This window comes from Musa acuminata, chromosome BXJ1-4, assembly GCF_036884655.1.
Source record: "Musa acuminata AAA Group cultivar baxijiao chromosome BXJ1-4, Cavendish_Baxijiao_AAA, whole genome shotgun sequence".
Classification (NCBI taxonomy): domain Eukaryota; kingdom Viridiplantae; phylum Streptophyta; class Magnoliopsida; order Zingiberales; family Musaceae; genus Musa; species Musa acuminata.
Window position 1 is genome coordinate 28,494,332 of NC_088330.1, and position 144,179 is coordinate 28,638,510.

General features: G+C 37.1%; 8 protein-coding genes, 1 non-coding gene and 2 pseudogenes across 15 annotated transcripts; 7 read left to right on the forward strand and 4 right to left on the reverse strand.

Annotated features, from left to right (window-relative positions):
• Nucleotides 1-10,529: 10,529 nt before the first annotated feature.
• Nucleotides 10,530-11,330, reverse strand: LOC103981944 (NDR1/HIN1-like protein 26). The gene has a single exon (XM_009398717.3). It carries the CDS (start codon nucleotides 11,228-11,230, stop codon nucleotides 10,598-10,600), a length of 633 nt encoding a protein of 210 aa, XP_009396992.1. The 5' UTR covers nucleotides 11,231-11,330; the 3' UTR covers nucleotides 10,530-10,597.
• A 2,548-nt stretch (nucleotides 11,331-13,878) lies between these two features.
• On the reverse strand, nucleotides 13,879-19,740 carry LOC135672126 (long chain base biosynthesis protein 1a-like; annotated as a pseudogene).
• Nucleotides 19,741-29,086: 9,346 nt separating this feature from the next.
• Nucleotides 29,087-30,904, forward strand: LOC135672495 (serine/threonine-protein kinase WAG1-like). The gene has a single exon (XM_065180972.1). The coding sequence runs from the start codon at nucleotides 29,136-29,138 to the stop codon at nucleotides 30,627-30,629; it is 1,494 nt and encodes a 497-aa protein (XP_065037044.1). The 5' UTR covers nucleotides 29,087-29,135; the 3' UTR covers nucleotides 30,630-30,904.
• A 456-nt stretch (nucleotides 30,905-31,360) lies between these two features.
• Nucleotides 31,361-50,662, reverse strand: LOC103981941 (arginase 1, mitochondrial). Of its 2 annotated transcripts, none has more exons than XM_009398714.2 (7): nucleotides 50,505-50,662; nucleotides 50,238-50,379; nucleotides 49,242-49,401; nucleotides 47,165-47,298; nucleotides 44,512-44,721; nucleotides 32,280-32,390; nucleotides 31,361-31,832 (listed from the first exon to the last, which is right to left on the reverse strand). In XM_009398714.2, exons 2-7 carry the CDS (start codon nucleotides 50,373-50,375, stop codon nucleotides 31,572-31,574), a joined length of 1,014 nt encoding a protein of 337 aa, XP_009396989.2. In that variant the 5' UTR covers nucleotides 50,376-50,379; nucleotides 50,505-50,662; the 3' UTR covers nucleotides 31,361-31,571. The 2 variants fall into 2 exon arrangements, with proteins under 2 accessions (XP_009396989.2, XP_009396988.2); XM_009398713.3 differs by having other exon boundaries at nucleotides 50,474-50,630.
• A 3,608-nt stretch (nucleotides 50,663-54,270) lies between these two features.
• On the forward strand, nucleotides 54,271-72,803 carry LOC135651695 (UMP-CMP kinase-like). 5 transcript variants are annotated; one of them, XM_065172035.1, is made up of 11 exons: nucleotides 54,284-54,608; nucleotides 55,229-55,282; nucleotides 55,583-55,634; nucleotides 56,404-56,521; nucleotides 56,609-56,765; nucleotides 59,655-59,735; nucleotides 59,834-59,941; nucleotides 61,507-61,571; nucleotides 65,921-66,728; nucleotides 66,807-66,925; nucleotides 67,013-67,773. In XM_065172035.1, exons 2-9 carry the CDS (start codon nucleotides 55,250-55,252, stop codon nucleotides 65,922-65,924), a joined length of 618 nt encoding a protein of 205 aa, XP_065028107.1. In that variant the 5' UTR covers nucleotides 54,284-54,608; nucleotides 55,229-55,249; the 3' UTR covers nucleotides 65,925-66,728; nucleotides 66,807-66,925; nucleotides 67,013-67,773. The 5 variants fall into 5 exon arrangements, with proteins under 5 accessions (XP_065028098.1, XP_065028107.1, XP_065028111.1 ...); XM_065172039.1 differs by lacking the exon at nucleotides 65,921-66,728 and having other exon boundaries at nucleotides 67,013-67,744; XM_065172026.1 differs by lacking the exons at nucleotides 65,921-66,728; nucleotides 66,807-66,925; nucleotides 67,013-67,773 and adding an exon at nucleotides 72,298-72,803 and having other exon boundaries at nucleotides 54,271-54,608.
• Nucleotides 72,804-74,982: 2,179 nt separating this feature from the next.
• LOC103981939 (uncharacterized) lies at nucleotides 74,983-86,473 on the forward strand. Of its 2 annotated transcripts, XM_009398711.3 has the most exons (3): nucleotides 75,001-76,739; nucleotides 76,955-77,144; nucleotides 85,914-86,473. In XM_009398711.3, exons 1-3 carry the CDS (start codon nucleotides 75,060-75,062, stop codon nucleotides 86,039-86,041), a joined length of 1,998 nt encoding a protein of 665 aa, XP_009396986.2. In that variant the 5' UTR covers nucleotides 75,001-75,059; the 3' UTR covers nucleotides 86,042-86,473. The 2 variants fall into 2 exon arrangements, with proteins under 2 accessions (XP_065028124.1, XP_009396986.2); XM_065172052.1 differs by lacking the exon at nucleotides 85,914-86,473 and having other exon boundaries at nucleotides 74,983-76,739; nucleotides 76,950-77,126.
• Nucleotides 86,474-88,597: 2,124 nt separating this feature from the next.
• LOC103981938 (uncharacterized) lies at nucleotides 88,598-91,118 on the forward strand. Its single transcript, XM_009398710.3, has 2 exons — nucleotides 88,598-88,863; nucleotides 90,724-91,118. Exons 1-2 carry the CDS (start codon nucleotides 88,714-88,716, stop codon nucleotides 90,946-90,948), a joined length of 375 nt encoding a protein of 124 aa, XP_009396985.1. The 5' UTR covers nucleotides 88,598-88,713; the 3' UTR covers nucleotides 90,949-91,118.
• Nucleotides 91,119-99,180: 8,062 nt separating this feature from the next.
• LOC135672496 (peroxidase 60-like) lies at nucleotides 99,181-100,594 on the reverse strand. The gene is made up of 4 exons (XM_065180973.1): nucleotides 100,350-100,594; nucleotides 100,081-100,260; nucleotides 99,823-99,994; nucleotides 99,181-99,710 (listed from the first exon to the last, which is right to left on the reverse strand). Exons 1-4 carry the CDS (start codon nucleotides 100,560-100,562, stop codon nucleotides 99,301-99,303), a joined length of 975 nt encoding a protein of 324 aa, XP_065037045.1. The 5' UTR covers nucleotides 100,563-100,594; the 3' UTR covers nucleotides 99,181-99,300.
• An 8,551-nt stretch (nucleotides 100,595-109,145) lies between these two features.
• On the forward strand, nucleotides 109,146-109,267 carry LOC135672735 (small nucleolar RNA snoR74; annotated as a pseudogene).
• A 50-nt stretch (nucleotides 109,268-109,317) lies between these two features.
• LOC135672734 (small nucleolar RNA snoR74) lies at nucleotides 109,318-109,447 on the forward strand. Its single transcript, XR_010513090.1, has one exon. It is a non-coding gene; the product is annotated as a small nucleolar RNA snoR74 (small nucleolar RNA).
• Nucleotides 109,448-139,823: 30,376 nt separating this feature from the next.
• LOC135672127 (actin-binding protein wsp1-like) lies at nucleotides 139,824-140,462 on the forward strand. The gene has a single exon (XM_065180580.1). It carries the CDS (start codon nucleotides 139,824-139,826, stop codon nucleotides 140,460-140,462), a length of 639 nt encoding a protein of 212 aa, XP_065036652.1.
• The last annotated feature ends 3,717 nt before the right edge of the window (nucleotides 140,463-144,179 follow it).

The following is a 144,179-nucleotide window of genomic DNA, read 5'->3' on the forward strand; positions in this document are numbered from 1 at the left end:
GTTGAGATAATTCTTAAGTGCGCACTGTGATTCTTTAAGTATCATCAATGATAGAAATCCATGAATAGTAGTAAAAAGAATATTTTTGAAGTCACATTATGATTACTACATGGTCAAGAATTTAGTAACTGGCCTATATGATAAGGAAGCGACTAAATTTTTTTATTATCATGCCTATTAAGTTCAAGTTTAATGAATATATACGACAACCACCAGAAAAACATATCAAAAGTTATTATTGGATTTTAAAAATGGATAAAGAGAAGTAGGCTATTAGTTTTAAAAATATGAATTCACTACTAAAATATGTTCACAGACTTCCAAGAACATAAATGATCGAGATAACATGAAGAAAAATTATCAAATGGTTTTATTTACATCATCAAATTGTAAATACTATGATCAATACATTGACACCTCTGATGGAGGAAGAAATATTAAAATCAAAAAATAAGATTGAGATTCTATACTATTCACCTTCACTAGAGTAATATTTTTCAAGTCGAGACATCAATCAAGATAGTTATAGTAGACTTAAAAAAGATAATTTGTTCATGTCAACATTTTGATATATTTGGTATTCTATGCTCTCATATAATAACTACTATTAATTAGGTTTCTATTTTCAATCCATATGACTATTGTGAGGATTACTTTTCGACAAAATATTTGTGGAAGACTTACAATAACACCATCTTCTCAACAAGAAGCAAATAGTTTTGAATTAAAAAACATGATGATAAGAGTATCTTACCTCGCAAGAGCATAAAACAATCAAGCTGAAGGAAGAATGTAATGATAAAATTAACACATAATGATAAGATCTTTAGAAAGTGTTCGAGGTGTCAATATTTAGGTCACAATTGATGGCCATACAAATTTTCACCAATTGTATAAGTCGCTATTCTTAAATGTAAAGCAATATAGAATTCAGTCTTTTTGTTTCGCCTAGATCAATTTTTTTATTAATTATATTGGCTATAGGAGGTGATTTCTTGTGTATATATATACTTGTACAAATTTTCGACAAGTGTGCTATTGTAAACTTATGACAATTTTAAATTTGAAGTTATCATTTTGCAATTGATGTTACAATCCTTGTTGTAAAAATATTTTTGATGATATTTACAGAGTAATTATAATTGAATTAGGATACTTTTTTTTTTGTTGAGATATGTAAATTAGAAAATTTGGTTTTGATTTGGGTCAATTTTAACTTGAGTTACAATCATAGATATGATAGGATTACTATCTAACATTTAGATCACCAGGTGCCAAATTCTAATAATTACATTAAAATTATTTAAAAATTTAAAAATTAGTGCTAATCAACTTAGAATGATAGTTTTGGAGAATTTTATTATGACTTTGGTTAATTTATACTAGAGTTACGGATAGGATTATGATCTAATATTTAGATTACCATATGCCAAATTTTATTAATTATATTAAAATTATCTAAAAATTAGAAAAATTAGTATTAATCAACTTAGAATCATGTCAAAGTTTTTGTAGATAAGTTTTGATTAGTTATTTTCATAGTAACTCTAGTGTACAGTAGAGTTACACTTAATCACAATTTAACTCTAGACCCCAAGTATAACACTACCTAATGACAATATTTCTACTCAAGATGGTATAGCCTATACCTAATGCTCTACTAACATAGGGTGATGGTACCATCCCAGCCTAGATGATAGGAGTACAATACCATTATGAAAAATTAAATTCTAAAATCATCTAAAAAATAAAATTAATTTACGATAAAATCTACTAAAGTGATACTAATGACCCTAAAATAAAAAAAAAGATACCAAATATGTTATTATAGTTATGGAGAAATTTAGATATGTTTGGGTATAATTCCAATATTTACACTAGAGCTACACTCCAATTACACTCGATCACATATTTAATTTATAAATATTCTATTTCTCTAATTATTGATCCTAAAAGTAACAAAAAAAAAAGTGATAATAAACAAGTGAGATATATGTTACAATAGTTGTGGGTATATTTGGATAGATTTTGGGATAATTTTTTTTTAGTTATACTTTAGTTATACTCGAATTACACTCCGGTTATAATTGATCTCATATTCAATGTGAAAATTATATATTTCACCAATTAATAACTATAAAATTAGGAAATAATAGAAAAATATTACTAAATATGTTTAAAAATGTGTTATTATAATTTTGGAAAATTTTGAATAGGTTTAGGGATAATTCTAATATTTACACTTAAGTTACATTTGGGTTACACTCAATTGCACTCGATTACATATTTAATATAGAAAATTTTTATTTTTTAATTAATAAAAAAATAAAAGTAATAATAAATATGTTAAAATATGTTATTATAGTTTTAAAATGGTTTTGATAAGTTTGGGAATAATTATAACATTTATATTTGAATTACACTCAATCATAGATTTAAAATAGAAATATCCTATTTCTTTGATTAATGACCTAAAATCAGTAAAAAAAAAAGTGATATTAAACATACAAAAAATATGTTATTATAGTTTTAAAAAAGTTTAGCTAGGTTTAATGATAATTTCAATATTTACACTTAAGTTACACTCGATCATAGTTTCAATGTAAAAGTCTTCTATTTTACCAACTAATAATCTTAAAATTAAAAAAAAAAAGATAATAAATTTGTTATTATATTTGGTATATTTGGGAATAATTTCAATATTTACACTCGAGTTATATTTGAGGTATACTCAAGTTATACTCGATTACAAATTCAATATAAAAATCTCCTATTTTACCAATTAATGGCCCTAAAATAAAAAAAATGATAATAAATATATTTAAAATATACTATTTATATTTAAATTACACTTGGGTTATACATGGTTTACATTCAATCATAGATTCAAAGTAGAGATCCCCTATTTCACCAATTAATGATTCTAAAATCCAAAAAAATATAATAAATGATAATAAATATGTTAGAAACATATTATCATAAGTTTGGTGAAGTTTGGGTAGGTTTGGGATATTCCAATATTTATACTTAAGTTACACTTGATCATAGATCCAATATAAAAATTCTATATTTCACCAATTAATGACCCTAAATCAAGAAAAAAATGGTGATACTAAATTTGTTAGAAATATGTTGTTATAGCTTTAGAGAATTTTGGATAGGTTTGGTGATAGTTACAATATTTATACTTGAGTTACATTTGATCACAATTTCAATGTAAAAATATCTTATTTTATTAATTAATAATATTAAATTCTTAAAAAAAAGAAAAGTAATAATAAATATGTTAGAAACATATTATTATAGTATTAAGAAGTTTGGATAGGCTTGAGGATAATTCTAGTATTTACGCTTGACTTACACTCAATTACACTCTAGTTATACTCAATCACAAATTCAATATAGAATCTCCTATTTCACCAATTAATGACTCTAAAATTTAAAAAATAAAAAAAATGATACGAAACATGTTATTATAGTCTTAGAGAAGTTTAGATAGGTTTGATAATAATTTTAATATTTATACTTGAGTTGCACTCAAGTGACACTCACTCGATCAGATATTCAACTCAAAATACTATTTCAAAAATAAATGACCATAAATTGACATACAAGTGGGAAATATAACAACTAGATATAATGAATCACAATAAAACACTTTAAAATAATTCATAAATGAAAAAATAACTAGATGACATGAAAATAATTCACATTAACATTAATCAGATTCAATCTCAAATCAATATGACATTGTCAAACAATTTGTACAACAACATAGGCTATCATAGAAGTCAATAACAATAACAATGTTTCAAATTTTTCATAAGCTCAAATCTCTCCATGCTTTGCCTTACAATAATAGTAGTCCAATATAGCATTGGCAATTTGGAGCCTAAACAATAGCATGTGTCTTCCTTGGCTAAATTCCATGTCTTTGTCCATCAACAAGTGATCGATGTACCTCATCATGAATACCATGCAATCATTGCTGCAAAAATAAGAAATAAATGGCTTGTTGAGGACATTTCACTGTATTTGTATTCCATCCCTTAATAACAATCTTCTCTGCAATGCTTTGATGGAGATCGTCTAAATCAATGGACATATCCTCAATTTTTTTACCTATTTTTTAATAAATAAACACTTAATATAAGATAAATATTCTGATAGCATAACTAGTTAAATTAGAACACTTATCATTAATCTAAATATATTCGAATATGATTTTTTTAGAGAGAGAGTAATAATAAAAATACATCTCCTAAAGATTTATCACCACGAGATGACAATGATTATCGCTATATAGTAGAATAAAAGTATACCAAAAAATACATCTCCTAAAGAGTCATCCAGAGTGATCTTACAACTAAGATTGAAATTCTTCATCCAAATACACGATATGCCGTCTACAATTGAAAACCAACAAAAATATTAGTTGAGCCATCAGAAAGTTAAATAAATTAAGGAAATAAAGATTAAATGTACTAGTTTACCTCAAAACTGATAGAAGATAAGATTTCCCCAACTTGATAGAGGATAAGATTTCCCCAATTATATGAGGAAATCTCTCTATTCTGTTTATTCTGTTGAGGGAAATCCTTCCTCCTAATCTGTATAAATAGGAGAGGGAACATGTTAATAGATTCAAGTTAAAGCTATTTTATTTCTACAATAAAACTTCTTCAATTATTGTTCTTTATCTTCTATTATTTCTATCATGGTATCAGAGCCGCTTGCCTAGAGCAAGCTCTCTTCTCGCTGCCAATTCATCATTGCTGTTGCCACTCTGCGCCAACGTCTGTTCCCTTCCGCTACGGCATTTCTAGTGCTGCTTATCAGCACTGCCCCACCTTTTTTCCTCGTTGTAGTTATTGCTGCTTATCAGCACTGCCCCACCTTTTTTCCTCATTGTAGTTATTTTCCTTCCTCTTCTGCTACAGCTTCCTCCTCTGTTGCAGTTTCCTTCTTTGCTGTAGTAGCATCACTGCAACATTGCTGTAGATTTCTTTTCTACCGTCGCAGCCGTCGTAATCGCAACCACGACCAACGTCGTTGAGAAAAGCGAAGCTTCGCTCTTGCCTTCGGCCAGCGACCAACGTCGCTGAGAAAAGTGAAGCTTCACCCTTCGGCCAGCGACCAACGTCGTTGCATTTCTAAGAGGCTCCGTGGTCAATCCTCATCTTCCTCACCACGGTAGTCTTCACTAATCTGTCAACATTCGGCAGACTTAAGGAGAATGAAGGGAACGCTTGTGCCATCATAGCAACAGCAATCGCAGCAGCAGCAGCAGCGATCTACACTTATCTTACTCACGAAGCCTCTTGCTTTAAACCATTCTTTGCACCGATCCAAGATTGGTATCCTTGTTAGGAGCACCATCTTGCGGGGGCATGATAGAAGATAAGATTTCCCCAACTTGATAGAGGATAAGATTTCCCCAATTATATGAGGAAATCTCTCTATTCTGTTTATTCTGTTGAGGGAAATCCTTCCTCCTAATATGTATAAATAGGAGAGGGAACATGTTAATAGATTCAAGCTAAAGCTATTTTATTTCTACAATAAAGCTTCTTCAATTATTGTTCTTTATCTTCTATTATTTCTATCAAAAACCACTCCACATGAATAGTGATGGTCAAAATTTTTATCCCAATTGTACAATGTCATGACAAAGAATATATTCGTAGGCATCTTTAATTTCTCCCATAGCTAATAAAGACTAAAAAGATTTATATTCACACATCAGTTTCATCTTTTTAAAAAGTAGAACTTACACTATAAATAATGAATGATAATTCAATCAGTTATAGGAACATGATTCAACAATCAATTTTTTGTAACACATAATATATTTTTTTTAGTTTTAAAGCTAAAATGTCAGTCTCTTCTTCATCACTGCCCATCTTTTTAAAAAACTGTAAGATAAAAAATATTGACCTTGTTCATAAAGGTCTTCGGAACATGGGCTTTAGTCACTTACCTATAATCTCCCAAATTTCTTTAGGTAAGTTTTCCTTTCTAAAGAAATAAGGGTTATGTTTTAAGGCTCAATAAATAATAAACCTACAATCTCTTGAGTGTTGACAATCTAACCCTAATTAATCTTTTCATATGAAAGGTATGATAAAACATACTATGGAAAGATCATTATGATTGTTCTTGAGGCCTGGGTCCACAAGATGGCCGAGTCCATGATCTTTAAGTATTTTATATAATCTTTTAATTTTATCTTCATAAGTTTTGATGTTTGACGCATTCCTATCATATCACACATGTGTCATTCAAATAAATTAATATATTAAATAAAATAGCATATTTTAAATCTCCAAATGAGAAATACTAAACTATTATACCTCTGACATTATCAAGCCATAGTAAGTAGGCCTCGATAGGAGTTGGAGCGAGCATTTAAGATACCTACACAATAAACGCATATAAATTTATAAAATATGTTTAAATCTCCACATGAATAACTATTTATAAATAAATACTTATTGTATCCTCAATTATCAACTTTAACCTTTTAAGTCGATAATATTCTAATTGTTCATGCTCACCCGATCTCATTTTCAAAGATGAAAATGTCAGAGGTCATAAACAAATTGATATACTCACATAACCATACATGCAAAAAAAATTAAAAACATTAAGTATCAAAACTAATATATAGATCTCCTATATATATATATATATATATATATATATATATATATAGGAGATCTAGTTTACATTAAGATCGGTATACTCTATCTTCAAGTTTCAACTTCTTTATTCGAGCACTATTAATTAATTGGAATCTTATGTAAGAATGATTGTCTAGTTGTACTTAGTCAATAAATTTAAATCATTAATATAAGATAATAACATGAGGGTGATATATAATTGGTTTGACAAAATAAAATATAAATAAATATATACAAAATATACTATCGACAAAAGTTAGTAATGTCAACATAGGAAACCGATCCCTAAATAATTTTTCAAACATATATCCAAAGTCAACGCTTCAACGTCTACGAGTTTCTCATAATTAGGAACTCTCAAAATTAGAGTAATATCGTTCAGGCTAAACTTGATTAGGTCACCACCAAATGTAAAAGTGGATCCCTTGTTCCAAGGAACCAAAATACTATAAAAAGTAGAGTGAAACATAGAAATATTAGGAATATTTGCTACATAATAAAAAGGTGTCTTAATAAGAATACAAAGAGACGACACACCCTAAAGAAAATAAAATTCACAAAGAAAACATCCAAAATGATTGATATAATAATGATTATTGACTATACATTATAAAGAGTGTTCATGAGTAGTCGAGGAAGGATGTTCATGAGTATACGAGGAAGAATGAGGTGATGACGGAGGGGGTGACATAGGAGATGAAGGAGGAAAAGGTATTTCATGCTTCTTCAATTTTACAATCTTAAAAAAATAATTAATTACATATGACTTGATAATGATTAATATAAATCTTGAAGTTATGATATATATTAATTATACTAACTGCATTATCTATCTTCTTTTTCCCAAGTTAAAGAGATGGCATCATTTTGTATATACCTACAAAAATAAAGGTTATAAATAGAGGACATTATATCCATTAGGGACAAAAAGAAAGAGAAATTAATACATATACATATTAGAGAGTTTAGTACCCTTACATTCCAATCAAACAATATGTCTAACTAAATGAATTAAAATCTTATTTGGTAAAGATAACTTACAAGCAGGTTATCAATGAAGTGCAATGATATGAGCCTGCTAAAGGACGAGCGAGTTATCAAAACCAAGTAGATTATCATGTATCATCAACCATATAAGATGATAGATGATAATTCATAAAATAATGACACGCCCATACTCTAATGTTCCAAAATTTGGAACTCTATTTTATGAAATCCTACAAAGGCCGAATTGAAATCTGATGCGAGGTTTAGGCCTCATCTATCCTCTTAACATCACAATCAAGAAGACTAACTACACACTCTTATCATAGTATTTACACCATAAAATGAGATCAAACATTTTCTCAAGCTTTTAGATGTTGCACAACCACATATATTCATTATTTATCCTTCGGCACTATCACTACAAGCACATAGCGTCATTTAGTTCATGTTATGCATTATATATGAATAGGTCCTCATAAGACTTCAACTAGTCGATAATCTTGTTGGAATTAGTATGAAACAACAATTTGGATTATGCATGTATAATGACAATACTAATTTTCATAACAATATAATGGCCTCTAAAATCATAACAAGTGAAGGGACAACAAATTGTCAATGCAAAGATCTTCCTTGAATATAGTAAGCACATGAGAAAATTCTAAGTGTTAACAATTACAAATTACTTTCCTACTCATAATAATGTTGTGCAAGCATGACTATGTAAAACATACACTCACCACTTGTTCAGAGTAAGCAACTTCTTCCATTTCTATTAGGTGACTAGATAGGTCGCTAATTGGTAGAAAACAAGATTAGGTTGACATCTAAAATATTCGATTACATAGCTCTTAGATACTCTTGTTATTTGTTATATTACCTAAGAATTCCAAATAATAGCAAGTGTTAATGTGAAACGCACATATAAATCAACATAGCAGCATATACAAATTCTCACGGGAGAGGAGCACAAGAGTTTGCCACTGTCAAAAAAGGAGAGGAGTAGTCAGTCATCATTCATCATCGAAAATGAACACAACCTAATAAAAAAAAGTACTAGTTGTCACTAAAGAGGAGCACAGGAGAGGAGAGGAGTGTCACTCATTACCTATGAGGAGCACAAGAGAGAAGAGGAGCGTTGGTTACCGTCACCTAAATTAGAGTTATACTTATTCGATATAACCCTCATTGAACCTTCTTTTATTTTTTATTAAACTCGACTTGATCCATTTTGAAGGATCTGACTTGAATCAATTCGACCCACATCGAGATCCTAATCAGACTAAGTTAGCATTTGGATTAGTTGGGTTTGAATCAAGTCACTTAATTTAATAAAAATGATCAACCTAACTTCAAAGTATTTTTGATATTTTAAATAAAAGAAATACCTTTGGTAAAAAGCAAACATGGGCCATTCGATGAAACCCCATTATTAAGGATAAATTATCCAAGATTATTTAATAAAATTAGTGACAAAATATATAGAAGCTAAAGAAAATATTTTCATAAAATAAAATCTCTATAGATCACCAACGTGAAATAGTTAGGGATCCAATAAATCAAACATTGATTAATTGGAACACGTTAAGACTAGAACGAATATCTCATATTTAAAAATTTACAATCAATTGGACCAATATATAAGACCACTTCGCATCAACTAATCTTTTAAAAAATAATCCCCTTAGGATAATAAACTAAGTTAACAAAAGTTCATCTTTTATGAGTCTGTTCATTCAATTGGAAAGAAGAGAGGTTAAAGTATAATAAAATGAAATAAAGAGTCATGAACAAAGAGACGTAAGTGGTATCCTACGCGTATTTGTCAGGGTGTTGGTGTTTGTCGACGAAATCGATCATGGAAAGCCTGGAAATAATGAAGACTCACGTTTGCAATTTTGCTGAGTTTATTCGAGGTTGAGGCATAGAAGGTTGTCCATCCATCCACAGACCGGTTTTACCTTTATTTAGAGGAGTTTGTTGCCACCAAAATAGGATAAATACATAGGCCACTTCGTTTGGTTTTCTACGATTGCCTGCAACACAAGTTTTCGTCAGCAAGACAGCAATCTTGCTTTTGATAAACTTGTTGTAGAGATGAGTCCCTTCGGTCACTAAACTGGAGTTCCTTAGCCACCAAGGCGTCCGCCCCTCATGTTCAACATGAATGGCGGTAATGGACCACAGCTCCGCTGTTCTTTCCTTGGCATGATTCTGTTCTGTGTACTCTCTTCCAAACACAACTCTACGAGTCTGGGGTCTGAAGTAGCACTTTTCTGCCTCAATCTGCTCACTCACCTTTGCAGAAAAAGGAGAGGCACTGGAATCTGATCACCCTTCCTTCCGTGAAGGCCCCTCCTGTTTCATGTCTCTGCATCGAAGCAGAAATAAAAAGGTATACTCCCAAAAGAACATCCGTGGCATATAACTACAGGATCATTGGAGGATTTGTGAGGAGATTTGATTAACACACCAAAATTGTGGAAACATCGGTTTAGCATCAAATATGCACACACAATAGTACTCTTTTCCGTGTACGTTCTTCAGATGATGATGTGGTCCGATTATTTATTCGGTCCACACCACACTTGGAGAAAGGTGATGTGATAAAAGGAGCATCTAAAAGATTCAAACGAGGCAGTGAAGAGAAAGAGTGACCATTCCAAGCGCCGAGCAACTCGATTGCGATACCCACTCGAGACTGCAAACTTTAGCTCAATCGATGAGCATCATCTTTGATATCAAATAAGTGAAGATGGAGATTGCTATTCGCAACCTCTTATTTTATATGATTATTTTAAAAATAATATAATATAATTGACTAGATGAAGTTTAGTGAGTACCAATCGTAAGGGCGTATGACATTAAAGAAGAAAGACCAAAATGGAATAAACAGCTACACAACTAAGCAGTACTAATTGTCATCGTTACACAGTAGTAGAACAGTGAGTTCCTTGCACCAAACTCATCGGTCCCGGATCAGCGCCGGGTCTCGGCACTATCACAGCAACGCAGTCTACATCGATTCTGTAACTCCCCGACACCCAACTCCCCACCTTCCATCGGAGCTTCCCGTCGAGCTTGACCTCAAGATACAGCCTCCCGGCGGTCTGGTCGCGGCTGACGTGGTAACCAAACGAGGGAGCAACCGGCATGGCGATCCCATACAGGGAGGAAGACAAGATGTTGATGTCCTGGTGGCCCTGGTAAAACGGCGGGAGCTCGGAGTCGCCGGTGATCTGCTGTCCTTTGTAGGCCGCGTAAGCACGAAGCCGGTCGTAGTAGATGCCGACATGGGAGTTGGGGTTCTTGGAGACGACGGTGGCTTGGATGGTGGAGTTGAGGAGGCGAGGCGAGGCGAGGCTCAGCTCGTAGACTGCGGTGTCCCTAAGGTAGAATTCCGGCTTGGTGGGGTGGAGAACGAGCCAGATGAGGAAGACTACGGAGAGGATGGAGACGAGAAGGGAGAACAAGCTGTAGAGAATCTTCTTGTTCGGCTTGTTCAAGTGGAAACCCTTCTTAGAGCAGTCCTTGGGTGATGTGGTGACGAGAAGAGACATCTGCTATGAAGGTGGGATGATTTGCGGCAAGAGAGGGGTTGAGGATGAGACTGCAGCGAGGAGATGTCTTTAATATGAGAAGGTGGTGCGCAATACATTATCATGCACAAAGCAAAACAATTATTTGTAGAGATCAACGCAGCCTTTTGACTAGTAGATAGGGTTGTCCACTGTTCCATGTACTTTTAAGTGTACACAGTAGATATCAGTGATCCATGGATCCAAGCATGATGATGCATGGAATTTGGGATCAAAGCATAATCTGATCTGATGATTCGAATCAGTGGTTGAGATTCAGACGATACACTTTGTTGTAGCCCGAGTATATGATCCACCTTGTGGAGGAAACAAACTGACAGAAAGCAAGCTATCAAAAGAAAAAGCTAACTCGTTCTTTTGGGGTTTCAAGCAACTATGATTGGGGAGGATCGATTGAGATGGAGAAAGTGCGGTTTGGTGTGCTCATGGTGAGTGGTGGAAGAGATGCAATTTGATTCTCTAACTTTGACATGTCTAGCAGTTTGGTGTTGTTTATGCCACCTCAACATACCTAAAAATGTTCTTTAATTAGAGGGCAGATTAAATTAAATGCAGAAGGTTTCAGCAAAAGAAAAGGCTTGGAATCATGTACTACTGGAATACTTAACTGAAGCAGAAAAAGGTGTGACTTCTCTCTTCTCAGTTCTTCACATGTTAGCTAACATTCTTTAGAATGGCAGGTTGACACATTAATAGGTAACAGATGGATAAGTGAACAATCCTTTATTAAAGCAATTGAGTCTTAAACTCATACTTATATTCATCCCCATTTAATATTTTCTTTATGTGAAACTATTAATTTCATAATCAAATACTTGGCACATCCCATTTAATATGCATCCCCATTTAAAAAGGCAATTAGGCAGCTTACCATATAAACTGTGAAACAAGAAGCAATATATGATCTCTTTAAGATCAATTAAATCAAAATTTTTTTCCATATATAACATATATATTTATTTTTTCTATAAGCAATCCTCTCTAGCTAGGTTGAATTTGATGTTCAGATAACATATTCTATTAAAATTCAGAGGAGAACAAAATTGGATTTCTTCTTTTCTTGTAGAAATAATTATCGATGATAATATTCGATCTTTAATAGATCATTTGTCTTGTATTTATTAAATCGAACTCATAGCCCACGCGTAAATAAATTAGATATACTATAATTTTATGTATCAAATTTTTTGAATGAGGATTCAAAGTCTCAATTGTTAGTAAGGAAGTCAGGCAGATGATTTTTCCTTTTTCGTTTCTGATATTAGTTGCATGGACCATTTGATTTTTCTCAAGTTCATGAATCATCAAATTATAAAATGAGAAGAGGACAAAGTATAGTTGAGGAATCATAGAAAATTGAAAAGGAACCTTTTCCTAGTGTTTTGTGATCATTAGTACCTACGCTTGGAGTTCAGTGGGGTTCCCAAAAGTCACTTGCTGCTTTTTGATAAAGATCAATGTTAGTGCTCTTGGGTGAGGCATTGGAGGCTTCATCAGCCTCGAGTTACTTGCAGTGACCAAATGTTAACTGGGAACATTCTTGAGAATATTATATGGTCCAATCATGAAAGGCCTGAATCCAACTTGTGTGCGTATGTCTGTGTCATCAAAGCTTCTTGGATTTATGAGACCCATTGAGAATTCCTTGGATGTGTTAGTAGTGGTGGACATAAATTTTCATCACCTAACTTATCAGGTTGCTTGTTCACTAATGCAAGAGTCCTTCATTTCCTTACAAAAGGGTCATTGTCTGTGGTTTCAATCAGGTCACCAAAAGATACACCTCTTTTTATCTATCCTTCCTTGTAAGCTAGAGAACTTTGAAACGCTTTCATGGTGCTGATCCCACTCTTTAGAATGCTAACTACAATATTTCTGAATCAGATTTACTACGAGGGTTCTTTTGTTTTCATCCTACAGGAGAGCCATCCAGTTTCTCAAGTTATTCTGCATTTATTCCTGACATGATTAGTAGTACTTACTTAGTCATTAAAACAACAATCTAATGGAAAATAATAATATTCAAATATTAATTAACAAAATGCCTTAATAAAATGGATGAAATATTATCAAATGAGATGCCCATTTATTTTTCACTTCTCTATCCAATTGTCTGTCGATTAGAATTAGGTCTACTAAATCCACTATTGATAAGGTCCATAGGTATTCAAAAAGCAAATAAACCTACAAAACCTGGCATCCAATTACTCTTGTGGACGTTGGACGTCTCTGTTACAGTCAGCAAGCACTTTGTTTCAGGGAAAGGTTACTTTCTTTGACAAATGATTTATATCATTTAGAAAGATGAAGATATCATTGGTTTCACCATCAATTCACCTCAAAAAGGGTGCAAATATCAGAGTCCACATAACTCTATCCAAGGTAGAGAACCTCTCAATCTAGAATTCTACTCTTGCACAGACTGAATACATGTGTAGTGGAATTGTTGTTCAATTTAAAGTTGACTTGAAGCATTTGATAACAATAGTGAACTTAAACTCTCTTAATATGAGGAATGCAAGAGGAATATGATGCATGTGATGCAGTTCCAATAAGAGATGTAGACAGAGCCTGTGGAGTTGGTAACAATTGTTCAAACAAGCCTGGAACAGTACTGCACAAAAATGTTACAATACAATTTTGGGAAGAATGAGCATTTATTTTATACCCATCTGTAAAATTACATGAAATTTACTCCAATAAGGTGGCAAGAATCAACAAGCCTTGTACTTTTTTAATCTACATGTGCAAATTTACTGGTGAAGGGTATTCAAGTCTTAAATATGGTCAATGCATCTTAGGATGATACATCTCCCCTTCTGTTTTCTCTTCTTGTTCATCGTTTCCATGAAACAGAAGGGTATAGTGTTCATCTAAATGGACAGATCAAAACAGTAAAACAAGGTTTACTGCAAAGAAACCTCAAAGATGCTCGGCCAGAACTATGGTTGCAACTCTCCTCAACGAGTCTGAAACTTCCTGCTGAAACAAACAAGCGGATGCCAACAGGAAGGTGGCACTTGTCCAGAACTGACCTTTTTGGGCTCACAATAAAAACAGAATCTTCCTTCAAAACCTGTCATTAACCAAAGTCACAGGCAGCTTTGTGATGAACACAATTTGATATCTACTTACAGATAAAATTGACTAACCCTGTCTGCAAGATTGTTGAGAAGCTCTAAGTCACTCTTGGAGGAACCTGTTGATTTCTTCAGTTTAAGAAAGACAATGGGTGATAATGGATGGCTTGCAATTGTCAATCCCGGCACATCTGACAAGCCTGCACTCTCATAGATTCCAGGAGTTAAGGCGCAAACAATTACGACAAAGATAACAAACATCGACATACACATCACAAAATCATGTTGAGATTATTAGACAAGGCACTATTAGCACTTGGTGCCATATTCACCATCCAACTATGTGAAATAAAGCAAACATTGATAATTCAGTTAGTGCAACATTTGGCATCCCCACTATGTGAAATAAAGCAAGATCATTGACTGCTGTCAGATCCTACTGTTTATGATGCATGGAAGCATATTAAATGAATAATTGGCCATTGTTAGATAACAGGATGTAGCTAGGCCAACATTCCAAATTCCAAATAGGCACATGTTGAGGTTTGATATCTTAGTTGTTGGAATGACTAATGAAGAGTTTGACCCTGTCAAAGTTTGATGATCCCTATATGAGACAAATTCAATATCAGATGATCAATACTGTAAGATGGTGGAATAAGTGAGATTCAATCTATTCTAGGCAATGAATGGTCTCCTGGTTGGTCGATCCAAAATGAATATACTGCTTGGACTGCTTGAAGGCTACCACATGGCTATATATATATATATGTATATGTGTATATATATATATATACATATATATATATATATGTATATATATACATATATATATATATGTATATATATATATATATGTATGTATATATGTATGTGTATATATATATATATATACATATATATATGTATATGTATATGTTTATGTATATATACAGACAATGATCTATGCTCAACATAGATAAAAACGTGTACATGTAAAAAGGCATATGCAACAGGCAACAGGTGAAGATGACACCAAGATTTACTGATTATAGGTTTCTCCCACGTAAAAACACTTGGAAGGGGAGAAGCGGAGGGGAACAACAGGGCAAGGAAGAGAGAACTAATGTAACACATTTTGTTATCATTAGCTATAGTATTAAATAATGACATAGAAAAATGTTCATACAACCAGGAAAAGCATTGTGCAATTCATGGTAGGGGAAAGAACAAACCTTTCCATAATAAAGCAATGTTGCTCCTCAATGATGTAAGAACAGTGGGATTGTCCTCCAAATAATTCACTGCAGAAATAGCAGCACTTGCAAGATAGGGAGGCAACGATGCAGAAAACACATACCCTGAGATACTCAGACGCTGCAAAAACAAAATTCCACCACTCAGTCAAAAGCAGAGCCAACATGATTGTGCCATTCAGATCAGCAATCAATATGTCTCCTTACTTGGTGATCAACAACTCTGACTTTTCCAGTGAAAAAATCCCCATCAGTTGCCAATGCATTCCCCATACCAGCAGTTATTATATCAATTTTATCAATCTGCAATATGAGTTAAATTTAGAAGCCACAGTAGACAAATATGATGTGTGTTGACAAATGAAATATTGTGAACTGACTTACAGAAACTCCATAATATTCAGCAAGACCTCTTCCAGAGTTTCCAAGCACACTAAATGAATGGCTTTCATCCAATATAACCCGAAAGCAGTATTTCTCCTTCAGCCACACAATCTCATCCAATGGGGCTATTTGACCAGAATTCTGATTCCATTCACAACCACAGCAGTCTCTTAGATGTAGGAATTAAAATAGTATTATTTAGATGCTTTATAAATTATAGCTGTAACCCATTTGTAATTTGTAGGCTGAAATAGGAGTTTTGAGATTACCATAAGATCAGAAAATTTTATTGACTGAAATGAATTTTCACAAAATTGGCATCAGAATTTACAAGGAGGTTAAACACTATTGACTAAAATGAAATAAGGCAACTAAGTGAATCCAATCAAGTAGGCCATTCTAAAAGGATTTGATTCACTTTGTCATGCACACCTGGTATACAGCTTCAACAACAATATAACGTCAACTAAGTGAATCAAATCCAGTAGGCCATTCTAAAAGGATTTGATTCACTTTGTCATGCATACCTGGTATACAGCTTCAACAACAATATAACATCGCATCTTCTCTGCTTGCTTATTTCCACGAGTCAATTTATCCAGAGTGCTCTCCAGTGATGTCATATCATTGTGTTTGAAGTAAACAATGGTACTTCTTGAGAGATAAAGCCCATTTTGCACTCCCCAATGAACAGCCTCCATCTCTGTAAAACAAGTACAGCATTAACAATTTTTTTCTGCCAAGGACAAAATTTAAATTGTCATATGTCAAGTAGTACATCATGGTAGAAACAATACAAATAAATTATTTGACAAATACAAACAAGGAACTAAAGTTATAGGATATCAAAACATGTGATTATCCTTGTAAATGTAACTTCTTGGTTCATGAGAACTGCTATGTTCTTTGCGATATAATAATGGAGCAGCCTTATAAAGGAATGTAATCATCATTGCCTCTTTATGTATAAATTAAGCATGAAAAGAAAATGTCAAGATCCATGTACATAAATAAAAAACTTGGAAGTTACAAAATGCAAAGAACAAAACAGAACCACAATGGATTAGTTTAGACATATGCTCACAGTTTACGAAATGCTCACATTTTCGATAATGGACAAATGCACATCTAACGGCAGCATGGTAAGCATTAAAAAATTCACATCTACATAGATTTTATATAGATTTTATGGGGAAAAGGCTAACTTACGCAACAATCATATCTCCTTTTTTACAAAATGCTGGAATGACGCTGAAAATGGTTGAAATTCCATAAGAGTAGATGATTGAATCTGGGGTACCCATGAATTTTGCAATTCTTGTCTCACAATCAAGGTGGGCATCTACAAAGATGCAACGTTTTCATTTTGAGAACAAAAATTTTAGTGACTTTTCACTAGTCTTGTAAAAGAAAAACACAGAATTATTGGCTCACCAGTTGTTCCATAGAAACCACGTGGACCACAAGAACCAACACCATATTTCTGTAACGATCAGACACATGAATCCTGCAAAAGAAAAACTTTGTTATCATAACAATGCTGAGAAGCAATAACAGAAAATTGGCGCAGACGAAAAATACAGAGTTCATCCTCACAATTATCTTCTCATGTCCTATTAATCCAACATAATTTGCTGATGTAAAGTTCACAACTTCTTTTCCATCAGTTATTGTATGGCACCCAGCAGCACTGCATCAAACAGTATTTTGTTAGGAGGAACAAGAATATATGAACAAATGATGTTTCAACTTTCAAATCTCTTAAGCTCAACAAGGAGAACCTAGAAACCAATCCGTAATCAGGAATTAGAAGACATGTGATATGAACTTGATCACTGTGACCTAGTAACTAATCCAAATAAATTGTATTCAAAAGTATAAATATTGAGTTGATAAAAACCTCAAGTGTTGGTAGCAAACTCCTGGATTCAAAATTTGCCTTTACCAGATTACTTATCATTGCAAAAACTTTGATGTGTCAACCAGTTCAGTTAGTAAAAATCTAGATCATTGTTAGCAAGAACCTCGAATCAAACCCTGACTTCGCCACTTACACTTAACCACATTTTGAAGGAGTTATCTAGTAAATTCTTTGATTGTTATCATATTGATAACAAGATCCTAATATCAAATCATGCTATCATCAAATTCTTTGATGGTGCTAGCTCGCTTGGCTAGTGAAGGCTTTGTCATCTCATTGTGTGATTCTAGGATCAAATTTCTGCTTCACTATTAATTTGCACAAATAAAAGAAAGTATGAATCCTATGCACCAATCTTACTCAAATATATACAATTTACACGAGTTTCAAGTTATTATCTGAATCTATTGCTCGAGACCTTTTGCAAGAATAAAGCATCCAAAGGCATAGAAAAGAAAAAGAGATCACAAGAGGGTCATATCAAGGAATATGGATCAAAAGACTCCAAAAGAGAGAAAAAAACTTGTGATGTTTCAAATAGAAAAAACCCAAAAAAGTTCCTAAAAGATTTGTTGGTCAGAAAGCATGTGCATTCTGGAAGAACTTTTACAAAACCTGAAAATCTAGAAGCAAAGTGCTGATACATGCACACTTGGGTTTTACATGGATACCTTCTAGGAGAATCATCAACTTTTACATGGTAGTCAAAAGGAATGTTTCCAAAAGGAAACCATCTATATTCATGTTTTATAGTTATCCAAAGGCATACAAATCCCAAAGGCATCAATAACCTCCAAAATAAGTTGTGATATTATATACTTAATATATAGATGTCGGAATGCAAAGAAAAAGGATTTACATATTAATACTTTCTAATGTTCCAACCCATAAGTTATAGCGAGGTATGGCTAACCTCCCCCACTTTAACTCTATGAATAATGCCTTCATCAATCACCCCTTCCTGCTGTATAATTGATATATGACACACCTGAAGCTTTTTTGTCCTTTTTTTTTTGGGAGTTTCCTGTTTGTAGCAATGGTATAGTGGCACTTCATATACTAAGTTTGAGTTTTATTTAATTCAAAACCATTAGTTTCTGGTATTTTTCTCAAAACATATCAAGCCCAACTGAATCACAATTATTGAGACTATTTGAAACACCCACTAAGATGAATCAATCCAAGCTGGTCAAATCTCCAAAATTCAAAGGACATCACATTATGGTCAGAAGAAATTGACCAGACCATCATTGCTTCAAACTTCAAATGTTAACATCAAATGCTATTTTGGTCCTATTTAAGTATATTATAGTTCCACTGATAACTTTTATCTAATGTACCCATTATTTTATTTCCCTTTTCATTCTCCTTCAAAATCGAATAATGTGTCTAGCTACGAGAATCTTCTGTAAGATAAGCAACTAGTTTTTTCCAAGAATCATTTTCACCAATATGAATTACAACCCCAAATAAAAATAGTGTGGGGAAAGAAATTAAACTAAATTCATATCATATGAAAAAACCATGTGTTAATTTGTGATGATCAAGTAAAATGCCTGAACCTACAAGTCATATGAATTTGCAAGATACTCATTTTTAGCATGTGACTAAACTGCTCAAGAGCTTAATATAACAAACATCACATGCTTCCTAACAAGTTAAGATCAATCTGCCAAGCTTGTAGTTAAAAAAAAAAATCTTTTTTCTACAATTCATGATCAGTAGAAATAAATCCAGAGGTAATTGTTACCTTTCTAGGACTGGGGGCTTAACCTTCATATCCTCCGTAATAGGTGGATGAAGGGGTTCAGGGACCCACTCTTCACAAAGATCATCTATTTCCTGTAGCATGAAACGTTAGAATCTCAGATACCTTTGCCTATGTACTGTTTCAGATTGGCCAAAAAACAAGCCCACTTGATGAACAACTTAATATTTCAACATTGGTGAACAAGAAAAGAAAGAAAATGGAACGATGTCAGCAAAAACTTCTTCTCGTATATGGGTAGTCTAGAAGAAGTGTTCATATATCTCATACATATGTAAATAATTTCATATAAAAAAATACCATATCCCTAATGTCCATCAAACTAACAAAGCAGCAGTCCAAAAATAATACACAAACCTTCTCTTAAGTGGCTTCTTGGGAGGCTTATAGCTTTTCCTGGTGAGCTGGAACAGTATGACTGTGACAAGTAGCACTTCAACAACAAGGTGCCCTTTGAACACAGGAAAAAACAGTACAAGGTCAATTTGCAGCCACTTAACAAACTCGTATTATTTTTATATTCAATCTATAATTTGATGATCAAAAAATTTCTTTCTTAAAAATTTAAAATTAATTATTTTTATAATATATTCCTTAATTCCTTACCTAGAGCAAGACCTCCCTTCTTGGCTATCCGACGACATCAATTCTCCATCGACGCTGCTCACGAGTCTGCAGCTATCAATGCAGCGTTCTCCTCTTTTGATCATATCAACGGATCTGATCAATCTTACCATGATCTGCCACCTCACCAACTATTGTTGTCTGCCCCAAGCGCTCCCCCTTCTTTTCACAAAGCGTTCTCTGTTGGCGAATCACTCCCCTTCTTCCTTTGGCAATTGATATCCGTCGTTGTCGATCTTTCTCACCGACGGATTGTTACTCACTATCGAGTGCTCTCTCATGCCCGTGCATCTTCTCTCGCACCCATGCGTTTGCTAATAAGGATTGGAATCATTCAAAGGGTACCACCGTCGAACACCAATCTCTCTATGTCACTATTGTAAGAAGGGGCCTTTCTCCCTACTTCCAATAAACTTGATTCCTCTCTTGCAGCTAAATCTCCATCTGATCCTTCAATTATTATTCTCATAGAAAACAATAGTTCTTCTCAACATATAAGACTTATATGCTGTAACTTTAATCCCCTTCAAATTGACAAGCATAATTTTATAATTTTTTTTTTTTTGGATATAATCTATTAAACTACATCGATATGTCTCTCAATTGTTCATCAAAAAAAATTTAAATACTAGAAGAACCAAGTCGAATAATAAATACTAATTATAAGTTATGATTACAATAAGATCGTCTTATTGTACAAGTATCACTAATATTTGCATGCACGTTACAGCAAAAACATGATCAAAATTACTAACTATCATCGTCAATCACTCTTACACTCATATACTAAGTCTTTTATCTATTTTGATAAAAATAACACAAGAGAAAAGTACTATTGTTGATTATATATAAAATATAAAAATTATTATAGACGATTTAGCGTTAGTGCTTTTTAAGTTTGTCTTACATAAAATATGTATTAAATTCACTAGAAATCTCTAACATCTATATGTTTGACATGTGTTGCCAATTAATTTTGACTCATTTATACATATCCATATAATTGAGAATCTTGATGATAGACCACTGAACCAACAAGATCCTAAATTTCGAAGTCTTGTAGAATTATTCAACATGCTTGTTAAATTTTATCCAATAGTTTAGATTCCTCTAATCAATTTTTTTATATAAATGATGAAGATAGGATTCAAACCCACAATCTTCAAAATCTTTTACCAAATAAGCTGTTGGATAAGACTTCAAGTCATCAACCTTTAATAAATTAGTTTAGTACACTATCATCAAATTAATATTTCAGGTATTATCATATTATCAAATTTTGACAATCAATAATGATAATACAAACTTAATAAAACAACATACACAAGTGATCTTCCCATAGGTCTAACATAAGAAAATCAAATTATTCATTATGTTATAATAACAAAAAAATAAATAAATAAAATGATTAATTTTGAATTAAACTTAAGCCTAAAATTCTTATACTACTTTTCTAACAAAATCTGAAAAATTCTCCCTCGGTCTCTTTATTTCCATTAGAGAAAAAAAAAAACTCTCTTTACTATCAAATAGTCTTTTGTCCTCGCCACACACCACCTTAAAATTTATAGGGCACGTATGGTGAAATCAATCCTTAATTTCTTCTTCTTCTTTTTTTCTTTTCGATCAAAAGCTTCAACAATTCTTTCATTAATGGAGTCAGGAGTTCCATTAGATTTTTAGTATAGTTTCTGCTCATATTCACTATTTGTCTTTCATAGTCTCTATATTGAATTGATCCTTTCCATTATTGAAAAATGAAAACCTCGAAAGAAACAAATAGTGAGCCCACCAAACTCAGTCCATTTGCTTGAGCCCAATTTGCTCGGCCTAATGGATGGCATCGAGCGATTCTGAGAGAAATATATTTCTAGATTAAAATTATGGATTTATCGTCTATATGCATGGATATAATTTGTTAGGTGCCGAGGAATCTAATGAAAACCACATCAACCCAAATTCACATGATTGACAGATTTGGAGTTCTTGAATCCAACATCCAACCTCACTTCATAATGTCATTATACTTTATATTAACCTAGATAAGAGGATACATATATGCAAGCTTTCGGTTCGAGAATTATTTCCATGTCTAGGTTGAGTTCCATGTGTCGAAAGCAATCCATCTCTTCTCAGGTTTGCATGTCTCCTCACTTCATGTTCGGGACACAGTAGTCTAAGAGGCTACTATTAAAGCTCATTAAAATAGAAATCTAGTTAATTGGAATCGAACATCATAATGCATGATGCTAATTGTGATTATTACTTTTGTTGTCTCCCAACGTCGACACGTTATGGCATCTTCGCCAACCCGTCCCCTGTAGCTGCACTGAACACTTGGGTGGGTCAGCAGACAAACTTGGCCCAGATGGCATTTATCTCAGGACCCATCTCTATGGCATCTTCTTCCCTGAGTAACAAATATGTTGTCAGCAATGCTATGTACAAGAACATGACCTGCTCTCTCTCTCTCTCTCTCTTTCTGGAATAATATATTGATGAGTTTCATATGATTGAGAGGTCATCTTTAGATGCTGGTGGTTGTCAAGTATTGGTAGGGATATGCATGTGACACAATGTGGGAATGTTTCCTATAGCCTATAGCCTAAGAGAAGGATAAGACCTAAAAAGACTAAACTGATGATGAGTTCATGCATTTGGTTGGTGTGGGCACCAAGTCTACAACTCCAACACCGTTCGCAACAAGCCAAGGGTGCATGCATTGCATTGCTTCATGAAGCATAGAAGATATAGAGAGAGCAACAGCAGTTGGGGGATCTTTAACTTGCTTCAACAGTTTGAAGGGGTAGGTAGACATTGAGCTTTATTGATTGGTGCGACACAAAGTTTAGACTAAAAGGAGTGCTTTATTGAGCTTTATCATATTTTCTTAGTCGAAAGAGACGTGCTTCACAAATCACTATTATAGCATCCTGACTAGTAAGTAATACGATTTCAAAGAAGAGATTTAGTCCATCAAACAATATAAAATAATACCTTATTGAAATTACGAGTGAGAAAGGATGAGTCCATTGGTGAGTTTTTTTTTTTTTTTTAAAGAGAAAATTAATTCTATCCAATTAATTATTCATCAGAAAGGAAGTTTGGTACATAGGGCAAGCATTACAAAAATCAACTCCCCAATAATGAGAAAAACTATGGAGACTACCCAAGTTGACTAAACAATATGCCAACTAATTAAGGTTCATGGGTAGGTAACTAAATTAAATCATATCAACTTCATTACTAGTTAATTTAAGGATGTCAAGGACATTTGGTATTAAGGAACAAGGAGTAGGACAGGAGATGTTGAGAAAGCTAATTGATGTAACCTGTGTTATGTTTAATATCTGATAGTTTAGTAGCTTTGGCTTGCATTGAAAGGTTATCCCAACAATGACTTGAAAGTGTGCATATATAGTTTTGTCTCAAAGTACTCGACAGATTTCACAACCAATCAACATTCTCCAGTTAGTGTAATTGCATGAACCTAAAAGAGAACAAATCTGTATGGCAAATGATTATTAAGATAGGTAAGGACCACAGATAAACAAACAAGAGAGATAAAGAGAGAAAAAAGGATGATAGATTGGCCAACCAACCTATAGAGCTCTTATTATTGAAGAAATAGACAATTTTAAGTTTGGACAAATTCCTAGAAAAAATCTTCTTTTTTTTCCTCAAAGAGTATCCTTTTTTTTTATTTCCCAGCCGCAAAGTGTCTCAATATTTTTAATAATATCATAATACCCCTTAAACCTATACATTAAAAAAAAGGATAACACCTATAGCTATTCAGTATGGGAAATTTGAAAAAGGAAGGCATAATGTGGGGAAAAAAGAAAAAGAAAAAGATGGGATTTTCTTTTGGGAGAATTTTTCTTATAATTTTCTTAATTTATGTCCATGAATTGTTGAAATAAAATACTAATTTGCTTAAGCATACTTCCTTATACAATGGTTATTCCGTGAAACTTTAAGAGTTTTCCATTTCCTTAGTACCTTTGATTTTAAATATTTTGGTAAAAAATATAAAATTAAAATATACTTATCACTAAAAAATCAGATTTGATATTTGATTTTGCGCATTTGCTTCTCTCTTTTAAGGAAGGGATTTTTTTCAAAAAACTAATACGGAGGAAGATGAAATTTAAACTCAAAACCTTATGATGAATTATCAAAATATTTACTAGTTAAACTAGAGAAAATACATTGTATATGATAAATGTTAGTGTTTGATTATAAATATTTAATAAAAAAAAAGTCTCTCTTACTTTTTTTTTTCTATCTCTTGAAAAGCACTTTTATATTCTTAGGAATATACAAGTTATAAACTGAGCAAGCAAGATATTTAATTACATGAGAAAAAATATATTTGAATAAATAAAATTATTATAATTGTTTGTAAAATGTAGTAATCTAGTAAAACAATTACATAAGTTAAATATTAATTAATTATCTCCATTTTTTTTATAATAATCTCTCTACTATACATATATATAAGAAAACTATTTCTATTTTCATAGTAGACCTAATTATCAATATATGAATAGAAAACCTCCTATCAAATCCACGAAGATAAATTATTATTTTTTCATAAAAGATTTCTATATTATCTCTCTTCCACTCGCTGCAATTAAGGGAAGAAATGCATTTTAGAAACATAGAATAGATCTCCACCAGAATAATAATTAATATCGAGCAGATTAGAAACACACCTTTTTTTTTGGATCCAAGAGTTTAGAGAAGACACCATAAACTATGTATTATATAGTACATCATCTCCTTTTTCTTTTCTCTAATGTATTGAATTGAAGAATAAGCTCACTAGTCATTTTACAAACTATGTATTATATATGTAACTCTTATCGAGCGTCCAATTAATTCCATCACCACTACCAATCAAATCTTTACAACTTCAATTGCATCTGCAGCTTCTCCCAATGTAACAATGCACTTTGTTTATGTGTCTGTTCATCAATCTCACTGGGTGAAGTTGATCCAATCTAATTTGTTTGTTTTTTAGAATGAAGTCATGTTTGAAAGTTATATATATACCCCTTGAGCATAATTCGAAGGACTATTCTTCCTCATCCTATTTTCTTGAGAACAAACTCCCCTCAGTAAATAACACAAAGAGATCAATTCTAATTTCAGAATTAAGCAATGAGCGTAGTAATCTCACGGGGTATGAACGAGAAATATTCTATTTTGGATATCATGTTGTTTAGGTATGCTAGCTGGTGTCTTATATTAGCTGATCGAGCTTAGTGGTGTAGTCGGACCTCAATTAGGCCATCCATGATTTAGTTAGATTTCATGTATCGGTCAATTCTAGTCTCATCAGCTTCTCACCATGCATTCATATCTTGGCTTTAATTTATCTATCTCTCGAGATATGCGATAATAAACCCCACATATTCAATTGGCTTGGCGGATCTCTTGGCGATAATAAACCCCACATCACTGATGTTAACGTTGTGACAACACTATTCTTTAGTGTAACAGACACTATAGTACTCTTAAAACTTGAGCTCCGTTGAAACTTGCAAGTAGAAACTATTGATCATTCAAAGGTGTTGTACAATAAATGCTTTGAAATAGATGCGTTGAGGTCGGCGTCGTGTCTGTGTCGGCCATGTCGGCCGCCGGTGCTTTTGGTCTGGTCAAACCATGTGTGGCCTCCGCATATGCCGTAGGCTATTCTGTAGGTTCTGAGCTCCTCATGACCTATTTGTTCTGTGGGTTCTTACCCAAGTCAAATTAGCTGTGGGCAAAGTGGATGGGCTACTGATTGTTTCCCTTTTAGTTTGGCTAATCGATTTATAAGGTGTTTCTGTAATCTTAGAAGAAGAGTTTATAAATAGATTGATTTCTTTTCTTGCATTTGTTTTGTATTCTTATAATCTAAGGGAAAAAAGATCTTTGAGGGGTTAAATATGTAAGAAATTACTGAATAGAAACATAATAAAAATTAATGCGAAAATAAAATAACGTACCTTTAGTTAGTGTTATCAAGAATTTTTGTAAAGATTACTTCTTGAATTTTGGCATTTCTCGACTGAAAACCTTTTTGCTTCAAAGAGATGATTGAGTCCAGGGACCAAAATCCTCATATATATATATAGATGTTCTCTCGAACATTTATCATCACCAACTCATAATGTTCAAGAATTAATTCAAATTTATAACGTTTGGATTGAAGAACTTTAATGATATTAAATATTTAATTTAATAATAACGATTTTATGTATAATGAATAAAAAACTAAAATCATTTAAATCATAATAAATGAAGAAATTCATGATAATGAATTATGAATCTTAATGAGAACAATTATATTATTATTAAATTAGATATTTAATAATAACGGTTATAAAATAAACATCCAAAGGCTTTTATTTTAATTTGAGGATTGAATGATATTATCATTAAACATAAAAGTCTTTCTAGTAAATCATAAATTAAAAGTTTAAGATTTTTTAGAATAAATCATAAATCATAGTATATTTGAGAAAATAACTTGAGATCACACCTTAAGAATCGGTTCATGTATCAGATTTTCTTACAAAAGATTACAGACATCTCATTTCATATATTTTATACCTTAAACATTAATCTCGATATATTTTTAAAAGTATCAACTTAATTGGTAAATACTTTAATAATTTATTGTAAGATTTTATATTTAAATCCCGTATTCATCGCTTACCCACTTTCCTTTTGCATAAATAAATAAATAAAAATTATCCATACGATATTTGAACCCATCTTTTACTTAACCTTTATATATACATACATACATACATATATACATATATATATATATATATATAGCGTTTAATGAAGTTACATGATATTTGAATTAATTTGACTATTTTTATCGTTTATTGACTGACTGAATAATTTGTAACTTATAAAACTCTTAAAAGCTAAAAGAGTAATACGAGAAATGACTAATATGAGAAGATCCAAATGTCTTGCTCGAGATAGACTTTTCAAGATGATATTGTTTCCATCATTATCATTCTAGTTTTCAGTTGTAATAAAAAGACAAGGACAATTAATGCAAGACAAGATCAAGTGCTGTTTGCTTTGCCCAATAACCAGCTTGAATTGGTAGATGTACGAGCCTAACACTACAAAGCTGGAAACAGGCAATCGAGTGCCACATGCATTGCCATTCATGTGTCTCTTAATTAGATTCCAGTTGCAGCCAATCATGTTCGGCATCATTAATCTTCCTACCTAAAAGAAGGTCTTCTTCTCACCAGCTTAGCTTAGCTTAGCTTAGCTAGCTCAGAATTGGAGGAGTACTAAACCAAACCCTCCTTTTTGCTTTTATTTTCTTTTAATTTGGATCACTGGAATCCATGACCATGGCATCACGAAGCTACATCAATAGGAATGAGAAGCTATCACTCCGAATATAAATATAATAAAAATCCTATTATCTACAGCCTTGATAACAACACCACCATTGTTCTGATGATTAAAAGTTGAAGTATTATTTTGTTCCATGTTTAGTAACAAAAGTCGAATATATTGTATAATGTTATGCGATAAGAGTAAGAAAAACTTTATAAGCATCAGAATCATCTCCATCTTCCAAAGACTTTTGAATCCTATCTCAAATGAACAAAATCAAGTGAGGTCCACTTTTCTCTTATCCTTTTCCACCCACAGTTGCATATAACTAACTTAATCAGAAACTGTCCTATTCCTTTATTATTTTTTTCTTTTTTCTTCAACATTTAATTATTTTCTAGAATTAGCTTCTGTAAAAGTTATTTTTATTACCAATGAGTGGGGTAATTACCTGCAATTTATATTTTGAGATTTTAACAGTAAGTTATATGGAGCAGTTTATCATAGATAACTTAATGAGTCAACTTAGTTAGGTTAACAGCAACTTGATGGTGTTCTTGGTGAACCCTTAGTTTTAATTCAGTATATATATATATATATATATTTATCCTTGCAGAGAGTGTAAACAACATGATATGTCATTATAAATCATAATGTAGTAGCACATTTATCCATTCCAATATTAAGAAACTCCTCAACATTCATCCACAAAATTCAGATAAATTAATTTTAATTATTAAAAATTTTGGAAAGGATGGATGGTGTGCAACAACAATAAATGATGGATCCTAGATCACAAGATACAATTCAAAATTCCAATAGTTTGTTTGATTTTAAGAAGAAGCATATAAAAAAAAATTACTAATTTTGAAAGGTTAAATAAAAATTCACCGACTTTAGATGAATGTGCAGTCAACTTTCCCTTTTAATTTATTTTATATCTTATTTCGTGTGTATGATATGGTATAATAATAGAGGAACTTCCTTGAGGGTTCACTCTGTACTAAAGGGCTAAAAAAAAAAGAAAGAAAAGAAAAGAGAATAAATTAAGGGAGGTTTCTCGTTGCTCCACCTGACTGCGTGTCTTATTATTATTATTATTATTAGAAGAGTAGAAGACTTATATTTCCGCTCGATCCAAACTGACCACTTATCCATATTCTATTGTGTTACAACTAATAAACAGATCTGCATCTGAGCTGTTGACGCCAAGTTTACAGCACCGTCGTCCTTTTTTTCACTACAATCTACGTGAATCCCATGTACGTCCCACGTTAATATAATCCCATGTACTCTCTCTCTAACACTGTCACTTATTGTAATCCATTAAATCCGTTAAAGTTCGCACACCATTAAAAGATTAACTCTCTCTCTCTCCACAATCACCACCCCCACCCCCCACTTCTCTTTAAAAGCCCATCTCCGTTGCTCTTGTCGTCCAAACTGACTTCTCTCTTGATCGGGTTCCACAGACTTCGCCGTCAAGATGCATCAAGAGGAGGGGTTCAGCTTCTGTCCGCCAGACTCCTACTCGGACCTGGACAGTAGCTTCACCAGCTCGACGACGTCGGCTTCCACTTTAAGTGCCCGCAGCAGTCTCAGCCTACCGTCCTTCTCGACCTCCTCCTCTTCCTCCTCCTCATTTGCTATTAAGCCACTTCCCCGCAACTCCTCCGATCCCCACTGGTCCGCGCTTCGCGCAGTCGGCAACCTGTCCCCTGATGGCCTCCTCCACCTCCACCACTTCCGCCTCATCCGCCCCCTCGGCTCGGGCCACCTTGCCCGCGTCTTCCATTGCCGCCTCAACGGCTTCGATAACGACCGCTCTCCCGTCGAATTCGCCCTGAAGGTCATTGACCTCGATGCTCTCTCCCGCTCAAAGGCCGATTACTCTAAGCCCGATAACGACAACGATGATGAGGATTGCGGCGACGACGGCGGGAAGACGTGGCACGTGTCGGCGGAGGCGCGGGCTCTGGCGGAGATGGACCACCCGTTTCTGCCGACCCTGTACGCGCGGCTCGACGCCTCCCACTATGCTTGCTTCCTCATCGACTACTGCCCCGGAGGCGACCTCCAATCCCTCCTCAGCCGCCGCCGCGGCAACCGACTACCGCCGGCGGCCGCTCGGTTCTACGCCGCCGAGGTGCTTCTCGCCCTCGAGTACCTCCACGCCCTCGGCTTCGTCTACCGCGACCTCAAGCCCGAAAACATCCTCCTCCGTGCTGACGGCCACGTCATGCTCTCCGACTTCGACCTCTCCTTCCGCTCCCACGTCTCCCCCGCCCTCCTCCGCCGTAGCCGCCTCTCGCGCCGCAGGAGCCGCTTTCTCTGCTGCCGCTTCGGCGGCGGCGGGGCCTCCGGAGAGGGCGAGGAGCTCGAGTTCGTGGCCGAGCCGTCGTCAGCCTTCTCGAGGGCGTGCGTCGGGACGCACGAGTACCTGGCCCCGGAGGTGATCAGCGGAAGCGGCCACGGCAGCGCCGTCGACTGGTGGGCGTTCGGAGTGTTCCTGTACGAGCTCTTGTATGGGCGCACGCCCTTCAAGGGCGCCACCAAGGAGGCGACGCTGCGGAACATCCTGACGCGGGAGGTGAGGTTCCCGGAGACCATCAATGGCGGCGACGAGGCCGAAATGGCCAAGGCGAAGGATCTGATCACGCGGCTCCTAGTGCGGGACCCGGCGGCGAGGATGGGGTCAGCCGCTGGGGCCACGGAGATCAAGCGGCATCCCTTCTTCGAGGGCTTGTGGTGGCCGCTGATCCGCTGCGTCCGGCCCCCCGTGGTCCCGGGTCCCGCCGGCGGGCCACCGGTGCAGGCGGCCACCGAGGGCAGTGGGCGATGGTTGAGCGGTTGGAGGAAGAGTAGTAACAATGATAAGATAAGCAACAGGAAGAAGAGGGGAACTAAACCGGGGCTTGGCTTTGGGTTCAGGGTGCGATCTCAGAAGAAGGGGACTAAGGAAAGGAGTGGTGGTGCTTGATGTGTTTGCTCTTACGAGGAGTTTGTACAAAGTAAATGAGTTGCAGTTTCCAGAAACGTGATGGTGATGATGATGATGATGATGATGTATCTTTTTACTGTACAAAAGTTATCAGACTATTTGGTGCAAAATGTTAGGGAGATTTATGATGTCTGTCAAAGATCACATTGTGCAATCTTAGACATGATAGAAATGTTGCATAAGATATTGGAGTCTTATGCAACAAACATAGAGGTCTCAGCCCATAGTGTGGAAGATCAAACCAGCCCAAATTCCTACACCAAAAACAGTTTGCAGCCAATTCGACATCTTATTTTTGAGTAATAACAAAATCATGACACCGCCGCGGTTTAACGACTCCCAAATAAGCCGCACAATGTTGAAGATTATGTTATATTATTTACATGTGTTATAATCTTTGTGCTTCTTGTATATCTTATATTACATGGAATTTCACAGGTTTAATTATGTCCATTGTTGCTTTTTCTTTGTTCTTAATATTATATAATTATATAATTTTCTTAATATTATATATAAGAGTAACATGCTGCAATATAAATTGCAAATCCCCTTGCAACATGTAGATGTATATTTGAGTCATATATTCTATTTGTCATTAACAAAATGTTTGCAAATGTACCACTTGAGATAGGCTTGTAGGCATCTCATTTGCATGCAAAGACCCAACTCCTTTTTAAACATTTGTGAAATTTCACAGAACTTCATACCTATTCGTAAAATTTGTGCAGCTTTATTTGAAAATATATATTAAGGACTCGAGGTCTAACGAGCAACGATAAAAATACTGCCTGGTAATGCTAACTGTTCTACTAATGTTCAAGCGAAAATAAACACAAGATCAGTTCTATCCTAGAAGAGTTACCAGCTTTGCTTTTAGGTATTGAGTGGTGGAAAGTGATGGACAGGGGTGGCACGGTCATGCTACCTGGAAATCTTCGCAGTAAGCTCCCTTACCAGCTTTGCAGCTACCATTGCTGTCATTCCATCAACAGTATCACGCTGTGGGTTGAACTCCACAACATCCGCAGCTACGATGTCAGCTTGCAGATTGTGGAGAATGTTGAGCACATCACGGAAAGAGAGACCTCCTGGCTCAATGTGCGACACTCCGGGAGCGAATGCAGGGTCCAGGCAATCGACATCGACCGAGACGTAAACACCCTTGACACCTTCCCCTAGTTTCTGTCAAAAGATCAAAGTACAAATCACTTGGTAAAACCAGAATGGTATGCAGCAGTAATCCATGTCATGAGATTGATGATTAACATATTAAATTTATTGATGCTCGACAAGTCACATGAAAGAACCCAATTCAGCTAAATGCATTTGCCTTCTTGCAGTTTAATCTTCCAGAGAGGATTATGTTCCTTTTAGTTCCTCTCTTGCAGAAATCATTATTTTAGTGCACACAAGAGAAATTAGGATGAATACCAGAAGTTATTTCAGTTTGATCCATGCTACTGAGTTCATGAACCTTGCAACTCTATTCAGTATAGATTAATTTGGATTGTAACAAGTTCAGAGAGAATAATTGGTCAGTGGAGCGTGAATTAGAGCTTCTAGATAAACCATCATATCAGCATTCATATTAATGAGTAATTCATTGTTTGATAAAACAAGATTCTATACCAGATTTTCCAAAATATGACGGTCTCTTGAAAAGGTGCGCATTTCATATTGCTCAACCCCAAATCTTTTCCCTTGTTCACGTCCTTCACGAGTTATTGATCTAATACCAACCTGAAATTCAGAGATGCATGTGGCAGAGTCATTTACAATCTTACAGGCACGACTCACAGTAAGACATTCTAGAAATAAGAGGATATAAAACTAAGAGTAATCATAAGTGTCAATAAGACTTGCAAATTGTTTAAATCGCATAATTCAGCAAATGCAAATAAGAAGAGTATGGATATTCTAATCTAATAAGAAAAGAAATCCTCTCAGACGTACTATATATGTAACTATTAACGGAACCATTTGTATATACAATTTACTAGCAACAAGATTATGTACATCCAAGTTTTCAACCGACATTATAGAAAAAAAAAATTAACCATACTGCTTTCTATATCGTCACGAACTTAGCTAGTTTTACCTAAGTCGTACGGCATCCTTGCGTGTCTGCCCACAAAGGTCAGCCTTCCCGAAACCTCCTATGATACTTTAGGACCTACAAAAAAGAAAACAGGTTAGAGAAAGCGTTTCACTTGGGATCCACAAGCAACCATTTCAGCAAACACTTTTTAGTCAATGCAAATTACAAACATAAGCTTCACAAGCTCTAAACGGTCGTACAACAAATGGGCCAAAATGGTTCACTATAGACTGAAATCCCCACAAATACCCACATAACACAACCTTCGTTTACAAGCCTAAAATAACCACCAAAGCCAACCAAAATGGGACTGTCAAGCCTACGGCCAACCCTCTACATGTTGTGCAAAGCATGAACAAAACTGAAAGGCACGGACATACATGAGCATTACATCAAACACCTTGTTTACAACTTTGTCCGTGACATTCTCCCCCACTTATTCCTTCGACATCCTCATCGAAGCCTTTGCTGACGCTGCATCTCCTCGCATTTGCTGAGTCTTTAATCTTCCATTCCAACTGCAACGCGCCTCTTGGCTCCCAGCTTCTCTCCACCGTTGTTGTTGAGTAGTCGAACTTTGATTCGCTATGCTGCTTCAACTCGCCAATGACTCTACTCTGGTATAGGGTCAGGTGAGTTGTGCTGATCCTTGTTGGTTCCTACGGATCCTTCAAATGAAGGAAAATACCTTCCTTGTTATGCGTCAATCTCTCAAATGCCTCGTGCCACTTGAACCGGGTGGATGTTTGTTGGAGCTTTAACGAGTATCGCCTCGCAGATTTCGAAGTTTTTGGGTCCTTCCTCCACAAAAATTTGCTCATCGATTCTTCTTCAGCTTAGTTGTCACTTCCAAGTAGGTTCACATCACTTCCACTTTCGATTGACATTTTGTTAAGAAATGAAACGGACAATCTACCCTCAGTAGCATCGATCACCATTGGTGAGGATTTAACAACTATTGTCTTTCATTAGATTTCTTCAAGGGTCTTTGAACTTGTGCAGAGCTCCTCTGCTGGATAAATAAGAGAACTGGGGTACTCGGTTTCGCCCATTCACTTAAGAGTTGAGAAGGCAAAGGTTACTCGACTTTGCCCGCCTCCTCGAGGGTTGTACTCTATGCATCGAGCTGGTTACTAACCTTCACCTGCTCTTTGCTCACACTTCTGAAGCACCCGAAGTGTTTGCACTCTTTATGTTGAGTTAGCTACTATGATTCACCTCAATACCATCGAACTTCTAGAATACAAGAAGTTTTCATCCCAACTTGGAGCATGTCTCTAATAGTTTTGGTCATCTTTGGGATTATACCATCTTCTCCATCATCTCTGTCGCCTACTCCTTTGAGTAGCAAAGGTACAACAACACGTACTGGTTACTTCGTTCCTTGGTTGAGCACTCTTGCATTGACCCGAAGTCCTCCACTTTCAGCCATCTTAATAAGAAGCTCATTGACACCGGTCTTACGAAGTTCCCTAACCTCTACCCTTTAGCCTTGTCTCGGTACTTGGAGTTTGCCTCTGCATTCTCCACATCTTCGGCCCCTTTCACGACCAAGCACTCTCCCTCTATGAAAGTAAGGGATCGATGACTCCACGGAAGTCCCGCCTCTGCGGTACTATGGCGCTGCCATGCCCATGGCCCCACTATCTACCGCCTCGCATCTGCGTCCCTTTCTTTGCGATCGGTAGATCCGCCTCTGCGACACTATGACACTCCTCCGAGTCTACCTCCATTCTAACCGATACTTGGTTTTAGGTAGCTAAGTCGCTCTGGACTCGTCATCGCTTCCTTACCCCTTTCGACCACCTACTTCAACACCTCTGTGTTCTCCGACCAGTTTCCCTTGATCGATAGAATGACAGACTGCAACTCTCATGCATGGCCTCCGCCATCATGTTGTAAGGCTCGCACCGATTCTGTTCTCCTTAGCTTCCTTGGTAGCAACGTTTGCTTACTCGACCTTGTCCTCTGACTTGCTGAGCTCCCTTAAGCGAATAAAAGCTCTGGAGCAGTCCATGAGCGAATAAAAGCTCCGATCATGCCCCTATGATTAAGTTCCCCCTATGAGACTCATTGGTACTTGCATTTGGAATTACCCCTCGGTGGTATAGAGCCCCCATATGCTGATGACCAAGGCTTTCATTTGATGCAAAATTCGATGCACGCATGGAATACCTACCTCTGTGATACCATGGCATTCACTCCTTGAATCTATAGCCCTTCTTGCCGTTGTGTTGTTCACCGAAGTGAAGCTCCCAGTGGCTCCCGATCATACCTCTGTATGACCTAGTTCCTCGCGGGACTTGTCTCGTATGTGTCGCATTGTCTCGAATTGTTCCATCTTGATTCGCTGCACCATATCGCCTCCTGGTAACATCTTCATTGCATTTTGATCATTGTGGGATAAACTCGAACTGCGATCTCTCCCTATGTGGCCTCTACCAATACATCGCATGGCCTTTGCCACCTCTGATTATGTCGCTCCATTGGCAATAGATCTTTGTCCATCACTCTCGGGTCATACCCAAGCGAAGTACAACTCTAGGACAGTCCGTCACCTAGCAACTCCCGAAGTCCACCAACTTCGTTGAAATTAGTGCATCATTGTCTGGATCCTGGGCCTCTGCCCCGACCAACACAATCTTTGCTACGCATCGCTTCCTTCATAATAACTCGAATGGCAGCATTGTGTCATATTCTTCAAGAGTACCCGCCTCTGTATCATTTTGCCCTGTACCAAGGCCTTATAACCCCAACTTCACCTCCGCAAGTTGAGTCGCCTTAGTTCCTCCATTTAAATGCTTCTCCAAGATAAGGTGCATGTGCTTGGAAGTGCCTTTCGTTGTTAGCACCATGCATGATGAGTCTGCTTCATCAAAATGAGGGACCCATGGAATGATATGATCCCGCTCTTGCCTCTACAAGAGTTCATGTCCTTGACCTTTGTCCAAGGAAAGTTTCGTGCCTCCACTCCATATTCCATCTTCTATGTCGACTCCCTTCATGTGGCTTAAGTACTTCACCAAGTTACACCCAATTTGCTTCGCTCCTTGGTTTGCATTGAGTTGATGGTGACTCTTACGCCCACCATTCCACGGGTCAGCCCTTCATTGAGTCTGATCTCCATATTGGTTCCAAGTGTGCCTACATTTGGTGTTGCCTTGGGTCGTTCCCCCACTTGATCTCGCAACGCATCCACCAATACATTACATTGTGCAAGATCATGCGATGACTCCTTGCCGCTCGCTCGGTCCGATAAGCTTTGTGCAGTTGTTGTCTTGAGGTACTCAACATATGTGGTCCGTTGCACATGATTCTCCCTCTGGAGAACCAGGACTTATCCCTCCTAGATATCTGTCTCGTTGGAGCAATGTCTCTCTTTGCATCATTCCCTCTGGAAGTTTTGGAGCCAAATAAATGGTGTATTGATTTGTCCCCGTAAACGCATTTGCTATATTGCAACTCTTTGCCAATACAACTCCCATTACACCCCTCAAGGCCTAGCAACATGCTGAACTTGCTGCACACTTCAGACTCCTACGGACGTATCCTTCTCATGCTGAAGAGAAAGTATCAATGCTCCATAGTGCCGAGTTTCGGTCGCCTTGGGATGGCTACGAGCATTCCATCGCCCACATATAAGATCTTGTATGAGTACCGAATTCTTTGAGTTAGCAATTCCCCTCACCTCTATGAGCTTTGCATAACTCTTTCGGTCGCTGAGCAACCCATCCCACTTTGTACGGTCTCATCCTTTACTAAGCATCCTGCTTGCCTTGAGCACCGTCAAGTTTAGTTGCCAACGTCGAGCCATAACTCGAACTCAGCCATCCCAACCTTTATGCACTAAACATTCTTCCCAACTTGCTTGTCCTCGTGGTGCCTCTCATGCGAAGGGTTGGTCATTCCTCTGAATACCAGTCTCGAATGCTCGCTCCTCTGAATGACTACTTTCCCTACATCTCCATAATCGTTTCCCCCAAATGGTCGAGCATGCTAGCTGCCCTCAACGCAGCCCTGCTAGGTCCCCCACGTTTACATGCCAAGTGTTTCTAAGTGTGCTTGTCCCACTCTGATACCAAATATCACAAACTTAACTAGTTTTGCCTAAGTCGTGCGGTACCCTTGCGTGTCTATCTGCAATTGTCAACCTCCCCGAAGCCTCCTATGGTCCTCTTTTTTTTTTTTTGTAAGTCTCTTATGGTCTCTTAGGACCTACAAAATAGAAAATGAGTTAGAGAAAATGTTTCACTCGGGATCCATAAGCAACCATTTCAGCAAACACTTTATAATCAATGCAAATTACAAACGTAGACTTCACAAGCTCTGAACGATCGCACAACAAAGGATCCAAAATGGTCCACTACAGACTGAAATCCCCACAAGTGCCCACATAACACAACCTTCATTTATAAGCCTAAAACGACCACCAAAGCCAACCAAAATGAGACTGCCAAGCATACAGCCAGCCCTCTACATGCTGTGCAAAGTATGAACAAAACTGAAAGGCACAGACACACATGAGCATTACATCAAACACCACGTTTACAACTTTGTCTATGACAGTATGATATACAGAAAAAAAGGCACATTATGTTGTAACAAAACAACACAACTAATTTATTCATCATTTGATCCAAGCAAAAAGTACCTCAAAAAAGGGTCACAATAGGGTGTAAATAAATAAAGTTACTTACATAACAACTACATGTGGGATGTCATTCTAAAAATGTAATATAATATATGAAGGAAGGTTCATCGTACCAGTCCATACCAGTATACCAATCGACCGATGGTATGGTATGTATTGCTCTATATCGATGTACCATGTGTTAGTATGGCGAGACATACCGACAGCATATAAAAATGATTAAAAATACCTATAAAATTTTCTAAAAAATAAATTAAGATTTTTAAGTTAAAATAAATATAAATTTAGTATAATTTTAGTAAAAATAATCTAAATTAGGAAAGAATAATGGCACATATCTTTTTTGAGCCTTGAGGAGTAGTTTTGTGATACATTTCAAAACGTCCTTTCGTTGATATTGAATTATCTACAAAGAAATAATTTGAATTATTAGATTATTTGTTAAACAACTTAAACTTTAAGATTCAAATGAATCAAGTAATCGATCAATGGATATACTTGGTTCTACCACCAAAAAGAACGATGAGAATCGACGAGCAGTGGATTGAGGTCCTCAATCATATCTATCTATATATCAACTTGATATATTTGTTGGACCCAATCCCAAAATTGATCCTACGATATAGTATATTGATATATCGTATACTATTGGTGCATCAATGTGGTGATGATCATAGTCTGATCGTCGTAAACCACACATGTCTGAGACAACTCCTGAGGTAAGTACAATTGTAGCATGTATTGGTGCAAAACACGGAGAATGTCGAAACTTCTACTTTTTGTCACTGATTTACTGCTCCATATAATAAGATCGATCACCATACTAGTGCTCGGAGAAAAATGCTAATTATCACATCAAGCTCCATGATCTGAATCTTGGATGACATATATAAAATACTACTCATCGGTACATGCACCACCCTCAAACTGTGTAGACCAGACCATCAACTCTTCGACATCGTCGCCATCATCAATTGAGGCATTGTTATCTACATCACTGCCATGTCTTCGAACTGAGTGGGTCATTGAATACGATTAAAAAGTCCACATATCTTTGATTAGAGAGTTCTTCCTCTAACTTAGGTGCTAATCCTCCCTAATTAACCTCCCAAGCTTGATCTGATCCACAAATCGTAGCTTTGTGGAGTTCAAGAGAGTGCAAATGAAAGAATGAGAGAAATATATAAGTGATTGAGAGAGTAGATGAGTTAGTTGATGAGTTGGAAAGAGTAAAAGAAGAGAGAATGAGAGGGTAAAAAGAGTTTAAAAATCCTTAGATCTGGTTCAAACGATCAAATTGACCATTTGAATTCAACAAATCCCAACCATTGATTGGTATCGATCGCAAATCAACCAGTACAGGTCGGTAATAGTCGGATTTCGATCGTTTCGATCGGTACAGACCCCGTATCAGGCGATATGAGGTCCCCTATTATGGATAGCCCAGTATAGGGCGGTCTATGTGTCGGTCCCCTGTTAGACCAGTATATACCGCTCGTACCGTTTAGTACAAGTCAACACGATGAACCATGTGAAGGAGCACCATGGTTCTCCAGTGGCCTAAAGTAATCTTACATGATCAACTCATGAGTAATTATAAGTTCCATCTTGGTACGTCCTAGAGTAATCTTACATGATCAACTCATGAGTAATTATAAGTTTCAACTTGGTTCTATTCGCAGGTACACTATTTGATACATGTACTTCAAAAGAATCCCAAAAGAGTAGGGAACAAGATAGTACTTGCAATCCCAAAGAGTGACAAAAGCCTAAAGCATGTATGGAAGGCATCCAACATAAAGCCCTCAGTTATGAATTGAATATTTTCTCCATTTAACTTAATTAAATTACTACATCTCTAATGGTTTGGATTATACAAAATCTCATAGCTTGAATTGTTTGTTCCTGAATTGAGAACTTTACCTTATTTTCTTTACTGTCATAGCAATTATCCACAAAGACTATAAATTGCATTCTCAAAAAATGCACAAGCTTTTGTTGGTCAACAAGACTATGGAAACTGAAATTTTTCTATATATGTATCTTTATCACTTATCACACAACCTCACCACCAAGTATGTTCAAAGATTAAGATATGGCATGATATACTCCAAGTTGTGACAACACATGCCAACGAACACACCATGACATATCAATGATCTCATTTGTACCAACAAGATACATATTGTTTTTGCCAATCTGTCAAGCCAGCATTCACAGTTTCACACGCATGTCGAGCACGAAGAGATAAACATCTTTCTCTTGTAAAAACTAGCCCAGTACACATGCTGAATGATGGTCAGTATTAAACATGAACTAAAGAATTAATCAGAATAGGAACCATAAATACCAGTTCTACCATGGATACATATTAAAAAGGCTTTCACATAGTGACATAGGGTATTTATTTAATGATGTTCATATGATTTGTCCTTAGCTCTTAGACACCACGACTGCAGAAACCATTATATATGGAGTATAAAAACTATTAGAACATTCATTCAGAACTTGTTATGTTTATCTCATGTAACTAACAGTTACTTATTACAAAGATCTCATGCCTAATTTGGTATGGATGGATCCAAGGTTTTTCTGAATCTATTCCAGCCTCAAGCCACGTGATTTTGGCAACCCTGAAGGAACTAATTCAATCAACAAGGGTGTGGGAATGATAAGTTCCAAAGCTGGCATCCTGCTCAGCATACCGAAGGGAATAAAAGTGACATTTATTCTCAGTCATCAGATTGCTATCATCAATTCATCAAGTCAGCCATCGTAGGGCTGGCACCAAATCTGCCTAGGTTATCTTTGAGCATGGGATTTTTGAACCATAATGAAACCAAGCCGTGCTGGGCCACCATGTGGACAGACAAAGAGACCAAAGAGGTAATGCTACCAGCATCAAGAAGGCTTAATTATCTAAGGTGGACTGGTGAGGTCAGCAACAAGAAATTGGGGGCCCAAATAAGTTTCTCATTTCAGCTTGAGGTCGAGTTTCTCCAACTTCCAGTAGGATCATAGCTTGGCGCAACCATCTTGGATGGTTGTAGGTACTAGGTGGCCTAATTGATTGGAATAGGAATAAGGGAGCACCCTCCTCGGACAGAATCGCCACTGACTCAAGAGAGGGAGAGGAAGTCGTGCCCACCACCCTCCCAATTCTGGGCCACAAAGTAGATGTGATCTAACCTCCACCACTCAAGAAGGGTCTCTCATGCATGGTTCATGGCTCAATCCATATTGATGCCATTTATCGTCAATACAATTTTGTCTAATCGTTTGGCCATATACTTAAAAATTAAAGGGGAACAACTAGAATCAATCAACTAGATTAAGCCAAATTTTGGCCTTATCAGCCTATTTAATATCCTTAAAAGAAGAAAGAGAAGAGGAAAGGAGTGGGAGCCAGAGAAGCAGAGGAAAACTGAGATGAACAACACAAAATCTGTGATTATTGATTTTGAAACAGAGAAAACACTTATTGTTTTCTTTACGTTGCAACCATCGTATTTATCGTCTATCACCATCATGTGAGAAGGAGAAGGGGTAGGCAGAGATAAGGGATCTCATCTTTTCATTATTTATTGCTTTATTACCCTATACTTTTCTGGCATAGCGATTAGAGAACCATAAATGTCATAGTGGCATCTATCGCTATTTTGAAATTGCAGGTGAATAAGGTTTAGATCATTTGCATCACATATAGTATTTTTATTAAGTATAGTAGTATCTTTATGTAATATAACTGTTACTTATATTTTAATAAAAGTCACTTTTATAAATTTATTCTCACTAATATGTCCATTTCACATTTTTTAAGGGATAGATACACCTTATAAAATATGAAGATAAAACAATATTTTACTTAAAATATTATTCCTTTACATTATATTATAGGCTTTTTCCTATTTTAATAGTATAAATCCCACTAAAATCTATCTATTCAATCCTAATGACTGCAATTGTGCCATTCCTAGCCAATTCCAATAAGTATAATTGTGATCTTGCTATCCTATAATGCCTCCAAAGCTTAACAGGAAAGTGAGGGTTTGCAACATACCTCCCAAGACAGTGATTCCACCTCATTGCCTCGCTTAGATAAGCAAGGTTTGCAACCAATCTAAGGGTACGTTCGCCATGTTAGTAAGAATTGGCACTTAATAAATAGGTGTAATCATTTCTAATGTCTTTACATCAACAACCTTTAGGCATAAATCCAAGATACTAAAGTTCTCTCTGAAGTTCCTCTTGCATCTCTCTTCTCCTGTTCTATCCTAACCTCTCTCTTTTCTATTTCTCCTCTTTAATCTCTCGTATAGAAGAAAAAAAACATACAATAGGAGGCAACCATCGGTATCATTGAACAAAAAGGCTTGCGTCTTGGGAGAAAGGAAATATACTATGTCAAAGCCCTGATGTACAATTTGAGGCACTGTTGTGTTAATAAATTGCATCCTTAAAGACAGAAGTACACCATGCCAAAAACAGATGCAGGATCTTTGAGCTAGTGCTGCTATATTGATGAATGATTTGGAGGCCAAAATGCATGGGATGGGGAAGAAGCAAAAAAGTTCAGATAGATCACGAATTTGATAAGATGATATACAAAGCACCACCTCTGAGCACAGATTAAAATCATGATTAGGCATCAATATTAATCAGTAGCAAGACTAGTACAGCACTGGTACAAAACACCACCGCCGAGCATGGATTAAAATCTTGATTGGGCATAAATATTAATCAGTGCAAGACTAGTACAGTACTGGTATCGTACCACTACTGTACAGTGTGCTAAGTGTTGGTACCTATAGGTACCAACCAAATCACTACAAGTAAAGAGAAAGAGTTATGTGGCAAATAGAGCAATGACAGAAGCATTGCAAATAGAGGTAATCCTCAGGGACTCACCACCAATGTGAGCATTGTTCAAGGTCAGGAGCCTAGCTGATCAAGGCAGAGGAAGGTGGTGCTTTTAGGTGAACAACCCTCCCATGTGGCGACATGGGGGCATTAAAAGGAAAGGGTGGGATGGTTTGTTTCTCACTTAAAAAAAGGAGTGGAGAAAAAGATCAAGTTAGATTAGATTTAAAACAAACAAGGGTCTGGGTAGATACCAGTAGCAAGCACTAAGTTTACGGCCGAGTATAGCTCAACATCAATAGACTTACCACCCAGTTTGCCAGGTATGGGAAGCATACCAGGTAATAAACTCGGTATTGGACTCTATCGGATGAAATCAACTGGTTCATGTACCAACCAATCATTGGACTAGTAAATAATGGTCGATATTATCAATCATACTAGTTAATACAGGCTGATACTTACCTATCTGACAACCAGTTGTGCACGAACTAGCTTAAATTTGATCCTCTACAAGACAAACCACCTGATACGCATATCAAACCATGTGAATCAGTTGGTAACTAATGGGTTCATATTACATGGTAAGCCTACCGCTCAGTCACCCAATTCGCTCTTGTCTTTTTCGTCTCATCTGGAAACAGTCATCCACTCATTCAATCACTCTTGATCTCTCAGTCTCTCCGTGAAACCTCCAAATTGTAGCACATCAAGGTTGAAACAAAAGAAATCATCATTGTATTTCACCAATCTATGGTAAATCCAAAGTCAAAACAAAAAAGTTAATTGTTAATCTTTGTTGATTTAAGCTTTATTCTTCCATTTTTCTATCTCGAGATCATGATTCAATGCTTGTCATGAATGCCTCCATTCTAGATTCTAGTTCAAGCTGTTTCCCTTTCCTACTTTTTTGTTAAAATGAAGTTGTCCTAATTATATGTCAGACCCACTCGGATACAACTGAGATCCATTTCCATGTAAATTTAAGCTAAGATCCACATGGATCTGACATACATTGTGAGATGACCAAATTCCTTGTACATGTACCATGATGCACTTTCCACTGAACAATGGTATCCACCATTTAAAAACATGGTTCTGATATACAAGCTTCTAATTCATTTGGCAGTGTCGAGGGATATTTTAATGGGAAGCGGGAAGAAATCCAACAAAGAATCAAGTCACTTAAGAACCAATAGGATCTACATGGTGACATGGTCTGACTCTTATCTGTGATCGATGGTCCAGGCCTACCAGGATGAGTATCAAGTTCTTGATATATTGTAACAGAAAGATTGCCTTCCATAAATCAGTTGATGCATCAAATCATATTCATAATACCTACTACATATAGAGAAGTGAAGCATGGACTGAAGAACTATATATATCATTTATCCCACCCAAAATCATGGCACATGCAGATCCACCTGACTGTTTATGGCTAAAAGGGTAAAGGCAAAGTAAGGCAATTATGACACAAGGAGATGAAATGTCAGACATGAGTTCCTCATGACCACAGCCTTCCTACTCAGGAAAAAGCATATACACACACATAGAGACACCCAAAACCCCCATCAAAACAACTAACCAGCACAGGTGTAAAGGCAGAGCTTTCCCATATGAAACCTCTTTGTTTGCACATAAAGAGTTCCAGAAAAAAAAGAGTGCCTTACCAATAAAAGTTAATTAAACTTAAATCACACTATCTTGTATTTTCAATAATTCAGGCCATAAAAATTCATATCTATATTTGTATGTTGTAAGTGGAGAAACTTTCTCCTAACAGAAAGTCAGGGAACTTCCAATCTTCTGCAACTGAGAACTAAGAGGTTTTTCTGCAGCTGTCAAGCAAGCCAAGGATATTTAACTTTTTGAACTTTGTTTTAGGCACGCATACCATTTTTAAATCCCAAAACTGGGTTCAATTGATTATAATCATTAATTAAAATTCACATGTCAGTAAATTTTTAAATAACAAAGTTTTAATTTAAGTTTTAATTTCATGTCATGTAACTATAATTCATGCTACACAAAAAATACAAGAATCACCAAAAGAAAAACTTAAGAGAATATAGGCCAAAGCAGAAATCACATGGTAAACCTTTCTTATGGAACCCGACAACAGAAAATGAAAGTTCTATGGTTTAATTCTTTCTGACAAAAGGTGACATCAAAAACAGTCTTGTAGTTTATTTTTTATATTCTTAACATGCTGACATGCTCTTTATAATCAGTTGAGGGACATATATTACCTGAAGAAGGCGCCTGGCATAACCTCCCTCCATTATTCGTGCAAAAGAAGAAGCATGTGAATATTTGTTTCCTTCAAAAGCATCATATATATCAGGATGGGCATCTAGATGAAGAATATCCACAGGTCCACCCAGCTTTTCCGATACAGCTCTAACAACTGGAAATGATATGGAGTGGTCACCACCCAAAACCAAGGGTCGTAATGGATCCTATAAATGAAACTTTGTCAGGTCAACAATAACATAATGCAATAGAAGTAAAAACTGTTGGATGCTACAGCATACTTCTTGGAGAAATCATCTCACTGATAGTCTACATAACTACTTGAAATTCAAATAATTCTGGTATTCTGGTAATACTGTTGCCAAGCCTCTTGATAGTTATGACATAATAAATATTTTAGTATTAATTTATATCATTTTCATAGATAACCAGATTGTTTTAAATTGTTTAACCTATATAAGTATATATTTTTCAAATCTAATACATGTTTAAGGGACAAATAATTTCTACATAACCAATGGTTGCCAATCACTTTTTAATTATCTATATAATTCACATATATTCTTTGAAACCTGTGGAGTCAAGGTTTGTCTTAGAAACTAGTAACTCTCAACTCTCAAGTCTCAACAAGGCAAACCTTTATTTCACATCATAGCACTGCCCTATTTTCTTTGCTAGGAGTTTTGTTGTTCCAAACAAGCATCACACTTTTGAGCATCAGATCAGTGCAGGTCATTGGCTGGATTGGTACAGATCCGGTGTGAACCAGAATTTGCACACACGATATTTCGGTACATACACCGGTACTAGAAGGAAGGATGAAGGAAAGAAAGGAGGAGAAGAAGACTAGAACGAGGAGAAGGAGAAGATGCTAAGGAGGATAAGAGGAGGCAGAGCAGGCGGAGGACAAGAGGAGGATGAGGAGACAGGAGACGAGGAGGATATGAAGGCGACGGCAGAGGAGAGGAGCACCATCAGTGGGCTGGGGGCTCTTTTTCTTCTTTTTTTTTAATGACACTCAAAATTTGTTGTTGTAGATCATCCAAGAGATCATTTTAATTCAATCTGTGTAGCTCAAGTTTCACTGAGCTGAGTTAAAATGCACTTTAAAATTAAAAGATTGAAATTTCTATCATACAAATGTCAAAACCTACGGCATTCAGACTAGTGAAGTGATACACCCACAAAATAATGGATGAACAGTATCCACAAATGTCAAAGGAAGATTAGGTTTCCCCAATCTTTCTTCTCTATTGTCTCTATTCTTCCTCTTCTATGCGACCAACATTCTGATGTCAGCATAATGGCAAATGCAGTTATCTCTTCACTGCCAGTTATTATAGGAGTATGCCACAACTCGCAAGGATACTAACCTCAGTCATAGAACATCCATATCATATTGATTTTTCTTCTCTTATCATATTTATAGCCTAGCACCATAGGATTAGACCATCGATTTAGAAAAATATAAACACACTTAAGGACGAAATTAGATTGATAAATAATTTAATGATAACTAATAATAATTTGTTTACAGGAAACCAAAACAGGTGAGGGAAATCTAGAATTGATAATAATAGATAAAAAGAAAGCAACAGGGGAAGTTAAACGTAGGAATGTTGACCAAAAAATGTAGACATTATTAGAATAGTGTAACAGAGGAGTTGCTAGAAAATTAGTGTTAAAAGTTATACTAGGAGAAGAGATCATAAATGTCATGCATTTTAGAAAAAAATAGATGAAAATTGGAACAATATAAAAAAATTACCAACAAGTGAAAAACTTGTTACTGGAAGGCAGTTAAATAGTTATACAGGAAAAAATAACATAAAGAAATTGGAGTGCTGCATAGGATTTATTTGTACAGGAAACGGAACAAAAACGGAGATATGATTTTGGATACCAGCACAACTGTGATCCCAAATGTAAATACTCACTTCAAGAAAAGAAATGAGTAATTAATCATAACCAGAAAGGAAGATAGAGTTGCATGAAAGGATTGTGAACTTATGCCTGGAGAAAGTTTGATTTATCAAAATAGATTGATAGGAGATGTATACTACAGAAAGGAAGAGTTGGATGAAAGGATTGTGAACATATACCTGGAGAAAGTTTGATTTATCCAAATAGATTGATAGTACAGAAAGCAGTTTTACTCAGTTTCACTCAGTTTACCTTTCTACCTTTTTTATAATATTATATTTGATAATACTAAAAGTGCATAACTTGTGGCTACCACTGCATGCACAAAGAGGTTGACACACAGGTCTGGATATGTTGCAAACCAAGACAAGATTGCATCTGGATATGTTGGATGGCACACAGGTCTTTGCCAAACCAGTGTAGAAGAGGAAGAAGAAGAAACCCCTCTGGTAATAGTGAAAGGATTTTAATTCATCTAAGCAAACATCATCTTGAACTCCTGTCTTTATACAATTTTCAACTCAAATACATATAAACTTATGACAATTAGGCCTCAACATGCAGAGAATCTTTTGCAAGATTGATTAGGTAGATCTAGAAGGTAGCCAGGCAGATAATAAACTCACAGTTAGCTAAGCAAAAAATTCCAAATTAGCATAGTGAAATGCATCAAATAGTTAAGAGAAGAATCTTATAAAAAGGGAAATAAATAAACAGTTGTCTTACCTCCTCCATCACTAGCTTAACGGAATCGCTTATGATATTCATTAGTCTGTCATCATCAATCCCACAATCACGTATCTCTTGGATAGGAACATCACCAACATCAGTAAGCACACGAGGATCATTTAATTCTTTACCTGTATAACCACCAAGTTGTACATGAATCAGGTCTAGACATCCAATTAGCTGAAAGAAACTGGACACAAAAGAATACAAGTGATTGACTCCAAAAAATGTCATAAAAAAAGGAGTCATCCACTTAATACTCATACTGAGTATTTCTCATATATGCCTCTTGATTTATGCTGATATGAACGGGACAATATAAAGCGAGTACTTCCTAACAATAGAACATAAAGTAATCAGATATATTTTACATAAAGCGTATACTCTTTTCTATCGTTCACCAATCCTACCTCAAAATTTTATTCATCAGCCAAATCATAAACATTACCTCAAACCAAGAAACTTCCACCATAATAAATTTTAGCTAAAAATCAATAAATTTTGACTAAGACAAATTAAACTCAATTCAGTTTCAAATTTCAACAAGCTTTAGTTTTTCTGGTTTGTTTTTGTTTAGACCAGTGTATTTCAGTCAATTTGGGGAAATGTCTTCAAAACAAACCAGAACCTGCACAGGAAAGGGTTTTTAGGTCTGCCAAACAAACTAGATCTTAAATGATCCAATTGTTAATGGGCACAGTCACATCTATGATTATACAACCTGACTTACTAACACCATCCTGATTTACTACACCATCAAACTACCTGACAAACAGGTCAGAGGAAATTTGACCACATGTCCATTTAGCAACAGATTCAGTTGGATATTGTTTTTAACTTCTTATTACTTTGTCCATTGTAAAGACATATTTGGAGTCACATTGACAAATTTTAGTTCAGGTCTTGAATCGATCAACTTGACAAATAATTCCATGGTCACCATCTTATTGATTAATGGAGTTTTAGCAGTTCTATTAACTTTGGTGCTAACCAGATGAGATCCTATTTCAATCCAAGGTGTTTAGAAGCCTAATTTCTTTTGGATATCTTTAGAAACATGAAATATTAATTTAAAATAAACCTGCCAAATCTCAAGAAACATTCGCCACAGTTCAAGATACACAAGAATGAGATATATTAAGAACTACAACCTTTTCTTTTTTCTGTGACACTAAGACTTCAAAATGTGCAGTAAAAAAGGAAGAAACCAAATTACTACAACTAAAACAAAGAAGGTACCATAAAAATTGGAACCATGTTCTAGCTTTATAGAGAAAAACAGCTCAACTCATTGCACAACATCTCTACAAAAAAACATCCACTCATCCAAGCCTTTACCAGCTTCTATGGGGTCTGTGTGAAGAAAATTGGCTATGGAAGTATTTGCACATCTTTTTTATATCTTTTGACTTTCTCAAATTTTCTCCAAGACTCCATCTATCAAGTCCAAAGCTAGATGAATCTTAATTCATCTTGATACAGAATTATCAACTAAGAAGCCCCAGTGCAGATGAAAAGTTGCATTGTATGAGGATAGTTATCACTTTTCAACACCCTTAAAGCATCATAAAGTGAGTTTTCATGGTTGGTAACAATATCCATGTTAAAACATATTTGTCTCATGCTTCCACAAGATTATTTTTTTCTATCACCAAGAATTATCATTTTCTCATATTCTTCAATCTAATCTATTCAGTTTAAAGTCTCAATTCCACCGAGAATTTGAGACATCAGACTTGACAAAAGGATGTTATCTATGAGCAACATACATAGGGGGAAAAAACACACACAATAACATCCATAGGAAGCAAAAAAGAAGATAAGAAAAGATATACTCATTCATTCACAGTCAATGGTGATAGAGGGTGAGGTTGTCCCTCCATAGTTAATAACCTACGTGATATAAGTTCAAACACTACAATAACAAAAAAAGAGGTCATGGTTATGGTCATGACAGAGCACATACAACCACAAACATGAAGAACTTAGTTACAGCATGTACTACACATGCTTCAATAAAGAGGTCACTTTTACCAAATTAATCGTACAGCATGAAATAAAATTTTGTTAGTACCCTCTTCGGTAGTAGAATTGGTGCTACCACACCAGATAGCTTCCCTAATACGAGGAGGAGCAAAAGCAGGTCCCTGCAGGAAAGAGGAATTGTGTCCTAGTGGAACTCCCAGAAGTGATGTTGAAGCTTTAACACCACCCAAGGACCGTAGTAACTCTCCCTGGAAAAGAATGGGGATTCATAGAGTTAAGGGAGTTGCAGAAATAAAACAACAGGAACAGAGCATCTCAAAAGCAATCAACTTAACAAAAACATGCTTATAGTTGTCTCACCATTTTAAATAAGCATCACAAAGTAACCAACATAACAAAGTTATCCCATGGCTGGCTGTCATCATTCTTTTTCTTTTAGAGTCCAAATTCCCACAAGCAACACAATAAGCACTATTCGATAGTTATCAAGAAAAATGATAATAATACCATACAACGTCATATATTTTGTTTCGCAGATGTGTTGTAATACAACTAGCAGCTTAATCCCCGTGCACCATATTCAGTCAACAAACATAAATATCATCTCAACTAATTTGCAATTGGAAACTCTTCTGGTATCAATTCACATGCCTGGCTTGAGGGTGAAACATTTTAGTTTGATTACATTAAACTACTTGATTCGAGCAGAAGTACAAAAGCATGACGAGGTAGACAGCAAATACTTATCTTAATGCCTCATATACTTCTCTGGACAGGTATTTGCTGATGCAAATCCAGACTCGAATATGGTTCGTATGGCGACACTCAACATACTTTAAAAAACACTTAAAGGAGGTTAAATTTGACTGCCGTCGTTTCTAATTAATATCTTGATTCTTTAATATTCCACTTATAACTTAATCACCGGCAACAAATTTGATAATACCAAAAATTAAATATAATAGCCGGTGAAAGCTGAACAAAACAAACATCAAGCAACAGAGTAATTTATTCGATCGAGATCACCAAATAATAAGTTTAGCGAACATAACACTCGCAGGAGGAATCATTCAGCTGCTACTACCTTGAGTTTGGCCCTTTCCCGGATGAGAGTGAGGGAAGCGTCGATGACCCGGTTCTGGCCCTTCTCTATCAGGGCGGCGGGCACGTTCGCAGCGCTCAGTTGCTTCCAGTAGTGCATCCACTTCGTCCCCTGGCCCATCTTTCTGCAGCGCATTAACAAGCTACACGCACTTAGGGATGCACAAACAAATGAGAAAATATCACCCTAGTATCCAAATTTTAAGACAATCAATTCACCGATGTGTCGTTGATGAATGAGGAGACGTACTCTGATTTCTATCCCTTTTTTTCTCTCTCTCTCTCTCTCTCTCTCTCTCTCTCTCTCTCTGCTACGAGAGGGAGGCTTTACGGGTGGAGCGAGCGAATGAATCTGCCTTAGGGCGCTCCAACTTTGGACGTTCGTATTGAAGAATAGAAAGAACAGGAAGGAAATCACTTTGTCCGTCCATTTGGATGTGTGCGTGAGTGAGAGAGAGAGAGAGAGACTGGGACTTGGGCGCCGACGCGGGTGTAGGATAAGGACGTGGTGAACGTGGCGCGCTGGGTGCGGATAATAAAGCGTTAAAATGACAGACGTCAAATCACGGTAGCTGATATATGATGCTCCGCAAGTACATTTGCTCCTGCTGACGGTGGAGTGACGAAGTGCAGTTTAACATAGTGGGGATTCGAGGAATTTAGGAATGTCTTGCTCTTTTATGGGCGATTAACCAGCAAAATTCCAAAGTCGTTCTTCCTTTTTATTGCGGAGCTTCTCTATTTTGTTTTTGTTTTTTTTCTGTTGATTCATGTTAATGTAAAATATTACATTAATCTCATCTATAGAACTTGTGTTAGGATATTTTCAACAATATTCTTTTAATGCTCGGTAGGTCAAAAAAATTAAAAATATATATTTTTATGTATAAAATTTACCCCTAATCACCATATGCTCGACAAATATCACCCAACTCGAATATACTTGAGAGAATCGGGATAGTGAAATTATGGATCCAATAACATGGATAATAATGCTAATGCTACTCGAGCATTGAATTGGGTGCTGATATGATTGATTATGCACGTATCATTTTGGGTATATTTATTTACCTCTCGATGCATGATGAGAAATGCAAATTGATATAGTTGTGTCAAACGATAATATGCTTTCCGATTCAACATGATTGAGGTAGATGATGCTTCATTTCATGACCTAACATGATTGTGTTGGGAGGTAGATGACATGTTATGGTATAACATGATGGTGTCATAGGTAGATGATGACATAATCACATCATAGATAAATGATATTTTTTTACTTGACAAGGTTACACTGTAGGTCAAAAGCGCTTCGCAACTTTGACCTGGTTGCATTAAAAGACTATTGTTTGCCAAGTGCCCAAATGTACAGTATTTGATTTGATTTAGTTATAGTAATATGCCAATCAAGATCTCTAACATATCAATTTCCTGAAAGGTATGATATTAGCGAATCAGGGGTTGTCATGTATTCTATTATTTAGGTGAGTAATGAAGGCCAAAAGTCATGCACCACCCATAAATCTATCGCTGAGCCCTTGCTTTTTGGAGAATATGAGAACTTTATATTTCTAAGTTGGAAAGTATACCCAAAACCTTCCAATCCAGAATATGAGTATTTTTCTTTCTTTTTTTTTTCTTTGGTGTGAGAGTTTGAGACTAGGGTGTCACTAGTTTAGACATCTAGTCTCCTAGTATATCCTCTTCTTTTATTTAAAATGTTTTGATCAAGTTCATTCCCTTCCAAGGATATCGAGGTACTTATGTTAAAGGTGTCTCTCGTTAGGTGTCATAGTTTTAGGAAACAAAAAGCTTGAGTGGAGGATACTATTTTGACCTCAACTCAAGAGTTCGAGTTTGAAGCTCTAGATCATCTTATGGTTTAGTTTAACTTTTCAAATTGTTTCATAAACACGTATGTGTACCTTAAAGAAAATATATAAAACCTCTTCCATCTAGTCCTTATGGAGTGAAGAAAGATTTCTTTTATCTCGTTGACACGTAATTTATGAATATCTCACAACATTAGTGTCGCCTTGACCTTTAATGCTTTTTTTGCTCTTCTTACTAGGTATATTTAAGGGCCAACTCTTTGTTCCTTGTAACCTTAAAGTGGCTACAAAGTTTATTAGACTTTATGCTCTAATAAGGGTTTAAAGGTATAATTTTTCTTTTATCATGATCAAATATCGGTGGGATTTCACCTTGGAATTGATCGTATATATATTGTTAAAGCATGTAAGTTGATTAAGGTGAAAAGAGTATAGTTCTCCTATCTTCTCGAGTCTTATCCAATTTCATAATTATTATTCTTAGATTGGTGTTGAGCCAATAGGGTACCCAAGTGCCTCCAACTCTCCCTATCCAAGAGGATGGTTGATAATAGTTCCTTAAGACAAGTCATAAGAAGTCAATATCCTTAAAGCCTATAAAGAGCAAACCCCACTTGGTATTATTAGTGCCGACATCCGAGATAGTATTAAAGAGACAAAGGATGAATTATATAATGTCCATCAATCAGAGTTATATGTGCGCTCGAGGAATGCAATGGCCCAAACGATTAGAGGGCTGACTATAATTGTATTATGATCTATTGATTAACTCATTCCTTCACTGATATTTTATCGTTGAAATTCTTGTCAAAATACACAAGAATGTGATGGTAAGACGTATAGTTAGCTTACTCAATTTTATCAAATAAACATATATTAATATCATTTAATTTTAATATTTATCATTTACTTTATTGTTAAAAATAACTTTCATTTACTTTGAATCAGTCTAAATCTTGGGTTAAGTTAAATTGTTGTAAAACGAATGAGTTGATTTAATTTAAAGGAATATAGTTGATTTAATAAGTTAATTTTGGTTTATTTTGAATATTAAATTTTAGTTTAGTGACACTCATAATGAATACATAGATGGGGATATCAATTTATATAATAATGGTCTTGTATCGTTATGATGCTCCATCATCTTTGGAGATTGACATGACGTCCAAATCGATGTGTTATATCATATTCAGATTGATCGAACTCCAAGTGTTGAGTCTTAACTGTGATCATATTAGTGATTTGTAAAAAAAAATATGATCATATTAGTAATATAGTGACTTAATTATGTTCATACATGCATTAAAATATCGTACAAAAGAGATATAAAAATTATAATTTAATTAAATTTTTTGTTCAACTAAGACGTACATTGTATTACTCATTTGTAAATGAATTAGTAAGGAAAGTTAACAATCGATAAAAGATATAACAAATTATATTATTTTTTAATAATGGTATAATTAAAAAAGTTAACATTTACATAATCCTAGGAAATTAACTTAAGGTTTAATGAGTCATAACTATTTGATTTAATTACGATATTTTTAAGTTTAAAATAATATAATTTTTATTTTAAAAAATAAATTTAAAATTTGTTTCACCATATATATATATATATATATATATATATATATTTACAACTTGTGTATTTATGATTTTATAAAAATGATAGGAATTTATAGAGATTTACACAATTACACTATTTTTAAAAAAGAATCTGAACCTTTCGTATATTCACTAAGTATTATAAAAAACATAAGAGTTGTATTTTAGTTTCATTGCAAAGTCTCAATTAATTATCTTTTTTCACATATTTTATTAGATAATTTGTAAAGATTTGAAACATAACAACTCCTAGTTTAATGTAATTGATTAAAAAATGATGTCTTTTGAATTATTATTTATATATAGTATTAAAAATATTAAATTATTTTAATAAATATTAAAAACTATTTCGTATTTTTTATATTTAATTCGTCTCATTTTCTTTTTTAATTGTTTTATGTTATCTCTTATTATTAAAAAAGGAGAAAGAGAAGGAGAAAAAAAATTGATTTTATGTAAGAATGAAAAAAATTATTAGAATTAAATTATAAAATTAAAAAATAAATATGTTTATTTATAGGATTTTAAATAATAAAAAAAAGTTTACGAATAGTAATATCCTCTGATCGGACGGATCCAAGAAAAACCCTAAATTCAATCAAAATTCCACTTCACTGCATGAGTACCCTCTCCGGACACCTATTTGCTTCCTCTTCCTCGTCAAGGTCGGCGGGAGAAGTGCTCTTTCGTGACTTCTTCACCGGCGTTTGTTTTCTCAAAAACGCCTTTTCGAGTTGGAAATCCGCCGCCAAATCGGTGACGCGCCACCGTCATCGCTGCCGCTTCGGCTGCTGTCGACCGTCAGACAGAGCGCATGTGATCAACGACAAATAAGGCCGCCGGTCAACGTGCCACCGTCATTTCTTGGGTTTCCTACAGGGAGTAGAGATTTATCTTTCAATTGAAAAATCAAGGTTCTTTCTAATTTCTTGTGCTTATCTTTCTAGAGTTTTGTTAAGGGAACAAAACCATTTATTCTTAAACAACGTGAATTTTGATCTATGTCTTATTAAGGTTTGAGAAAGACGGGTAAATTTAAAGAAATGCTGATGTGGTAAATCATTTCAAATATGAAGTACCGCATCACTAGAACAGAAGTTTTAAGTTTTGTTTATCCTCCTTGATGGTTATTTTTGCATAATTTATCATCTTCAAGCGTTCTGGTTTTTTCCTCATAAGAATCTTTATCTAAAGTCCATTGAAAGTGAAAATGTTTTCCACATTTCCATATAATTGTTGTATCTAATCGGGATTTTGGTCATAGTTCGGGGAAAAAAATCAATGGGATTCGATCAATTTTTAGTTGTCAAAGATTCAGATCGGATCTGGATTATATGATCTTGGTCTGTTCGTAAATTCTCTCTTCCTGCAAGCGGCATTCTCTATCGTGTTGCAGAAATCAAGTAAAATATTGGGACTTGTATTGTTTACTTTTTTCTGCCAAATATGGACCCATCTGATTTTCTTATTACTAGCTTCTTTGCTTTTGAATAAACATTGTTTGTTGTTTATTACGTGTGGATGTCCACCGTAGGTGCCAAATGTTTTGAGGTTCATGGCGTTCTTCAAAACAGTGATTGCAAAATTGGTATGCATCTATATTCACTTTGTTGTTGCCTAGTTTCTTCTTATGGAACTTCTACAACTGCATTGAACTTTGTTGCATCATGGGATATATCACATGCTTTAAGCTTTTTGTCCATGCAGTTAGTTGTTTCTTTTTTTTTTTAGTATACGTTGGTACTACTTTTTAGCAAATGTAACTGGACTATGTCTACTGTTTAATATGTTTGGTGTTACTTTTCTTATTAGTGATAGCGATGCTATCAGCAATTTGTTTACACTTTTGTGAATTTTATTTCTCATCCGTTCCTTTTATCTCTTGTAGGCGACAGAGGCTTCATCTAACAGATGCAATCCTTTTATAGCTTTTGTTTTGGGTAAGACATTAAATTTGAACTTTGATAAACACAAATAATATTATTTTAGATAACTTATTATTTGTTTAAATTGGGCTTCTCTATAGCTTTTCTTTTCTTTTTAATCTACAGACAAGCTAATTGGAAGCTTTTTTTATGAATATATTTGCAATGCATTTATTATCACTCTTGTTTGCACTGTGCTTTACTTTGGTTTAGTTTATGTACTTGACCATGTATGCCAAATAAGAAATGTATTTCCATAATTTGGGTATTTTTGTATCAAATAATGCACAATAAATCTTAAACATTCACTCTGAGTGATGAAGAATATCTAGAAGATTTTGCTTTTCATACTTTTCACATGCATGTTACCTTGGTTAATGTGTTGATTAAATGTTTTAGGCAGCTCAATGCAAACATGCACATGTTGAAAGAAATAGATTCAATGCTTCTAAGTCATTGAAACAGCCCAGTATGTCTCACTCCTGAGAAGTGTCTTAGTCTCCTTGAATAAATTGCAAGAGAGTTTTTCTGCCTTTTTTTACCTTATTTGGCAGTAAACTTAGTTTTAATGTTGATGAGACACAAGTTAATACTTTTTAAGACATTCTGTCAGTGCTGAAATTTTGCCTTACTACTAGATAGAGTATTAGTCTACTTAAATTATCAGATTACTGCAAGAGCAAGTTTTATCTGTGACTTTTACCTCATCTGAATTTAGGTTTTATTACTCATGGAAATTCTAGCCAGACTTCATAGCTTGCTGAAGTTATTTCGCGTGTTCCAGGTGGTCCTGGCAGTGGGAAAGGAACCCAATGTGTGAAAATTGCTGAAACCTTCAGATTTGCACATCTGAGTGCTGGTGATCTGTTGAGAGAGGAAATGTCCTCCAATAGTGAAAATGGGTATGTAGTCAGAGTCATTATTCTTTTTAACATGTTATTTTATGATGTCAATAAGAAAACTTTGCCTTAACAAATTTTGCTCCGTAGAACAATGATCCATGACATAATCAAGGACGGGAAGATTGTTCCTTCAGAAATAACTGTCAACTTGCTAAGGAAAGCAATTCATTCAAGTGGGAACCATAAGTTTCTAATTGATGGTTTTCCTCGAAATGAAGAAAATCGTATTTCTTTCGAGAGGATTGTGAGTTTTTTTCATTTTTATTTACTATTGGGTTGTTAAGTCACTCATCTTTTCATATATATAATTGTATGTTCTCATCTAGTTATTTTCGCTATTTTACGTGTTTGCATATTGTGCCATGATCTCCAAGTAATCTAATACATAGAAATGATAATTGACTAACTAAGGTTATTATTGTTTCTGTTATTAAGAATCTGTTTTTATCATCTTCATAAAGTATTGTACATGATATAATTGGTAATTACACGAGATGAAAGTCACATATTAATTAGGATCAGATCAAAGGAAGGTCTCTAATTATGATAAACTGTGGCTACAAGCCACATGCTACGTGTAGATTGGACTTGCAAATCCTGCTTTGCCATATTTTGTTACTTTCTTTTTGTTAGAATGAGATCAATATTGTCCTTCGTCACTATCTTTATTAGTCTCTTTCAGTTGAAATCAGTTTCATACCTTCAATGTCAATGGCTTACCCACAACAAATAGACCTTATTGGTTGATATGCAATTGCAGTTTTGGATAAATACTGAATCTATGAAAACTTAAGACCTTTAAATTGAATCCATATCTATTGCTGACTGTTGCGTCCAGACTTTATAGTCTCTAGTATCTATATTGGCAACTTATATTAATAACTTTATTATTGTATAAAACAACAGCAATTGAGGTTCATCACTTCTATTTCCTAGTGATCATTTATTACCATCAGTTATAATATTTTTTAAGGAAAATATTTTTTCTCATATCTAAATATTAAGATATTATTTATTAGGGATATCTTTCAGTTGCTATGCTAATTTTTTTCAGGTATATAATTCTAGAAAAATAGTGTCATGGTATATGTCTTGTGGTATAATTATAATACAATCACTATATATGGATTATTGTTGGTGGGAGAACATTTTCGCCATATTGATGATGCTTTCATGTGGTCTTTTCTCTTGTTATTTATAGTAATGTGGTTCTAATCATAAGTTCAACATGATGAGTGCTAATGATGTGTTGAAATAATTATAAATGTGTTTCCACGAATTAAGATATGCTTACATATTATTGCATATTATTTAAGGGGACTATTTGCAGGACTATGTTGATAATAGATAGGAACTTAGGTCTTATTCAGAAGAGTGTAAGAAAATCTATTGTGCATGTACATGAGCCTAACTTCCCTAGTGGTTGCTCATGGAATCCAATGTTGTCAAAGATGTTAGGTGCTAAAAGGTGCATGGTTCTAAAATGCTGGAGGTGCTAGGTGCTTGCCTAGGTTCTCGTCTAAATAAAGTGAGATGCCCACCGATGTACAAAATTATAAAAATATAATTATGGATAAAGCAATCATTATAGTAAAATACATGAGTTTCATATCATTTCATATTAAAAAAATACTATCAAAACATCAAATTATATATGTTCAACTCAAGGATTGCAATTTCGTACCGTACCGAAGTTTTGATCTCAGCTTGGTACGGTACGAGCATAGATGTTAAAAAATAAAAAAAAGAGGCGGCGTTGCCTCGTTTCTTCTCCCCGCGCAGATGAGGAGAAGTCGTTGACTACGCCGAGGCCTCGTCACCTCAGACGAGGAGGAGGTGACATTTCATTTGTGGCATCCGACGAGGGAGGGCAGTGACAGATCGGGATTGTCGAGGGAGAGCGGCATCGGATCTCCAGGTTCTCCCTTTTCTTCTCCCTCTTTTTCCTTCTCCCTCGGCTAATACCGCCCGCTACGGTAATGGGGCGAAAACAACCCCAATCTATGATATCGCCCAGTAGCGGGCGGTCCATGTATCGGTCTATTGGCGGATCGATATCATTCGAAATTAAAATCCTTAGTTCAACTATCTATAAAGCATTTAAGTATTAAGTTATTTAATTCTAATAATAAACACAATAAAACAAAAGAAGATTTATAGTAAAATTCCAACAATTTCATTAATAAAGTCAATGATTATAAACGTCCACGGAAATCATCAACATCATTAGGGGGAAGGGGTCCATGCACGAGAGGAAAGGGGATGTTGCCACACTTGATAGAGACACCTCCAGGGGTCATGTTTGTTAGAGAGGAAGCATTTGACATTGGAGGAAATAGCCATGACAAATGTGCACTCGGAATTGTGGCCATTGGAGAGGAAGGATCAATGGAGGAAGCACCCATCATGGCTGTACACACAAGGTCACTACCACTAGAGAGGAAGCAAATGGAAGTGGAGGGAGGAAAATTGGTTTCAAATATAGCAAGATCGATAGGGTTTATGACGTGCGAGGGGGGAGTAGGGGGGTACAAACTGTGACTTATTCCTTATTTGGTCTGGACTGAACCACTTCGTTCAGTTTCAAATTGAGCTGGTCAAACCACTTGACATTTCTAGTGTAACTTGGGTTTGGTTGCTTGGGTTGGACCAAGCGAGTACTCGAGCTGCACATTGCTAGGCACTTGCCTAGGTGGTGCTCGAGTGAAGTTGCTATAGTTGAGGTGCTCGGGGCTCACCTCGCGTCGCCCGAACTCCTAGGTGAGTGGTCGGTGACAACACTGGTGGAATCTATAGCTGGTTGTCTTAAATTCTTAATAAGTTTATGAGGAAATAGAGATGATTTTTCAATTTCCCATTATTGTATTTGACATGACCATTTAATTTGGTCTGCTGTTGTATTTTTATTAGGAATTGCTAGCTCACAAGGATCTTTGCTCTAGAAATAAACATACCATGAAGCTGATCAATAGGATTTGCATTACATATTTTAACCAAGGAAATAATATCTATACATTAGTATGCATAGATATGTGTAACACATTGCCCTTCTAGTGCTAATGTACTGTGAGGGGATGCTTAATTGTACTTGTAAACAAGGGCTTTTTTCTGTGACTCACTTTACTCGGTGCAGGTTGGGGTTGAACCAGATATTGTGCTCTTTTTTGACTGCCCTGAGGAGGAGATGGTTAAACGAGTACTAAACCGTAATCAGGTTGTTGTTGCTTTAATGACTTTGATTCTCAATATTTCCAAAATTTATAATTCTTTGGATTTGAGTTGATTATTACTGCAAGTGATCAATTTGTCCAGGGAAGAGTTGATGATAATATTGATACAATGAAGAAACGTCTCGAAGTGTTCAAGAAACTGAATCTTCCTGTAATAGATTATTACTCTGCAAAAGGAAAAGTTTGCAAGGTAATTTGAAAATAATAGGCCATGAATTTGTTTTTGTTAGGACTGGTATTTATAACACTTCCCCTTTCACTTTCTTCAGTTTTTAGATCCTGTTCTACATATTCCTGTACCAGAATGACATATACTATATGCCTCATCTTGATATACTGAGTCACTCGAATGTCTATATATTTTTATATATTTTAATGGATGCCATTCTTTTGTGTTCCCTTTAGGTGTTGTGGTTGTTTGGTGTTTTGGTGTTTTTGTGGAAATTCATTTTGTCTAGAAACATTATCTTATCACAACACTAAAGCAGTTCATCACTTTATTGGATATTTATGTTCAATATTTCCACTTGATACATGAAGTTTTTTACTTAGGTTATTAGAGTTCCAATCTTTTCCTGCATTAAACATGTGAATGGTGAAAGATTAAGAGCACCTATGCTGGATGCTATGGTAATTGATATTTTGAATGAGCTTTCTTTTAAATTTGTACCAAAACTTTCCAGCATTTTTTCAAGCTACAATTTCTTTAAATGCCTGATTGCTGAGCCTTAAATTATTTGGAAAACTTATAAAATGCTTATATCGTAGGAGAGTCCACTACTAGTTTAGTTTTGGATGGCAGACATGCCAGTGTTGTCCTGTTGGAGTTTTAACGGCAAGATGAGGTTCTGACATCTCCTTGGTTTGTTATATTTCTGTTATAATGATGTCATTACCCTGATATTTAGCAGTCACATTAGGAAATTTGGTTAAATGGAGTCAGTTCGAGTCACTGTCATGCTAAATTAGTGAAATAGAGTGAGAAGAGCAACTAACAAATGGCAGAAAGAGGAAAGAGAAAGATATGAGGTTCTGTGTCAACTGCCAAAAACGAAAACTTGTTTACCTTTAACTTATACTTTGTGATGGTTCACTCTCATCTATCTAGGGCGTGAACCCTAAGCAAACCTATTCTGATCTAAATTATTGATATAATGGAAAATGATTGTCAACATGAGTCCAAAGCTCCAAATAGCTAAATACTAACAAAAATAACTAACTGTTCTTCCTCAAATTCATCTTTAGGCCCTGATGAGTTAGCAAATCAAGCCCATATTATGCATGCACAAATTAATGTGTTTTTCATTGAAGCACCCAAACATTATATATAACTCGGTTTAAATGAATTTTAGAATCTCAAGTTCCAGTCCGAGAAAGTTACTACTGTTATTATACCTGCAAATAGCAGAAATAGTTTTAATCATTTAATAGTAAAGTATAAAAAAATGTAAATCTGATTCAATTTGCATTGTTTTTTGTTCTTGAAATGGAGATTTCATCTCAGTTTATTTAATTTTAATCTTTTACTAATTAGTGTCTCCAAGTGTCATATATTAAACTAGAAGATGTATGATCATTTATTCATCCATCCAGTGAATCAAAGTTCTTAATTAAATAACTTGTGGTAGCAGTTATAAAAAATTTTATGGTAAAGTGCTGTTAGAGTTTTGCTTTCCTACCCAGTAGAATTTGATTTATCATTTTTTTGAGCATATTCTCTGTGTTAACACTTAACAGTAATATCACTGTGTGCAGATTAATGCAGTAGGAACTGTGAATGAGGTTTTTGAAAAAGTTCAACCAGTCCTTGCTGCCTTGAGGTACTGGTTCCATGATGCCAGCATAATTAGTATCATTGACACAATACTTTTAGTTGCCATACATTGTTATCAATTAATGTTGCAAATAAATTATTTTTTTACTAAGAGACTACCTTTTCCATGGTAATCAAACATTAGATATGGTTAAGTGGAAGAGAAAGTTCTTTTTTTTCTCTTTGCACATTCTTGAAAGTTAACAGCGATTTACAAAGCACTAGGTGCCAAGGTCCTAAGGTACTCGAGGGCGCTAGTCACTAGCTCAAGCGAAGTGAGGCACTATAAAATATTAAAATATAAAAAAATATATAATACAATTGATAAATATGATTATGTAAATAAAAATACGATATTAAATTAAAAAGATCTAAAGTATCAACTACCAAGTCATATTATCCATCTTCTAATAACAAAAATGTCAAAAGACTTAAAACAATAAAGTTTTACATCAAATTCAATTATCATCATAATTAACATTGTCATTTTCAAACATATCATCAATTTTCTTTTCCTCATTCATTTTTATCAAAATATGTTTCGTCTTCGACAATGACAAGAGATGAATTTGAGGCCTTTGTACTTATTTTTGCCTTTATTATATGTCTTGTATATATCTGTAATTCTCTAAACACCTAAGGCTCTTGCCACATCTTCCCATATCAAGCTGTCATATTTAAATATAAGCTCATATTCAGCATCTTACAAGTTCGCTCTATTCCCCATCGATCACTTATTTGAATCATCAATGTCTATAATGAGATCGGATCAATGGTATTTCGCAAATTATGACGAGCCTTTAATGCTTGATTATACTTTATATAAACCAGACATGTAATCATTGATGCTCTAACCGATTTCTTTTTTGTATGAATCTATCATGCCATGTAATTTAAAAAAGAATATATTAATTAAAATAAAAATATTCTGTGATCCTTACATGCTCAAAAACACTCTAATTTCGCTCACAACCTGCAGCACTACAAGTCAAATTAAGAATTTTGATAGTTAATTACTATAAATTCGGAGTGAAATTTCCAAATAGATTTCACAATCTAACTGCAAAATTTACTTTATTAACAATAATATATTATACATGAAATTAATTATATAAATTTATAAATACCTGGGGATGTAGTTGTCCTAGATTGAACTACCATTGAAATTCCAAAAAGACTATCGACATTCTTATGTAAAGATAATTCATGTATGATCTTATCTTGCACCTCAAGGCTTAGAACTAATTTTGCACCCATTTACAACTTCTGCATCAAACTTAATGTAGGTGTTCTTATAAAAAAATTTTGGGTTCAAATAATATCTTGTTGCATGTAATGAACAATGAAGTTGACAATTCCATCTTTCATCAATGATTGCAAATATTTTCTTATACTTTTCTTCATTTCCATCAGAAGACTTTTTAATCGTCTTCTTTGTTCTATCCATAGCCTCATAAATAATTGACTTTTATGACTGAAAAAAAAGTGCAAAGGAATGAATCTTATGAAATTTTATTTGAGGATAATGTTGAATATATTAGAGATGATGAAGAAGAAGATTATTTTGAAAGTATCAATCCAAGTCGGAAAAGAGTATATGACAGAAAAGAAAAAGAAGCCATGGTTGTTAGGAAGGATAAACAAGGACCGATGGACTTGTATATGTATCAAGGGCCACAAATGCAACAAGGGCAATCAGGAGCAAAATTAAGACAAACAAATATAAGTGATACTTGTGATAAGGAAATAAGGGGAAGAACAATTTAGCACATTGCTTATTTGTTCGATCAGGCTGGTCTTCCCTTTAGTAATTGTTGTTTAGACAATTTTAAAGAGATGATTGAAGCTATTGGAAGATATGGTGGGAGATTAAAACCTCTATGCTATTTTATAAGTATAGTAGTAGTCTGTAGCTTGGTTTAATCAAACCAACTAGCCACTGTTTAACCGAATCGGATTTAATAGTCTGGTTCGGCTACTTCGTTTGAACCAGGTGCTTACCCGAGGCGCTTGATGCCTGGGTTCAGGTGAGTGCCTAGGCGGCACTTCATTGAAGCGCACCACCTCGTTAAGGCCTGAGGATGTTGGGCCTTGCCTCGCCGCACCTGAGTGCTTAGTCGAACAGTTGGGTGCCAATTTAAACCCTTGAAAGTTAATAGGTTAAGGTAAAAAGGGTGACAATTGTAGAAGGCTTTGACAGATATAGGGTTTAAGAAGGGGTAATTTATGCAGTCTTACCATTTCAAGTGGTAGGCTTTTCTATTATATTAAATTTTTGAGGAACATAACAATAATGATTTCTAATGATTAATAATTTCTTGATAGTAAGGTTTTAAATATTGACAGGACGGGAATTTTGGTATGTTGTAGGCATAATATAACTTGGCATAAAATGGTTGGTACACCCCTTATGCTAGTCAAAACAAGCCAAACAGTGGCCTCGCCTTTGTATATAATATTCCATTGGCACCAGTGATTGCAAAAGGCGCTCGGGCGCTCGGGCGAGGCGAGGCGAGGCCCGAGCGCCTCGCTAATGTCCCAGGCGGCGCGCTTCAAACAGGCGCCGCCTGGGCGCTCGCCCGAGCCCAGGCGCTGGGCGCTTCGGGCGAGCGCCTGGGTAAACCAAGGCGACCGAACCAGAATTTTAGGTCTGGTTCGGTCCTGGTTCGGTTATTAGTTGGTTCAATCGAACCAACTAAACCGATATAACCCCAACCCTAACCCGAACCCTAACCCAACACTAACCTGCTGCCGCTCTCGATCCCGATCCCGATCGCGATCTCGTCGCTCGCTGCCGCTGCTCTCGCTGCCGCTGCTCGCCGGTGTCGCTGCTCGCGCCTCCCGCGAGCCCTCTCGCTGCTCGCGCCTCCTGCGAGCCCTTCCGCTGCTCGCGCCTCCTGCGAGCCCTCTCGCCTCCTGTGAGCCCTCCCGCGAGCCTTCCCGCTGCTCGCGCCTCCCTCGAGGCCTCCCGCTGCTCGCACCTTCCTCTCCCTTTCCCTTTCCCGCTGTCGCTGCCGCCGCTCGCCGCTGCTGCTGCTGTTGCCGCTCGCCGCTGCTGCTGCCGCCGCTCGCCGCTACTGTTGCCGCCGCCGCTCGCCGCTACTGCCGCCGCCGCTGCTGCCGCTCGCCAATGCTTCCTCGTTTCTCCATCAGGCTCAGTATACTCTTAATATTAAGTTTATTTGATTTTTAAAATGATTAATTTTCTGTTAATAGATTAATAATATATTATTTTGATTGTAATGTTATTAATTTTTATTTATTTGAAATTATTGTTAGGTTTCAACATAAATGGCAAGTGCAGAAAGCAACTCAATAGAGTCTCCAATGGTATCAAAAAAAGATCCTGCATGGAAGTATAATTATTTGAAGGATCCGAAAGATCCTAATGCAGTGACTTGCATATTCTGCGATAAGACTACCAGAGGTTGTATTTTTCGTGCAAAACAACATCTAGTAGGAAATTTCAAGAATGCAGCAGCTTGCAAAAAATGTCTACCTGAGGTAAAAGAAGAGTTGCTGAATTATATGAATGAAAAGAAGACACAAAAGAATGAATCTTATGGGAATTTACCAGAAGACAATGTTGAACATATCAGAGATGAAGAAGAAGATTATTCTACGAGTATTAACCCAAGTGAAAAAAGAGTATACGACAAAAAGGGAAAAGAAGTTATGAGTACTAAAAAAAGGTAGAAAAGGACCGATGGATCTATATATGCTTCAAGGATCCCAGAAACAACAAGGGCAAGCAGGAGGCTCAAAATTGAGACAAACAAATATAAGTGATGCTTGTGATAAAGAAATAAGAGGAAGAACAATTCAGCACATTGCTCGCTTCTTCTATCAGGCTGGTCTTCCCCTTAGTACAACTCGTTTAGACAGTTTTAAGGATATGATTGAAGCTATTGGAAGATATGGTGCAGGATTAAAACCTCCAAGTTATTATGAGATGCGAGTTCCATTGCTGCAAAAAGAGTTGAATTATACAAATGACTTACTAAAGGGTCATAAAGAATCATGGGCAACACATGGTTGCTCTATTATGTCAGATGTTTGGACTGACAGGAGGCGCAGGAGTATAATTAATTTTATGGTTAATTGTTCTTTAGGGACTATGTTTGTGAAGTCAATAGATGCTTCATCTTTTGTAAAATCTGGAGATAAGATATATGATTTACTTGACAACTTCGTGGAAGAAATTGGAGAACAAAATATCGTTCAAATCATAACCGACAATGGAAGCAACTATGTTTTAGCTGGTAATATTCATCTTTTGATTTTGTTAATTATTTTATCTTCAATTAAGTGTGTTAAACTCTTAAGTCTTATCATTTTTGTTATCCTTTGTCTCAGGTAAATTGCTTGAATCAAAAAGACAACACTTGTATTGGACTCCATGTGCAGCACATTGTATTGATTTAATGTTGGAAGATATTGGAAAGATCTTAGAAATCAAGAAAACCTTAGAAAGGGCAATTTTTGTTGTTGGATTTCTTTATAATCACATTGGGGCTTTGAATATGATGAGAGAATTTACAGGGAATAAAGAATTAGTGAGACATGGTGTTACCCGATTTGCTACTTCATTCTTGACATTACAGAGCGTGCATCGTCAAAAACATACTTTGAGAAATATGTTTACCTCTGAGAAATGGGTGACAAGCATGGGCAAAAGAAGCAAAAGGCAAGAGGGCTGCTGATATCATCTTAATGCCATCCTTTTGGAATCATGTAGTTTATATATTAAAGGTAATGAGCCCTTTTGTTCGAGTCCTTCGATTGGTGGATAATGAAAATAAGCCTGCAATGGGATATATTTATGAGGTTATGGATAGAGCAAAGGAGACGATTAAAAGATCTTTTAATGAAAATGAAGAAAAATATGAGAAAATTTTTACAATCATTGACGAAAGATGGAATTGTCAACTTCATCGTCCCTTACATGCAGCAGGATATTATTTGAACCCTGAATTCTTTTATAAGATTAAATCTGTTGGATTTGATGCAGAAGTTTTGAGTGGGTTATATCAGTGTGTTGCAAGATTAGTTCCCAGTATTGAGGTTCAAGATAAGATTATTCATGAATTATCTTTATATAAAAATGCTGAAGGTCTTTTTGGAATTTCAATTGCCGTTCGATCCAGGACAACTACCTCTCCAGGTATTAATAATTTGATATAATTAATTTCATATATATTATGTTACTATGTTATTGCTAATAATAACATAAATTTTGCAGCTGAATGGTGGAGTCTATTTGGAAATTCCACCCCGAACTTACAGAAATTTGCTGTCAAAGTACTTAGTTTGACATGTAGTGCTTCGGGTTGTGAACGAAACTGGAGTGTCTTTGAGCATGTAAGTATTACTAAATATTTTTATTTTAATTAATTTATTTATTTAGATATATGTATTAATATATTTTTAAATTATATGACATGACAGATTCACTCGAAGAGAAGAAATCGGTTAGAACATCAACGATTGCACGATCTTGTTTACATAAAGTATAATCAAGCTTTGAAGACTCGTCATGATTTGAAAAATAGATTTGATTCAATCTCATTACAAGATATTGATGATTCAAATGAGTGGTTAATAGGAGAAATGGGTGCTAACTTGCAAGATGCTGAAGACGAGCTTGTATTTGAAGATGATAGATTGACGTGGGGAGATGTGGCAAGAGCTTCAGGTGCTGGAGAATTACAAACATATACAAGACAGATGTCAAAGAGAAAAATGAGTGCAAAAGCATCAAGTTCGGCTCTTGCTATTGTTGAAGACATAGAGAATGAAACATATCTTGATGAAGAGGAAGGAATCGAAGAACAAAAGGAAGAAGACGAATTCAATGAAGATGATTTGTGTGAAAATGACGATAATATTGATTATGATGAATGACTTTGATGTAAAATGTTAATGTTTTGAATTTTGAAACTTTTTGTTAATGTGACATTATGATTTTGTATCTTAGATTTTCTTAATTTAATAGCATATTTTTATTTAAAATTTTAAATAATTATATTTATTAATTATATTATATATTTTTATATTTTAGCGCCTCGCTTCGCTCGGGCGAGCGCCTGGGCGAGCGCCTAGCGCCTCGGGCGTTTTTGGACCTTGGCGCCTTTTGGCGCCTAGCGCTTTTTAAATCACTGATTGGCACAACACTAGCATAACTGTGACTTAGCTGATTTTGTCTAAATAATGCGACACCCTTCTTATGTTCGTTTGCAAAGGATATTTTATAGCAAGGATTTTAATTTCGAATAATACTGCTCGTACCGGGCGGTACTGTCGATCGGGGTTGCTTCTATCTCGTTACCACCCTAAATCGGTTTGTGACAGTCGATTTCGATCGTCACTGCCCGTTACCGGGTGGTATTAGCCGAGGGAGAGCTGAGGGAGAAGAAAGAAGAGGGAGAAGAGAAGGGAGAACCTGGAGATCCGATGCCGCTCTCCTTCGATGATCCTGAGCCGTCGTTGCCCTCCTTCGCTGGTTGCCACAGATGAGATGCTGCCTCCTCATCTGAGGCGACGAGGCCTCGGTGTCGTCGGCGACTTCTCCTCATCTGTGTGGGGAGACGAAGCCTTGGTGATGTCGTAGGGAGAAGAAACGGAGCGTCGTCGAGGCGACGTTTCTTCTCCCCACGCGAGCAAAAGAAACGAGGCGACAAGGTGGCGACATCGCCTCGTCACCCTTTTTTGTGCGGGGAAAAGGAAACCTCGGTTTCTTCTCCCCACACGAGCAGAAAAAGGAGGACATCGCCGCCTTTTTTTTAAAAACATATATATATATATATATATTTATTTATTTATCAGTACTTTATATCGTATCGTACCGAGCTACGCTCGAAACTCTAGTACAGTACGAAATTATGATCCTTGCTTTATAGATGTTACAAAATAAAAATATGGACTTCGCAAGCTCTGAATGATCACACAACAAAGGACTCAAGGCAATCCACCATATACAAGTCATTGTGCACAAGTGCGAATGCGACATCGACAATAAGACCAAGCAATGATCCATCCTTAGACATATAATCGAAGCTCCATACAATCTGGTGCTACCCAAGGGTTCTAGGATGCTGAGAAATTGACATTTCACATCTCCAGGCCATCGACTGATGGCACCACTTCATATCCCTTGCAACTTGCCTATTGGAAAATTCTCAAAAACACCGAAAGCATGTCTAGAGCGGATTTATCATTTTTTTCATCATTTTTTCTTATATGTCAGATTAAACCCAAATGATCTGTGTATAATATCAACAATGCTCTATGCTTTAATGTTATTTATCCATATACCACTTCCATGATTCTCGTGGTAGTGATTTTACTTTGTCGGCCTTTTGCAACATGTATTTATCAAAAGTTTTTTGCTAGACCAATCTGAGCATGCTACATGTACTTTGGATACGGATCTGTTCTTTATTTTGCTAATGTTCCAAAAGAAGTAAAAAAAAAAAGATGAAATGTTCCTCAGCTAATTAAAGATGAGCTTAACTGGTTTATTGATGAGAAGTTGATGTTTAGCAATCACATTATTACTCATGGAAAATTAAATCCTTCTTTCCTTCTTGGTCTTCATTCTTTGTTAATCTATTCTGAAGTTGTAGGTATCATGTATAAGTTTCAAGGGTACAGATTTAGGGAATATTCTATTATGTTAGAAACATCAAAAAACTGATCCTGCTGACAATTCCATGTGGTGGGCATATCTTATGTGCTGCATCATTGTACCTATCTATTACAAAAGCCACTATGTTATTCTATATCTATTAGTTCAAAGGTAATGTGATTGGTTGTCCTAACAAAGAATCTAGTTCGCATCATGTAGTCTGTAGTTCGGAACACCAGTCAGTCTTTTCGTGAACAAGTCAAAGTATGCAACAATATATTCTAGTCACACACCCAAATACTACTAGATTCTATCATAAATGTTCGTTACAATTTTGCATCTGCTTTCTAAAACCTTGCTCAATTTCTTCCTAAGAAAGTTCAAATTTATTGTAGGAAAATTTTTTCATTAGTACGTCCATCTTTGTATCCTTTTACTTTCATCTAATTTTTCTTATGTCATACATAAGGTTCTCTTCTTATCTTTAAATCTTAGACATGCCTTTACCATCTTGAGCAGTTTTCTGTCAGTGTTCATAGTTGATTCAATGCTACAAGCCTACAACTATTATGTGATACATTCATGCTTCTTCCTTGCCCTATTTTTCTAGTTTACTGAACATTATTATTCAATGTTATATATAACAACAAACCATCAATACATAATTATTTGTAGTTGGCTGCATGGATCTTATTCTGCATATATCTTACCTATAAATTATCTATAGAGGCAACAATGTAGCTTACTACAAATTGATTCTATCTCACTATCATAAATTGATGTTTGATTTCCTTGGTTTAATCATGTGATCACTTTGGTGAAGTTTTGAGGCATTTTCATTACTAACAAACCGAAAAGTGAGGGCAGAATACATGAGATATTCATGTAGGACAACCCAAAGAAGATGTAAGGGTTTCAGGATTGGTTAGGTGGTTGGCGGAAAGAGAAAAACAAGGACAAAACAGAAAGGGGAACGTTTGAATGATTGTTGAAAGTTGAAACACACTCAATTCACAAAAAAAACTCATTTTTAACAGTGAAAGTACAAATAGCACAAGTTCAAACACACACTGAGCTCTATGGGAGAGAAAAACAACGATGTTCTGCTTCTTAATTTGCTTTACTTATCATGAGATTTGTCCACTAACTTCCAGTAGTGGCAACTACAATCTTACTTATCAAGGTAGATTGTAGTTTAACCACTCACATAAGTAGTACAGAAAGTTCATCCATTTCATTGGTTGATGTTCTAATTGCAATTCTATTCCCTTTTTATAGGCACCTAAGTACAAGAAAGAAAAGAAACACTGCAACAATAAGGAAAAACACAATTAATAAAATTACAACATAATGACTTTTTATTATTTTCTACTAAGGAGAAATTTTCAAAATAATTAAAAAAATCATCTTCTCCTTTTGATGATATTCCTGTATGCTTGCATTTTTTGAAAAATGATAAAATTTATTGTAAAGATGAAATCTCTAATCAAGATTTGTAATCTTCAATGGTACCAAATTTGTTTGTCTCATTTAATTTTTATTGACATCTTTTTTTTTCCCTCTTTGAGCAATCTAGGGAAAACTAAATTAGGAATATAGGAGATGTTGCCATGTGCGAATTTTTGCAAAAATAGTCTTTAAGGCACAAAAATTATTCTTAAAAAAGAAAAAAAATCCAAAAAATGTAACTATATTACTTTAAGAGTCTTCTACAAAATGCCTGATGCTCCTCTGAGCATAAAATGCATCATCATTGCGGAAGCCAATCTTGCCTACAGATAACAGAAACTCTAGAAACCATAGAAGATAGCTAACCAATAATTATCCTTACGATATATATGAGAAAATTTATATTCATTAGACCTATCAACCAGGCTTAGAATATTTCTAAAGCTGTTCAAAAGTTCAAAAGGCTCTAGGGTGGTGTCTTCTCGTTGTTCAGAGGTTTAATCTGAAGCTCAGCATCAGATTCAACTTCTAATTTTCAAACACAGTTTTATAGCATGTTCTATTCCAGTTTTGCATCCAGCAAGCAAGAAATTCCTGCTATAAAGTCAACTCCTCCTTCGTTCTCCTGTACACGACAATCCGTCAGCCAAATATTGGTCTTTTCAAATTGACCAGTATATGACATGTCCCAAGCCCAACTTTCAAACCCCTGGAATACTTTATAGCTATCCAAATAAGCAGAAGCCTTGTAAATTATGGAAGAGAATGAGGCCCTTGCACCCTTTAGAGGGCTCTAAGACAAAAGACACTGTTTTTCTTTTGGTCTGCTCCCTCCACTTGAAAAAGAAAAAGATGTTGGAAACATATTCAATTGAACCTGAATTCAGGCTCGTTATCAATCCAAATGGACTTGATTTAGCCTTTCTTTTTTTTCACCTAGTGTGGATTTGTAAAGTGCCTTAATTTTCATCAGTTATCTTCTCTGTGGGTGATGCCTACTGGATTTTTTTTACCCAACACTCTGTTCCATAATTTGTTGATACATTTGTTTTGGGAAAATTTCTAGTAAACACTACAAAAACTCATGAATGCAAAAAGTGTTTTGCAATCTTATTGACTCAACAATTCTTTTTACGTATTTTCACCTTTTCAGAATTTTATTATGCAAAGAATTAGGCATAGGAATATCTACCATGTAACAATATCAATGATATTACTCCTATTGGTTGGTCCTAGAAATATGTACCAAAATTTCGTAAGTGGTCAGAAAATGGTCTGTCATTGTTTCTGATCTGGTTGTAATTTGCAAACCATAGTAAGACATCCACTGAATCTAAGAAGTTGACCAAATTGGTACTGTGATCTGCAAATTCAGCTGGTGTCAGTACTTCCTAACATTAGTAAAGGCCTTATAATAAATTGTTTTAGTGAGAAATATCATTAATAATCCTTATAAAAAAGCTATATTGTTCATGTCAAACTAGTATATTGAATATGGCTATTTTGCACTTGATTATTTTGTATTACTATCACATAGAGTGACAGTTGTGCATAAGAATGTTGTGCTCTTGGTTTACATTAAGAAGCATGAAAGGAAAAATAGTTTGCAATTGTTCTGGTGGAAAGCGTTAACTTGTTTTTTATTGTTGTATAACAGGATATGAAACGCAATGAAATGCTTTAAGTTTTTAAGACGTGAAGGGACAGTCCTGGATTTTGTCAGTTATAGCCATTGTGGTGTTCATCTGTTTCCTCAGATTTTTACGAGGATTTGCAAGTGATCCCATTCCCATGTTCTTTTCCTTTCTTTTTGAAAGTAAAAAATTCTGCTCGTGTCCTTAAAGAAAAATTATTGGATACTAAACTTCAAGGTGTTTGGACACCCAAAAGAAAGGGGACCAAAAAGAAAAAAAAAAGAGAATCAGGTACCACTTAGCAAGCAGATGGACATCAAATTTCAGATTCAGTTTAACTTCGTTTCCTATTCAACATGTTTTGCTAGCTGAGATATCAGCTGGGTGATAGGCTTGGGTTTGAAGAGAGGGTGCTTGCTTTATAATGGCAATGTTGAGGAACTGTATAACCTTTTTGTCTCGGGCTTGACATGAGAATTTAGTGTGACCTTTTCCGTGAGAATTTTAATGGCAAATTTGTTTTCCGTTATTTTTGTGGCTTTTAATTGTTTATTTTACCGATGTATTAGACATTGTTTATTTTATGATACGGTTCGGTATATGTATCATATCATGATTTAGCCTTCTCTAATACTTCATGCACCTTAAATAGCTGTAAGTTTTGAAAGCATTAGGGGTTATTAAAAGGCATGACAAAATAACTATCGAGAAAGTTGTAAGTTTTGAAAGCATTAGGGGTTATTAAAAGGTATGGCAAAATAACTAGTGAGATATCAACGCTCAGTTGTATTATCTCAAAAAAAAAAAAGGATACTCTTTTGAGTGATGATTGCCCTCGTCTTTTAAGGTTAATTATTGCCAATGGTCTGTGGCTGATTTGGAATTCTAAAACTAGTTATTTTTGTCATTATTGTTCATATTTATGGACTAGTGATGAATCATGAGTCGAGACACCATAATTAAATCATATTATGATTCAATAGGCTAGGATGGTTTAAGCTTGATTCTGATAGAAAATTTTATATTGACTCTTGGAGTGGTGGAGCTAGTTTTCTTATCCTCTTGACTAATGATTATTGTATTATGGCAGAATGTAGAACAAGGAATTGTTAGGATACCAAGATTACTATGCGTAAGAAATAGTGGATGATCGTCTTGGCAAATGTCTTGAACAAAATTAACAAGCCTCCTTGACAAAATATAAATGACATATAATCTATTTTTCACTTAATTGAGAATTTTGACAATAGTATGAATCTATTACTTTCTGACCTAATCATACATCACTTTATTCCAGTCCATATTTATTGATTAAGGAGACTCCAATATAATCTAATTATTTGAAGGATGACAAAATTGTAGAGGTAACAATAACAAAAGTTATAAATTTTCATCAAACTATAAAAAAAAAAAACTACAATCAATAGCCTTGCCACATCAGTAAATTTTGAAAAAAAAATTAAAAAATATTTTTATTATGTAAAATAAAGTAAAATAGAGTATAATAATTAAGGCTACAATATTATCACATTGAAAATTAATTTATTTATCGAAGAGAATATATCGAAAGTTTCCTCCCGACATCGTGCTTTGTATAGAACGGAGTACCTCGAGATTAATTCATTTTTGGAGTTTGAGATTAATTCATATTTTGTTCAAAATCGAATCAAGTCTAGTTGGTCAACATCAAATCAACCACCAACTCGAACCCAAAATCTAGATAAAATTTTCAATTATGCATGGATCAAATGTTAAGTGGATAGTTTGGAACTGAACAAAGCATTATAACCACATGGAATACTAGCAAACTAATATGACCAAACGACTATATGATATGTGATTTGAGTCATAAAGAAAAATCTATGGAGATTTTAAAATCAATAATTAAGATCTGTGAAGATTTAAAGGATTGTGTATAATCATATTTTTATTTATTAGTAAAATATGCAAGTCAATTTTTTTTAAAAAAATATGCCTGTGTAATATCTCATCATTATTTATCATTTTTCTACAATAAATGAACACACATATAAAAAATCCTAAAGTAATTTACAAATAATAAATTTTTGGAATATCAACACCTTAATTTTTATTAGAAAACGCTGAGGCTAAATTTAAGGATAAGTAGAAAAAAGGGATTTTGTCATTCCTTATTTTGAAATTTACCACTCTAATTTTCATTCAAATAAATAAAAAAACTCTCAAATAAATAAATTATCTCCCGAAGGCATATGATAAAGTTAATAATTAAAATTTATAGTGATTTAAACTAACTTGGCTACAGTCACAATGTATTTGTCCCTAGTTACTAAATTAGAAAACTATAACCCTATTAATTAATTGCTTTAATGAACTAAAATATGATGATTTCATTCGAAAATATTGGATCATGATTAAATTATTATTATCATTATTATTATTTGATTGGATGATATTACGGGTATTTGAAAAAGATAGAACAATATAAAAATAGGGGGTTGTCAGTAAAAAGTCCAAAATATAGGGCTGTTATTTGGAAAATCACCCATATTTTTACCCATCAATTGATAGAGAAGAAAATAGATTTATGTAAATTCAATCGTTTTTATTTCATTAAATTCTCAACTGTCTTTAAGGCAGCACACGTGAGAGAACCCAATTAATCCTGGAACTCACGTGCTTCGACCACCCTGCACCGGACCAACCGAACCTTCCACCCCCTTCCAATCTAGACCTCGATTCCTTCCGCTCGTCCGCTTACTTTCATCAAATAAAGCGGCCTACAGAGCAATCGAAGGAGAGCGACATGTCCTTCGCCCTCGCCCTCCCCGGTACTACCACCCGCATCCCCCTCTCCTTTTCCGCCTTCACAGCAGCGAGAAGCAGAAGAAGAAGAAGGGATCTCTTCTTCTCTTCTTCCACCACAACCTTCGCCATGTCCTCCAATCCCATCACTCCCTCGCCCCCCCAACTCCAGCACCAACACCAACACCAACAGGAGTCATCGTCATCGTCATCGTCGTCGTCGTCTGCTGCTGCTGCTGCTGCTGCTGCTGTAGATGCGGCGACGCGTTACCACAACAGGACGAAGCACTCGCTGACGGGGGGCTACGCCCGGGGCCCGCGTGGCCTGGACTGGGCCAATCAGCCAAACCCCTTCCTCCGCTTCCTCTCCTCCCCTCTCCTCCCCCTCCTCCACTCTCCCCCTGAACCTCACGACGACTCCCCTCTCTACCACTCCGTCTTCTCCTCCTCCCTTCCTCCGCCGCAGCCCTTTTCCCACGCCTCCATCTCCCGCCTCCTCTACGACTCCCTCTCTCTCTCCGCCTGGAAGTCCACCGGCCGCTCCACCTGGTCCCTCCGCGTCAACCCGTCCAGCGGCAACCTTCACCCCACCGAGTCCCACCTCCTTTCCCCACCTCTTCCCCTCTCGCAACAACAACCCTCCTCTCCTCCTCCTTTCTCTTCCTCTTCTTTCTTGGCCCATTACTCACCCAAGGACCACTCCCTCGAGCTCCGCGCCTCGATATCCCCGCCGGACCTCCCCCTCCACCGATCTCTGCTCCTCGCCTTCTCCTCCATCCTCTGGCGGGAGGCCTGGAAGTACGGCGAGCGTGCCTTTCGATACTGCAACCATGACGTCGGCCACGCCCTCGCCGCCACCGCCGTCTCTGCCGCTACTCTCGGCTGGGACGTCTGCCTCCTCGATGGCCTTGGCCACGACGACCTCCATCGCCTCCTCGGCCTCGACCGCTCCAATCCCCCGTCCCCCGACAGGCTCCCCGACCACCCTGTCCGTGGCCGCCTCCCATGGGTCGAGTCTCAGCACCCCGACTGCGCCCTCTTGATCTTCCCCTTCGGCGAGACTCCACCCTCGGTCGATTATGCCGAGCTTGCCTTGGCGTTATCCCGCTTACCGGCGATGGAGTGGCTCGGCAAGCCCAATTCCCTCAGCAAGGACCATGTCTGTTGGGACGTGATCTACAAGACGGCCGAGGCCGTCAAGAAACCGCCGACGTACGGTGAGGGGTTCTCTGTGAATCCATTCCATAGGAGTCCGCTTATATCACCTGATCTCTACAAGGATATGACGGTCCGGCAGGTGGTCAGGAAGCGGCGTAGTGCTGTCGACATGGATGGCGTGCATGTACTGGAGAAGGATACCTTCTACCAGATCTTGCTTCATTGCCTTCCTTCCGGTGAATTGGGGCTCGGAGAGAAGCAGGGGAAGCAATTCACGTTGCCGTTCAGAGTCCTGACATGGGACGCAGAGGTGCATGCAGCACTGTTTGTTCATAGGGTCCGGGACTTGCCAAAGGGGTTGTACTTCTTGGTGAGGAACGAGGAGCATCTTGACCGTCTAAAGAGTGCAATGAGGTCAGAGTTCGAGTGGGAGAGGCCGGAAGGTTGCCCTTCTGGGCTTCCTCTCTATAGGCTTGCACGAGGAGACTGTCGGGAGCTTGCCAAACAACTTTCGTGCCATCAGGTATGGTGAAACTAATTATTCTTTGTTTAATTGCCATAATTTTCTCCACCTCCATCCTGTTAGCTTAGGTATGGAAGAATATCGTTCTTGAATCGTCTTGTCCCATGCTTGATGTTCAGGAAATGAAATGGACCCACTTTTCAAAACATTGTGATTAAGGAATTAATGGAACTTTTCGGAGCTCGTTGTACCTTTAACCTTTGTTTAAAGTGTAGGACATTGCCTCAGATGGGTGTTTTAGCCTAGGCATGGTTGCTCGTTTTGAGCCAGTTCTGCATGAAAAGGGTGCATGGATGTATCCTCGTCTGTTCTGGGAGACTGGAGTTCTTGGTCAAGTACTATACCTGGAAGCACATGCAGTTGGGATATCGGCTACTGGAATTGGTTGCTACTTTGATGATGATGGTATGTGCTTGTTACATTTATATGATACAGTTCTTGTTCAGTATTTGACTATTGTGGATTCTCTGATGTTAAACCTTGTGTTGCAATTATTTGTGGTTAGCCCAAGGCACATATTTTATTTTATGGATTCTAGCAGACAAATTAAGGTGACAGAAGAAGATATTTTTGGGAGCAGAAACAAAAATGAGATGTTGGAAAAGACTATATCTAGTTTAGTCATGGTATACCTTTGACCAAGATTCCCTGGGGCTTTTGTTTCTAAAATTTTATGTGGAAGTTATCTATCTATGACTACTCAGTATTAGTCATTTAGAGTTCTAGAACCATTAATCTATAGGTAAAATCTAGTTACACAATGTCCCGTGTCATATGTAACACTTTTTTTTTCGTGTCATGCATATGATTATGGAGTTCATGCACCAAACTTAAGGGACGGTCCTATGGATGATATTGTTAGGAAAATGACAGAGAGAACTTAAGATGATAAAATTTGAGAAGAAATTCAAAATAAAAACTCTTATAGAGATCATGAAGCAAAAATGTAATTTTGATTAAGCAAACTTATGCTATCTTTCTCATATTTTTGACATTATGAGTTCTTTTTATTCTGGCGAGAAGATTTACATTATGACCAGAGAAAGCATTACCTTCTTTATTCCCATTCTGGTATCATTTTGCAATGCAGCTGCACTAATGGGCTAGTACCCCATGTTGCAGGCTGGACTAACCCCACCTGCATCTAAAGTCCGGGCGGGTCAACAGTCCTTTGTTAGGATTTGAGTAGAGAAATGGTTCGAAAAACCCATCCTGGCAAGAAATTTGAGTCCCAACTCAATTTGAAGGAGAAAGTCTTAAAGAAATAATGATGAATGAAGAAGAAGCAAGCTCTAGTAGACCAAAGGCAAGGAGAAGAAATGGAATACAGGTACATTTGTAGAGAAAAGAATGCCTTATTATAAATTTAGACAAAATACCCATACAACAATGGGAGGAAGAGTTAGAAGATTGGGGACAAATGTTAACCTTATCATTCTTACAATTAGAAGATGATTCGTTATTAAGAGACTTTATTTATAGCTCTTTAAGAGGATCATTAAAAGACATATTTCAAGCATATAATGGAAATAAGCATATATCTTACTTAGAAGTTGGATATAATTCAGAACAATCATAGCAATAGGAGAATAGGTAGTAGGAGATATTGACAAAACAATGGCAAAGTATATAAGATACTTAGAAAAAAAAAGATGTTGCAATCCAAGTGCTCTAGGAGAATATTCAAAAGCTTACCGAAGTTATTTAAGTCAATCAGGAGAAACATCCAATCCATACTACATAGGAAAATATATAACTGGAATTGAAGGCAGCTTAGGAGGAGGATTACAAAGAGAATAGGCTGAACCAGTGAAGTCACCGGGTGCTCGCTTGGTGCCCAGGCAAGGTCAGGTGAGGCTTGAGCCCTCGATAAGTGAGCCGGGCGGGTGACCTCAACCAAGCACCTTAGCCTAGGCGTTGGGCGGGCTAGGCACCCACCTTATTAAAATCAGGTTGGGTCGAGCTTGAGTCAAATAAATTTGAATCTTTGGTTCGGTTAAACTAGATGAGAATAGTCTTATCCCTACCACTCCCCACGTATTTGTGCCGTAATCGTGATGACGGCGAAATAGTCTCTTTCTCTAGCGACTGCTCCTCGGCAAGCAACGATTGTCTTCCTCTCTATCGGTGAATGACAGTAGCAGCGACAATGTCTTTCTTTGGCGAGCTTTTGTCGCTGCGACTTTTTCCTCGATTTGAGCGATGGCTGTTGCACCTTCCTCTCCATCAACGAATGATGGCAGCGACAACGACATCTTCTGCTCCCGGTATATACCTCTCTTTCTCCTCTTCCTCCACCGTCACACACAACCTTCTCCTCCCTCCTTCGTCTTCCCCCCTTTCATTGCAAACCCCTTGGCACTATCCTCCCCCTCCCTTCTCCTCCCAGCACCCCTAATCCCTCGTCTCTCTTCTCTCCTTCGTCGCAGCTTCCCTTATTTTATCTTAGAATGATTTCTTATATGAATGTTGCTGATCTACACCTACCTCTACTCTCTCTAATTACTCCTAGTTCAAATAATTCCTTGATTTGTATATTAAATTCTTTCATGTCTAAAGGATTTATATTTAAGGTTATTATGGTAATGTTTGGATTTATTATATCTATTTTAGCCTTTATATTATTTTTCTCCTAATTAATTGCAAGATTAATTCCTATTGTCCTATCTCTTCTATCCTTTTTTATTATTTCTAATATCGTGTCTTATCTTTCTTCTATTTTGCCACTATATTTGTTGTTATTGGGAATAAAGTTACTATTCATTTGCTTATGTGTTATTGATTATATAACATTTATTCCTAATATTAATAATACTGCTTTAGGTATTTCTACAACTAATGTTCTTGGAAAATAGAATATTGTATTTTATATTTGTATTAATATACTAGTTATAAAAATATTCATAATCATATTGTGTATTGTCACATGTTACCATTTTACTTGTGTTATCTAATTTTATGAGATATTCTTTAGGTACTAGATGTTTTTGTATCATGCATAATCTGATTCCTCAGTCTAAAATATAATAGTGGTTATGAATATACAATTTTTTGTGCGTACATTATTAATTGCCTTTACGCTATTTCTATATAATTTCTTGGATTTATTAATTCTAAAAGGTTTATTTCGTCTAGATCTTCTGATGTAGGATGAGTAGCAACGAATTTCTTTTTGATGATAGAGAGATAAAAAGAGAAAAAAAAATAGTAACTGAAAGATAATAGAAAAAAACATGGATAGTTATTAGGCTCGCTTTAGCTCAAGGAGCGAACTCCGAGGATGAAGGCCCTGCACCTTCGAACATCTCACAATCGGATAATAGAATCATTCCATTGGAAAACAAATATGGTCTCACGCCACTCACACGTAATGTGGGAAAGAACTGAATTTATTGATTTATCTCTAATTGATGCATTACAATGTTCTAGCCCCTTTTTATAGGTTCAAGTATAAAGATCAAAAGAAAATTATAGAAATAAGAAATTATAATTATATCAAATCAAATATATGATCTGTTTCTTCCTTCGAAGAGGATAATATTCTTGACTTGATTTGAGCGATAATCTTTCTTTTTTTATGATATTATTGATTGACAAACTTTCATCTTTGTAAATATGAATATTTAAGAACTCCAATCAAGATATGTAATCTTCAATCAATATTGAATTTGATTTCTTCCACTCTTTCTATATTTGTTTTCTTTATTTTGCCTTGAGTAGATGTTACCATGTGGCAACTTATGACAAATGCGAAATATCTCAAGACTAATAAAATTTATTTAAATAACATATAAACTAAATTGTTCCTACATCAGACACTTCCGTTGTGTAGGAACTCGACTTGAGTTCATATAATCGAGATTTAGATCAGCCTTGATGATAGAACATATTGGCTAAACCAAAAGCTTTGATGCCATTATGATATAGGACAAGTGGCAATGGATTTCTTTATGATGATAGAGAGAAAAAAAAGGAGAAAAAAAATATAATAACTGAAAGATAATAGAGAAAACTTGGATAACTATCAGACTCGCTCTAGCTGAAGGAGCGAACTCCCAGGACGAGGGCCTTACACCTCCATACGTCTCACATGTGGACAATGGAACCATTCCATTAGAAAACAAATGTGGCTTCGCACCACTCATGCACAAGGTGGGAAAGAGCTCAATTCATTGATTTATCTCTAATTGATGCATTATAATGTTCTAGCCCCTTTTTCTAGCTCAATTACAAAGATCTAAAGCAAATTACAGAATTAAGGAAAATTACAATCATATCAAGTCAAATATGTGATCTGTTCTTTCCTTTGAAGAAGATAATATATTTGACTTGATTTGAGCGATAGCCTTTTTTTTTATGATATTATTGATCGATAGGCTTTCATCTTTGTAGAGATGAATATTTAAGATCTCCAATCAAGATTTGCAATCTTCAATCAATAATGAATTTGATTTCTTCCACTTTTTCTATATTTGTTTTCTTTTTCTTCGTCTTGAGTAGATATCTCAAAACTAAGAAAAATTATTCAAATAACATATAAACTAATTTGTTCCTGCATCATCTTCTATTTCTTCTACTTTATATATGTTAGAATTATCTGAATCAGCATCTATTTCTTGCCTTAACTGCTGAAGTTCTACATATTTTAGAGGGATTTTTAGTTTTGGGCAATTTGGTTTTATATGGCCTTCTTCTCCACATAAGTAGCATTTACTTTTCTTTTCATATTTTCTTCTATACAGATGTCACTTAGGTTACGATGTTTGTTGCTTGATCTTCTATAATATTTCTTCTTAAGTAACCTTTTTCCTACTAGTTTTACTCAATCTATAATTCTTGTATTCTGTATATGGTCTTCTCCTTTGCATTGGTTTTTCGCACCTGAATTCTTATGGTTCATGGTATGCAAACTTTTTACATATTCCTAATCCTAATCCTCTATTTCTGAATAAAGTTCGTCCCTCCTTCAATAATCTTACTTCCTCGCATACTTGTGCTAATTGAAAAATTTTATTGCTTGTCCTATGCTAAATACTTCTGAAATTTTTGTGTGTTTAGCCCAGTTTCTTTGTAATCTTCTTCGCCTACTTGTGCATAAGTTAATTAGCAAATTTTATAGCTTGTCCTATGCTAAATAGTCAGGGTTTTTAATTTTGTACCGTACCACCTGATACGGGCGGTACATATCAGTCCGCCAGCAAACCAGCACGCAGATTGCCCGCTACCAGGTGGTATCAGGTTTTTGGTCTCGTATTGGGCGATAACAATCGAAGTTTTGATCATTGCCGACTTGTACCGGGCGGTAACATAGATTTCAGCTTTTGATGTTGATTGTTAGAATTTCTTGTTAAACCAAGAATTTTTGGTAGCAATTGACGTAGAACAAGTGTTGATGGAGTCTCGAAGAGGATTACTGCAACTCATTGAATTGAAATGAAAGCATAAAGCTGCTGAAATTCTAGATACAGTACTTAAAATTGTCTTAACAATGATTTCAGGAAGATAATATGATGCAAGTCATTGTCTGATACTTCAGATTTATAAATTTAAATATCATTTTCAGCTAAAACATGCAGGAATTATTGCAAGATAATTTTTAAAAAAAATCAGTTTATGATAGGATGAACCATAGATTTCAGCTTTTGATGTTGAGTCATTAGTTAACTCTTTTCTAATGACTCCATTTTTTATAAATTTAAATATCATTTTCAGCTAAAACATGCAACACTTTTTTTTTTTCTATTTTTCAAGTATTTTTGGAAGGATATATCTCTATTTTATGCGTATCGCTCGGTATGTCGGTACCATACCGTATCGAGCAATTCTCGGTACATCGGTATGGTACGAGATTAAAAACTTTACTAAATACTCCTGAAACTTTTGCGTGTTTAGCCCAGTCTCTTTGTAATCTTCCTCCTAGATTGGATGCATCACATGACTTGGATAACTTAGGTAAGCTTTTGAATATTCTTCCAGAGTACTTAGATTGCAACATCTTATTTTTTATAGATATCCTACATACTTTTCCCTTGTTTTTTTGATATCTCCTGTTACCCATTCTCCTATTGCTATGGCTTTTGCGAATTGTATCCGTAGTTGTATATTCCTTTTTTCAACAACTTTTAGATAGGATATATGCTTACTTGCATTATATTCTTGAAATATGTCTCTTAATGATCCTCTTAAAGTGCTATAATGAATCGTCTAGTTCTAGTGATGAGGTTGACCTTTGCCCCCAATCTTCTAAATATTCCTCCCATTGTTGTATGGCTATTTTGTCTAAATTTATACCAGGGGCATTCTTTTCTCATCAAATGTACCTATATTCTATTTTTTCTCCTTGCCCTGGTTCTTGCGTTACTCTACTAGAGCTTGCTTCTCCTTCATTCATCATTATTTCTTTAAGACTTCCTCTAGTCCCAAATTCAAGTTGACGACGTCCTTTTTCTCAGACTCCTATATTCTTTGTGTTTCTTTTTCTAAACTTAAGCTTTGAAAGTCTTCTTCTATATTTTCTTTGTCTAAAATGTCTAAACAAACTTTTACTAGTAAGGTTTCTTCTAGGAAAGTATCAAAATCTATTTTAGGTACATTAACTTCAAAATCTCTTTCATTTTCTTCTATAATTGTATTGATTTTTGTTGTCCTAAATACATTTTTGTATGGTCACTTGTTTAGTTGCCTTTTTTGTAGATTATGAATTTTTTACAGTATTCTAATTACTCTATCTATATCTGCCCCTTTGATTTGTTCGATTATTTATTTTAATTCTTCTTTACCATTTTCATTTTTATAGATTACATCATATAGCGGTATGTATACTAGACTATTTCCTTTATGTTTCTTAGGTCTCTTTTTATATATGTACAAATTTTCCAGTTGGTTTATACCAAATTTTATCTGGTTACTATGCTAAATACTCTTGAAGTTTTTGTGTAACACTTTGATTAGTCCCACATTGAAACTGGGCAATTCTAAGATTAACTTATAAGGGTCTGATGAGAGTATTACTATTAACTTCAGTTTAAGCATTTTGGTTAGTGGTTTGGGCCAAACAAAGTTGATAGGTCAATTAGCTTAATAGACTTGGGTCGTGATATTTGGTATCAAAGCTGACCTAGTTATTAGGGTATATGATAAGGGGCTTGAGTAGAAAAGGACTATCCGTGGATAGAGTCAGAGGATTCGTCACAGCGTGGAACCACCACTGGGCTGCGCCTCACATGCACCATGCTAAGGTTTGATTTGGGCTATGCTGAGCCTTGACGAGGACGTCAAGCCTTTCAATTAGTCCTATATCGAAAGTGGGCAAGACTAATATTGACTTATAAAGGTCTAATGAGTATACTACTATCAATATAAGCCTTAATATATGGAAAGATGTTTGCAAACATGTTTGACATTATGATGTCTACCAATGGGCAAGTATGAGTGGCTGACTTCATTTAAGGTCTCCTGAAGGTTTCAGGCAAGTTGGTGATTGCAGTTGTAGTAAAGGTTTGACGAAATATGCTGACTCTATTCCTCATTTGCATCCTTACAGTGCAAGACAAGTCATAAAGTTTTTTCATTGGCATATAACAACGCTACATGGCATGCCATTGTGTGCAATCACCACATGGTATTTATTTCTATCCTCTGAAGATAATTCTGTTTTTATAAGGAACTAAGTTTGTGGGCACAAACATGACACCCTTAGCTTGATTGGTAGTTTGAGGTTCTAAATTGTGAATTGGAGACCAACTTGCACTTTTAAGTGGGAGAGAAGCCTGACACATGGTTGGGATTCTTACTTAGGGTGAAGTGGTTTTACAACACATTATCATTCTAAGGGGCAAATGCAAACTTCTTTACTTGTTTATGCTCTTAGTACAATGACAATAAACATGCTAGATGTAAAATTGCTATGTATGATAAGTGGCTAAACACATTTAAGTGGCAATCGATAGCAACAAAAAATGATGAAGTAAATTAATGACTGAAACACCACGAAGACCGGCAGTTAGCAGTTACAGACATGATTTTGGCCACTGTAGTATCAATGAGATCTATGAGCTATGACATGGCTTGTCATTTTATGGACCCATTTGACCATTTGGATGTGGGAATGTTTTGGGCCTCTTGCACACTGTCTAATTCTTCCCCTCAATGCACATATTTATGACATAATTCATGTATCACAGTTCAAGTCATATTAGGATGAGCTTGAGATGCTGATGCTTCCTTCTTTGCTTTGGGCTATGTGTAGGTATAGTTTTTCAAATTGTGATTACTGATCATTCAAGGGATATGAAAGATGAACAAAATGTTTTATGATAATTCTAATCTCAGTGCATTTTTTACCATAAAAAGTGAAGAAATTGTAAATAACATGTGATTCTTTCATATGAATAAAAAGTTAAAACATAAATATTAGTTCCCTGTTTGGCGGAAAGCGTTCGAATTGATCATCTAGATATATTTAGCAAGCCTCTAGGCCTTTAGTAACCGACTTATTTAGAGATTGACACAACATGGTCATTTGTCTGGTTGTTATTCTTATTCATAGAGTTCTATTTATGTCCGGTATTGGTCAGTTTACCTTCTTCAGCATAAGGGCAGGAACAAATTAGTATCACAAGCTATTTAGAGTACCCTTTCTGTTCATTCTTTGGGACTACGTCATATGTTTTGCATCAGGATAAGCATAGTTCTGCACCTGCACCAATTACTTTGCTAGTAGTGAGCGACAAAAGAAGCTTGTGTGTATAAAATATGTAATCATCACATGTTGTGAAAATCTTATATAAACATCTGTACTTCCTCGAGCTAAGAGATAGTCACCATTCCCACATGAAAACATGATCCCGCACCCTTTCCTCGTTTAGCTATCCTGACCTTCGTCTTATAAGCTCTACTTCAGTAGCTTCTTGCCAGAGAGCCAATTGTAGCTGAGCTTGTAGGCAGTCATCAACATATTTCAGCAACATAGTAGGGATTCTGAATAGTTAACAGAGTAGTTCTCTCCTCTACGTTGATGACTACTCATGCATTATGAGAATATATAATTGATAAATATATTCCATTAGAGAGCAATTGCTTCTTGTTTGTGTTGAAAGAATAGATGCATGTCCAAAGTTTATAAAATCGCAAGTTGGAATAACTGCCATTAAATTTTGATATATTATTTTGCAGTTCATGAGGTTCTTGGTCTGCAAGGGTTGGAGTTCCAGAGCCTTTACCACTTCACCATTGGAAGCCCTGTGCTGGATAAACGAATTTTGAGTCTGCCAGCGTATCCAGGCCCTGGAATTGATGCATAGTCTACTTCAATGATACATAAGGATCAGCAATTCACGGAGGAGTACTGGGAAAATTAAGTCTTGCTTCCATATATCCTCCTGTTCAGCAATAAGTAGCACTTGATGGGTCACAGACATCTGTTGTTGTTTCCATTCTCTATGCAAAGGGTTTTATAAAATATGAAAAGAGGATTCCTGTTTGTGGTAACCAGACAGTGGCATTTTGATTTAGAAGTTTTAAGCACACACACCTGTAAATTGTGAACCTGTCGATAGATTTTGCTGCCGTGTAAATAAACAAGTGCAGTGGCAGCACATTCTTCCAGATGTGTGAGGAACTGATAAGAGAGTAGTGATTGAGATGTGGCACAAATGGTTATAGTTATACAAAGATGTTAAATTATCTGGCAAACAAACAAGTGCACTGGAAATCCCTGAGCTTCTTTATATGTATATGCCATACCAGTGTTGCTGCTGTGCTCCAAAGAAATGAGTCATTGATGAGAAGGCCGAATTTGCAGTTGTATGCGCATGCAATACAACTATGATTGAGATGTTTGATGTTGAAGAACCTCTTGTTATTTCCATCTCATATCTCAACAACATCTTCCTCTAACAAACGTTAAGTTAGAAGTCCTAAACTTTGGTCATGTTATTTATGTTCAAACTACCACTAGATAGATAGATAGATAGATGGAGGTTCTTGTAGGCATTCAAGTTAGAGGAATTTCCGAATGTCATTGGTAATATGATGAATTATTGTCTAAAATCCAATAGCAACTACTAATAGAGCTGACTATTGGAGATGTATTTTAAAACTCAAATTTTAATAAAAAAATATTTTTGATAGTTATAGTAACTATCCTCTCAAAGTAAACAACCTCAATTAAAATCATTGTAGATGAACAAAATATTCCTCCTCTTTCATTTTCTTCATCAGTTATATTTTTATTTCTTGATTTACACTTGTTAAGAGGGATAATACCAATTGAATCTCTCAATTAATTCCAAACGATCAATCCCAAATGCAAGGATGATACTTTATCTTGGGACAATGATTATGCTCTTGTGGATTCTTCTTAAGTTTTATCCTTTAAATTATTATTTAAAATATTTATTAGCCTTTTAATCAAAATTCAAATACTCTAAATTCAAAAAATAGATTCAAGTTGTTAAGAAGAAGAGAGGCGAGGATGATTTTTTTTTTTTTGTGGATAGTTTTCTTGGTTAAAGACTTCTTTCTTTCTCTATCGTTTCTTTTATTTCTTTGTTTTTTCCTTCTAAAGTCCCTGTTGTATCGTTATGTCATATGGTTTTTTTTTCTAGGCTTACCACAATAGTCAGAAGCTACACTCCGTCATCTCCATGGTGACCTCCCCATTATTGATTATATCGTTTATGTGTTCTATGATCCTTGGTTATATTTGATACTTTTAAACTCTTGCCAACTTTTGTAGACACTTGTGATGAGACTTGGATAACTTGTATTCCTGCTTTGGGAAGGAGTTGGTTGTGAGAATCTATTAGGTGAATTTATCTCTTCAACCATGTGATGATTGGTAGCTTTGGAAGCCAGATTACTAATGGAAACATCTCTCCCAAATCTCTCTATAATTTTCTCACCCCTTCTTGTAGCAGCTCTACTATTTATAGGGACTAGTTGTGTCGCTTGTGGAGTTTGCCAGTAGTTCCTAGGATTAAAGTGTTCTCCCCCTGGTGGTAGATAGACTTGCTCAAATGAGTGTGTGAACCTTCTTTTATCACCTTTATTTCTCCTAACAGAATTCTCATTATATTTAGGGTGTGGTACAAAGTTAAGTTGGAGATTAATCTTGTTTATAGTGATGACTAGAGACTGGTTCTTGGATTCTGGAAGGAACTCAATCATATTTCCTTGTTTGTGTTTGTTGTTTTCCACTCGATAGTTACATCAGTGTGGGCTTTTGACGAGGCCATATTGTCTGATGCTTGTTTGTGTTTTCCACTCGATAGTTACATTCCAGTTATTTGACTCTCATAATTCAAATTATTAGGCCAACATCATGCTAATGAATGCTATAAGATCGTATTGCATTGACAATAGAGATGGTATGTTGCTTTCAGTTGCTTCATGGACTAATAGCACAGGCCTAGTGTTATCAAACAGTGGGTCTTTTAATGCTACATATCTTCACAATGGCGATCCAAACTTGTGACATGGGTTCCCAAGAGCAACATCTTCCAAGTGTTTGCTATCTATCTTTATCGAAGGGTGCATGCATTTGGGCATTTACACACACAGACAGTAATCATTGTCGTATGATTTGAACTCGAAGAAGAGAAGCTCATATGGCTTCGTACAAAAGGCAAACAAAAAGGCAACAATGATACACCTCCCCTGATTCACCCATTGCACAGATATCTCTCATGGCATAGCCCACATCTCACATGATATTCCAAGCGTCAGTTTGGGCAATGAGCGGTGTCCATTTTGCGTAGTGGTAATGGTGGATTCTCAATCGTTCACAGTATCCTTCCCCCATGTCCACATACAGCACCCCAGTCCGCCAAATCGTTGCCATTTCTTCCCAAACATTGATGGGGTCTTTCTGATTTGTATATATGCTTGTTTTATGCAAATTCCTTGTCCACATTGTTAAAGCAATACGACCGACCCGACTCTTCCATCTCCTCCACTCTCAGTTGAGAAAGTTATGGAAGGAGACAAGCAGGAAGCAATAGAGAAGGAAGTGGCAAAGGTGACTGATGTGAGCCTCAAAGAGCTATCCAGGAAGCTTGAGGAGTTTGCCCTGGAAAGGGACTGGATGCAGTTCCACAGCCCTAGAAATCTGCTGCTTGCCGTGGTATTATTTTCTTGTTCCTCTTTGCTCATTGTCATTCATATATGCGTGTCTGTGTTTGTTTGCATACCTTCTGAGATTTTTATTTTATTTTATTTTAATCAAGGTTAATATTAAACTTGGTGGATGTTTAAAATGAAAGTTGGAAGATGTGATTTCCAGAAAGTAAAATTCCAAGAACATTTGTATGCACATAAGCCAATGCAATTCTTTCATAGCAGATTGGTGAGTGTGCGTTTATTGGAAATATTGAAGAAGGCAGTTTCATTTTCTTTCCCCTTTTCGGTTTTTTTTGGAAGAATTTACTCTGTAACAGCAGATTGGTGATTCATCTAAAGAACGTGATGATATCGAATTAGAAAAAGTGAATGGAGTGCTTAACCAGGAAACAGTGAGAAACAGAAATTTAATGAAGTATTGCATGTTCTTCCCATCTCAATCTCCTATGGATATTCAATAAGAAAAAAATTATTGATTAATCTAGTTTTGTAAATCTTGAAATTCTAATTCCAACAGAAACTTTTGCAATAACCTCTGATTAATTGTCAACACAATTTTCCTTCAAAAATATTCCCAATCACAATGCTTTCAGAATATGCAATTTTCATATTCTCAAATTGATCAGCAGTGAACCTTGGATTGTCAACCTCATCATTTCTTACAGTAAAATCTTAATATCTAAAAGGCATGCTAGAGTCTATAGGAGAAATTCTTGGTTAAATTGAATCCATTGCTTTTCTCATGGGCCCATAGAACAAGAGAAGAACAGTGTGGGATTTTAGAAGTGCAGTGGAACATGTACATGAACAAATGCTTTTATTATTTCTCATGGCCCATGGAATACATGGAATAAAAGATCCAATCTACCCAGTTTTGACCTAATTCTGGAGAAAAAGCAAAGTTAATGACCCTATTCCTCATGTCCAGTTTTGATTGTGACCACAGATTTGTGTAAATATTAGATTTAGAGTTCAAAGAAGGCTTCTTCTTCCTTGTAATGTTCCTATTTATACCCTGTGAAGAACAGTCCATATCACAACATAAAGTGTTGTACTTATCTTGTGTCAATCCATCATGAATGAGAGGCAGTCAAAACCTACCTGAGTCTAGACTCTATGCCCCTTTATTGGTTTCCTTAACTGAGCAAGAGAAGGCCATGCAAACATTGGTCAAAGTGTACTGATTCTGATGCCACTAAATGAATTTTCATGACAGTGCAGTGCTTCTAACAATGTTTTGATCTGGCATCAGGTTCTTATCATGATGGTGACTTGGGTGGCTCTGTCAAGAGCTTTCTAGCAGCAATAGCAAGAAAGCATCCTGAAAAAGATAAAATAGTAATCTAGTGGAACTTCAGCATCCATTATAGACCTGCACCTTTCTTTTATGGTAGTGAACAATAACACCATATTTATTTAATTTAGCAATTCAGTTCAAAAGAACTTATTCTATTTGACATTAGCATGACTGTGCTTATAGGATCATGAGTTTTTGGCCAACAAGATTAAAAGGAGAAAAGGAACACATCCATAGGAAGAAGAACAACTATCCGAAAAATTATTCTTGTCTTTGCCAGAATAAGTCCTCCAGGTAAAGTTAATGTCTTTTTTGAAGAACATCATCAAAAAGCAGAATCTAGCAGATCTTTTAGGGGCAGGTTTCTCCTTCACATCTTTTACTACAACCCAGTTCAGAAGAGTCAATTGCTGAATATGCCATTCTTTAGTCATGTGATTAAGTTGGTGGATGGAAACCATGCTGTTATCTTCTACTTATCTTTCAGTTGTGTTGCACATAAAAGCACAGGAAACTTTGATCATCAGAAACCAAACTCATATCTCTCTCTCTCTCTCTCTTGAATAGGTTGGTGAGGTGGGGGAGCTAGCAGAAATATTCATGTGGAGGGGAGAAGTGGCAAAGGGGCTACCTAATTGGGAGGAGTCTGACAAGGAGCATCTTGGGGAGGAGCTTTCAGATGTGCTGTTGTACCTAATAAGACTATCCGACATCTGTGGCGTCGACCTCGGAGAAGCAGCCCTCAAGAAGATTGTCAAGAACGCTATAAAGTATCCTGCAAAGGCTACATGAGCAATATAAATCGCTTACATCCTGTGCTTGGCTACAGTTTCTGTTTGCTAGCAGTTCTAAATACATTCTCAGACTCTAATCATCTCTATGCACGCCATGGCATCAATGCGTGATAAAAAATTTTGGTATGTGGTGGTTGTTTGCTGAATCTACCAACTTTTCTTGCTCAATCAGTTGTCAATACAACATGAAAGACTAAATATTCCACACCATTTTTTTGTCTCAAAATATCCTTAAAAAAAAGAACTTCTGTAAATTGGCAGTTGATTCGAAAACTATAATTTTCGCATTATGTTATATCATAATGTGAAAATAATTTTTATGCTAGGATTGAAATCAAATGCATAGATCTAATTATCACGATGCATAACTTTCGATGCCATCTATTCAGAGATCCCGTTTGATCTGCTAAGCACCGTCTTTAATCTTAGAAGTTTCTATTATCATTTGCATCATTGTTCAAATAACACCCTTCAAGTGAAAAGAGAACAATAAAAAATCTTGGCTATGTAAATATAGAATGACTCATCTTAGAAGAATCGATTTTAAATTTTAAATGTATGGTAAATCTTGTCAAATATTAAAAAAAAACATGATTTTTTTTTTAGTGTTTTAACAAGCTTTACAAGTCCTCTTATTGTTGCTATTATGATGATGGCATGTTAAGATCATCCTCCATAAGTGCCAAATTAATTTTTTTTAATATATATATATATATATATATATATATATATATATATATATATATATATATATATATATATATATATATATATATATATATATATATATATATATATATATATAAGATGAAGAGAGATATACTAAGAGGATAATTATATATCATTTTTAAGGATTAAAAGTATCATATTACAAATACTAAGTTTCGTGCATAACTTAGAAAAATTTTATCTATTAAATTAGTGTTTAGATTGAATTAGTGTTTTACCTATTAACTCTAACTCTGATAGTAAGTATTAGAGTAAGTGAAGAAAAATTTGATCTAATTAGGTCAAAAAAATAAAATAAAATATTGAGCTGATCAAGCGACGATTTTACTGAATGAAAATGAGTCACGTAATAATAATTAGACATAAATGAGTGAACTGCCTTATAGGATTGGAAAAGATATAGACTCTAAGGAATAGATATAGTCCATATCATTAAGGATTGAAAAGGTTAAGTTACATATGCTGAAAATTTAAAATTTTTAATTAAATTTATGTTTAATTTGATATATGTTAACCTAACACTCAAACTCATCAATATTCGTTTTTTTTTTTGTGACAAAAATTATGATAGTATGGCGACCCCACTAATATGGCCACATGCTCATATAACTTGTCAGTATGTTTCTTATAATAATACATTTATGGCATGTTTGTCTAATGTCATCAAATAATTGGAAGCATGATTAGATTCATTGTTGCAATAATACTTGGACATTGCAGCCAATTGTGGCATCAATCAGCGAAGATTATTTAATACATCGAAGATTAAAATCATGTAACATTAAAATCATCGAAGAGGATGGTATTTAATAGATCGAATTTTAGATCAATTAAGATTTGACCCACCAGAAGATTATTTGCTATTACAAGAATATTATTAATACACATTGTCCACTCAATTTAGAACCACCAGAAGATTATTTGCTATTTAGACCCAAAAATCATGTTAATTTTAGATCAATTAACATTAATACACATTGTCCACTCAATTTAGACCCACCAGAAGATTATTTGCTATTACAAGAATAGTCACCTCACTATCCTATAAATTGGAGTTCCTAAGCTATAGTTGGAGATCCAAAATTTTATTTTCGATTCATATTGAGGGAGTCATCTTGAAGCAACTGTCTCATCGAAGTTGCAATTCTTAACACAAAATAACTTTAGGAAGTCAGCTTAGTCTTAATTATGTGATGCAAATTAATGATCAATTCTAACATTAAGAGTTACTCATTAGATAGCAAAAGTTAGATTATGTGATTCCATTTAACAGTGATTAATATATATTAAAATTTTAATTAAATTTTATTTAAGATTATCGATCGAAATAAATATCACTTATATTAGGATTCCTTATATGAGAATATTGATAGAATGAACTATCCAATTTTTTTTTTCTAGAAGTATATATATTGACGGGACCTCCTATTATATGAATAGACCTAGAGATCTATTCTCTTATATTCTAATAATTATACTATTGTTGTTTTCTACAAATCAGACAAAGGTATTTTATCATGACATCATGTACGTAAGTTTAATCTATGATCAATGATATTTGATTTTAATATTAATATTATGTTATTTTACATGATAATATTTTTACATTTACAATTAATATTAGAATGATATTTTTAAATCAAAATAACTTATATCATAAAAATATTAGATATTTTTTTTATATGAGATATGTTTACATTATCACGCGTTATATATGATCACAACTATAAAATTTTGATTGAATACTAGATATATTAACATTCATTATAATTTTAGAAACTCAAATCATTTATATTGTATTATTTTTTATTATAGTGGTACTGCAATTTCTTTTTAATGTTTCTGGTCAAGCAAATTTGAATGATCAAAATCAATTCTGACTAAATCTTGCCCCAAATCTGATTTTGAGATGACTTTAATTTTGACCTCGATCAAATTTATAGTTTGACCCAAATTACATTCTTGAGCACTAATTTTAATCAAACCTTGATTTTGACTTCAGTCAATCCTATTTTTGATCACATCCTACTATGGTTTAGACTAAACTTTGACCTCAATCAACTCTCATTTTAATTTTAATTTTTATTGTTTCATCAATTGGACAGTCACGAAGTCCTGCTAATCTAAGAAGAAACTCTTTAATGCAAGCACAATGACAGAATTTGATATGACAATAAAATACAAGTTTGGAAAGGTAAATGTAGTGGCTGATGCATTGAGTCAGAAAGTAGAGCGTGTGAATGACATACAATTGGAGGGCAGAGGCCAAGTAAGTCAGTTGCACTCCAACTTTTTTCCAGGATCAGGGATAGACTGTATAGTGATCCCAGGTAATTATCCTGATGCAGCTCATCAAAGAAGAGAAGACACGACGATTTTGGGTCCAAGAGGGACTCGTTTACACAAAAGGGAATAGTGTTTATGTCCCTCGAGTGGACAATTTAAGACGTGAGCTCTTAAGAGATTGTCACAATTCCCTTTGGGCTGGACATTCGGGCATTCATAGAACCTTGACTCTCATGAAGAGGACCTTCTACTGGCCGAAGATGGGGACTGATGTAGAGGAATATGTTCCAACGTGCCTCACTTGCCAACAAGACAAGGTGGAGTAGTGGAAGCCGGTGGGACTTTTGGAGCTATTGCCCGTACTAGAAAGGCCATAGGAGAGCATTTCCTTTGATTTCATATCAAGCTTACCGACAGTAGGGGGACTCAGATCGATACTCGTGGTGGTCGATCGATTTTCAAAGTATACAACTTTTATTACTGCACCCCTACACTGTTCAGCAGAGGCGACGGACAAGCTAATGATGAAGAATGTGATAAAATATTGGAGAGTACGTACAATATCATCAGTGATCGAGATGCTTAGTTCTTGGGATGATTCTGGATTAAGCTATTCAAATTGTTGGAGTCTAAGTTATACTTCTCTACAAGCCTCCACCCATAAACGGTGGCCAAATCGAAAGGATAAACTCGCTCCTGGAACAATATCTTTAACACTACATGAGTGCCAACCAACGAGATTAGGTAAAGATGTTGGACATATCCCAATTCGTCTGCAACTTGTAGAGCGGAGCTCTGCATCCAACAAGAGCCTCTTCGACATCATTACATGACAACAACCGTCAACTCCTCACACCATGACAATCGGGTATACTAGAAGTAGTCTGTCAGCCTACCACTTCGCAAAGGGGTAGCACCGAAATGCAGATATTGTGTGGGCTTACTTGGAGAAGGCGACCAAAAGGATGAAGAAGTGGGCAAACTTGGGAAGGCAAAAGCAAGAGTTCAAGGTCGGCAATTTGGTGTTGGTAAAACTCTAACTAGCATCACTCAAATTCTTTAGGAATAAAGTACACAAAAGATTGGTACGCAAGTATGAAGGGCCCTTCCCAATTGTCAGCAGGGTAGGCAACGTCTCTTACAAGTTATAGCTGCTGGCATGGCTCAAAATTCACAATATTTTTCATGCCAGCAATTTGAAAGCCTACCACTCGGATCGACAAGATGCTTCTCGAAGTGTTCTAACTCAGCTAAACCCCACTAGAGCCTCCTACGAGAAGCAAGTTGAAACCATTTTAGCGGATCGCAAGGTAAAGTTATCTATTGGAGCTGAGTAGATTAAGTAGTTAGTGAAGTGGCGAAAGCTTCCCCGAACTGAAGCCAGTTAGGAGTCCGAAGATACCCTACGACATGAAGAGACAATCATCAACAACTACTAACAAGCATCGATGAGGGCGTCGACAGTTTAAGTGGGGGAGAATGTCACGAACGGTCGTTGCGCACCCGCAACAACTCCATTCAATAAAGTGTTCGTCGCTTATGTTTACATATACAACTGCTTGGCAGCATGCTTTGGCTTGGTTTTATATTCTTTTGCTTGTAAAAATGTAAGTTCGAATAAGTTACAGCGTTACAGTGTGACCGCTCATTGAATCGAGCAAAACAGCCCAAAACGACTCTGTTTTCGCATGCCATGGGCTGTTTTCTATAGCCCGCTACTACATGTGAAACATCAGCCATCTCAGGACCCTATAACCACCTGGGTGGCACCATGGGGGATGGGGCTTCGGTATAGTGTCGGGCATTGAACAATCTTTCGCAAGTTCGCATGTTACCTTGACGGAAACTTGTTGTCACGCTCGACACCCAATGAGTAGTTATTTGTGGACTTGTAGCTGTTCGTTCAACCTTCTAAAGTCTTTGTTTTCCTCCTCTCCCTCTTTTCTCTTATGCACGCAAGGTGCTCGCTGAATTGCTTGTAAAGCTTCCTCTTTTCACAAGACCTCGGGACTTATCCATCGCTCATTCTTCGAACTAATCAACTTTCTCTTTTATAGATCCTTTGGGACCTCCGAGAGGTTGCAAGTGGGCTGATCTTTGCGGACGCATATCGGAAGGGTGAGGCGCGACTTAGGCAACACAAGCTAAGTTCGTGTCTTTGTCGCAAGGGTACCTCACGACTTAGGCAATTCTAGCTAAGTATGTGACAAATCGGTCCACGTTTTCAAATCCACATATTATCAATTTTTTTAAAAAATTAAATTACACATGTCATTATATTAATGATTTATTGTGAGTCAACATACCAGGTAAATAAACTCTAACATTTGTTAACTTGGACTTGATGAAAATAGCCTATATGCTATGTTTTTTAAAATACATGAATTATTTTAGATACGAGTAAATTATAAAGACTTAAGATCTATGGACAAAATCATAGCGACCACTTTAATCCTTTATAAAATTATACTCATAGAACCTATCTTAAAATTGTATAAAAATAAAAAAAAATACTATCATTGATTTTACACTGAAATTTTAGTGGCAATGTGCAAGTTGGTGGAAGATTGATCCTATCAAACTCAAAAATAAATTAAAATATTCTCCTTTATAGAATATATCCAACAATACTAAAATTTCATAATTAATTATCCTATAATCGTCTAAAGATAGAAAAAAAAAGACCTACCTTCATTTGATGTTGCATTGGTGTATAAGTAGAGTTGTGAAAGTTTGAGATGGTTTAGTGGAAAAGAACTTTGTTACACTCAAAGATGAACAAAAATACACTAATTTATAAAAATCTATCTAAAAACTACCACAACTCCTCATTTACTTAACCTGAAATTATCTAAAAAATTAAAAAAAATACTATCACTGATGTTATATTTCTTGATTTTAGTCCATTTTGAGCTTTCATAGTAATCAGCTAGACTCATCTATTAGGGTTCGTACATGATTCCGTTTAGGGTGTCCCCACTTGTAACACCTGTTGTACTGGATTGGCGCTACCTAGGCACTAGTCTATCTCCGCTAATGGTTGCTACTGTTAGTTTGGCCAGCCTTACTAATCAGTAATAGATCACCATGATTGAAGCCTCCATTTCATATTAAGTTCATATATTGTTTTAGTCTGACTATTAAATGAAGTATCACTTAAGCAACCGAAGAAAGGTAACGCCACTAGTGTCCCCTCATGGGACATTGATAATCTAACATGTCTTGGGAGCTGCGAAAAACATCACTCCTGTTTTGAATATGAAGCGTAAAATGTGTTAAAAGTTTCTAAAATCTTCTCTACTCCTTTGATCTTTTTCATTTATCAAGAGAAGCTGAAACTATCCTTACTAGATCACGAGCGACTGCTGACGACCTCAAGATATTGTCACATGCAATGAAAGCGAGGCACTGGGGCAAGATCTCTTTCTGATTCTTTATGATGAAGATAATAGAAGATAAGAATAATTAGTGAAGTTCCCTCAAAAGAATAAAGGATTTTCCTCAACAAAATAGAGAGATTTCCTTATATAGTTAGGGAAATCTTATCTTCTATCACTTTCTACTTCCTTCTCCTCTATGTTTATATATGCTTATCATGATAGACCAATTCCTACTTCCTTCTCCTCTATGTTTATATGTGCTTATCATGGTAGAACTTGGTCTTTCACAAAAGCGTAAAGCATCACTCGCATCATGACGAGAACATGGTTTTTGGCTTAACATCTTGAGAATGGATACATGTCTGAGTTTTAGAAGTTTGTTCCTTCGTTTTTCTTCTGGCAGCAAGTCTCAGAATTTCTGAGCAATATATTAAAGCATTTGGTTGCATAGCAAAGGAGGTAAGAAATCATCGTGTAATTGTTAAATAGTCTCATATGTGCAAGATCTTTTTTTCTTATATTTATTTTTATTTTTCTCCTCTCTTTTTATTTTTCTACTCTCCTACTTCCTAGCGCTGTTGGAAACCCTTCTATGATATCTCAGGCTCTAGCAATATACAAAAAACTTAGTGTAGACAATACAAGTGCTCCTTTAGCGGAGAACCCCCATCGAGAAACCTCAGAAGAGAGCAAGAGCAATGGTGATTCTAGAATCGATGCCGTAGGAACTTCTTCAGATATGGCATCTGTTTCTGATCCAAGTGAAAGAGTATTCTCTCTCCAAAGTCCACCGAAGGGATTGAGCTAGTCTTTGCTTTGCTTCACAAGTTGTCAAAGGGAATTATTTTTGCAAGCTAGGCATGGAACTGTCATTCTGTTCATTCTTGAGAAAATTGTGAAGAAAATTTGACATTTTGAAGTGCTTTGTAGATGAAAGGGTCAAGACATTGAATCATCTCATCGTGTTACACAAATCCACAAACGAAAAGGGAAAGGAACAAAAAATAATGTCATTGGATCTTTTTATTATCTTGTCATGTACTCGTGCTGTATCCTGTCATGATTCGTTTTTGGGAAGCTTAAACATTACTTGAAAACGTTTGAGCCATTTTAGGTGCTTGTTATCCATAGTTATATCCAGATTGAGTATGACAGTCTATCATGGATGATTAGTATGCATCCGTAACACCTTCGTTAATAGATCATTCGTCGTTTGTTTTTGTTCGTATAGATCTATGTTTTTACTTGAAATCCATAAGAAAAATAATTTACGAAGCTACATAATAATCGATCATCATCAAACTATGCACAACATTCTTAAAATTCTTCGGCACGAGGGTAAGGGTAATTATGAGCATTTGTGAGATGTTGGGATTTATTATTTATTTATTTTCATGAATTAATTGACTTTCTCTTTTATAAATTATTTTTATGTATTAATTAACTTTCTCTTTTATAGATCTTTCGTTTTTACATAAAGTTCATTTTGCAAGATGTTAGGATTTATTCCTTCATTCGTTTTTATATACTAATTCTTGAAGACCTATATAAGGTTGTCTCTAGATTAACTCTTTACGAATAGATAAATAGTGTAAGAGTGTCGTATGACTTAATAATTTTAACTAAATTGGTGACATAATCAAAAAAATAAATAATTGATTCAATTCAATGCACTTATTGGATAAAAGAATATTATTTTTTCCTTTTCTTCTTCGAAATATAGTGCTCCAATGGGAAAATAAAATAAAAAATATTAAAAGTTATGTCAAAATTTATGAGGTTAAGTATGTTATTTATAAAAAAAAACCTTGAAAGGATTAATATATTAAGAAGAAACTCTGTTATTTATTTATTTATCCCAACAAACAAACAAACACAGAAACCAACCAAAGTTCAAATGACAAAAGGAACTCCCAAACCAAAGGAGACGACATCAGCGACCGGAGGCTTCAGCCTCATTTCTTGACGACCCTGCACGACTTCCGGATCTGGCCTTGCGTCCCAGTGAGCACCTGGATGCCGCCCATCCTCACCATGGCACCCCCGAACAGCGCCGGGAAGCTCGAGCTGCCGCCGGCCAGCACCCTCACCGTGGCGTTGGTCGCCGCGTCCGACGCTATGTTCTGATCCACTTTGAGCACGCCCCTTCTCGCCAGGAGCTGCTTGTAGTAGCTGTTGTCCACGGTGGTGGGAGTGCCGTGGTCGAGGAGGACAGTGTTGTCAACCGTCGACGTCTGCGGGCACCTCGACTTCAGCATGGCCACAAACGCGGGATCCATGGCCGGGTCTGGTTTCCCCGACCCATTGTAGTTGTAGAGCCGATTAAGGATGAAGGAGCAGTGCGTGAGCCCAACGGTATGTCCTCCTGCAGATCAACAACGGAGACGCTTAAGCATAAAATATCCATCTCTTGATTGCCACAGAAGCTGACCAACACTCATCTTGATTCATCATGACATTGTGGAAGACGAAGTTACCTAGAAGTAACACCATGTCCGAAGCGCTGAGCCCTTTCGCCCGGAACGCCGTAATCGCTTGGGAGGCCGAGAAGGAATCCCCAGGCAGATTTCTGGTGGCATCAGACGCAAGCGAGATGTTGCCATCCCTCCTCCCTGTCGGAACCGCATACGTATACTGCGTCCCACCTCCCTGAAACATCGATCTCCGGTGAGAACAGACGACGACGGACGAGGCATACAGTAAGTAAACCCCACGCATGCATGCACCGCACGTACCAGCACGACAGCATCCCTCGTTGCGACGACGATGATATCAGCGCAGGAAACAACGCCGGCGCATTTGCTTTCCAGTGCTGCCTTGGCCTGGTCGATGAGGTCGTACCCTCTCACGCTTAGGTTGGGGCGTGCCGTCTTCTCGGTTCCACTCCCATCCAACAGTATCGATGCGTCGCATCCCTTTATACACACACACACACACACACACGAACACACCCCAGTAAATGTCTCTGATGCTGTACACATGCATCGGTTCATTCAGCGCGTACCCTGACGAAGCAGTCATGGAACTGCAGGCGGAGGAGGGCGGGGACGATGGAGCGGTCCCGAGCGAAACGGGCGGCGACGATGCTTTTGATGGTGGCCTCGACGTCGGTGCCGTTGCACTTTCCACTGTAGAAGCCGACCTGCAGCGCGGCGTGGCTGGGGACGACGGTGAGGCACAGTAGCGCGACGGTGGCGACAGCGAGCGCTGCGGCCATCTTTTTTGATCGAGCTGGGGCACGTCGCTGCCTGTTATATAGGAGAAAGCTGCTTGTATGATGATGCATGGCGTCGTTTAAATAGTAAGAGAGACGTGCAATGGCTCTCTCGTGGACGTGCCATCAAATTAGATGGCAAGTGCCATCCCACAAATGCTTGCAACTCCACTAGGTTTGGCAAAAAGTACATTATTTTCTTCTTCTCATTTGAGTTTAAGCAATTATTTTATGTCAATTAATCTTCCTACATCCTGAAAGTACAAAGTCAAATCATTAAAATCAAATGCTCAACTGGTCGGATTAGGGCTTAGTTTCAGTTTCCTTGTTTGTCTGTTGAACAATAAAAACAAGAGGAAAAGAAGAAGAACATTAAACTATATATAGCATGATCGATTGACCAAAAAAGTCTTCCCATTATTTATTTAGTTACCAACCCGGATGGAATTTAGCCAAAGATATTAGCAGAAACATGTCAAAAAATTCATTTCATCAACTATGCAATATCTTTTTTAACTATTGGAATTGTCCATAAATTGCAATAAGAATGAAAATACATACTTGGCTGCATGTCTCAATAGCAGGGGACTTGCAATCACCAAGAAACCTATTGCCACCACAAATGACTGTCTTAGACCCTTAGACCCTTTGTCATTTGAATGTTTAGAACTTGTTGTATTTGCTATTAAGTATTCATTAAAACTTTTAGATAAAAATATATAAAAATGAAAGTTACTCCAATTGGATAGGTATCGAAAAGGATAAGTCTGGATTATCTAGTGGGATATTCATATATAATAGATCATACATGTTGAGGGATGTATTTGAAGATGAAAGCTCCATAAAACTCAAAGGATAGAGTAAGTGGCAAAGAGTCATTGTAAGATCTTACATGAAATGATGTGTTAAGGGACACATTATAAGATTAAGTAGGGAAGGGACCAAAGTTGTTGGGTCGGATTGAGATAATGGGTCGGATTAATTCGATTATATATTGGCAGCAACCACATTGACAGCTAATGGGCAAGAAAGATATCGGGTAATAATTGTAAGAAATTACTGTAGCTAGTCCTTTGTTTTATATACTAATATACATGTGTATATATATATATATATATATGGTGTTCAATTGAAGTAATTGCAGTATTCTGTCAAGATGCAAGCAGTTTCTAAAGAAGACTACTAATTAAATATATGTGCACACTGAATTATTACACGCTTACGTTTGTTTGAGGGTACCGACGCAAATAATAAGCGCCAACAGTTCTGTAAGCCTGCAAGGGCTTTGGATTTCCAATTTAATTCTCCGCTGCTGTCTTCTGGTAACTCATGATTGATTCAGCAGCACAATAATCTCGACTGCTGGGCAAAAAGACAATTTTACCTTCGAAATTTTAAAATTTTTAGTTTTTATCTTTTGTCCAAATTATGAAAATGCCCCTAGGAATTCAGATATTCTCTACATGTCCCTAATTTTAGAAAATATTAATTAATTAAAAAGATTAGTTGATTATTATTTTTATTATTATCTAGTAATCTTACGTGATAATGATTTATACATGTGATGTTTGATGTGTTGACAGATGATCATAGACGTGTGATGTGTATACTTATAGTTATTATTATTGGGGTCTAGGAGCCTCTATTATATTTCTCATTTATTGTCGAGCATGTATGCCTATGATTAAATTGTAATTACGTGAGGAGGCACAGTGGGAGCGTGGATGCGATGACGGGACCCACGAGATGTACGATCGCGATGCATAGAGATGCATCGAGATATCAATGGAACCGACGAGAAAGAGATTAATGATCATAGGGTATGGAGATGCACCGTTGTATACATAGATCTTAATGTGAGTGATTAGGCCTATTGGCTCGAGCCTGATCACATTAGGTTGTGGTCCATGATCATCTGATGTAATTGCTTATACACCTACTATATATATATATATATATATATATATATATATATATATATATATATATATATATATATATATATATATATATATATATATATATATATATATTTATATATATACATACGATGTAGATATATATTAAATATGTATATGTGTGACATGTCATATTAGGAGATCAAATCATAGAAACATTTCTCTCAATAATATTAAGTCAGTAAACGTGAGACAATTAGATTGATCCACGTGGCCTTCCATCATTATACGTAGGAATCGATTTTCGGTGTAGGTTAAGTTGGTCGAGTCCCTCGAGGCTTACCTATATCACGATTTGTTATCTTACTTACGACATAGAGATGTTACTAGTAACATGAGGGCATGGTATACTTGGTCGAATCCCTCGAAGATATATCATCGAATCAGACTCATCTTGTAACAATGGTGTTGACTTAACCGAGCGTCATGGTTGGTCGAGTCCCTCGAGACCATGGTGATTCAGAGGCCAAATGGGACGGGAATCACAAGGAGTTATGATCGACAAGAGTTGCCTACCTTTTGGGCTCAATGTGATTGGTCGAGTCCCTCGAGGTTATACTAAGACGCTGATTGGATCCTGATCACCACTAGAAGTCTGTCGGAGACTTTCGTTTCACGTGCTAAGGGTGTCGCGTGACTCGCTAGTAAAATAGTGGGAGCATATTAAGATAGAAGTCCATATCTTGATTGTTTATTTCTTACAAAATATGCATGTTATTCATTTCTACTGCATCTTTATTTTCAGAAAATATCAGTTTCAAATCCCTTGCGTAGCATACTTGATGTCAACCGCCTCACTGGTCCAAATTATACATATTGGCTCCATAACTTGAGAATTGTTCTCATGGCGGAGAAAATCGCATACGTCCTTGAGATAGTGATGCCTATGCCCGAGGAAGGGGCGTGCGAGGATGATATTGCTCGCTACGTGAAGTACATTGATGACTCCACTCTTGCTCAATGCTACATGTTGGGCTCTATGTCTCCTGAATTACAGAGATAACATGAAAAGATGGATGCCAGATCCATTCTCCTACATGTCCACAAATTGTTTGAGGAACAGGAAGGACTCAACGATATGAGATATCCAAGAGCCTCTTTCGTGCTAGGATGACTGAGGGGATACTAGTTCAGAACCATGTCCTAAAGATTATTGAGTGGATAGAGAAACTCACAGGTCTAAGAATGGTCCTAGAGGATAACTTGTATGTAGACATTGTACTTCAGTTCCTACCATATTCCTTTTCATAGTTCATAATGAATTTTAATATGAACAAGCTTGAGGTGACTCTCCCAGAGCTCCTCAATATGTTGAGGGAGGCAGAGAGTACTATTAAGAAAGAGAAGCCAGTTCTCTACACTGGTGAGACCAAAAAGAAAAGGAAAGCAGAAAAGTCTCTTAAAAAAGGCAAGAGCAAACCAGGTAAAGCAAAGGTCGCTAAGAAAGACCAAGTAAAGTACAAAGGCCAGTGCTTCCACTATGGCAAAGATGGGCACTAGAAGAGGAACTACAAAGAGTACCTTGCAGAGAGGGTGAAATAGAAGCTTGGAGAAGCTTCAGGTACGTTCATGATTAATATTCAATTGTTAGATTTTTGTGATAGTACATTAGTATTGGTTACTGGTATTGCTTATCACATCTACAATTTGTTGTAAATTCTAGCAAAATCGAGGAGATTGGCAAGAGGAATATTGCATAAAGGTTTGTTTATGCTAGACATTACTCTACATATCATGAATGTAGATGTATCCAAGAGGAAATAAGATGAGGTGAACAGTGCGTACTTGTGGCATTATAGGCTAGGTCACGTCCATGAGGGAAGGATTCAAAAGTTGCTAAATGATGGATATCTAGATCCATTCGACTATGAGTCATATGTAACTTGCAAGCCTTACCTTCATGGAAAACTGACTAACTCTCCATTTAGTGGAATTGGAGAAATAGTCACTGAGCTGCTGAAACTCATACATAGTGATGTATGTGGACCCATGTCAACTCATGCCATTGGTGGTTACTCCTACTTCATTACCTTTACTAATGATTTCTTAAGGTATGAATATACGTACTTAATGAAGTACAAGTCCAAGGCCTTTAAGAAATTCAGAGAGTATAAGAATAAAGTGGAGAACCAGAATAGAAAGAGTATCAAGACTCTTCGATCAGATTGAGGAGATGAGTACTTAAGTACAGAGTTTACTCAGTTCCTCAAAGACCATGGGATATTATCCCAATGGACACTTCCTTATGCACCTTAGCTCAATAGTGTCTCTGAAAGGAGAAATCGTATGCTATTAGTTATAGTATGGTCAACGATGAGTTTCGCTGACCTACCAATCTCATTCTAGGGATATGCCCTAGAGACCGCAGCTTACATTCTGAATAGAGTTCCAACTAAGTTGGTAGTGTCTACACCATATAGATATGGAAAGGGAAGAAGTTCGATCTTAAGGTTATTAAGATTTGGAGCTGCTCTGCCCACGTTAAAAGACACAACCTCGATAAGTTGGAATCGAGGACAGAGCAGTGCAAGTTCGTGGGATACCCCAAAGAAACTTATGAGTATTATTTCTATCATCTCGAGGGCCAAAAGGTCTTTGTAGCCAAGAAAGCAGTGTTCCTTGAGAAGGAACATATTCTTGGTGGAGATAGTGGGAGCATGATAGAGTTGAGTGAGGTTGGAGAGCCAAGCTCAAGCACCACTCTATAGCCCGAGTTTGTTCAGGTACCTAACACACAAGTTTCAATTTTACGTAGATCTGGTAGAGTATCTCATCCTCCTAAAAGATATGTGGGACATATTAGAGGAGATGATGTTGAGGACATTGATCCTCAGACCTACAAGGAGGCTATTATGAGTATAGACTTTGGGAAGTGGCAAGAAGCCATGAATTCTGAGATGGATTCTATGTACTCCAACAATGTTTGAAACCTAGTTGATGCACCCGAAGGTATTGTACCCATCGATTGCAAGTGGATCTTGAAAAAAAAGATCGGAGTAGATAGAAAGGTAGAGACCTATAAAGCAAGGCTAGTGGCTAAGGGGTATCGTCAAAGGCAAGGTGTTAGCTATGACAAAACCTTCTCACTTGTAGCAATGCTAAAATCCATCCGAATTCTATTGGCTATTGTAGCACATTATGATTATGAGATCTAGCACATGGATGTGAAAATTGTATTCCTCAATGGGAACATTGAGGAGGAGGTGTATATGATACAATCTGAGGGATTCGTGTCCAAGAATTGCCCAGATAAGGTGTGCAGGTTACTTAGATCTATTTATGGACTAAAGCAAGCTTCCCGAAGTTGGAACATAAGATTTGATGAGGTAATTAGATCTTATGACTTTGTTAAGAACGAAGATGAGCCTTGTGTGTATAGAAAGGTAAGTGGGAGCGTTATCACCTTTTTGGTGTTATATGTGGATGATATCATGATCATTGGGAATGACGTAGGAATGCTATCCACAGTAAAGGCTTGGTTATCTAGACACTTCTCCATGAAGGACTTAGGGGAAGCATCCTATATCTTGGGGATTCAGATCTATAGAGATAGATCCAAGAGGATGCTTGGCTTGTCCTAGTCCAAGTACATAGAAACCATTGTCAAAAGGTTTGGTATGGAAAATTCCAAGAGAGGTCTTATACTGATGAGACATGAGATATCGCTTTCTAGGAGTATGTCCCCAAAGACTCCAGAAGAAAGGGTAAACATGGATATGATACCTTATGCCTCAGTGATAGGGTTTATCATATATGTTATGCTATGTACTAGGCCTGATATAGCACATGCTTTGAGTGTCACGAGTAGGTATCAGGCGGATCCAAGCTTGGAGCACTGGAAAGTAGTAAAGTGTATCGTTAAGTACTTGAGAAGGACTAAGGATCTTTTACTAATATATGGAGGTAGTAGCCTTAGGGTTAAAGGCTATACGGACTCAAGTTTTCAGTATGATGTCGATGATAGCAAGTCGAATTTGGGGTATGTGTACACCTTGAATGGAGGAGCAGTATGCTAGAAGAGTTCCAAGCAAAATACTACTACTGACTCGACACAGAGGTGGAATACACTCCTGCAGAAAGGGCAGCAAAAGAGGGAGTCTGGATGAATAAGTTCATCACAGATCTAGGAGTCGGGCCAAGTAGCGAAGAGCTGATTCCTAATATTGTGACAACTACGGGGCAATTACTTAAATAAGGGAACACGAGTCTCATCAGAAGTGTTCTGAGGATGTTCCAGCTTATTAGAGAGATCATGACTCGAGGAGATGTAGTAGTGGAAAGGGTTCCATTCGAAGATAATATTGCAGATCCACTGACAAAGTCGTTGCCTCAGATTGTCTTTGAGCGTCACAAGGGTCTGATGAGAATCAGACATATAGGTGATTTACTTTAGGTCAAATGGGAGATTGCTAGTCATAGATGCCTAGCAAGCCAATCATGTGAGTGATGACACATGTGACTTGACACGGAATCTTTTTGTTTATTATATTTTAACGTTTATTACTTTATATTAACTATTACATATATACATATATATATTGTGATGTCCTTGGATCTATGCAATGGGAATCAGATCATGATGAGATCACGATAATGTGATCGATTCACCTTTAAACACAAATCCTAAATAATCCCAGTCATAGGTTACTCGAGAGGGACATCATGATAACCGGACAGACTGGTGTGTTGTATACCCATCCATAACTAGTCTCATAGTTGCTCATGTGGGGATACTAGAGATACAGTATAGGTGATCATTGGAGAATGAGTTCACTGATTGATTCGCTTACAGAATGTTGGATGGTTGATGATGCTTTACTATCAAACAATAATTCTGTAGTCCTAGTGGTGTATCTGATACTTAGGCTTGAGACACCAAGGATGTCCTGTATGAGTGCTCAACTCTTTGATACCAGATTTATAGTTTTGGATGTCCCAGATCTAGTATAGCTGGTCATTGAGAGTGGTAGTCGACCTTACGAGGGCTATTGAGTATCGATAGAGGATCATCCACTTTCGGCGTTATGAGAGAAATATTCTATGTGTTCTTGCTCAAACAAATCCCTAGCTAGGGTCATTCTGATTGAGAGAGAAAGAATACTCTAGGAGAATTCGATTAGAGCGAGACTCGAGAAGAAACCGTATGAGTTTGACAACACCATGACTGATATACGATCTCTGGGATATTAGATGGATAAGGGACTATAGGTATATGGTAACTGAGGACAGACAGGTCCAATGGATTGGATTCCCCTATATCGTTTGGGGACTACGGCATAGTGGCCTAGTACGTCCGTAGTTGATGAGTCGAGTGAATTATTATTTATATAATAATTCACTAAGTTAGAAGGAGTTCTAACAGGTATGACTCATAGTCAGCTCGATATTGGGTCTAGAGAGTCACACACATATGATATGTATTGCGATGAGTAGAGGTTCGGATATGAGATATCCGCCGGAGCCCCTATCTTATTGGATATCCAATAAGCCCCTGAATTATTAGATCTCATGGACGAGATCCAACAAGAGCCTATGAGAGATTATTGGATAGAGATTCACTAATCTAAAAAGCTTGGGTAATTGGATATAGATCTACCACTAGGGGAGAATCCATTAGGGTTTGTGGCATTGTGCAATAACACATTTTTTTTATATATATACGAGAAGCACTTCCCTGTTGGAAAGGTGTAACCATGTTCAATGCATTGCACGTGCTTTTTTGGTGTTCAAGTTCCTACCCTTTATAACTGTCTTTTGCAGCTGTAGGTTTACTTATATTTTTTGGGAACTGATCTTAGGTTATTGTGAGAGGTTTTTACTAGGAAATTTTCAGGAAAAACTAGAAGCTTTTCCTCTGCATAGGCACTATATTACTATTATTAATGATGTTCTTATTTCTTGTCTTTACTTGTTTTTATCTCCTCTTCTACCTCATTGTATGATTGCCAAATTGCCTAAAAGAAAAATTGGCAGCTTTCTACCATTTTGATTCTGTTTAATTTAGCCCCTACAAGTGTGAATTTCAGATATGAAGGTTTCTACTTTTAATTAGGTCGTTTTGCTTGCATAAATCTTTCTTCATTCCAGTGGGGACATTTTCCTTGTCAAAGTATTGTGTTTGTGTACTATTAAATTCTAAAGATCAAATTAATCTTTTTATGGAAAATTATAATTGCATTTTTTTTATTGTGAGAAACTACAGTGTTTTTCTAGTCCTATGACTCCAAAGACGAAAATCTGTGGCCTTTTTTTTTTGTTCATAAATGAATCTCTCCTAAACTTTAGAAACATTATGTTCATTGTTAGTGACAATTTGTTACTGGATGAACCTTTGTAGATTTTGTCTGTGACATACTGTTGATTGGGCATCCTATACAATGTTGATTTGTGTTGTCTTTTATGTACTATATGGGATGCATACCCTTGATTACTAATTACTCGATTATTATATGCTTATAGATGAGTGCACTTAACAAAAGACACATTGCTTATGTTATTTGACAAGTTTAATTTATAATATATATTATTGTTTGCAACATGTCAATTATTATCCTGTAATTTTTTTCTTATATCTATTTTATGTTCTTTAAGTATAAGCATATAGAATTTTGTCATTTCCACCATCTAAAGAAAAGCAGGGGTTTGTTTTGTCCATAAACCCCTAAATTTTAGGGAAATTATATCCACCATTTTTGGGTGAACCTCTGTACCTTGATGATTACAGAAGGTTCAGTAAACAATAATCTATTATATGTTCTATGAGTATAAGCATATATAATTTTGCCATTTCCATCACCTAAAGAAAAGCAGGGGCATGTTTTATCCATAAAACAGGCTTCTCATAAGATTTAGGGAAATTATATCCATTGTTATTGGGTGAACCTGTGTACATTGTTGATGACAGAAGATTCAGTAAACAATGAAACATTTGTTAAAGCTTGATAGACATCTGTTTTAAGATCTGGAGGATATTGTAGTCCTACCTGCATAAACTGTTTTATTTTATTTTATTTTTTGTGCCTATGGTCTTGGTATAGCAACTTTGTGCTTCCAATCATGTATGTTCAGTTGGCTATTTTCGAATATTAGTTGGTTTAGTACTTTATTGATTTTGTCATGCATATTAAGTCTGCAATTATATGACAATTTCAAATGGTGGTTCAGTGAAATGCTTCCTGCGGTTATTATTTTTTTCTTGTTAATTTGGTTTTCTTGATGTTAAGATAAAGATATGCACTGATAATTCTGATTTATTAATTAATTTGAAATTTTAGTTTAATGTGTAGGTATGTGATATTTGAGTTAGATAATTATTCCTTCTGTTTATGTATAGGTTTTTAATTTTCATTCAGATAACCAATGATACCAATTGCTTTCTTAGAACACCTGTTCTTTTAATGAAAAACTTTCTTGTTTAATTTTTGGAGTGTTTTCTATTTAAAAAAAAATGTCTCAAAGTTCTTGCTTTTTTAGTCCAAATGGAAAAACATTGGAGGTTTATGTTCACAAGTGCACTGATTGTTCTATCTTCCAGGGTAGCCAGTTTATTACTCTTAGAGACGAGCATTTAACTTCTTAGTTGCTAAATTATTATTTATTATTTGGAATATTATATGTTTAACTAGATTTATTTCTTGAAAGACTGATTCTTACATCAGTAAGTGATTTCCTATACCTTGAGAAAACTATGGGATAATTGTCAGTGAGGTATCTTAGATTTCATTGACAGCAAGAGATGCTAATAAGGATCTTATCTGAAAAACATTTTAGCAGTCTAAATTTCTTGATGCTTGTTTGCTATAACCGAGAAAGCTAAATAAATCAGAACAATATAGTTTTATCGAGGAACATTGTATATAATTGAATGCTGATAGTTCTTCAATTTTTAATGCTGCAGAAAGTAACTTTTCAGAGCATGACACATTCATATTCTTGAGATTCCCTTATATCTCCAGAACTTCCCTATGGTTAACTAAATTTTTATTTGCTTGTATGGCACATGAACCTATATGACCAATGAATAATTATGCACTTACACAATGATGTTAGAAAAAAGTGTGTAATTTAGTTTTTATGGGATGGTTTGTGCCTTTTGGCATAGCATATCATAGTTGCATGATGATTGTGCTATCAAATAACATTAATACACGGGAGACAGCCCATGCCATTAGAAAGCTACCTTTGGCAAAGGCCAAAAGATACCCCGAAGATGTAATTGCTCACAAACAAGCCATTCCTTTCTGGAGGTTTAGACCGTACAGCTCAAGCTAAGGGCTGTCACCCAAATGGACGGGCGTTGGTCCATGAAATCAACTGGATTCATCTTGGATCTGCTTAAGAATGCGGAAAGTAATGCAGAGGTACATACCTATTAAAAATTGGCTGTTAAAGTAACTGCAATATCGAATCAACTGTAAGTTCACTGTTGAGTGAAATTTAATTTATTGTTTCCTTCCAACTGAAACCCATTCATCATGTCTCGTGGCAGCTTATATGTCCTCTCCATGTCATATTGAATTGAGTTTGTCGGAGAAGGAAGAGCCCATCAAGAAAGAGGTAATTTATTAGACTACCTTTCAACTCTTTACAATGGAACTTCTGGATTTTCGGTGATGATACTCCTGGAATTTATTAGACTACTATTCTACTCTTTATAATGGAACTTCTGAAATTTTGGCAAAAGTTTGGGAAATTTACCACTACGTATGTACCATTAGATCTGTCAACTGTCAAGTTCAATTCATATTCTCTTGCGTAGCTGCTGAAACCTTTTTATATGCAGCCGGAAGCTCAAATTGCTGCCAACAAGCCCAAGAAAGCTTAAGCCATCCGGAGTGGAGCCTCAAGAAGCATTATTCTTGAGGAAGATTTCAGCCCTGTTTTCTTTAATTTGTTGAAGATTAATTTTGTCATGAAACAGTACACCGTTGCATTGAGTATCTATACTGCAAATTTCATTCCAATTTTGCTTGGAAAGCGTAAATTTTGTTTCCTTTGCTATTTTTCTTAATTAGTCTTGATTGTGTAATCTCTTACTAACACATATATTCCTAGCACCGAAACTTGTTAATGAACTGTGGTTTTCTTGCATTTTCTTTGAACCCCGATAAAGTGACAGTGATCATATGATTCACCTATCGAAGGTTTTACATGAAACTTTGTTGGGAGCAAATTATCACCCAAATTAAAAGATTTTTTACTATAACCACTTCTGTTTTGTTTTATCTTACTGAAAAATGAGAATTCCATTCTCTAGACTCTAATGGCCATGATGCTTCAATATGATGTTCCAATGGCAACATGGCTATCTTCCTTGCATTATCGCAAATAAAAGTTTTTCGCCTTTAGTTATTTGTCCTTTCCCAAAATGCTAGTTTAGTTCGACCTAGATAGAGGAGGATGTTTCAATCCCAAGGAGGGATCACAAAAGGCTTAGGTAAGCCTTAATAGTCGTTGTCGCCTTTCCCTTGATGATAATAAGACGTTAGGATCAACCTTGCTTTTATGTTCATTATTTTTATTTAGCTAATTTAGCAGAGTAAAGATTTTGATTACTTCAAAGAAAGATCGTGATTGAATCCACTTTTTCACAAAAAAAAAAACTATCAATTACCTTTAACTTCTTTAATAACTTGGAGGCAGGTTTGTGAGTGTTTTGACCGAGCTAAACGTTAGTGTGTCTGGATTAAAAGTTTGATTGGTAGCTATCTATGGTACTTTTGTCTAAACCATAGTGATTATAGCTTTCACAAACATCATACCCTAAGTGGTTCCCTTGTTTTATCATTAAAACAAATGATTATTGTCCCATTAATGTGGCTAAGGGCCTATATGGCACAACCCATCTATTTCTCTCCCTTATTTCTCTCTCTTAAGGCTTGATTGTGATGGCTCGTTTGACCGAGACATTAGTCTGACAAACTTATTCGGATGGTTGAATTATTAAAAAATTAAGAATGCGAGGATTTACTTTCTCAATTCTTAATAGAATGAGTGAAACCGAATACCTCGATCTTTAATTTTATTCAACAGTAACAGTAGAGTTCTCAAATATTATTAAGTTTAAAAATCATTCAAATAAATTTAATAAAAGATAATAGTTATCAAATTCTTACTAATGATGATCCATACTATTGAAAATATATTATCTGCTTTATTTTTTATTAAAATATCAATAAAAAATAAAAATAATATGAACCTACTTAGATATGATAACTAAGTGGAAGAAGAATCGATGGACAAATTTTACGGAGGAATGATCCAAAAACTTTAAAGTCTACAAAACGATGCTTATTAAAGCTCCAACAAACATCCACCCAATTCAAATAGTATAAGATATTTGAGAGACTAGCGCATACTAAAGATAGTCTTTTTTTCATCTGAATGATCTATAGGAACCAACAGAGATCAACACAACTCAACCGACAACACACCAGAATTAGAGTCATTAGCGAGTTGAAGCAATATGGCATATCAAAGTTCAATTACTCAACGAAGGCAGAAGATTAAAGACTTAGCAAGTGGGAGCCAAGAGGTGTATTATAGCTAGAGTAGAAGATTAAAGACTTAGCAAAGGCGAGGAGATGCAAAGGCTTTAATGAGGACATTGAAGGAATAAGTGGGAGAGAATGTCACGGACAAAATTGTAAACAAGGTGTTTCATGTAATGCTCATGTATGTCCATGTCTTTCAGTTTTATTCATGTTTTGCACAACATGGAGAGGGTCGGACGTAGGCTTATTAGTCCTATTTTTTATTGGCTTTGGTGGCTTTTAGGATTGTAAATTAATGTTGCATCATGTGGGCACTTGTAGGTATCTCGGTCTGTAGTGGACTATTTTAGGTCTTTTGTTGTGCGACTACTCATGACTTATAAAGTCTATGTTTATAATTTGCATTGGTTATAAAGTGTTTACTGAAATAATTACTTCTGGATTCCAAGTGAAATGATTTCTTTAACCCGTTTTCTCTTTTGTATGTCCTAAGAAACCATAGAAAGTTTCGAAAAGACTAACATTTACGAACGGACATACAAGGATGTCACACGACTTAGATAAAATCAGTTAAGTTCGTGATAACCCGTCGGCTCCCCCTCCATTGCCGCCCCGCCCCACCCCCCGCCCCCCAACCTAACTAGTGGAGGCATAGTGAGGAGGTGGCCCTATCGATCGATTCCCCTATGAGGTTTGCTTCCTCTCGTTCAGGAGATCGACGGGTAGAGGTAGAGTAGGCTAAAACCCTTGAGCTCGAGCAACAACATCTCATCCCCAATTTTCTTTGGATACTTTAGGGGCTGAACATTTGCCATTTCTTATGGCTCATTGCCTTTTTTTTTTTTTAATAATGAGAATTTTGCCAATCTAACATAATTTTTATCATTACGATGGGGTGGTCACTAGGAGAAGGGGTCACGTGTCCCCAATTGGAACTTACCGATTCAAGTCAGCCAAGGGAGGCCAGAAACAATGCCTTATACACCCTACTATGGCCAAGGGCCTCTGAGGTCTACCAAAGATCTTCTCTCTTACACCCATAAGCACTTGGTCATGGTGAGCATCGAAATTTGCTACTTTTGATAATCTTTAAGTTTCAAATATTTCTAATCCTACTGCATTGTTTTGTAGCACTAGTGGCTTACAACGTTGATTTTTTATCAAGCCCAAGATTCCTCAACTGTCATCAATCATCTTCTATGGAAGGTCAAAGCTCTTAAAAAGGAAAAAGATAACATGGTAGTCAAGAGATCTTATTAGAAGGACATGTCGACTTGGCTCTAGGCCTAGGTTGATGAGCTATACGGCATGGTTTTGGTAACGGAGGAATCGACAATGGTGCTCCAACAATAGGCCAAGTCTTGATAGGGTTGGTCATGCTAGTCATAGGTGCCCTATAAACTAATCACGTGAGTAATAACATATATGACACGCTATGTAGTCTTTTTACTTATTATTATTATTGATATTTTTGCACATTATGTTACCTGTTACATATATTGTGATGTGCTTAGATATATGCAATAGGAATTATACCATGATGAGATCATGATAATGAGACCAATTCACCTATAAACATAGACACTAAATGTTCTCGATCATAGGTTACTCGAGAGGGACATCAAGATAGCTGGACAAATTGATGTGTTATATACTCATCCATATGATGGAGACTATTGGTCTCATAGTTGCTTGTGTGAGTGTTGGGAAACCTGGGGCAGCATCATATGCGTAGCCAAAGAATAAAAAATAAAAATCTCAAATTTCATGTAGAAAAAGATTTCTTGTTGTCGTGCAAAGATTGATATGTAAAAACTCACAAAACCGAAAACTACACATATATAAAATATGCATTAACTAGGGAGATCATATATCCCTAAAAACTTACTGATTTGTAGGAGAGGATGAAGGAGGTCAAATATCCTCCTTTCTAGTAGTGATTCACATGGTAGATGTGGCGAAAACACTCTTCAAATCACTACATGATCTTCCACTCTACGCGCACCGCGTGATTAAGAAGGGGTCACCTCTTTTTGCTATTTATATGCCCCAAACTAGGGCTGTCGGCTTAGGAGGAAAGGGAGGGAGGAGAATAGGAGGTGACAGCCAAAAGGAGTCTAGTCTATGCCCCCTTTGGTTCCCTCCTATTTATAGAGGTCCTTGTCAACTTAACCCTAATAGATCCTACCCGATTGGGTATTGGATCTTCATTTAACTACCCAAGCCTTTTGGATTAGTAGATTTCTACTCAATAATCTCTTATTGGCTCTTAGTGGATCTTATCCACAAGATCCAATCATTCATGGACTTATTGGATATCCAAAAAGATAGGGGCTCCAGTGGATATCTCATATCCAAACCTCTACTCGTCGTAACACCTACCATATGTATGTAACCCTCTAGGCCCAATATCAAGCTGACTACAAGTCATACCTATCAGAACTCCTTCTAACTCAATGAATTATTATCTTCATAATAATTCACTCGACTCATTGACTACGAACATATTATGCCACTACGCCGTATTCCCCAAATGATATAGGGGAATCTAATTCATTGAACATATTTATCTTCAGTTAACGTGTATCTATAGTCCTTTATCTATCTAATATCACAAAGATTGTATACCATATATAGTGTTGTCAAGCTCATATGGAATCTACTCGAGTCTCGCTCTAATCGGATTATCTCGAATAACTCTTTCTCTCTTAATCCGAATGACCCTGGCCATGGATTTGCCTGACCAATGACATATATGATATTTTTCTTGTGATACCATGAGTAGATGATCCTCTATCGACACTCAATTACCCTCGTATGGTTGATTACCACTCTCGATGACCAGCTATGCTAGATTTGGAACTTCCTAACCTATAAGTACGGTATCAAAGAGTTGAATACTCATACAGACCATCCTTGATGTTCTAGTCTAAGGACCAGATACACAATTGAGATAATGGAATCACTATATGACAATGAGACATCATCAACCATCCAGCATTTCATGAGCGGATCAATCAGTGAACTCATTCTCCAATAAGTACTTGCATTGTATCCCTAGTGTCCCCTTATGAGTAGCTATGAGATCAGCCACTCCTATCATATGGTAGGGTATATAATACACCAATCTGTTCGATTATTTTGATGTCTCTCTCAAGTAACCTACGATTAGGATTATTTAGTATCTGTGTTTAAAAGTGAATCGGTCTCATTATCGTGATCTCATCACGATCTGATTCTCATTGCACAGATCAATGGACATCACAATATATGCAACAGATAATATAAAGTAAGAAAAATATCAATAAATAATAATAAGTAAAAAAAAGTGTGTAGCGTGTCACACGTGCTATCACTCACATGATTAGCTTACACGGCACCTATGACTAGCACTCTCCCACTTGACCTAAAGCCAATCACCTATGTGTCGTATCCCCATCAAAATCCTATGATGCTTAAAGACAATATTAGATAATGGTTTCATTAGTAGATCTGCAATGTTATCTTCAGATGAAACTCTTTCCACTATTACATCTTCATGAGCTATGATATCTTTGATTAGGCAGAACCTCCTCAGAATATGCTTGGACTTACGATGAAATCTAGGTTCCTTTGCTTGAACAATCGTCACGTTGTTGTCACAATATAAGGCAATCGGGTCCTCGTTGCCTAGCACAATTCTCATATCTTTAATAAACTTTTTCATCCAAACTCCCTCCTTTGTTGCTTTTACCGTAACAATGTACTTAGCTGCTATGGTCGAGTTAGCAGTAGTATCTTGCTTGGAACTCTTCCAGCATACTGCTCCTCCATTCAGGTTAAACACATCTCCTGAGTTAGACTTGCTATTATTGACATTGGATTAAAAATTTTAGTCTATGTAGCCCTAAACCCTAAGGATACTTCCTTCATATATCAGTAAAAGATCCTTAATCATTCTCAAGTACTTAAGGATACATTTTATCACATTTCACTATTTCAAACCTATATCCGCTTGATATATGCTCGTAACACTCAGAGCATGTGTTATATCAGACTTGATACATAGCATAGTATATATGATATATTCTATCGCTAAGGCATAGTATATCCTATCCATATCTGCCCTTTCTTTAGAAGTCTTTGTGGATAAATTCCTAAAAAGTCATATTCTATGTCCTATCAGTATGAGACTCTATTGAAATTTTTCATGCTAAAACTTTTGACAATTGTGTTTATGTACCTGGATTGGGATAAGTCAAGCATCATCTTAGATCTATCTATATAGATCCAAATCCCTAAGATATATTATGCTTCCCTTGAGTCCTCCATGGATAAATGTCTAGATATCTATGTTTTTATTGTGGAGAATATTCTTGCATCATTCCCAATGATTAGGATGTCATCCACATATAGCACCAAAAAGGTGGTAGCGCTCTCACTTACCTTTTTGTACACACAAGACTCATCTTCATTCTTAACAAAGTCATAAGATCTGATTGTCTCATCAAATCTTATATTCCAACTTCGGGAAGCTTACTTTAGTCCATAGATGGACTTAAGTAACCTGCTTACTTTATCTAGACTTTTTTTCTAACACGAATCCCTCAAGTTGTATCGTATGCATCTCCTTCTTGAGGTTGCTAATGAGGAATATGGTTTTCATATCCATCTACTAGATCTCATAATCATAGTATACTAAAATAGACAATAGAATTCAGATGAATTTTAATATAGCTATAGGTGAGAAGGTTTTATCATATTCAACACATTGCTTTTGATGATACCAATTAGCCACTAGCCTTACTTTATAGGTCTCCACCTTTTCATCTACTTCGATCTTATTCTTGAAGATTTACTTACAACCAATGGATATGATATCCTTAGGTGCATAAATAAGGTTTCAAACCTTGTTGGAGTACATGAAATCCATTTCAGAATTCATGGCTTCTTGCCACTTCCTAGAGTATATACTCGTAATAACCTCCTCTTAGGTCTGAGGATCAATATCCTCAACATCCTCTCTTCTGATATGTTCCACATATCTCTCAAGAGAATGGAGTACTCTACCGAACATATATAAAGTAAGAACTTGTGTGATAAGTACTAGTCATAGGTGCCCTGCAAGCCAATCACTTGAGTGATGACACGTGTGACTTGACACATAGTCTTTTTGCTTGTTATTATTATTTAGTATTTTATCACTTTATATTGTCTATTGCTCGAATATATTTTGATGTACATAGATCTGTGCAATGAGAATTGGATCGTGATGAGATCACGATAATAAGACCGATTCGCCTTTAAATACAAATCCTAAATAATCCTGATCATAGGTTACTCAAGAGGGACATTAAGATAATCGGACAGACTGGTGTGCTATATACCCGTCCATATGATGGATGTAACTGGTCTCATAGCTGCTCGTGTGGGGACACTAAGGATACAATACAAGTGCTCATTGGGGAATGAGTTTACTTACTGATCCACTTACGAAATGCTGGATGGTTGATGATGTCAGATTGTTAGACAATTATTTCGTAGTCTCAGTGGTGTATCTGGTCCTTAGACTTGAGACACCAAGGATGTCATGTATGAGTAGTTCATTCTTTGATACCAGACTTATATGTCTGGAGGTTCTAGATCTACCACAACCTGTCATCGGGATTGGTAGCCAACCTTATGAGGACTATTGAGTATTAATAGAGGATCATCCACTCTTAGTGTCATGAGAGAAATATCTCATATATTCTTACTCAGATAAATCCCTAGCTAGAGTCATTCGAATTGAAAGAGAAAGAGTTCTCTGAGAGAATCCGATTAGAGCGAGACTCAAGCAAAAACCATATGAGTCTGAAAGTACCATGCCTAGTATACGGTCTCTGGGATATTAAATGGATGAGTGACTATAGGTATACGGTAACTGAGGACAGATAGGTCAAATGGATTGGATTCCCCTGTATCGTTTGAGGACTACAGCATAATGGCCTAGTACGTTTATAGTCGATGAGCCGAGTGAATTATTATGAAGATAATAATTCACTGAGCTAGAAGGAGTTCTGAAATATATGACTCATGGCCAGCTCAATATTGGGCCTAGAGGGTTGTATACATATAGTAGGCATTGCGATGAGTAGAGGTTCGAATATGAGATATCCGTCGGAGCCCCTATCTTATTGGATTAAGCCCCTGAATTATTGGATCCTATGAATGACATCCAATAAGAGCCAATGAGATATTATTGGATAGAGATCCACTAATCTAAGAGGCTTGGGTAGTTGGATGGAGATCCAATACTAAATAGGGTAGCTTCCATTATGGTTAAGTTGACATTGAACCTTTATAAATAGGAGGAAACCAATAGTTTATAGGCTAGAGCCTTTTTGGGTTACCTCTTCTATTCTCCTCCTCATATAGCAGGCTTCGAGTTTTGAAGAACATCGTTGCAACCCTACTGTGTGGATCACCGCTAGAGAGATGTATGCTTGACTTCCTTCACCCTCTCCTAAAGATTTGCATGGATTCGGGGATATACGATCTCCCAAAGTAATATAATGTTTCATATATGCAATTTTAAGTTTCACGGTTTTTGTGCACCAATCTTCGCACGTTGACGAACATATCGTTGGAAAATTGGGGATTTTCTTTTTAATGTTCTTCCACTACTCATGTGATGTCACCCCTAGATTTCCCTACACTAGGTACCTGAATAGGCTCATACTGTGGAATGGTTATAAGGAAATCTAGGGGCAACATTACATGCACAACGGAATAACAAAAAACAAAAATCCTTAAATTTCTTAGAAATTATGTTCATCGTCGTGCGAAGATTGGTGTGCAAAATCCACAAAACTGAAAACTACATATAAGAAAGATTATATTATCTATTGAGATCGTATATCCCTAAATCTCTATAGATCTATATGAGAGGGTGAAAGAGGTCAAGCGTTCTCCTCTCTAGCGATGATCTATACAGTAGGGCTACGACGATGCTCCTCAAATCTTTAGGCTTGCGATCTGAGGAGACGAAGGGGAGAGAAGAATAGGAGATAACAACTAAGAGAAGCTCTAGCCTTTGAACCTTTAGTTCCCTTCTATTTAAAGAGGTCCTCAGTCAACTTAACCCTAATTGATCCTACTTGGGTATTGGATCTCCATCCAACTACTAAAGCCTCCTAGATTAGTGGATCTATATCCAATAATCTCTTATTGACTCTTATTAAATCTCATCCATAGGATCCAATAATTCATGAGCTTATTAGATATCCAATACGATATGGGTTCTGACGGATATCTCATATTCGAATCTCTACTCATCGCAATGCCTATAATATGTGTATGACTCTCTAGGTCCAATATCGAGCTGGCTGCGAGTCATACCTATTAGAACTCCTTCTAGCTCAATGAATGATTATCTTCATAATAATTCACTCGACTCATCGGTTGCGAATGTTCTAGGCCACTACGCTGCAATCCCTAGATGATATAGGAAAATCGAATTCATTGGATATATCTGTCCTTAGTTACCATGTATCTATAGTCCCTCATCCATCTAATATCTTAGATACCGTATACCGAGCATGGTACTATCGGGCCCATACAATTTTCACTCAAATCTCGCTCTAATTGGATTCTTCCGAAGAACTCTTTCTCTCTCAATCTGAAAGACCCTAGCTAGGGGTTTATCTAAGTAAGAACATATGGGATATTTCTCTCATGACATCGAGAGTGAATGATCCTCTATCGACACTTAAGAGTCCTCGTAAGGTTGACTACCACTCCTGATGACCGGCTGTGCTAGATCTGAAACTTCCAGACCTATAAGTCTGGTATCAAAGAGTGGAGTACTCATATAGGACATCCTTGGTGTCTCAAGTCTAAGGACCAGATACACCACTGAGACTACAGAATTATTGTTTGACAATAAGGCATTATCAACCATCCAGTATTCCATGAGCGGATCAATAAGTGAACTCATTCTCCAACGAGCACCTGCACTATAGCCCTAGTGTCCCCACATGAGCAACTATGAAACCAACCGCCTTTATTATATGTACGGGTATATAGTACACTAGTTTGTTTGGTTATCTTGATGTCCCTCTTGAGCAACCTATGACCGGGATTATTTAGGATCTATGTTTAAAGGTGAATCAGTCTCATTATCGTGATCTCATCATGACCTGATTCCCATTGCACAGATCCATGGACATCGTAATATATTCATGCAATAGGCAATATAAAGTGATAAAATATTAAATAATATAATAAGCAGAAAAAATGCATATCATGTCACACGTGTCATCACTCATGTGATTGGCTCGTAGGGCACCTATGACCAACAATCTTTCACTTGATCTAAAGCCAATCACCCATGTGTCTGATCCCCATTAGACCCCTTTGATGCTCATAAACAATATGAGACAACGGCTTTGTTAGTGGATCTGCAATGTTATCTTTGGATGGAACTCTTTCTACTACTACATATCCTCAAGTCACAATCTCTTTGATTAGATGGAACCTCCTCATAACATGCTTAGACTTTTTATGAGACTGAGTTCTTTTGCATGGTCAATCACCCCCTTATTGTCACAATATAAGAGAATCAGTTCCTCGCTGCCCGGCACGACTCTTAGATTTGTGATGAACTTCTTCATCCAGACTCTCTCCTTTGCTGCCTCCACTATAGCAATGTATTCCGCCTTTGTGGTCGAGTCAGCAGTAGTATCTTACTTGGAACTCTTCCAGCATACTGCTCCTCCATTCATGGTGTACATATACCTCAAATTCAACTTGCTATCATCAACATCGGATTGAAAACTCAAGTCTATATAGCCTTCAACCCTGAGGCTACTACCTCCATATACCAGTAAAATATCCTTAGTCATTCTCAAATACTTAAGGATACATTTACCTCATTTCCTCTTTGATACACTTACATTCATGATATGTAGAACAGTGTCTAGCAAAAACAAACTATTATGCAATGTTCCTCTCGTGATGATCTCATCATTTAATATTACGGAATAATCATTTAAAAAAAAAACTAATTTATATCCACTAACTGTCAAACATGACATGAAAATAATATTTTTTTAGAATAACATAAGCAAAATAACATGTATCTAACGTAATAATGGCTCCACTAAGCAGATGTAGGGTGACCTCGCCAACAACTATTATATCAACTTTTGCTCCATTGCCCATCTTGAGGTTCATCTCACCTGTCGCCAATCTCCTAGGTCTTGCTAGAACCTACAATGAATTGCAAATATGATAAGCACTATCGATATCCAATACACATGTGTTATCATAAGAGTTTGACAAATGGAGACTGATCATGAATGTACCTGAAGCTTCTCCAAGCTTCTATTTCGCCCTCTCTACATTGTACTATTTGCAGTTCCTCTTTCAGTGCTCATATTTGCTGCAATGAATACACTGGCCTTTGTCCATTTTTAGGTCCTTTTTAGTAAACTTTTTTTTACCTGATATACCCTTGCCCTTACCCTTCTTAAGGGACTTTTCTACTTTCCTTTTTTTGTCTCACTAGTATAGAGAATTGGCTTCTCTTTCTTAATAGTACTATCTGCCTCCCTCAATATATTGAGGAGCTTATGAAGAGTCATCTCAAGCTTGTTCATATTAAAATTCATTATGAACTGTGAAAAGAAATTTGGTAGAGACTAAAACACAAGATCCACACACAGGTTATCCTCTAGGATCATTCCCAATCCTATGAGTTTCTCTACCCACTCAATCATCTTTAGGACATGGTTCTGAACCGGTGTCCCCTCAGTCATCCTAATGCAGAAGAGGCTCTTAGATATCTTATATCGTTGAGTCCTTCCCTATTCCTTAAATAGTTTGCAGACAGAGTTTACCCAATTCCTCAAGGACCATGAGATTCTATCCCAATGGACACCTCCTTATACATCTCAGCTCAATGGTGTATCTGAAAGGAGGAATTGTACACTGTTAGACATGGTACGGTCCATGATAAGTTTCGCTGACCTACCCATCATATTCTGGTAATACACTCTAGAAACCGTAGCTTACCTTCTGAATAGAGTTCCAACTAAATTAGTAGTTTCTACATCATATGAGATATGGAAGGGGAAAAAAACCTGATCTTATGGTTGTTAAGATTTGGGGCTTCCCTGCCACTTTAAAAGACACAACCCCGATAAGTTAGAATCGAGGACGGAGCGGTGCAAGTTCGTGGAATACCCTAAGGAAACTTATGAGTATTATTTCTATCATCCCGATGACTAAAAGAGAGTGGTGTTCCTTGAGAAGAAACACATTATTGGTGGAGACAATGGGAGCATGATAGAGTTGAGCGAGATTGGAGAACCTAGCTCAAGCACCACTCCACAACTTAAGTCTGTTCAGGTACCTAGCACACAAGTTCCAACATTATGTATGTCTGACAGAGTATCCCATCCTTCTGAGAGATATGTGAGACATATTAGAGGAGTGGATGTTGAGGATATTGATCCTCAGACCAATGAGGTGACTATTATGGGTATAGACTCCGGGAAGTAGCAGGAAGCCATGAATTCTGAGATGGATTTCATATACTCCAACAAGGTTTGGAACCTAATTGATACACCCGAGGGTCTTGTACCCATCGGTTGTAAGTGGATCTTCAAGAAGAAGATCGAAGTAGATGGAAAGGTAAAGACATATAAAGCAAAACTAGTGGCTAAAGGGTATTGTCAAAAGCAAGATGTTAACTATAATGAAACCTTGTCACTTGTAGCCATGCTAAAATCCATCCAAATTCTATTGGCAATTGCAACACACTATGATTGTGAGATCTGGCAAATTGATGTGAAAATCACGTTCCTCAAAGGCAATCTCGAGGAGGAGGTATATATGATACAACCTAAGGAATTCGTATCCAAGGACGACTTAGATAAGGTATGTAGGTTGCTTAGGTCTATTTATTGATTAAAACAAGCTTCCAAAAGTTGAAACATAAGATTTGATGATTGATGAGGTAACCAGATCTTTTGATTTCGTTAAGAACGAAGATGAGCCTTGTGTGTACATGAAGTTAAGTGAGAGCGCTATCACCTTCTTGGTGTTATATATGGATGATTGTTAGGAACCTTTTTCTGAGCTTTTGAATAATGTTTATTGAGTCTGTTTAGTCCAGTTGTTTATTGAGTCGATTTGGTTCAATTAGAGTCAAGTAGAGGTTTATTTAATATTTATTTATTATTAAAGTTCAAGTCCTGATAGACTTTGGGTGGAACTCTATAAATAGGGATGTAACTACTTCTTTTCAGTAAGCTATGAAAAATACTATTCTGTCTTTGGACAAACCCTAGGAGGCCGATCCCCTCGAAGAGATCAAGGAGGGCCGATCCCCTCGAAGAGATCAAGGAGGGCCGATCCCCTCGAAGCGATCAAGGAGGCCGATCCCCTCGAAGCCATTATTATCATCCCCATTTCTCCCCTTTCTTCCACAATAAGACCTTAGGGTCTTATCATTTGGTATCAGAGCCTACGATAAGACCTTAGGGTCTTATCATTTGGTATCAGAGCCTACGATAAGACTTTAGGGTCTTACCATTTGATATCAGAGCCTACGATTAGACCTTTAAGGTCTTATCATTTGGTATTAGAGCCTACGATAAGACTTTAGGGTCTTATCATTTGGTATCAAAGCAACGATCCTCGGTGTTCTCGCTGTAGTTCGTCATCGCGTTAAAAATAAAAATAAAAATAAAAAAGGAAAAGAAGAAACACGAGAGGAAGAAGAAGCCGCAGCCACCCCAGCGTCCCCTGCTTCCAGCCAGCCCACCCGCCGCTGCTTCTCTCCGGCCAGCGCCCACCATCGCCCCGCTTCCCGGCCGGCGACCACCGCCGCCGCTGTTCCCCGGCCAGGAGACGACGCTGCCAACGTCCATCCCAGCCCTACTACCGCCGCCCGCCTCCCCTTGCGTCGCAGCGCAGCCGCTCGACACCTCCTCCTCGGCGATCGTTGGTGACGCTGCTCCCAGCCGCGCCACCACCGCTGCCTCTCAACCGCCGCCTGCCTTCCCTTGGGTCGCAGCCGCAGCGGCCGATTGTCGCCCTCCTCGCGGCGACCGAAACAGGGCAACTCACGGATTGCCCTTGTTCCCAGCCGCATCGCCTCCGCTCGATCACCTGGCCAGCGACCTCTTCTCCTCGCGTTCCCATCTCGCTCGAGTGAGAAGGACCGCCGGCACCACAGCCGCAACCCTAGCCGTGCCCCCCCCCCTTGGGTCGCAGCCCCTCGTTGCAGCGGTTGCAGAAACAGAGTTCCTCTGTTGCCGCAGCCCCTCGTCGATCGCAGCCGCGCCTCCTCCAGCACTCCTCTTCCCCTCGAGCGCCATCGTCGCCCAGCCGACCCACCACCACTGCCAGCCATCGTGCGACGACCGCCGCACGCCTCCCAGCAGCCGATCCTCCTTGCTCTGCATCTTTTGTAACCGAAACAGGGCTATCACGGCAACTCACATCTGCTGCCCTTGTTTCCAGCCGCCGACGTCGCCTCGAGCGCCGTCGCCGTCGCCTTCCAGCCGCTGCACCCCCGTGCGACGACCGCCGCTCGCCTCCCAGCCGCTGCTCCCGCTCGCTTCCCAGCCGCTGCTTCCCTTTGCTCTGCATCGGTGGTGACCGAAACAGGGCAGTTACCACCGTCGCAGTCGCGGGTCCCCTTGCTGCCGCAGTCGTGGATCCCCTTGCTGCTGCGAACGCCGGTTGCCACCACCGTCGCCACTGCTGCCCAGCCAGTGACGACGCCGCTCGCCGCCCAGCCTGCCACGACCCTCGCTGCCTCCTTCTCCACCGCCGCCGCTGCGCTCCGGCCAGCAACGACTGCTGCTGCTAGCCACCGCAGCCTTCACCCAACCCCTTCAATCTGCACCGTTGGTGCAGCCCACCTTGCTCTGCATCGTTGCCGCAGCCTCAACCCCGGCCGCTTCAACGCCACCTCCCTCTTGTTCTGCCTCCATTGCTGTAGTTTTCAGTTGCCATCATCGCAGCGTCAACACCGCTGCTCGGCGATTGCTTCCTTGGGTCACAACAGTCGCAACCGTCGTCTTTCAGCCTTGGTGCTCTTATCTCACGCAGTGACACAAACACAGGGTAGCTACTCTTCCTCTAACGCAGCGACCGCAGCACTGCCTTGGCGTCCACCTCCTCGGCAACTTCGTATCGATAGTGTTGATGCCCTTGACCCGACACCAAAAACAGGAGTTGAGATTACAGATTTGCAGTCTTACGCAATGGCCATTGATAACTCGGTGAAAGCACAAATGGAAGCATTGGAAATCAGAATTGAGAATCGACTGCAAGAAACACTTAATGATTTCAAAAAGAGCCTAATGGAGAGCATTAGTAAATTTCAACAAGGTGGGAGCTCAAGTTCTACGTTGCACAGATCTGAAGATACAGGAAAAGGGCCCCAAGATTATGACACAAATTACTCACACATGAAGATGAAATTTCCGAGATGGAAAGATGGAGATCCGACCAATTGGATCTTTAAGGCAGAAAATATTTTCCGTTTTCACAGAACCCCAGAAGAATCTAAGGTAGAAATGGCCTCAATCCAACTCGAGGGATATGCATTCCAGTGGTACGATTGGTATGAAACTTTTCACGGAGTTCCTTCGTGGGAGCAGTTCAAAAGAGGGCTTCTTATTCGCTTTGGCCCATCCGAATATGAGAATGTTGATTGCCAGCTCGTCAAAATTCATCAAACTTCTACAGTGTTAGAATATCAGAGTAAGTTTGAAAGATTATCAAATCAAGCTAGAGATTGGTCGAACCGACAACTTCTGGATACATTTATTGAAGGGCTTATTCCAGAGATCCGGTGTGAAGTTAAGGCTCGTCAACCCCGTACTATGATAGCTGCGATCTCATTTGCAAATCTACATGAGAAAAAAATTAGCAAGGAAAGATCAGCAAGGGGTTTGTATTATGATGAAAAATGGAGTATGGAGCGCCGATGTAAACAAGGGCAACTTCTGATGATTGAACCAATTGGAGAGGAACCGAAAGCTAAGAATGTGGACTCCGATCATGAAGGTATAAATTCTAATGAAGATGTTGGACCTACCATATATACAATGCATGCATTAGCCGACTACTCTAACCCGCAAACTATGGAAGTTGGCGAAACTCTGGAACATCAGCCTGTTATAGTTTTGATTGATACTGGTAGCACTAACAATTTTATGGACAATGAGACTGTTGACCGATTGGCCCACCACATTGAAGACTATGACAGATTCAAAGTAAAGATCGTTGATGGACGGATTTTCACGTGTGATAGCAAAGGTTCAAAGATAAAATTGATTATACAGGGCCAGAAGTTTCATGCAACGATTGCTACATTGAAAGACCGACTTGTTGCTTACACTATTAAAAAGTGGAGATCATACTTACTTGATCAACGGGTTGTGATGCGTTATAGATAGCCTATGACTGAAGTGCTAAAAGACAAGCTCCCCGAGATTGATGCTGCTCAGCCTTGAGGACAAGGCTGATTTGAAGAGTGAGGAACTGTTAGGAACCTTTTTCTGAGCTTTTGAATAATGTTTATTGAGTCTGTTTAGTCCAGTTGTTTATTGAGTCGATTTGGTTCAATTAGAATCAAGTAGAGGTTTATTTAATATTTATTTATTATTAGAGTTCAAGTCCTGATAGACTTTGGGTGGAACTCTATAAATAGGGATGTAACTGCTTCTTTTCAGTAAGCTATGAAAAATACTATTATGTCTTTGGACAAACCCTAGGAGGCCGATCCCCTCGAAGAGATCAAGGAGGGCCGATCCCCTCGAAGCGATCAAGGAGGCTGATCCCCTCGAAGCGATCATTATCATCCCCATTTCTCCCCTTTCTTCCACGATAAGACCTTAGGGTCTTATCATTTGGTATCAGAGACTACGATAAGACCTTAGGGTCTTATCATTTGGTATCAGAGCCTACGATAAGACCTTAGGGTCTTATCATTTGGTATCAGAGCCTACGATAAGACTTTAGGGTCTTACCATTTGGTATCAGAACCTACGATTAGACCTTTAGGGTCTTATCATTTGGTATCAGAGCCTATGATAAGACTTTAGGGTCTTATCAATGATATCCTAATCATTGGGAATGATGTACGAATAATATCCATAGTAAGGGCTTAATTATATAGACACTTCTCCATGAAGAACTTAGGGGAAGCATCCTATACCTTGGGGATTTGGATCTATAGAGATAGATCCAACAGAATGCTTGGTTTATCCTAGTCCAAGTACATAAACACCATTGCAAAAGGTTTGGCATGGAAAATTCCAAGAGAGGTCTCATACCGATAAGACATGGAATATCACTTTCTAGGAGTATATCCCTAAAGACTCGTGAAAAAAAGTCAAACATAGATAGGATACCCTATGCCTCAGTAATAGGGTCTATCATATATGATATGCTTTGTACCAAGCCTGATATAGAGCATGCTTTGAGTGTCATGAGTAGGTATCAAGAGGATTCAGGCTTGAAGAACTGGAAAACAGTAAAGTATATCCTTAAGTACTTGAGAGTGACTAAGAATCTTTTACTGGTATATGAAGGTAGTAGCCTCAAGGTTGAAGGTTATATGGACTCAAGTTTCCAATTCGATGTCGATGATAGCAAGTCGAATTTGGGATACGTGTACACCCTGAATGGAGGAGCAGTATGTTGGAAGAGTTCCAAGCAAGATACTATTGATGACTCGACCACAGAGGTGGAGTATATTACTACAGCAAAGGCAGCAAAGGAGGGAGTACGGATGAAAAAGTTCATTAAAGATCTAGGAGTCGTATCGGGTAGCGAAGAGTTGATTCCCTTATATTACGATAATAATGGGGCGATTGTACAAAAGTTATATGTGTTGGAATATCTTGGGAGGCGACATCACATGCGTAGTGGAAGGACATAAAACAAAATCTCTAATTCCAAAAGATATGTTCGTCGTCATGCAAATATTAGTGTGCAAAAATCATGAAATAGAAAACCATGTGTGAGATATATTATGTTATCTAGGGAGATCGTATTGTTAGGATCGAGAGCACTAAGAGGGGGGGGGGGTGAATTAGTGCAGCGGAAATCTTTCAGCGATTAAAAACGAAAGCTGCGTTCGTTCGATAAAAACTATTTTGATGCAAAACCCGATTCTAAGATTAAGTGCAGTTTACGTCTAAACACAGTTTGCGTCTAAACACAGTTTGCGTCTAAATGCAGATTGCGTCTAAACACAGTTTGCGTCTAAGCGCAGTTTACGTCTAAGCTCAGATTGCGTAAATCACTTGTTTAGATCAAAAGCAGTTTAAGCAGAAGTATAAAGACAGTGTGCTGCTATTGTATAGCTCAAAAAGTAATCTGCAAAAAGCAAATTTACATCTAAACGTAGATTTACGTCTAAACGCAGATTTACGTCTAAACGCAGATTTATGTCTAAACGCAGATTTACGTCTGAACTTTGAAACTCGTTTGTAGACTCGCAGAAGGCAGTATGCAGTTGAAATCAAGACGTAAATGTAAACTGAAATCTGATGATTGTACGAGGAAAGCCGATTTACGTCTAAATGCAGTTTTACGTCTGAATGCAGATTTTCGTCTAAACCTTGAAACTCGTTCGTAAAATTGTAGAAGACAGTTTGCAGTTATAAATAGTATCAAGACGTAAATGTAAACTGCAAAGAAACTCGTTCGTAAAAGCGCAGAATACAATTTGCAGTTACAAAACGTAATCGTAAACTGTAATGTATGAAAATACCGATTTACGTCTGAATGCAGATTCAGAAAGATCAGCACTTAGAAACTTGTTCGTAAAGGTGCAGAGAGCAGTAGCTATGTAGGAGGTTTGCAGTAATGATAAAGTGCTCAAAAGAAACGCAAACCAGAGATTTAGAGTGGTTCGGTCAGTCTTGACCTACTCCACTTTTGGCTTCCTCCACCGACGAGGTCACCGATGTCAACTAGAGGCCTTCCTTCAATAGGCGAAGGCCAACCACCCTCTTACAGATTCACTCCTTTTGGCGGGCTTAGGAGACAACCCTTACAGAAGTTTTCTCTCCTCTCTTTACAACTCAAACTTGAAGAATAGAAAGAGGAGAACTAGCAGTTTTGAGCTCTAAGAAACACAAAAAGATAGCAAGATTTCGAGTGTGTGTTCTATGCTTTCAGTGCTGAATGAGTGGGGTATTTATAGGCCCCAACCCAATTCAAATTTGGAGCTCAAAACGATCAAATCCCGGAATTCCGGGATCAGGCGGTTGCACCTCCTGACTGGAGAGGTTGCACCGCCTAGCAGAGCTCGAAGACTAAGCCCAGGCGGTGCCACCTCTTGACTGAGGCGGTTGCACCTCTCTGCCAGAGCTCGAAGACCGAGCTCAGGCGGTGCCACCTCTCTGTCAGGGAGGTTGCACCGCCCAGTCTTGCTCGAAGACTGAGCTCAGGCGGTGCCACCTCCTGGCTGGGGAGGTTGCACCGCCCAGTCTCGCTGGGAGGCTTAGCCCAGGCGGTGCCACCTCCTGGCCTAGGCGGTTGCACCCCCTGGTGCAATCAGGGTCCGAATGGTTAGCTCCATTCGGCCCAATTTCAGTCTTTCAGGGGCCCAATTGCCCCAAGATTAAGCTAATGGGATCACCTCCCATTTTCCAACTTAATCAACGTGCTAACTACGATTAGATCTAAGACAATTTCTGCAGCTTTGCTTCGGTGCGTCAATCGCTTCTTCCGGCGAGTTTCCGGCGAACTTCCGTCGATCATCCGATGAACCCTCGGTGATGCTCCTATGGACTTCCGGCAAACTCCTGGACTTTGCGACGATCCACTTGGCAAGTTCCGATGAGCTTCGCTTGGCAAGCTTCTAGACTTCTCGGATCTGTTCTCGCAGAACCTCCGACAACCGTCCGAACTTCCGTCGAACTCTCGAACTCCCAACGTGATCATGAACTTGACTCCGGTGCAACTCCTGCTGCTTGTCTAACTTTCATCGTAGTTAATCCTGCACACTTAAAACAAAAACTTCGATCGAGACAATTAATCCTAAGCAATTAACCAAGTTGTCCGGCATGTCATTGGTCCCTCGACGCTTCGTCCGATTCTTCGGCGCATCGTCCTTTCCTGCAGCCTATTGCCCAATCGGCCAGTTGACTCCGCAACTTCGATATCCTTGGCACAATACCCGCTCTTCTTGGCCCGATGCCCAAGTCCACGACCCGAAGCCTTCTGTCGATACGTCAACCGATCCACCGGCCCGACGTCCAATCTTCTGACATGTTCCTCCGGCACAACATGATGTTCCTGCTTTAATTGTCTCATCCTAATCGAAGCACCCTGCGTCACTCAAAACGCAGATTAAATCATAAACATATATCAAGGAGTTTCATCATCAAAATACGAGATTCAACAATCTCCCCCTTTTTGATGATGACAACTACTTGATGACGGAGTTAAACTTAACTCCCGGAGTTTAAACAAACTCTCCCTATCAATATGCCTTATTGATTGAAACTCTTAGATTCAAAAATCTAAGCAACATGTCATCATAAACGGAGTTAACCTTAACTCCTAGAGTTTAAACAAACTCCCCCTATCAATATGCCATATTGATAGAAACTCTTGGATTCAAAAATCCAAGCAACATGTTATCATAAACTTATGCATAACATGTGATGTCATCAACATACTTCTCCCCCTTTGTCATCAACAAAAAGGAGAAGTACCACAATCAAGTGTTTGTGATGTAAGTTTTAACTCATTGCATGAAAAACATAATATCAAGATAGCACTTTTATGCAAGCTAGCAATGTTGCAACATTTTAGAACTTGCAAGCTAGCAATTTAGAGATGTTCAAGAAGGCAACTCTTGCTTCTTGAAATATGCAAGTTGTAAGCTAGCAAATTTTTACGATATGCAAGTTTTGCTTCTTGAGATAGGCAAGATGGCACTTTTGCAAATTTTTGTTTGGCAAGCTTGTGATGTTCAAGATAACAAGCTCTTCTCTTTTGTAATTTTTGCCTTCTTTTTTTTTTGAATTGTGCTAGCAAGTTATCTCCTCCTTAGTCATTGTCAAAAAGAAGGGAAAACCCTTTCTGTCAATTTCTAAATCATGACAAAGGTGAGTAATCATTCTTATTTCAAAATTTCATAATTGAGATAAACCTTGAATTCAAATCAAGGCAATTTTAATCAAGGTTCATATCATATGCAATACATTACGTAGAAAGCATAAGTATTGCATGCATCATTTTAGCAACAAATCGTAGCATTTCATCACATGGCAAGATATCATCAAGTAGAATTACGATGCAAGTTTTTGATATCTTAACATGATGAAAATTCAAATATGACACTTATAGTATCAATTCATATATTTCTCCCCCTTTATCATCAACAAAAGGAGAAGTAGCTCTAGCTATTTTAAAATATATGCAAGTTTTTATAACATGAATCTATATTTTCATCACAACATATAAGCACAAAAGCATAGCAAGATTCTTAGGTTCAATCATGGCAATTCAACACTTGCTTCATGTGCAAGATTGCACTTGCTTTTCTTTGCATGTTCTAACTAGCAAAAGCTTTCTCCCCTTTGTTTTTGTCGAAAAGAAGGGAGTAATCAATGGCCAAAAAATTTTAATTATTATACAGGCCATATTACAAAATCTTGTCATGATATCAAGAAAGTTCAAAAAGGACATGATCCATTCAACAAATCCTTTTAATAGGGCAAAGGAATTATATAACCAAGAATCATGATTAAAATATTTCAATATCATAGATCAAGTCATGATTCGTGATTCATCATAAAGCAAATTAATTTTCAGTCATCACATAAGGCATTTAAAGAATTTTTGAAACATAGAAGAATGATTAATTTAAGCATGTAATGTTTCAATCAAAATCAAGTCATGAATACCAATACTTTCATATTGTGAGTATCAATTCATGAATACCAAAAGATATTATTTGTGATTTCAATTTTGCAAGATCATGATTATGATTTAGACATAACTTATTCAAATCAAATCGTCAACTTGAAACTCATAATCAAGTCATTAAAATTAATTTCGAAATTCATAAAATATCATGAAATCAAAAGACAAGCTGCATTTCATTTGAAGAACTCCTTTTTGATAAATGTAGGGAGCATAATGAACGATCTTGATTTATAAAGAGCTTCATGTTATAATTATCAAGATCATGATTTTAATAATTATTCTCTTTAGCAAAAAATCACAAAAGCACTTTATTTTTGCATAAGAAATCTCATTGTATTATGATTTATAAATTCTTTTTCTGCACATGAATCATAGGAGATATGTATGTGAAACAAATCTTTGCAAGCAAAGACACTATCATTCATATTTCAAGATGGAATTTATAAGCAGGAATCATTTCATCAAATCCATTTTAGAAAAATATTTTTCAAAAGTGTATGAGAAAATCCGATTGTTAGGATACCAATTGTTAAGTGAATCCGAAAATGAAATTAGTACTTTCATGCATTCGGATAAGATTTTGCTATAGATTTTCAAGTTCAATTATGAAGATAAAACATGCTCATGATCATAAAAATTTATGTATCCAAAACATATAATTTCCAACATGTTATAGTGTAAAATCATCATGGCAATTAAGTGTTTTGAACATTGAATCAAGAATGTCCGAAAAATAATCTTAACACGTTCATGCATTCGAGCACATTTTTGCCATAGTTTTTCAAATATACTCATGAGAATAACACATGCTTATCATCGGCTTAAAATCTCATGCATAAAATTGTTAATCGAAATATTTAATTTCATCATTATGCATTTCTTCAAATCAAACATGATCTTTAATCAAAATCGAGAAATAACAATGGAAATCAACGTAATGCACATTATTACTTCTTAACCATGATTTCATATTTTCAATCAAGATCATTTTATTTGTTTATCATAAAATATGCAATATTATCATTTTCGAAATTACTTAGTATGATCATAATAATTTTTTTTTTTAACATGTAATTTTTAAGAAAATGAATTCTAAACTAAAAGAGAAAAATACATCATGAAAGCATCAAGTAATTTCAAAATAAATTAGGGGGATTTCGATTACCTCATCATTGTGGGTTGTTAAGGCGTAGTTTTCCGCCTTGCTTTTGTTGACTTTCTCTTCTTCGGAGGAGCTCGATTCATCCCAATTTTTGTTCTTCTTCTTGCGTTTAAAGCAAGTAGTTCGATTCTTTTTGCTTTTTAATTTTCGTTTCATTTGTAGTTTAAGTTCACCATCACTTGAGCTTATGCTCGAGTGGTCTTCAAATGTTCTATGTCTCAAATCCTTCCTGTTCTTTGGAAGGTTGTTTTGTTCATCATTGTCCTCATCACTTGAGTCATCGCTCAAGTGGCATTCATTTGTCCAGAGTTCCAAATCCTTCCTGTTCTTTGGAAGGTAATTGTGTTCAACATGTTCATCATGTGCATTGTGCACCATTTCATATGTCATCAATGAACCAATTAGTTCTTCAAGTGGTAAGTTGTTTAGGTTTTTAGCTTCTTGTATTGCAGTTACTTTTGAATCCCACTTCTTAGAAAGAGAACGCAAAATCTTGTTTACGAGTTCAAAGTCCGAAAAACATTTTCCAAGAGCTCTTAAACTATTGACGACATCCGTGAAACGGGTGTACATGTCGCCTATAGTCTCGCTTGGTTGCATTCGAAAAAGCTCGAAATCATGCAATAAAAAGTTAATTTTCGAGTCTTTGACACTACTAGTTCCCTCGTAAGTGATTTCAAGTGTTCGCCAAATGTCAAAAGCTGTTTCGCACGTAGAAATCCGATTGAACTCATTTTTGTCCAAAGCGCAAAATAAGGCATTCATAGCCTTTGCGTTTAAAGAGAAATACTTCTTCTCCAAATCCGACCATTCGTTCGTCGGTTTAGAGGGAAGTTGAAAATTGTTTTCAACGATATTCCATAAATCTAGATTTAGAGAAATCAAGAAAACTCTCATTCGAGTTTTCCAATAAGTATAGTCCAATCCATTAAAGAACGGTGGACGAAAGATCGAAAAGCCCTCTTGAAGAGCCATCTCTCTCGGGTGTAAATCCGAAATGAGAAATACCCCGCTCTGATACCGATTGTTAGGATCGAGAGCACTAAGAGGGGGGGGGGGGGGGGGGGGGGTGAATTAGTGCAGCGGAAATCTTTCAGCGATTAAAAACGAAAGCTGTGTTCGTTCGATAAAAACTATTTTGATGCAAAAGCCGATTCTAAGATTAAGTGCAGTTTACGTCTAAACACAGTTTGCGTCTAAACACAGTTTGCGTCTAAATGCAGATTGCGTCTAAGCGCAGTTTGCGTCTAAACACAGTTTGCGTCTAAGCGCAGTTTATGTCTAAGCTCAGATTGAGTAAATCACTTGTTTAGATCAAAATCAGTTTAAGCAGAAGTATAAAGACAGTGTGCTGCTATTGTATAGCTCAAAAAGTAATCTGCAAAAAGCAGATTTACGTCTAAACGTAGATTTACGTCTAAACGCAGATTTACGTCTAAACGCAGATTTACGTCTGAACTTTGAAACTCGTTTGTAGACTCGCAGAAGGCAGTATGCAGTTGAAATCAAGACGTAAATGTAAACTGAAATCTGATGATTGTACGAGGAAAGTCGATTTACGTTTAAATGCAGTTTTACGTCTGAATGCAGATTTTCGTCTAAACCTTGAAACTCATTCGTAAAATTGCAGAAGACAGTTTGCAGTTATAAATAGTATCAAGACGTAAATGTAAACTGCAAAGAAACTCGTTCGTAAAAGCGCAGAATACAGTTTGCAGTTATAAAACGTAATCGTAAAATGTAATGTATGAAAATACCGATTTACGTCTGAATGCAGATTCGGAAAGATCAGCACTTAGAAACTTGTTCGTAAAGGCGCAGAGAGCAGTAGCTATGTAGAAGGTTTGCAGTAATGATAAAGTGCTCAAAAGAAACGCAAACCAGAGATTTAGAGTGGTTCGGTCAGTCTTGACCTACTCCACTTTTGGCTTCCTCCACCGACGAGGTCACCGACATCAACTAGAGGCCTTCCTTCAATAGGCGAAGGCCAACCACCCTCTTACAGATTCACTTCTTTTGGCGGGCTTAGGAGACAACCCTTACAGAAGTTTTCTCTCCTCTCTTTACAACTCAAACTTGAAGAATAGAAAGAGGAGAACTAGCAGTTTTGAGCTCTAAGAAACACAGAAAGATAGCAAGATTTCGAGTGTGTGTTCTATGCTTTCAGTGCTGAATGGATGGGGTATTTATAGGCCCAACCCAATTCAAATTTGGAGCTCAAAACGATCAAATCCCGGAATTCCGGGATCAGGCGGTTGCACCTCCTGATTGGAGAGGTTGCACCGCCTGGCAGAGCTCGAAGACTGAGCCCAGGCGGTGCCACCTCTTGACTGAGGCGGTTGCACCTCTCTGCCAGAGCTCGAAGACCGAGCTCAGGCGGTGCCACCTCTTTATCAGGGAGGTTGCACCGCCCAGTCTTGCTCAAAGACTGAGCTCAGGCGGTGCCACCTCTCTGTCAGGGAGGTTGCACCGCCCAGTCTTGCTCGAAGACTGAGCTCAGGCGGTGCCACCTCCTGGCTGGGGAGGTTGCACCGCCCAGTCTCGCTGGGAGGCTTAGCCCAGGCGGTGCCACCTCCTGGCCTAGGCGGTTGCACCTCCTGGTGCAATCAGGGTCCGAATGGTTAGCTCCCTTCGGCCCAATTTCAGTCTTTCAGGGGCCCAATTGCCCCAAGATTAAGCTAATGGGATCACCTCCCATTTTCCAACTAAATCAATGTGCTAACTACGATTAGATCTAAGACAATTTCTGTAGCTTTGCTTCGGTGCGTCAATCGCTTCTTCCGGCGAGTTTCCGGCGAACTTCCGTCGATCATCCGATGAACCCTCGGTGATGCTCCTGTGGACTTCTGGCAAACTCCTGGACTTTGCGACGATCCACTTGGCAAGTTCCGACGAGCTTCGCTTGGCAAGCTTCTGGACTTCTCGGATCTGTTCTCGCAGAACCTCCGACGACCGTCCGAACTTCCGTCAAACTCTCGAACTCCCAACGTGATCATGAACTTGACTCCGACGCAACTCCTGCTGCTTGTTTAACTTTCATCGTAGTTAATCCTGCACACTTAAAACAAAAACTTTGATCGAGACAATTAATCCTAAGCAATTAACCAAGTTGTCCGGCATGTCATTGGTCCCTCGACGCTTCGTCCGATTCTTCGGCGCATCGTCCTTTCCTGCAGCCTATTGCCCAATCGGCCAGTTGACTCCGCAACTCCGATATCCTTGGCACAATACCCGCTCTTCTTGGCCCGATGCCCGAGTCCACGACCCGAAGCCTTCTGTCGATACGTCAACCGATCCACCGGCCCGACGTCCAATCTTCTGACATGTTCCTCCGGCACAACATGATGTTCCTGCTTTAATTGTCTCATCCTAATCGAAGCACCCTGCGTCACTCAAAACGCAGATTAAATCATAAACATATATCAAGGAGTTTCATCATCAAAATACGAGATTCAACACGTATATCACTGAATCCTTGCAGATCTCTAGGAGAGGGTGAAGGAGGTCAAGCGCCCTCCTCTCTAGCGGTGATCTACATAGTAGGGCTACGATGATGCTCCTCAAAACTCCAGGCCTGCTCTAAGGTGGAGAGGGGGAGGAGAATAGGAGAGGAAGCAAAAAAACTCTAGCTTATAAACTATTAAATCTCTCCTATTTATAGAGGTCTCATATTAATTTAACCCTAATGGATCCTCTCTTATTGGGTATTGGATCTCCATCCAACTACACAAACCTCTTAGATTACTGGATCTCTATCCAATAATCTCTCTTGGGCTCTTATTGGATCTCACTATAGGATCCAATAATTTATGGGCTCCGACAAATATCTTATATCCGAACCTATACTCATCGCAATGCCTACCATATGTATGTGACCCTATATACCCAATATCGAACTGATCGTGTGTCATACATGTCAGAACTCCTTCTAGCTCAATGAATTATTATCTCCATAATAATTCACTCGACTCATCGACTGTGGAAGTACTATGGCACTATGTCGTAGTCCCCAAATGATACAAGGGAATCCAATCCATTAGACCTATCCATTCTCAGTTACCGTGTACATATAGTCCCTCATCCATCTAATATCCCAGAGACCGTATACCGGGTATGGTGCTGTCAGACCCATACGGTTTCTACTCGAGTCTCGCTCTAATCGGATTCTCTTAGAGAACTCTTTCTCTCTCAATCTGAATGACCATAGCCAGGGAATTGTCTGAGCAAGAACACATGAGACATTCCTCTCATAACATCGAGAGTGGATGATCCTTTATCGATACTCAATAGCCCTCATAAGGTTGACTACCACTCCCGATGATCGGTTGTGCTAGATCTGGGACATCCAAACCTATAAATCTGGTATCAAAGAGTGGAGCACTCATACAAGACATCCTTGGTATCTCAAGTCTAAAGACCAGATACACCACTAGAACTACATAATCATTGTTTGACAATAAGGCATCATCAACCATTCAACATTCCAAGCGGATCAATCAGTGAACTAATTCCCCAATGAGCATCTGTATTGTATCTCTAGTGTCCCCACACAAGCAGCTTTGAGACCAGCTATATCCATCATATGAACAGATATACAACATACCAGTCTGTTTGATTATCTCGATGTCTCTCTCGAGTAACATATGATTGGGATTATTTAGGATTTGTGTTTAAAAAAGAATCGATCTTATTATCGTGATCTCATCACGATCTGATTCCCATTGCACAGAATGAAGGACATCACAATATATATATATGCATATATGTAACAAGTAATATAAAGTGATAAATATCAAAATATAATAAGCAAAAAGATTGCGTGTCAAGTCACACATGTCATCACTCACGTGATTGGCTTGTAGGGGCACCTATGACTAGCATCATGTGATTGGCTTGCAGGGTATCTATGACCAGTAATAGTGCTTGAGCTAAGTTCTTCAACCTCGCTCAACCCTATCATGCTTGTACTATCTCCACCAATAATATGTTCCTTATCAAGGAACACCACTGTTAGGACCCTTTTTCTGAGCTTTTGAATAATATTTATTGAGTCTATTTAGTTCAGTTGTTTATTGAGTCTGTTTAGCTCAGTTAGAGTCAAGTTGAGATTATTTAATATTTATTTATTATTAAGAGTCCAAGTCCTGGTGGACTCTAGGTGGAACTCTATAAATAGTGATGTAACCCTTTATTTTGAGAATCAATTAATCAATCAATAAAATGTTATTCCACTCTATGGACAAACTCTAGGAGACCGATCCCCTCGAAGTGATCAAGGAGGGATGATCCCCTCGAAGTGATCAAGGAGGGCTGATCCCTTGGGCCGATCCCCTCAAAACGATCAAGGAGGCCGATCCCCTCGAAGTGATCATTATGATTCCCTTTTCTCCCCTTTCTTCCACGATAAGACTTTAGGGTCTTATCAATTGGTATCAGAGCGACGATAAGACTTTAGGGTCTTATCATTTGGTATCATAGCATCCCCATTTCTCCCCTTTCTTCTACGATAAGACTTTAGGGTCTTATCATTTGGTATCAGAGTGACGATAAGACTTTAGGGTCTTATCATTTGGTATCAGAGCAGCGATCCTCGGCGTTCTCGTTGCAGTTCATCATCTAAAAAAAAAAGGGGGTGGGAAGAAAGAAAGAAAGAAGAGAAAGAAGAGAGAGAAGAAGAAGAAGTCGTAGCCACGCACCCCTGCTTCCCTTGCTTATGGCCAGCCCACCGCCGGTCGTCGCTGCTCTCCGGCCAGCAAGCGACTCTGCCCCGCTTCCAGCCAGAGTCCACCATGGCTGTCGCCTCCCACTCGAGTCACCACCGCTGCTAGGAGACGACGCTGCCAGCGTCTCATCCTGCCGTAGCCCCTCTCCCCTTCTCAACCGCCACTGCAAGGCAACTTCTTCCCCACCGTCGCTGCTACTTCCCGGTCGCTCCATCACCGTTGCCTGCCTCCCAGCCACAACCCTAACCAAGCTCCCCCCATTGGGTCGCAGTCGCAGTCGTCAGTTGTCGCAGCCCCTCGTTGCAGTGGTTGCAGAAACAGAGCTTCCTCTGTTGTCGCAGCCCCTCGTCGATCGCAGCTGCGCCTTGAGCACCGTCGCCTTTCAGCCGACCCACCACTACTACCAGCCACCGTGCAGCGACCGCCACTCACCTCCTAGCTGCTGCTCCCCCTGGCTCGGGCGAGAACGACCGTCGCCACTTCCCCTTGCTGCTCCACCCTGCTCGAGCGAGAAGGACCGCGGCCGCTGCTTCCCGGCCAATGGACCAACCCCCTCATCACTTCTACCGTTGGTGACGTTGCCCCCAACCGCGCCTCCATCGCTGCCTCCGCTGCCCCCAATCTCGTAGCCTCAACCCCGTTGCTTGGCGATCGCCCCTTGGGTTGCAGCAGTTGCAGCCACATCGACGTAGTCGCCTTCCAACCCCTGTGCTCTCACCCCATGCAGCGATAGAAACAGGGAAGCAACTCTTCCTCCAATGCAGCGACTACAGCACTGCCCTCGGCATCCACCTCCTCGGGAACTTTGCATCGACAATGTTGATGCCCTTGACCGACACCAAAAACAGGAGTTGAGATTACAGATTTGCAATCTTACGCAATGACCATTGATAACTCGGTGAAAGCACAAATGAAAGCATTGAAAATCAGAATTAAGCACCGACTATAAGAAACACTTAATGATTTCAAAAAGAGCCTACTGAAGAGCCTCAGCAAATTTCAACAAAATGGGGGCTCAAGTTTTACGTTGCACAGATCTGAAAATACATGAAAAAGGCTCCAAGATTATGACACAAACTACTCACACATGAAGATGGAATTTCTGAGATGGAAAGATGGAGATCCGACTAGTTAGATCTCTAGGGTAGAATTTTTTTTTCCATTTTCACTGAACTCTAGAAGAATCCAAGGTAGAAATAGCCTCAATCCAGCTCGATGGAGATGCGCTCTAGTGGTACGATTGGTATAAAACTATCTACCATCCGAATATGAGAATATTCAAAAGAGGGCTTCTTGTTCGATTTAGCCCATCCGAATATGAGAATATTGATGGCCAACTCGCCAAAATTTATTAAACTTCTACAATGTTGGAATATCAGAGTAGGTTTGAAAGATTGTCAAATCAAGCTAGAGATTGGTCGGAATGATAGCTTCTGGATATATTTATTGAAGGGCTTAATCCGGAGATTCGATGTGAAGTTAAGGCTCGTCAACCTTGCACTATGATAGCTACGATCTCATTTACACATCTACATGAGAAAAAAATTAGTATGGAAAGATCAGCAAGGGGTTTGTACTATGAAGAAAAATGGAGTATGGAGCACCGATGTAAACAAGGGCAACTTCTAATGATTGAACTAATTGGAGAGGAGCCGAAAGCTAAGAATGTGGACTCCAATCATGAAGGTATAAATTCTAATGAAGACGTTGAATCTACCATACATATAATGCATACATTAGTCGACTACTCTAACCCACAAACTATAGAAGTTGGCAGAATTCTGGAGTATCAGCCTATTATAGTTTTGATTGATACTGGTAGCACTAACAATTTTATGGATAGTGAGACTCTTGACCGATTGGCCCACCACATTGAAGACTATGACAGATTCGAAGTAAAGATCGTTGATGGACGGATTTTCACTTGTGATAGCAAAGGTTCAAATATAAAATTGATTATATAGGGCCATAAGTTTCTTGCAACGATTACTACACTGAAAGACCGACCTATTTCTTACACTATCAAAAAGTGGAGGCCATACTTACTTGATCAACGGGTTGTGATGCGTTACAGATAGTCTATGATTAAAGTGCTGAAAGAGAAGCTCCCCAAGATTGATGATGCTCAACCTTGAGGACAAGGCTGATTTGAAGAGGGAGGAAATGTTATGACCCTTTTTCTGAGCTTTTGAATAATGTTTATTGAGTCTATTTAGTTCAGTTGTTTATTGAGTCTGTTTAGTTCAGTTAGAGTCAAGTTGAGGTTATTTAATATTTATTTATTATTAAGAGTCCAAGTCCTAGTGGACTCTAGGTGGAACTCTATAAATAGTAATGTAATCATTTTTTTTATAATCAATCAATCAATGAAATGTTATTCCACTTTGTGGACAAACCCTAGGAGGCCGATCCCCTCGAAGTGATCAAGGAGAGTCGATCCCCTCGAAGCGATCATTAGCATTCCCTTTTCTCCCCTTTCTTCCATGATAAGACTTTAGGGTCTTATCAATTGGTATCAGAGCGACGTTAAGACTTTAGAGTCTTATCAATTGGTATCAGAGCGACGATAAGACTTTAAGGTCTTATCATTTGGCATCAGAGCATCCCCGTTTATCCCCTTTCTTCTATGATAAGACTTTAGGGTCTTATCAACCGTTTTTTTGGCTACAAAGACCTTTTGGTCCTTGAGGTGATAGAAATAATACCCAAAAATTTTCTTAGGGTATCTCATGAACTTGCATCATTCCATCCTGGACTCCAACTTATCGGGGTTGTGTCTCCGAACATAGGCAAAGCAGCCCTAATCTTAACAACCTTAATATTGGGCTTCTTCCCATTTCATATCTCATATGACATAAATACTAGTCATAGGTGCCCCATAAACCAATCATTTGAGTGATGACATGTCTGACATGATATACATTCTTTTTACTTATTATATATTTGACATTTTTTTAACTTTATATCACCTATTGCATATATTGTGATATCTATATATCTATGCAATGAGAATTGAATCATGTTGAGATCATGATAATAAGACTGATTCACCTTTAAACACAGACCCTAAATTTTTTCGATCATAGGTTACTCGAGAGGGGTATCGAGATAACCAAATAGACTGGTGTGTTATATACATACCCATATAATTGAGGCGATTGGTCTCATAGTTACTCATGTGGGGACACTAGGGATACAATACAGGTGCTCATTAGAGAATGAGTTCACTAATCGATCCACTCATGAAATGTTAGATAGTTGATGATACCTCATTGTCAAACAACGATTCTATCGTCTCAATGGTATATCTGATGTTGAATCTCAGATTTTGATGATGAAGTCAATTGTCATTTGTTATATAATCCATATGTTGAGACAAGTGTGTAGGATTAACTGCAATGGTAATAAGACATGCAGTAGGAGTTGCGTCGGACTCAAGACCATGATCACGTTGAGGGTTCGAGAGTTCGACGGAAGTCCGGACGTTCGTCGGAGGTTCTGTAGGAATAAATTCGAGAAGTCCAGGAGCTTGCCAAAGAAGCTCGTCGAAACTCGCCAAGTGGATCATCGTAAGTCCAAGAGTTTGCTGGAAGTCTACCGGAGTATCACCGAGGGTTCATCGGATGTTCGCCGGAAGCTCGTTGGAAGAAGCGATTGACGCACTGGATCAAGTTACAGTATTAATATCTTAAATATCATAGTTAGCATCAAGATTAAGTTAGAAATGGGAGGTGATCCCATTAACTTAATCTGAGGGCAATTGGGCCCTTGATAGACCGAAATTGGGCTGAATGGATTAGCCCATTCGGACCCAGAATTCCTGGCTGGCGGTGGCACCGCCTAGGAGACTTGGTCTCCAAGGAATTCTGGGCGGTGGTACCGCCTGAGCTCGGTCTTCAAGCGAAGTCATGCGGTGGTAACGCCTGAGCTCGGTCTCCGAGTGGTGTTAGGCGGTAGTACTGCCTAGTTATGGCGATAGTACCGCCAGGACCCCGAAAAACTAGGAGATGACACTTTTTAGCTCCAAATTCAAACTGATTGGGGCCTATATAAACCCCACCCTTTCTGCATAAAAGGGTAACCGAAAACTTACATTTATTCTGAGAATTTGAGAGCTTAAAAGTGTTGTAAAAGGCTAGAAGTTCTTCTCCCTCTCTTCTTCTAAGTTTTGATCATTCAAGAGAGGAGTGAAAATCTGTAAGGGTTGTCTCCTAAGCCCGTCAAAAGGAGAAAAGGTGTAAAAGGTGGTTGGCCTTTACCTATTAAAGGAAGGCCTCTAGTGGACATTGGTGACCTCGTCGGAGGAGGAAGCCAAAAGTGGATGTAAGTCAAGATTGACTGAACCA

Bases quoted from the DNA above. Each gene is read 5' to 3' on its own strand.
- LOC103981944 (XM_009398717.3), bottom strand. From the start codon at position 11,230: ATGTCTCTTCTCGTCACCACATCACCCAAGGACTGCTCTAAGAAGGGT.
- LOC135672495 (XM_065180972.1), top strand. From the start codon at position 29,136: ATGCATCAAGAGGAGGGGTTCAGCTTCTGTCCGCCAGACTCCTACTCG.
- LOC103981941 (XM_009398714.2), bottom strand. From the start codon at position 50,375: ATGGGCCAGGGGACGAAGTGGATGCACTACTGGAAGCAACTGAGCGCT. The intron at 47,299-49,241 runs GTACTAACAAAA...GTGGTTATACAG, and splicing joins CAATTCTACTACCGAAGAGG to GTAAAGAATTAAATGATCCT. The intron at 31,833-32,279 runs GTATAGAATCTT...ATCTTTTGACAG, and splicing joins GTCATATTTTGGAAAATCTG to AAACTAGGGGAAGGTGTCAA.
- LOC135651695 (XM_065172018.1), top strand. From the start codon at position 66,278: ATGCCATCCTTTTGGAATCATGTAGTTTATATATTAAAGGTAATGAGC. The intron at 66,729-66,806 runs GTATTAATAATT...TAAATTTTGCAG, and splicing joins CAGGACAACTACCTCTCCAG to CTGAATGGTGGAGTCTATTT. The intron at 66,926-67,012 runs GTAAGTATTACT...ATGACATGACAG, and splicing joins ACTGGAGTGTCTTTGAGCAT to ATTCACTCGAAGAGAAGAAA.
- LOC103981939 (XM_009398711.3), top strand. From the start codon at position 75,060: ATGTCCTTCGCCCTCGCCCTCCCCGGTACTACCACCCGCATCCCCCTC. The intron at 76,740-76,954 runs GTATGGTGAAAC...TTTAAAGTGTAG, and splicing joins AACAACTTTCGTGCCATCAG to GACATTGCCTCAGATGGGTG. The intron at 77,145-85,913 runs GTATGTGCTTGT...ATTATTTTGCAG, and splicing joins TTGCTACTTTGATGATGATG to TTCATGAGGTTCTTGGTCTG.
- LOC103981938 (XM_009398710.3), top strand. From the start codon at position 88,714: ATGGAAGGAGACAAGCAGGAAGCAATAGAGAAGGAAGTGGCAAAGGTG. The intron at 88,864-90,723 runs GTATTATTTTCT...TCTCTTGAATAG, and splicing joins GAAATCTGCTGCTTGCCGTG to GTTGGTGAGGTGGGGGAGCT.
- LOC135672496 (XM_065180973.1), bottom strand. From the start codon at position 100,562: ATGGCCGCAGCGCTCGCTGTCGCCACCGTCGCGCTACTGTGCCTCACC. The intron at 100,261-100,349 runs GTACGCGCTGAA...GTGTGTATAAAG, and splicing joins TCCATGACTGCTTCGTCAGG to GGATGCGACGCATCGATACT. The intron at 99,995-100,080 runs GTACGTGCGGTG...TCGATGTTTCAG, and splicing joins CGAGGGATGCTGTCGTGCTG to GGAGGTGGGACGCAGTATAC.
- LOC135672127 (XM_065180580.1), top strand. From the start codon at position 139,824: ATGGCCAGCCCACCGCCGGTCGTCGCTGCTCTCCGGCCAGCAAGCGAC.